The sequence below is a fragment of the Muscardinus avellanarius genome (assembly GCF_963383645.1).
Source record: "Muscardinus avellanarius genome assembly, chromosome: 6".
Lineage (NCBI taxonomy): Eukaryota > Metazoa > Chordata > Mammalia > Rodentia > Gliridae > Muscardinus > Muscardinus avellanarius.
In genome coordinates this window covers 77,622,726-77,738,036 of record NC_137791.1, presented here as the reverse complement: position 1 = coordinate 77,738,036, position 115,311 = coordinate 77,622,726, and the positions used below count along the sequence as shown (strand labels likewise).

The 115,311-nt window shown below is 44.8% G+C and overlaps 2 protein-coding genes and 1 pseudogene across 3 annotated transcripts; all 3 read right to left on the bottom strand.

Annotated features, from left to right (window-relative positions):
• Nucleotides 1-13,403: 13,403 nt before the first annotated feature.
• On the bottom strand, nt 13,404-14,136 carry LOC308264083 (protein transport protein Sec61 subunit beta-like; annotated as a pseudogene). The gene is made up of 2 exons: nt 14,094-14,136; nt 13,404-13,700 (listed from the first exon to the last, which is right to left on the bottom strand). The product of its transcript is annotated as a protein transport protein Sec61 subunit beta-like (transcript).
• A 10,445-nt stretch (nt 14,137-24,581) lies between these two features.
• On the bottom strand, nt 24,582-63,463 carry PPEF2 (protein phosphatase with EF-hand domain 2; the record flags this gene model as incomplete). Its single annotated transcript, XM_080697219.1, has 16 exons — nt 24,582-24,793; nt 26,309-26,396; nt 27,094-27,257; nt 30,151-30,257; nt 34,048-34,190; nt 36,485-36,670; nt 39,461-39,847; nt 46,959-47,108; nt 47,203-47,239; nt 48,265-48,431; nt 50,572-50,618; nt 52,007-52,121; nt 52,996-53,171; nt 54,243-54,300; nt 54,420-54,547; nt 63,409-63,463. 16 exons carry the CDS (start codon nt 63,461-63,463, stop codon nt 24,582-24,584), a joined length of 2,220 nt encoding a protein of 739 aa, XP_080553345.1.
• An 8,204-nt stretch (nt 63,464-71,667) lies between these two features.
• On the bottom strand, nt 71,668-105,947 carry NAAA (N-acylethanolamine acid amidase; the record flags this gene model as incomplete). Its single annotated transcript, XM_080697218.1, has 11 exons — nt 71,668-71,700; nt 72,764-72,841; nt 81,568-81,596; nt 83,202-83,268; nt 83,988-84,050; nt 84,611-84,783; nt 86,565-86,641; nt 91,137-91,227; nt 100,881-101,007; nt 105,002-105,166; nt 105,739-105,947. 10 exons carry the CDS (start codon nt 105,945-105,947, stop codon nt 72,766-72,768), a joined length of 1,077 nt encoding a protein of 358 aa, XP_080553344.1. The 3' UTR covers nt 71,668-71,700; nt 72,764-72,765.
• Between the last annotated feature and the right edge of the window lie 9,364 nt (nt 105,948-115,311).

Genomic DNA, 115,311 nt, shown 5'->3' with positions numbered 1-115,311 from the left:
GCTTTTATAAAAATTTTGAACAAGGCATAATGAAAGTTAATCATTAGCCAGGCATGGCGGCACACACTTGTAATCCCAGTACTCAGGTCATTGTGTGTCTCTCTGTATTTTTTAGAAGATTTAGATCAAAGTCTAAGCCATGGGATGCTTACTTGCTGGGAGTGGCTGAAAACCTGGATTTCTTGAAGCTTAGTAGATATGACTAAGTCAAGAAGCTGGTATAAGTGTTAATCTACCTTTCCTTCAAAATGAAAGATAAAAGTACATTTAAAATGTGAGCAAAATTTATTTTTTTAACCATTGCTTTTGACAACCAACTCAAGCTCTCCCCTTTTTTTTCGGTACTGGGTATTGAAGCCAGGGGCATTCTACCTCTGAGCTACACCCGCAGCCCTATTTTTTATTCTTTATTTTGAAATAGAGTCTCACTGAGTTGCAAAGGGCCTCACTAAGTAGCAGCTGAGGATGTCTTCGAACTGCGATCCTCGACCCTCCCGTCTCAGCCTCCCAGATGCTGGGATTACAAGCGTGTGCCACCACGCCCAGCCAGTATTGCTTTTATAAAAATTTTATTTATTTTTTTAATTTTTTAAAAAATGTTTTGGTGGTACTGGGGATGGAACCCAGGGGCCTACTACCTCCAGGCTACATTCTCAGACCTATTTTATATTTTATTTGGAAACAGGGTCTCTTAATCCAGCTGAGGCTGGCTTTGAACCTGCGCGATCCTCCTGTCTCAGCCTTCCAAGCACGGGGATTACAAGTGTGTGCCACCACGCCCGGCTTTTATAAAAATTTTAAACAAGGCATAATGAAAGTTAATCATTAGCCAGGCATGGTGCCACACACTTGTAATCCCAGTACTTGGGAGGCTGAAACTGGAGGATCGTGCAGGTTCAAATCCAGCCTCAGCTACTGTGTGAAACTCTCTGCAATTTAGTGAGGCCTTACTTCAAAAATAAAGAATAAACTGTGCTGCTATGAACATGAGTATGCATATGTTAACGTAGTTCTCTGATTTCAAGCCCTTTGGAAAGATACCCAGGAGTGGTATAGCCGGATCAAATGGTGGATCTATTCCCAGTTTTCTAAGGAATCTCCATACTGATCTCCATAGTGGCTGAACTACTTTGCACTCCCACAAACAGTGTAAAAGAGTTCCTCTTTCCCCACATCCTCGCCAGCAATTATTGTTTGACTTCTTTATGTTTGCCACTCTGATTGGGGTTAGATGGAATCTCAGTGTAGTTTTGATTTGCATCTCCCTGACGGCTAGTGATGTTGAACATCTTTTCATGTATCTATTGGCCATTTGTAGATCTCCATCAACAAATGAATGGATTGCAAAATTATGGGAAATACACACAATGGAATTCTATTCAGCTATAAAGAAAAATAAAATAATAGCATTTGCAAGAAGATGGAAGGAACCGGAGAACATTATGTTAAGTGAGATTAGTCAAGCACAGAAAGAGAAGGGACATATGTTTTCTCTAATATGTCCAAGCTAGGAAGTAGTGGTAATACCAGAGGGATTCCAGATGATGGAGGGTAAATCTCAGCAAAGTCTGAACGGAAGGATAGGAGAGGAAGAAAGCTGAGGTTGTTCAATGGTGGAGCTACATACAAATATGTGTAATAACATAAATACAACATGGTTAACCTGGACACTCTCTATTGGGGGGGAGTGAAAGGGAAGGGGAAGGGTATGAAGCACAATGTAAATGTACACCACTCTCAATATGTTCCACTTATAAAAAATAAAAATTAAATTAAAAAAGAAAGAAAGAAAAAAAATAATAAAAAATAGGGCTGGATATAGCTCAGAAATAGAATGCCCTTGGGTTCCACCATCCCTAATACTGAAAAAAAAAAAGCTAATCAAACATAGAGTGCCGTGCCTTCTTCCCAGTCTAAAATGGAGCAAGGCTCGTTTTAGCAGGAATGCTGCACGGCAGACATTCCCTGGAACAGGTGCGTGACATGTCCTTCTGGGGAATAGTATTAGGCATGGGTATCTGGGGGTTTTTTGAAATTGGCCTTGTTACCAAAAAAAATTTGAGACTTATGTTATTAATTTTTACTCCCTGAAGCTGTAACATTTATATATGAGTTGCACCTAAATTTCCAAATGACCGATCTAACAATTCTATAAAGACTCAGACAATAACAAGCAGAAAAAGCCTTAAAGGCAACCGATCCTTCCCAGGCTTTTCCCAAGCAATATTAACAATACACCTAAAACAGAGCCAAGACCAGGTGTTCCCACCGTCATGAATTCTAAAAGGCTGGCATATTTAATCAAGGTAGGCTATGGTAGAGTGGCTACCGACCCCCCAGTAACCCTACCCCCTTTTGGTTGTACAATGGGTACGTGGACAGTAGCAGAATAGACGGATACCCAGGCACAGCCTTGGGACATGGGAAAGTATGAAATGTTCCTCTCCTCAGTAGTGCCTATTGATTAAAAAACAATGTATATCAATCAGAAAGTATAATGCTTAGCATAGGATATAACTTTGATATTCTATTATTAGTTAATAAATAAACTTCTGATTTTTTTTTTATGGTTGCTTGTAAGAGGAAATGTTCCCTTGAAAAAGAAACTGACCATCTGGCACCTTGCCTTGATGTATTAGTTCTTTGTATACTTACTGATGGATTAATTCTGGAAAAAATTGTAAGAGTAGAATGTTGCCAAAAAGGAAAGTATAAAATGCTTGCCCAAACCGAAAGTAAAGAGAACAAAAATGTAAACTAAAGAGAGCAGCATCACTCTCCATTGCGTCTGTGTGCTGTTTCTTTTACTTCGCCGACTCCTCACTCCACCGCTCACGGACCCCCGACTCTTGCCAGGGCTGGACCCCGGCAATAGAGACTTAGCAATTGTCACGGGTAACAACAAGGAAAGTCAAGCGGGGCGTGGTGGTGCACGCTTGTAATCCCAGCGCTTGGGAAGCTGAGACAGGAGGATCGCACAGATTTGAAGCCAGCCTCAGGTACTTAGTGAGGCTCTCAGCACTAAGTAGCTGAGCCTGCTCTGTGTACCCAAGAGAATGAAAACATAAAAATGGGAACGTGACTATCCACAGCAGCATTTTTCATAATAACGCAACAGTAGAAACAACCCAAAAGTTTCCCAAAAGCTGAGGAATAGGTAGCAAATGCGATATATCCACACAGCAGAACAGTACTCCCTGATACGAGGAGCGAAGGACTGACATATGCCACATCAGAGGTGCACCCTGCAAATCTGATGCTAAGACGAAACGGAGCCAGACGCCAAAGAGCACATGTCGTACGATCCTCTTTACATGAAATGTTCAAGGAAGCCACTCCACAGCGGCAGAGTTCATGAGTAGTTGCCAGGGCTGGGTGGAGGAGGGAATGGCCGGTGACTGCTAATGAGTGTGGAATGTCTTTTAGGTGGTGGAACTATTCTGGGATTAGTGAAGAAGGACACACAGCTCTGGGAATGTTTTAAAGACCATTCAATTTAGGGAGTGCAAATTATATCTCAATAAAGTTTTCTTAAGAAACCATAAATAAATATATGTAAGCAAACAAGAAAATATGAACCACTCATGATCCCAACATGTAGAAATAACCACTCATAACTTCTTGATGCATTTCCTTCTAGTCTTTTCTTTTTCCTTCCTTTCTATTTTCATTCTTTCCTTCCTTCCTTTTTTTTTTTTAATGGTTGTGGTGACTGAGCCCAGAGGCATTCTACCTCCATGCTACACCCCAACTCTATTTTATTCTTTTATTTGGAAACAGGGTCTTGCTAGGTTGGTGAGTTTTACTCCATGCTGAGGCTGTCCTCAAACCTGCAATCCTCCTGTCTCAGCTGCCCAAGTACTAGGATTACAGATGAGCACCACCATACCCAGATTAGTCTTTTATTATTTTGTTTATGTAGTTGAAATACTTAGTAAAGATTTACCTTTAAAAATATGTCAACTATGTAACTTTAAACCCTTTGTAAACTGTGGTGTGTGTGTGTGTGTGTGTGTGTGTGTGTGTGTGTGTGTGTGTGACTGAAGATCAAACCCAGGAGCATCCTACCTCCAAGCTACATCCCCACCCTTTTTATTTTTTATTTTGAAACAGAGAGTCTTGCTAAGTTGCTGAGGCTGGCCTTGAACCTGTAATCCTCCTGCCCTAGCCTCCCAAATACTGGGATTATAGACATGCACCCCTGCACCCAGCTGTAAACAATAATTTTAATAGATGTTCAGGAGTTTATTGGGTGACAAATGAGAATGAAAGAAAAGAAGAAAGGGTGGGATGGAATACACAGAGCGTCAAAGGCAACTGATTATCTTGTCCATTTGCAGAGCGCACAGTTTGCCCAGCAGGCCAGGCTGCCGTCTGGAGGAAATGTGCAGTCAGTCCTTGGACTAGATGGGGGAGGTGCTACTGCTCACAAGTAGCCAATAGAAACTCTTCTCATGCTGGGTCATCCCCAGAGTTTTAAATATGTAACAGATGCAAATGCAACTGTGCAGATGCACCGGAACACATTTATTCAAATAGCTGTATAATCAGCATCAAATTTCCACTGGGATATGAAGAGGCGGGATGCAACAGGGAAAGAGCACTGGCTCCGGAGTCCCAGGCCAGCGCTCAGTCCTGGCTCCACAGGTGAGAGCTGTGTGACCCAGGGAGGGCGACGAAATCTCTCCAAGCCTCTGCTTCTCCATCTATGAAGTCAGGAACCACCAGCTATCTCACAGAGTGTATGAAGATCAATCAAACTGTACATGAAAGTGATTTGGAAACTGTAAAATGCGACATGAAAGTAGGAGGCATAATGAAGAATGTATGGGAGCCGGGCGTGGTGGCACACACCCGTAGTCCCAGTACTCGGGCGGCTGAGACGGGAGGATTGCACGTTTGAGGCCAGCCTCAGCTGCTTAGCGAAGCCCTCTGCAATTTAATGAGACCTTGTTTCAAAATGAGTAAGAGCCGGGCGGGTGCTGCACACTTGTAATCCCAGCAATCATCACAGTCCGTGGCCAGCCTCAGCTACTCAGTGAGGCCCTTTGCGACTCAGTGAGACCCTGTTTCAAAATAAAGAATAAAATATAGGGCTGGGGGTGTAGCTCGCATGTAGAATGCCCTGGGTTCCATCTCCAGTACAAAATAAAGAAAGAAAGAAAGAAAGAAAGAAAGAAAGAAAGAAAGAAAGAAAGAAAGAAAGAAAGAAAGAAAGAAAGAAAGAAGAGAAAGAGAGAGAAGAAGAAGGGAGGGAGAGAGGGAGGGAGGGATTGAAGAACAATTTTTTTCTTTTTATTGCATAACCTGAAGATTCTCAGAGGACCACTCAGAACATAAGAAGGTGGCGACTTCTGGTAAGTGAAGGGCAGGTAATCCCCAGAGACAGAGGAGGTGGAGACCATTGAGAGGCCAGGTTTTATCTGTCTTTCTTCCTTCCTTCCTTTTTTCCTTCCTCCCTTCCTTCCTTTCTTCCTCCTTCCTTCTTTTGATTCTTCCTTTTAATACTGGGGATTGAACCTAGGTGCCTGCTACCCAAGGCCCCTTTGGATTTTTTATTTTAACATAAGCTCTCACTAAGTTTTCCAGGCTGGCCTCAAATTTGCAATCCTCCTGCCTCAGCCTCCAGAGTAGCTAGAACTACAGGCATGCACCACCGTGCCTGGCTTTTTCCCTCATTTTATTGTTCTCTACCTTTAACAAGTGTTTATTTTGAACCTACTGCATATACGGCACCGGGAATACAAAAATTGATAAGATATATTTCTACCTTTGAGGAAACCAAAGTCTAGCAGGAGAGACCGAGTGACGAATAATTAAAAAGCCATGTGCGTGTGGTGTGGGTGCGCCCCGGCGTCTGTGGGCACAGAAGAGGAGCGGCCCGCTCAGAAGGCTTCTGGGCAAAGTAATGACCTCAGGGGATCAGTGGTTTCTCCCTAGGTTTAGTGGGGAGGGCAGAGAAGCTGCCAGGCAGAGGGGACGGTGTGAGTGAACACAGGAAGTAAGTTATCTGGTGAGACTGTGGAACCACAAGGAGTTCTGCCTGTTGAGGGCCACTGTGGCAGGAACAGGTGTGCGCACGCGGCGCACGGCGGTGTTCCCGGGATCCTGGGAGCTGAGCGAGCAAAACATTCAAGCAAGTATTTCTCATGACTCCCTTACGGGAGAGATGACGCAAAATCAAAACGTCAGGGTGCGTAGGGTCTCAAATCAGATTTCGAAGACAAAGACAAATGGGCAGGAATATTTATGGCCTTGTGGTTTATAATTATTAAAAAAAATTGTCTTTAAGTCTTCCATTCATTGAGAACTAGGAAAATAAACTCGAGGAGGCTGTGGTAGCTCAGGAATAGAGCACTTAACCAGCATGCTCGAGGCCGAGGCGTCCAACCTCAGCGCTGAAGAACTGACGGTAGGCCACAGAGTAGCCATTTAAAAGAATGAAGTAGAGGTCTGTGTAAAATATGAAAAACTTAGCAACATTTATTGTTAGGTGAAAAAGCAAGAAAAAATCATAAAGTATCACAAATGCTTCCACAGAGGTAACGCTGCTGCTAGTCAAACATGATGGCACACGCCTATAATCCCAGTACTTTGGAGGATGAGACAGGAGGATCACAGGTTCAAGGCCAGACTCAGCAACTTAGTGAGGCCCTCCACAACTTTGTGAGACCCTGTTTTGTTTTGTTTTGTTTTAAAGTTGAGAGTGGTGGCGCAGGCTTGTAATCCCAGCATGTGGGAGGCTGAGACAGGAGGATCACGGTTTGTAGACAGCCTCAGCTACTTAGGCCTTTTGCAACTCAGTGAGACCCTGCTTCAAAGTAAAGATGAAAAATAGGCTGGGAGTGTAGCTTGGAGGTAGAATGCTCCTGGGTTCCATCCCCAGTACCACAAAAAATAACATAAAATAAAATAAAAGTAAAATAGGGCTGAGCTATAGCTTGGAGGTAGAATGCCCCCAGGTTCAATTCCCAGTAAAACACACACACACACACACACACACACACACACACACACACACACACACACAATATTGACAGGCTCTGTGTACATAAAAATACTTCTGGAAGGATGTAGACTGTTAAATAAGGTTTACCTTTGGGAGAATAGAGACTTTCCAATCCTGTTATATATTTTTATATTGGTTGAATGTGTATATATATCTTAAAATATGTTAGTTGCAAAGGAGTATAGTAAATTTTATAATACTGTGTCTACCTTAAAAGTGAGGATTAAGCCGGGCGTGGTGGCGCACGCTTGTGATCGCAGCATTCGGGAGGCTGAGACCTGAGGATCGCGGTTCGCCGACAGCCTCAGCTACTTAGTGAGGCCCTCTGCAGCTCAGTGAGACCCGGTTTCAAAATAAAGAATAATAAAAAAAATGGGCAGGGGGTGTAGCTCGGAGGTCAAATGCCTCTGGGTTCCACCCCCAGAACCCCCCAAAAGTGAGGATTGTTTACTGATATTATTGAGAAGTAAAGAGGATATTTCACGGCTAATGTTCCAAGTATGACCTTGGATCTTCAAATATGTCCACTCTCCCCAGTTGTAAGGCAGAAAGTATCCAACTATTACACATTCCACTTTTCATTTCCACACCCCTAACTGCTGTCTATATCCTTAGGAGAAGTTTTTCCTTCCTCTTAATTGAGTTAACAAAAGTTAATTTATTTTCTTTTTTCTTTTTCTTTTTTTTCTTTTTTGCAGTACTTGGGATGGAACCCAGGGGCATTCTACCTCTGAGCTACACCCCCAGCCCTAGTTTTTATTAATTATTTTGAAACAGGGTCTCACTGAGTTGCAAAAGGCCTCACTAAGTAGCTGAGGCTGTCTGTGAATCGTGATCCTCCTGTCTCAGCCTCCCAAATGCTGGAATTACAAGCATATGCCACCTGCCCGGTTTAACAAAAGTTAATTTCTGCCACATATGGTGGAACATGTCTGAAATCTCAGCTACTTGGGAGGCTGAAGCAGGAAGATGGCAAATTTGAGGCCAGTTCCAGCAACTAGCTAAGATTCTGTCTTAAAATAAAAAGGAAGCTGGGAGGGGTGGCACATGCTTGTCATCCCCACACTTGGAAGGCGGAGACAGGAGGATCGCACAGGTTCAAAGTCAGCCTCGCTGGCTTAAGAGACCCTGTTTCCAAATAAAATATAAAATAGGTCTGGGAGTATAGCCCAGAGGTAGAAGGGTTCCATCCCCAGTACCACCAAAAAATAAAAATAAAAATAAATAAAATGGGAGCCAGGTGTGGTGGTCCACACTTGTAGTCTCAGCATTTGGGAGGCTGAGACAGGAGGATTGCAATTCACAGACAGCTTCAGCTACTTAGTGAGGCCCTTTGCAACTCTGTGAGACCTTGTTTCAAAAATAAAGACTAAAAACATAGAGCTGGGGGTGTAGCTTGGAGGTACAATGCCCCTGGGTTCCATTCCCAGTATCACAAAAATAAAAAAAAATAAAAAGGGCTCGGGATGTAGCCATCTACAAAATTTAGAGCCTCATCCTAGGTAATTTGCATGCTCGTGCATGTACATGTATACATGTGTATGTGTCTGTGTGTGTGTTACTGGGGATTGAACCCACAGATATTCTACCTCTGAGCCCTTTTTATTTTGAAACAGAGTCTCACTAAGTTGCTGAGGCTGGCCTTACACCTGAGAGCCTTCCTGACTCAGCCTCCCAAGCACTGGGTTACAGTTGTGCATACCAGTGGAAGGGGCTATGTGTGTGACAAAGTGACTGGGAATTCCAGAAATCAAGGTGTGTGTGTGTGTGTGTGTGTGTGTGTGTGTGTGTGTGTGTGTGTGGTGCGGAGGCGGGGGGATGGAACCCAGGGGCTTTTCTACCTCTAGGCTACACTCCCAAACCTATATTATACTTTATTTGGAAACAGAGTCTCACTGAGTTGCTGAGAGCCTCACTAAGTAGCTGAGGCTGGCTTTGAACCTGTGCGATCCTCCTGTTTCAGTCTCTCAAGTGCGGGGATGACAAGCATGTGCCACCACCCCTAGCCAGAAATCAAGTTTTTATCATAATCATTTTAATTGAACTGGATGGATGTCTTAGTGCTTTGTGAAGTCCACTATGTTTACCTTCTACGTCATGGAACAGTTTGTTTTGAATTTGCCTCTCAGGAGAAAGATGAATTTACAAAAGTTCCTTTAAATTTCTTTTTTTTTTTTTTTTTTTTTGCGGGTCTGGGGATGAAACCCAGGGGCATTTGATCTCTGAGCTACACCCCCTGCCCTATTTTTATTCTTTATTTTGAAACCGGGTCTCACTGAGTTGCAGGGGGCCTCACTAAGTAGCTAAGGCTGTCTGGGAACTGCGATCCTCTGGTCTCAGCCTCCCGAATGCTGGGATTATAAGTATGCGCCACCACACCCAGTTCAATTTCTTTTCCTTTTGACTTTCAATGCAGTCATGCAGTTTTTTGTTTGTTTTTTTATTTTATTTTATTTTTTTTGGTGGTACTGGGGTTCCTGGAAGCCCTTCTCCCTCCAGGCTACATTCCCAGACCTTTTTTTTATTTATTTGGAAACAGGGTCTCTTAAGCCAGTGAGGCTGACTACTAACCTGCGCAATCCTCCTGTCTCCGCCTCCCAAGTGCGGGGATTACAAGCGTGCACCACCACGCCTGGCAGGCATCCAGTTTTGCAAGCATTTCCTGTGAGGGAGAGCAGAACACCAAAACTCCTTACTCTCCAGGCCCTTCCCAGGACAAGTCAGCAACTCGAGGCTTCCTAAGGTGGCAGATGGCCATTGGTTCTGTGCTCTTACATTAGAACAAATTACCCTTGCTCTTAGAACAAATACACAGCATAACTGTAGTGGTTGAAACTGCTGCTTAGCTCTGAAACAAGTATTTCCATCTTATAATAAAAAACCTTGGAGTCTTATCATGTTTTTTTTTTTTTTTTTGGCAGTACTGGGGATGGAACTCAGGGGCATTCTACCTCCGAGCTACATCCCCAGCCCTATTTTTTATTCTTTACTTTGAAACAGTGTCTCACTGAGTTGCTGAGGGCCTCGCTAAGTAGCTGAGGCTGTGCTGCAAGCCATTCTCCTGTTTCAGCCTCCCAAATGCTGTGCGCCACCACGCCCGGCTTTTTCATGTTTTATGATGGTAATAACCACAGCTTCTTTGTCTTTAACTACTCTTTTTACTCTTATTAAGGTAAAAACCAAACAAGCTCTATCTCTGAGGTAGAGCTTTTCCACATGGCTGCACATTAAACTGTGTGTGTGTGTGTGTGTGTGTGTGTGTGTGTGTGTGTGTGTGTTAATGGGGATTGAATCCAGGGGCTTTCTACCCCCAAACTACATCGCCAACCCTATTTTTTTATTCTTTATTTTGAAACAGGGTCTCACTAAGTTGTGGAGAGCTTCACTCTGTACCTGAGGCTGACCATGAACTTGTGATCCTCCTGTCTCAGCCTCCCAAGTACTCTCAAGCGTGGGGCACCACACCTGGCCAGACTGACTTTTAAAAATAATGATTGAGCCAGGCGTGGTGGCGCACACTTGTAATCCCTGTGCTTGGGAGGCAGAGACAGGAGGATCACACAGGTTCGAAGCCAGCCTCTCTGGCTTAAGAGACCCTGTTTCCAAATAAAAATATAAAATAGGTCTTGGGAGTGTAGCCTGAAGGTAGAAGGGTTTCCAGGAACCCCAGTACCACCAATAATAATAATAATAATAATAATAATAATAATAATAATAATGAATGATGCCAGCTCTGGACTATAAATAGAGTTTCTAATTTAATTGTTTTGGCTGGGGGCTCAGGCATCAGCATTTTTTGGTAGTGGTGCTAGGGATTGAACCTAGGGGCATTCTATCTCTGAGCTATACCCAAGCCTGCCCTTCCTTCCTTTCTCTATTTATTTATTTCCTGTTTTGAAACAGGGTCGGGGCCCCAGGCGGGATCGCGTGGAGCATGCCAGACCTCTGGAGAAACCGGGGCCCGGTCGCAAGGCCCTGGGCCCCAGGCAGGGATCAGGCGGGGCACACCAGACCCCTGGAGAAACCGGGGCCCAGTCGCCAAGGACCTGGGTCCCGGTGGGGATCAGGCGGGGCATGCCGGACCCCCTGAGAAACCGGAGCTGGGTCGCAGGATCTTGGGACCCAGGTGGGATCGTGCGGAGCATGCCAGACCCCTGGAGAAACCGGGGCCCGGTCACAAGGCCCTGGGTCCCGGGTGGGGGTCAGGTGGGGCATGCCGGAACCCTCCGGAAGAGCCGGGCCCGGGTCGCAGGACTCTGTGCCCCGGGCAGGATCGCGTGGAGCACTCCAGACCCCTGGAGAAACCAGGGCCCGGTCGCAAGACCCTGGGCCCCGGGTGGGGGTCAGGCAGAGCACACTGGACCCCCGGAAGAGCTGGGGCCAGGTCGCAGGACTCTGGGCCCCAGGTGGGATCGCGCGGAGCACGCCAGACCCCCGGAGAAACTGGGGCCCAGTCGCAAGGCCCTGGGCCCCAGGTGGGAGTCAGACGGGGCACGCCGGACCCCCAGAAGAGCCCGGACCTGGGTCACAGGACTCTGGGCCCCAGGCAGAGTCGTGCGGAGCATGCTGGACCCCTGGAGAAACCGGGCCTGGGTGGCAGTGCTACTGAGTGCCTGATCCCACAACCTCCTCAAACCACACATACTGTCTTCTCATATTTAAAAAGAAAAAGAAAAAAGAAAAATATCGGAGAGGGGTCAAGAAGGCTGTGGCGGATGTCAGGATACTGGAGTTGCAGACAAAACTTATCCAAATGAACTGGAACTTTTGGAAAAATTCTCCACGAAGGACGACTGCCTCTTCTCTACATTCTTAAGAATCCTGGACTTCACCTGTAAGGAGAGAGTTTAGAGGAGACATAGGAAGGAGGAAGGCGGTGTTGGAAGCGGTCTCCGCGATGGCGGTGGAGACTTGTATCCAGGAGAGGCAGAAATCTGATCCTACCAACCTTATTTTTGGAGAAATTACACCAAACGTTGAATGGTACCATCGTGCATGCTTAGGAACACTGGACAACATTCAGAGTGGAAAAAGAGCTTGGGAAAGATTTGAAATAGTGAAGGCAGTGGCAATGGCAGTGGCCAGTACTCAGGGGAGGCAGAGATTGGATGCATTACACCTGGAACTTTTGAAGAAATAACCCCAGAGGCAGAATGCTACCACCACGCACTCTCAGGAATGTGGGACAACCTGCTGGGCAAAGAGGGTGTTCGGATTGGAGCCTGCCGAGGGGTGAGGCCGGTGATGGAGACAGCAAAGCTGGGATTGGAGCCTGCCGTGAGGCAAGGCTGGTGCTGGAGCCTCCGAGGCCATGATCGGAGCCTGCTGAGGGGTTAGCCTGGGTCGGGGTGAGCGAGGCTGGGAACAGAGCCTGCCGTGAGGCAAGGCCAGTGCTGGGGCCTCCAAGGCCATGATCGGAGCCTGCCGAGGGGTTAGGCCAGTGCTGGGGCCAGTGGCCAGCATCGGAGCCTGCCGTGAGGCAAGGCCACTACTGAGGCCTCCGAGGCCAGGATCAGAGCCTGCCAAGGGGTTAGGCTGGTGCTGGGGCCAGCGAGGCTGAAATCGGAGCCTGCCGTGAGGCAAGGCTGGTGCTGGGGCCTCCGAGGCTGGGATTGGAGCCTGCTGAGGGGTTAGGCTGGTGCCGGGGCCAGCGAGGCTGGGAATGGAGCCTGCCGTGAGGCAAGGCCAGTGTTAGGGCCTCAAGGCCATGATTGGAGCCTGCCCAGGGGTTAGGCTGGTGCTGGGGCCAGCAACAGGCATTGGAGCCTGCCGTGAGGCAAAACCGCTACTGAGGCCTCCGAGGCTGGGATCGGAGCCTGCCGAGGGATTAGGCCAGGTCGGGGCCAGCGAGGCCGGCATCGGAGCCTGCTGTGAGGCAAGGCCACTACTGAGGCCTCCGAGTCCAGGATCAGAGCCTGCTGATGGGTTAGGCCGGTGCTGGAGCCAGCGAGGCTGAAATCAGAGCCTGCTGTGAGGCAAGGCCGGTGCTGGGGCCTCCGAGGCCAGGATCGGAGCCTGCTGAGGGGTTAGGCCGGTGCCGGGGCCAGCAAGGCTGGGAGCAGAGCCTGCCGTGAGGCCAGCACCATGTGCATCACTATAGGGACCCCAGAGACGGGCAACATAGAAATGTCTTATGCAAACTGTAAAGCACCATGAATCTGATGGTGGTGATTTGTTACCATGGGGCCAGCTACTCAAAGTGTGGTCTCCTTTTTTAAAAAATGAATTTAAAAGTTTATTTATCATAGAAAAATATTGATTATTCAAAATCAACTTCCTGTAAAACAATAGTTTACAGAAAATTTCTTTCTCATGAACAGAAAATCACTACAGTTTTGGTCCAAGATAGGATGGGATTTTTCCTTCTTCAGATGATAGATGGATGTAGCCAAGTCTATGAACGAGTGAACTTGCCCCAAATGTACAACATAAATACAGAAGCAATGAGCAGACGACTCATAACCAATCCTAGAACAGGGCCAGCTTTAAGCCTCGGCGAATCCTTGGTATAGAATCGCCACATCCCCAGTACCTGCTGAGGTTGTGCAGTCCACGCTCCTTGTTCCACAGCTGGCATTTTTCCTCCACTGGACTGTGGATCCCACTGCCCGGGCGGCCACTGCTTTGCTGGGAGAGCATCCAGAGGAGCCCATGTTAGTACCACTGGGCATCGGACCCGGCGTGCTCGAGGCTGGAGGGCCGCAGGATGGAGAAGTCCAAAGTGTGATCTTCTAACCAGCATCATCGGCCTCTCCTAGGAACTTGCTAGAAATGCTACTGAATGTGCTAAGAACATTTTTTGTTACATAATACCGTTGTTGTTGTTGTTGTTGTTGTTGTTGTTGTTGTGTGTGTGTGTACGTGTGTGTGTGTGTTACTGAGAATTGAATCCAAGGGCATTCTACCCCTGAGCTACATCCCCAACTCTATTTTTATTTTATTTTTATTTATTTTGAAACAGGGTCTAAGTTGCAGAGGTCCCTACTAAGTAGCTGAGCCTGGCCGTGAACCTGCGATCCTCCTGTCTCAGCCTCCCAAGTAGTAGGATTACGAGCGTGTACCACTGTGCCTGGCTAAAACTTACCCTTTTTAAGTGTATAGTCCAGTGGCATTAAGTACATTCCCATTACTGTACACCTCACTGCTCCATCTCAAAGTGAAGCTCTGTACCCTAAATGCACTTGAGTGAAGTGTGGGAAGGTCTGGGCAGGGGACCTCTGGGCATAGTAGATGTAACCCTCGCTTCCTGTGCGGTGGACACTGCTAAGGGTCCTGCGTGTCTCCTCTTACCCAATCCTCCAGCAATCTGGGGTCTAGGTGGCATCACCAAACTCCATGGACCAGCCGGGGAAGCAAGCACCTTCCTCTAGGCCGTGCAGCTGCTCAGGGGTGGGGTGGAGGCACCCTGGGCTCTGGAGGCGCTCTCTGCACCTCTTCCAGCATGCTGGCTATACCCCTCTGCTTTCCCCTACACCCAGAAATACCCAGGGGCAAGGTCATCCAGGTGTCCTGCATTTGAAGATATGCACTGAGAAAGAATGCCTGGATATGTAGATCATAGAATGCCTGTAAATAAGATCTCCACTGCAAATAAATCTTTATTTTTGTGGCTTTATAGAGCTCTTGTGTCCGGGGAAGTGAGTGAAACAATCTGGACTCTGTGTAAACAAAAAAGGAATTTGCCTTTTTTTTTGGTATTAGAGATTGAACCCAAGGAATTCTACCCCTGAGCTACAACTCCATCCTATTTTATGTTTTATTTTGAAACAGGTTCTCACTAGGTTGCTGAGAGTCCCACTGTGTTGCTGAAGCTGTCCTTAAACCTGCAATCCTTCTGTCTCAGCCTCCCAAGTACTAGGATTACAGGTGTACGCTAACACGCCCTGCTGAAACTTTGTTTTTTACTTTATTTTGTCTCCCCAGAATCATTATTCTCCAAGACTTAATTTCCCTTTTTAGGCGCTCAATGGATCCTACTTTCCTCTTCTCAGACTCCTTTGGAACAAACAAGGAGATCAAACAGGAAGCTGGGGCTGGCAGCTCTGTGCAGGTTGGAGTGGCGCGGCCAGGTGTGCAGGTTGGAGTGACGCGGCCAGGATCACTGCTCTCTGCTGCAAACCCCAGGGTTGCCGGGCTCAGCATGTGCCAGGAGGGGTGGAAACTCCAGAAGGTCTGACCTGGTATGTGACTCAGGAACTCTGGCCAGTCTGCCTTGCTCCTGTCTGAAACTGGGAAGTTTACAAAACCCCAAATCTTATATGATCAGAAAAGATAAATCCCCTAAAAGGAAGAGAAACATGCTGGAAAATTCCACTGGAGATATCTGAAACTGCCTGAATCTTGAGTCAGCGACTGGGAGCTCAGCTGTGGCCAGGCCGCCGAGGGTGCAGCGGGACAAAGTCTGTCCTTCCACAAAGTGGACATCTAGAGGGGGCCTCTGCTCATTAAAAATTGCTTAAGAGTGGGGTGTGGTGGCGCAAGCTTGTAATCCCAGTACTTGGGAGGCTAAGAGGAGGAGAATGGCAGGCTTGAGACCAGCCTCAGCAACTTAGAGAGACCCTGTTTCAATTATAAAAAATAAAATAGGGCAGGGGGGTGGCTCAGAGGTAGAATGGCCCTGGGTTCAGCCCCCAATAACACACACACACACACACACACACACACACACACACACACGCTTAAGAAACAACTAGAGAGACAATAGGAAACATAAGAGACTTAAGTGTGGAGAGAGACCAATAGACTAGTGGAAGGGGATTGAGGGACGGAGTTGGGGAGGAGAAAAAGGAGGATTGAGGAAGAAAACCGTGCAAAACAATGCTCTGGAAGTATATGAAGGTATAATCTCCAGTCTCAATAACATGTACGGGAGGGAGGAGAGGGACTAGGTGGGGCATGGAAGGAAATACAACAAGAACTGTGTGTAGAATCAATGATCTGTGAAGACGTATTTAAAACTTCCTCTTCCCACGCCGGGTGTGGTGGCGCACGCTTGTAATTGCATTAAACTTCCTAGAAATACATAAACTTGTCAGGCACAGTGGCACACATCTATAATCCCAGTACTTGGGAGGCTGAGACAGGAGGATTGCTGGTTCAAAGCTAGCCTTAGCAATTTATTGAGACCCTGTTTCCAAATAAGAAGTAAAATCAAGCTAGGAGTATGATTTGGAGGCAGAATGCCTCTGGGTTCAACCCCCAGTACCACAAATAAAATAAAATAATAAAACAAAATAAAACAAAATATGGCTGTGGGTGCAGCTTAAAGGTAGAATGCCCCTGGGTTCAATTCCAGAAAGAGAGAAGAGAGAAGAGAGGAGAGAGAAGAGAGGAGAGAGGAGAGGGGAGAGGGAGAGGGAGAGGGAGAGAGAGAGAGAGAGAGAGAGAGAGAGAGAAGAGTAAGAATAAGAATAAGAATAGAAGAAGAAGGGAAGAGAGAAGAGAGAAGAGAGGAGAGGAAAGAGGGGAGAGGGAGAGGGAGAGGGAGAGGGAGAGGGAGAGGGAGAGGGAGAGGGAGAGGGAGAGGGAGAGAGAGAGAGAGAGAGGGAGAGAGAGAAGAGTAAGAATAAGAATAAAAGAAGGGAAGAGAGAAGAGAGAAGAGGAAAGAGAGAAACTAAGGTCTATCCCAATGATTGTCTCAGAACAACTCACTGAGCAAATGTCAATTAGGCAGACGATTCTCAATTCTTCTGAAATGGTAGAATTAATCATCTGTGAAGACGTATTTAAACATTCCTCTTCTCAGAATCCATGCCCAGGGTTCTGAGTTAACTGGTCCAGCTTGACACCCAAGACCTGGTATTGTTAAATGTGTTTCCCATGGTTGAGACCCACTGAAGTAGACCAAGCAGGGCTGATGTTCATTTTTGGTTTTGTGTTTTGAGACCAGGTCTCACTATGTTGCTCAGGCTGGCCTTGAACTTCTGAGCTCAAGCGATCCTCTTGCCTCCATCCCGGTGTAGCTGGACCACCGGCATGTGCCACCACAGCCAGCACTTGTTCATCTTTGCCTTGCTGTGCCTGACACAGCCGCTGGCACTTAGGTGCTCCATAAGTATTTGTAGAATGTATGTGTGAGTAAATGAAGTAGTAGAGATATATTAGCACATGAGTATAACTGTGTGTGTGTGTGTGTGTGTGTGTGTGTGTGTGTGTGTGTGTGTGTTGCTGAGGATTGGTCACAGGGGCATTCTAGCTTTGAGATACACCCCCAGCCTTTTTTATGTTTTTGTTTTGAAACAGGGTCTCGCTAGGTTACTTTGAGTCCTGCTAACTTGCTGAGGCTGGTCTCAGTCCTGTGATCCTCCCGTCTCACCTCCCAAATACTGGGATTACAGGTGTGCACCACCACACCTGGCAAATTCAAAATACTATTGTATGCGCTTCTCTCTAGTTCTGTTAAAAAGGTAAACTGGAGCACAATGTTTTTTTAACCGAACAACAATTCAGGAATCAGGTTGCTCCAACCAGAAGTGGTCTGAGGGCTCTATTCTAGAAACATAATAAAGGACAGGATTTATAAGGCAAATACATAAGTAACTTACAGGAAATATTTGATTTTTGTTATTTGGTCTTATTTGATCTATCTTTTTAGAAAGTCTCTTGTTACATATTTTTTTTTCTTTTTTCTTTTTTTTGATGGTACTGGGGATGAAACCCTTCTACCTCCGGGCTACACTCCCAGACCTATTTTATATTTTTATTTGGAAACAGGATCTCTTAAGCCAGCGAGCTTCAAACATGCGCGATCCTCCTGTCTCGGCCTCCCAAACACGGGGATTACAAGTGTGGGCCACCACGCCCGGCCATTTGTTACATAATTATGTTTGTTGGCTACTTCTCATTGGCTGAGCTTAGGTTCTGCTTTTCTTTTTCCTTTCTTTCTTTCTTTTTTCTTCTCCTCCTCCTCCTCCTCCTCCTCCTCCTCCTCCTCCTCCTCCTTCTTCTTCTTCTTCTTCTTCTTCTTCTTCTTTTTTTTTTTTTTTAACTGAGGATTGAACCCAGGAGCATCCTATCTCTGAGCTATACCCCCCAGCCCTTTTAATTTTTTTTATTTTGAAATAGGGCCTTACTACCTTGCTGAGGTTAGTCTTGAACCTGTGATCCTCCTGTCTCAGCCTCCCAAGTACTGGGATTACAGGTGTGTGCCACCATGTTTGGCCTGTTTTTCTTTAATATGGACATATACAAGAAATATTAAGTTTTGCGTATATTTGCAAATCAAGCAAGGCTACAGTTATATCCCTGAGTCCTTGGAATTGGTCTCCATTTTAACTTACTTTAACAACTCTCCTGACTTCCCTGGAAAAAAAGTTTTACATGATGTCTATTTTGTAGTTGAGGAAGCTCAGACTTAATGAGCTTTGGTGATGTTTTCCTCAACCCTAACAATACTGGCGGATGGACTCTGTTTAACTCTTGTGCATGCACAGGTTGGGTGGCTGGGCGGGTCCTCATCTGGTTTCAGTTGTACCCTGAGGAAGTTCACCTGGCTGCTTGCTTTGCAATGATCATTTATTCCTCCCATCTTACACTGAAGTCTAATTTTTAAAAGTGCTAATTACAGAAAATTCAGATTTAAAAAGTCAGGAAATGGTACAACTAACACTCAAGTAGTCATCTACCAGCTTCGACAAGGATCTCCTCAGGGCGGGCTGAGTTTGTTCACATCTCCTGTTTTGAAACAAATTCCTGTTTGCTGGGCATGGTGGCGCACGCTTGTAATTCCCGCGCGTGGGAGGCAGAGACAGGAGGATCGTGCAGGTTCGAAGCCAGCCACACTGGCTTAAAAGACCCTGTTTTCAAAAATAAAAAAAGCATAAAATAGGTCTGGGAATGTAGCCCGGAGGTAGAAGGGCTTCCATGAACCCCAGTTCTACCAAAAAGGAAAAAAGAAAAAAAGAAAATAAAAAAAGAAAGAAACAAATTCCTACAAATAGTTCAGTATGCATCTCTATGGAATTGAAGATAATCTCAATATCATTACCATACCTAAAAATGAACAATAATTCCTTAGTATTACCAAATATTCTGTCATTGTTGATACATCTCTAATGGTCTTTTTAAAAAAGTTTCTCAGAGCCAGATGTGATGGTGCATGCTTGTTATTCCCCTACTTGGGAGGCTGAGGCAGAATGATCACAGGTTTGAGGACAGCCTCAGCAAGTAGTGAGACTCTCATTAATCTAGCGACATCCTTTTTCAAAATTTAAAAACAACTGGGCGTGGTAGGGCACACTTGTAATCCCAGCTCTTGGGAGGCTGAGACAGGAGGACCGCACAGGTTTGAAGCCAGCCTCAGCTACTTAGTGAGGCTCTCAGCAACTTAGTGAGACCCTGTTTCCAAATAAATTATAAAATAGGGCTGGGGGTATAGCCTGGGCGAAGAAAGCCCCTGGGTTCAATCCCCAGCACCGCACACACCAAAAAGTTTTTATATTACAGATTAAATTGAGTTCTATATGTTATTACTGGTTGCTATTTCCCTTAAGCTTTTTATTATTATTTTAAAATTTTATTTATTTATTTTGCAGTATCAGGGATTGAATCCTGAGGCATTCTACCTCCGATCTACACCCCCAGCTCTATTTTTTATTCTTTATTTTGAAACAGCGTCTCACTAAATTGCAGAGGGCCTCACTAAGTCGCTGAGGCTGGCCTTGAACCTGCACTCCTCCTGTCTTAGCCTCCCAACCACTGGGATTACAAGTGTGTGCCACCACACCTGGCTTTAGGCCTTTTTAAATCAATAGATTTTCCTTTCATCTCTTTTTATCTCCTTGTAATTTATTTGTTGAAGCAATCCTGTCATTTGTCCTGTAGAGTTCTCATAGTCAGGATTTTGTTGACTGGAGCCTACCAGTATTGCCTAACGCAGTTCTTTGGGTCCAATAACTCATTATTTAGTAGGCAGATCCAGGAGCTGGATTAGATTTAGGTTAATACCCCCACCCACCCACCCATCCAGAACCCCCTCCTGAAGAGCTAAAACATGTATACAAAGGTAGAAGTTCTGGAAACAAAAGCCAGTGTCAAGGATAAGCATCTCATACACACACATTTATGGCCAAGAATTAAGGTCATGCCTGACCCAGGCCGTAACACACCCAGTTTCTGCTGGGAGGGTCTTTTCTACCTCCAGTCCAGGGTTAGCCTTCTCTCTGTCAGGTGTTTCTGTCTCCACCTCTGTGCATTTGTCTCTTTCTTTTCTTGATTTGTAGTCCTTGGAATCAGTATGGCAGGTGGCAATGAGACCTTTCCTGGAAGACCTTGTTTCCCTGTGGCCCTATACAAATCGCTATTTCCACCTACTTGGGAGTGAGGCAGATCAGTACTTTCTAGTGACTACTACTTACTATATAAGACACAGAACACTGTCTCAGAGCGACATCTAGTGGCATCTAAAATTGAGGTATCGTAAATGGTCCTTGTTCTGTTTTGATTTTGTGGTAATGGGGATTGAATCCGGGAGCATTTACCTCCGAGCTACACCCCCAGCCCTATTTTACTTTCAATTTGGAAACAGGGGTTCACGAGGTTGATGGAGTGCCACTACTTGCTGAGGCTGTTCTCAAACCAGCGATCCTTCTGTCTCAGCCTCCCAAGTACTGGGATTACAGCTGTGTGTCATCACACCCAGTTTAAGAGGATATCAAACTTTTTAAAGGGACAGGAACTAGTTTGCTTTCAAAATATATGTTTTAATTGTATTTTTAAGTTACAAAGTAACTCATAGCCAGGTGTGAAGGCGCACACTTGTAATCCCAGCATTCAGGAGGCTGAGACTGGAGGATTGCGGTTTGCGGACAGCCTCAGCTACTTAGGCCCTCTGCAACTTAGTGCGAGCCTGTCTCAAAATAAAGAATAAAAAATAGGGCAGGAGGTGTAGCTTGGAGGTCGAATGTCCCTGGGCTCCATCCCCAGACCCGAAAAAAAAAAAGTAACTCATGATCATAAGAAAAACCTCAAAAGATATAAAACAATAACTGCCTTGGTAATTAGATTTGTTTCCAAAAGTTCACTCAGTCTTTCATAGTGTACCCCTTGAATAGAAAGTAGAAGTCCCACCTCAACACCTAGTTTTGCAACCACAACTAAGGGCAGATTGTTCTCTTTGGTGGCTGCATAGTATTCTATAGAATAGAGAGGAGGAGAATTTCCCCCTCCATTCCTCAGATAATACAGGAAAGAATCTTGGATGGGTTCAGGAATCATGGGCTCCAGTCCTGGCTGTGTCCTTAACTAGGATACATACCCAGCAAGTCCTCTGGACTTCAGTTCCCTTAGTTTACAAGTAAAATAAATAAAATGCATATTAAAGTACCATAGAACCAGGGATGGTGGTGCATACCTGGGAAGCTGAGATGGGAAGATTGCAGATTCGTGGCCAGTCTCAGTAATTTAGTGAGACCTTCAGCAACTTTGTAAGACACTGTTTCAAAATAAAAAAGTAAAATGGATACCAGCGTGGTGGCATACACTTGTAATCCCAGTACTTGGGAGGCTGAGACAGGAGGATTTCAGTTTCAAGGCCAGCCTCAGCTACTTAGTGAGGCCCTCTGCAACGTACTGAGACTCTATTTCCAAATAGGAAATAAAATTGGGTTGGGGGTTAGCTCAGAGATAAAATGCTTCTGGGTTTAATCCCTAGTGGCACACACACAAAAAAATAAAAAAGTAAAATGGGTTTGGGAGTGTGGCTCAGAGGTAGAACAGAACTGGGTTCAGTCCCTAGTCCCCAAAAGACAAAAACAAGCCAGGCGTGGTGGCGCACGCTTGTAATCCCAGCATTTGGGAGGCTGAGACCGGAGGATCGTGGTTCGCGGACAGCCTCAGCTACTTAGTGAGGTCTTCCACAACTTACTGAGACCCTGTTTCAAAATAAAGAATAAATATTAGGGCAGGGAGTGTAACTCAGAGGTCGAATGCGCCTGGGTTCCATCCCCAGACCCACAAAAAAAAAAAAAAAAAAAAAAAAAAGACAAAAGTAAAAAGTAAAAAGCATGGAAACACCCTATTCTGCCTTAGGCAGACGCAGGCTGCACCGCGCACCATGGGCGCTCCTGGTTCTCAGGGCTGGGCCTTGCAGTTAACCTACACCATTGGCTTTCCTGTCTCTAGATTGTCAGCTGCAGAGCTCTGAATACGTCGGCCTCCATAACCACAGGAGCCAATTCCCTACAGATGTTTATATTTCTATATAGCTACAAGTAATATTGAACCCAAACAAAACCAAATCCTCTTAGTTCTATTTCTTTGGAAACCCAGACAAACATCATACCATTTGACAAAGTAATCCTATTTCTGAGATTTTATCTTAAGAAAATGTATAAATTCAAAAGATTTTTGTAAAACAAGCTATATGTGCACAGTTATTAATCACAGGATTATTTATAATATTGAAAAAACTGGAATATACACATGCTTAACAATTGGAGAGTGGCCAAACAGATTATAATGCATCCATTTAAAAGAAAATTACATGCCGAGCGTGGTGGCGCATGCTTGTAATCCCCGCGCTTGGGAGGCTGAGACAGGAGGATCGCGCAGGTTCGAAGCCAGCCTCAGCTACTTAGTGAGGCTCTCAGCAACTTAGTGAGACCCTGTTTCCAAATAAAGTATAAAAAAGGTCTGGGAGGCTGGGCGTGGTGGTGCATGCTTGTAATCCCCGCGCTTGGGAGGCAGAGACAGGAGGATTGCACAGGTTCGAAGCCAGGAGCACTGGCTTAAGAAAATAATTAAGTATAAAATAGGTCTGAGAGTGTAGCCCGGAGGTAGAAGGGCTTCCAGGAACCCCAGTATCACCAAAAAAAAAAAAAAAAAAAAAAGAAAGAAAAGAAAATTATACAACCATTAAGCTGATAACCATGAAGATCATGCAGGAACATGGGAAAGTGTTTACAACCAGATGTAAACTTATAAAAATGTAGATCTTAAAATTAAATAAGCACTATAATTATAACAAGTAAGACAAGTAATGAAAATATCTATATGTTTGGGTCATAGGATTATATGTACAATTTTCAATAAGAATGTGACATTTAAAAAACAATAGACAAAAGACATAAAATGGCTGAGTGCAGTGGTGCCCGCCTGTGAACCTAGTACCTAGGAAACTGATACAGGAGCCAGCTTCTGCAACTTAGTGAGATGCTGCTTCAAAATAAAAAATACAAAGCCGGACGTGGTGGCACACGCTTGTAATCCCCGCGCTTGGGAGGCTGAGACAGGAGGATCGCCGAGGTTCAAAGCCAGCCTCAGCTACTTAGTGAGGCTCTCAGCAACTTAGTGAGACCCTGTTTCCAAATAAAGTATAAAATAGGTCTGGGAGTATAGCCCGGAGGTAGAAAGCCTCTGGGTTCCACCCCCAGTACCACAAAAATAAATAAATAAATAAATAAATAAAATAATACAAAGTTTGGGGGATATAGCTTAGTAGTAGAACATTCAATCCTCAGTACCAGAATATTTTTTAAAGTGTAAAATAAAAATAATGAGGGGCTGTAATCCATTAAGATATATGACTACAATGCATCAATAAAAAAATTAAAAAAAATAGCCGGGCGTGGTGGCACACACTTGTAATCCCAGCATTTGGGAGGCTGAGACCGGAGGATCGCGATTCGCGGACAGCCTCAGCTACTTAGTGAGGCCCTCTGCAACTCAGTGAGACCCAGTTTCAAAATAAAGAATAAAAAATTGGGCAGGGGGTGTAGCTCGGAGGTCGAATCCCCTTGGGTTCCACTCCCAGACCCGCAAAAAATAAATAAATAAATAAATAAATAAATAAATAAGTAAGTAAATAAATAAAATGAGGGAGTTGAATTAATTCTAGGGTTTTTTGTTTGTTTGTTTGTTTGTTGTTGTTTTTGGTACTGAGGATGGAACCCAGGGGAACTTTACCTCCGAGTTACACCCCCAGCTCTATTTTTTTAGTCTTTTTAATTTTGAAACAGGGTCTCGCTGAGTTGCAAAGGGCCTCGCTAAGCTGAGGCTGTCCACAAACCACAATCCTCGATCCTCCAGTCTCCGCCTCCCAAATGCTAGGATTACAAGTGTGTGCCACCACTGCCGGCTAGTTCTAGTTTTTAACTAGAATACACTTCAGAATTTAAAACTACACCTCTGTAAAGATTCTGAGATAGGAGCCGGGTGTAGTAGTACACGCTTGTAATCCCAGTATTTGAGAGGCTGAGATAGGAGGATCACAGGTTCAAGGTCAGCCTCAGCTACTTAGGCCCTCCCTCCACAAGTTAGTGAGACCTTGTCTCAAAATAAAGAATAAAAAATAGGGCTGGGGGTGTAGCTCAGAGGTAAAATCCCCTGGGTTTAATCCCCAGTACCACACACACACACACACACACACACACACACACACACACAAGATTCTGAGATAAACTGGAAAAAGTAGATAGATACTTAAACACACACAGGACATCCGCCCCTCCCACCCAAACACTGAGGTGTACTGGCAGACAAATTCCCAGCGCAGTTCAGAGTCTCTGCGCCCGCAAGGCACTGCTCCTGGACGCCCGGCCGTCCTCAGCGTGCACTCAGCTGCTGCAGCTGCTGTCACCGGTGCTCGTGGGCCGGGGCCGAGCTCTCTGAGCAGGACTGCTCCACCAGGCGGAAGGCCTCCAGGAACTCATTAATGTCGATGTGGCCGTCCTTGTTGAAGTCGATGCTCCGGGCAAGGTCGCAGATGCAGTCGTCTGTGACGTGGATGTTCATATGGGAGCTAAACAGCTTCCACGTCTGTCTGAACTCATCCAGGGAGATAAAGCCTTACGGAGGGAAGAAGTCTCCTCTGTGAGCGTGTCTAGTCTGCAGCTCATTCCCCTGACATTCTTACAAGGGCACCTGCTCCCCTGCTGTAAACACCTGGCCCCACAGCCTCCCGGCTCTAAACTCCCAAAGGACCACGTGTGGATCTCAGCTGGGAGGATTCTGCTCCTCTCCCTCCGGGGGATACTCGGCCACGCGTGGAGGCGTTTTTTATTGTCATGACCCAGGCAGGTGGCGCGCTATTACCACCGAGTAGGTAAAACTCCAGGGTGTTGCTACAAATCCTTCAAGGCACAAGATGAACACCCCCCAAAAGTACCCAGTCCCAAGTGCCAATAGTACTGCTCTAGGGAAACCCTGCACTTAATGGTCCCAATACATTCTAACTCATCAGCTTATATAAAGGTTTTAAACTGGGCGTGGTGATACCTGTCTGTGGTCCCAGGTCCTGGGGAGGCTGAGGCGAGGAGGATCACTTGAACTCAGGAGCTTGAGACCAACGTGAGCAACAGTGATCCGTATCCCATCTCAAAAACCAACAAATATCTACCACCTTGTACCCCATTAATATGTATGACTACAATGCACCAATAAATTTTTTTAAGTAAAAAAATAGTAGTGTATGTGTGTGTGCGTGTGTGCATGTGTGCGTGTGTGTGCGTGTGTGCATGCGTGTGCGTGCACGTGTGTGTGTGTGTGTGTGTGTGTGTGTGTGTGTGTGTATGCTTTACTGGAGATTGAACCCAGAAGCATTCTACCTCCAAGCTATACCCCCAGCCCTTTTTTAAATTTTTTGTTTTGAAACATGGTTTCACTACACTGATAAGAGTCTCACTACTTACTGTTTGAGGCTGTCCTCAAATCTGTGATTCTCTCAGCCTCCCAACCACATCTGGCTGCCCCATCTTTTTTTTTTTTTTTCAGAATTGGGGATTGAACCCAGGGGCATTCTATCTCCAAGATACACCCCCAGCCCTAGTTTTTATTCTTTATTTAGAAACAGGGCCTCACTAAGTAGCTGAGGCTGGCTGCAAACCTACAATCCTCCTGTCTCTGTCTCCCAAGTACTGGGATTACAAGTGTGCGCCACCACACCCAGCTCTGTCCCCCACTTTTTTTGTAGTACTGGGAATGGAGTCCAGTGACACTCTACCTCTGTGCTACAGTCTCAGCCTGATTTTTTTATTCTTTATTCTGAAACAGGATCTCACTGCGTTGCCAAGAGCCTCACTAAGTAGCTGCTGAGGCTGTCCAAGAACTGAGATCCTCCTGTCTCAGCCTCCCAAATGCTGGATTACAAGTGTTCACCACCACACCTGGATTTGCCCCATCCCTTTCTAAATGGACTTTTTTTGGGGAGGGGGGGCAATGCCTGCTATTTATAAGCATTAATACTATCTACTTTGTCCCCAAAATGATTGAGTGGAGAGGAAGCAGGATGAAGTGGAAAGAGACTAAAGGGTTCAAGGTAAATTGGTGTGCCTCAGAAGTGATAAAATATTGAAAACCTTTACCTGAATGGTCACTGTCTATGATTCTAAAAATGGTCTCCAGGTTGGATCGGTTTCGATACAGTGTTTCCAGCAAGCTTGACTGTATGTTCTGTAAGAAAAAAAAAAAACTCATTTTTCTTCTATGGCTTAGGTTTAGGTTTATCTTTTTTATTTATTTATTTTTCGGTCCTGGGGATGCAACCCAGGGGCATTCTACCTCTGAGCTACATCCCAGTCCAATTTTTTATTTTTTTATTTTGAAACAGGGTCTCACTAAGTTGCAGAGGGCCTCACTAAGTAGCTGAGGCTGTCCGTGAACTGCGATCCTCCGGTCTCAGCCTCCCCAGTGCTGGGATTACAATAAATACTTTTTTTTTTTTTTTTTTAATAAGAGAAGGTGTCCTGAGGAAACAAAATGGACCTTCAAGCAAGACATACCTGGGTTTGGCTTTGTTGTTTTGGTGTTGGGTTGGAACCCAAGGCGGGCATGGTAAGCACACGGCTGTCCTGCTGAGCTACACGCCCAGCCCAGACCCAATTCTGAGTCTACAACCCTGGGCAAATACTTAACATCTGTGAGCAGTGTCCTCCCAGGTCTACCAGTGCTCGTAATACCTGCCTCTTGGGTGGTTCTGAGGATGAACTGAGATGACATATATAAACCATCATCACAAAGACTGTCACATAGAAATGCAACCAACAGTTCTTGTTTCTTGCCCATCTGCCTTTTGGTTTCTAGGGAGTTGGCTGTTTCTGATTCAGAGTTCTCTCTAAGGGGCTGCATGTCCCCACCATCACACCGATACCTCGCGGCTCAGCTGTCCCTTGGCCAAGTCCTCCAACCAGGTCTTGTACTCCACGGTGTTATCCGCTGAGCTGCTTACCAGCTGTGGCCTCAGCACCCGCCACGGCAGCCCCAGATGCAGCACGGACTCCACAGCTGCCGCCCAGTCACTCAGGGTGATTAAACCTGCAGGAAAGAGCCCACAGGCTCACCTGTCATGTGGTCTTACATTCTCCCCCTGACATGCTTGTGCTATCTGTAGGTGCTAGAAATAAAGAACATCAAGAGGGAGTGCGGGGAGCAGCATACAGAGGAATCACAGCAAGTGCTATGTACACGGATTTCTGTATCCCTTTGAATCTCATTAGGAAGTATCATTACATTGCACCAATGAAAGTATATAAAATAATGGGATTGTCAGTGTTTTGTTGGTCGTGGCTGAGCTGGTTAGAAACTAGGGTTGCTGGATAAAATGCAGGATGGCAGCCAGGCTTGGTGGCACACACTTGTAATCCCAGCATTCAGGAGGCTGATACTGGAGGATCGTAGTTCAAGGACAGTGTCAGCTATTTAGCGAGGACCTTCACAACTCAGTGAAACCCTGTTTCAAAAATAAATGATGATTGAGTAGGGCGTGGTGGCGCGTGCTTGTAATCCCCGCATTTGGGAGGCTGAGACTGGAGGATCGCAGTTCGTGGACAGCCTCAGCTACTTAGTGAGGCCCTCCGCAACTTAGTGAGACCCTGTTCCAAAATAAAGAATAAAAAATAGGGCATGGGGTATAGCTCAGAAGTCGAATGCCCCTGGGTTTCATCCCCAGACCCGCAAAAAAAAAAATTTAAAAATTAAAATAAATGATGATTAAAAAATAGGGCTGGGAGTGTAGCTCAGAAGTACAGTACCCCCAGGTTCCATCTTCAGTACTGCAAATAAAAAAATGAATAAATAAGCTGGGCATGGTGGCACACGTTTGTAATCCCCGCGCTTGGGAGGTGGAGACAGGAGAATCACGCAGGTTCGAAGCCAGCAGTGCAGGCTTAAGAGACCCTGTTTCCAAATTTTAAAATAGGTCTGGGAGTATAGCCCGGAGGTAGAAGGGTTTCCAGGAACCCTAGTACCACCAAAAATAAATAAATAAATAAATAAATAAATAAATAAATAAATAAATAAAGTGCAGGATAGCCAGTTAAATTTAAATTTCAGACAACAAAGTATAAGTATGTACATGGTATTAAACAAATTATTTGTCATCTGTTTGTAATTCTTTTTTTTTTTTTGCGGGTCTGGGAATGGAACCCAGGGGCATTCGACCTCTGAGCTACACCCCCTGCCCTATTTTTTATTCTTTATTTTGAAACAGGGTCTCGTTAAGTTACTGAGTGCCTCACTAAGTAGCCGAGGCTGTTCACGAACCACGATCCTCTGGTCTCAGCCTCCCAAATGCTGGGGTTACAAGCGTGCACCATCACACCCAGCTGTTTGTAATTCTAATTTAACTAGGCATCCTAAATTTTTATCTATTAAAGAGTCTTGTAAATGACATCATAAGGCACCATACCTATACAGCATTAGTTGCTTAAAACATCAACACTTCTGAGTTCCTTAGAATATAGCATTCACTGAAATTCTTGGAAGGCAAAACAATGTGAAAAGATATTGCTATGAATCTATAAATATTATAGCTGGATGTTTTTGGAGGGGGTACTGGGCAATGAAACCAGGGGCATTCTATCCCCAAGCTCTACCTCCAACCCTTTTATTTTTTAGTTGTTTGTTTGTGTGTGTGTGTGTGTGTGTGTGTGTGTGTGTGTGTGTGTGTGTGGCACTAGAAATGGAACCCAGGGGCATTTTCCCTCTGAGCTATACCCCCACCCCCATTTTTAATTCTTTATTTTTTTAATTTTTATTTATTTATTTTTTGGTGGTACTGGGGTTCCTGGAAGCCCTTTTACCTCTGAGCTACACTCCCAGACCTATTTTTACATTTTTATTTGGAAACAGGGTCTCCTAAGCCAGCGCGCACAGCTGGCTTCGAACCTGTGCGATTCTCCTGTCTCTGCCTCCCAAGCGCGGGGATTACAAGCGTGCGCCACCACGCCCGGCTTTAATTCTTTATTTTGAAACAAGGTCTCACTAAGTTGCAGAGGGCCTCACAAAGTAGCTGAGGCTGGCCGTGAACCTGTTATCCTCCTGTCTCAGCCTCCCAAGTACTGGGATTACAAGCGTGCGCCACCATGCTCAGCTATTTTTTAGTTTGAAACAGGGTCTCGCTAAGTTGCTGAGGCTGGTCTTGAACCTGCAAATCTCCTGTCTCAACCTCCTGAGCACTGGGATTACAGGTGTGTAATTACAGATGCCAGCATACCCAACTGTTACTACTATTTTGGGCAGAGCTCAAAGTGAGTCAAAACTGGATAGACATTCATTCCATTTAGTTGAGCAAAACCAAAAATTTTAGCTTAAGAATAGAACATGGAACAGATTAGCACACACTCAACGAGACAAGAGCGAGCCACCAGCGCTGGCTGGTCTCAGACACACGCTCTAACTTCCTCCACGCATAGCTTTTGGCTTCATTTTGGTTTGCTCACCTTTCCCTTGAAAATATTCCATTTCTTAAGCTGGGCGTGGTGGCACACGCTTGTAATCCCAGCATTCGGGAGGCTGAGGCAGGAGGATCACGGTTCGTGGACAGCCTCAGCTACTTAGTGAGGCCCTCTGCAACTCAGTGAGACCCTGTTTCAAAATAAAGAATAAGAAATAGGGCAGGGGGTGTAGCTCAGAGGTCGAATGCCCCTGGGTTCCATCCCCAGACCCGCAAAAAAAAAAAAAAAAAAAAATTCCATTTCTTTTCACCATCTCCATCTATATTCTGCCAAACTCACATTCTGTTTAAAGCTTAGAAATTAAAACTTTAGAAAAATAACTTAGACATTAGTTTAAAAGCTTGGGAAGTAGCCAAGGGGCGTCTGGTCTTCCATCCACTCCACAGTTCCCTTGTTTGCTAACTGTGGAGGGCGGGAGCGATTTCCCGGCTGCGTCCTCCCTGCGTGTCTTATGTCTTGGGCTTTACTCTCACCAGTTTTGCCTGTATCGCGCTTTTTGAATTCACAGAGGAGGTCTGAGGAGTGAGCGAACAGCTTTCCACGCAGAGCTCTCAGCGCCGACTCCTCCACTCTGCTGATCCTGGAACAGGAAACGAAAAGGGATGTTTGTTTGTTTATTCATTTACTTATTTATTGGTACTGGATTGAACCCAGGGGTGTTCTACCTCTGAGTTACACTCCCAGCCATGTATGTATGAATGTATGTATGTATGCATATATATATTTATATATGTGTGTGTATATGTGTATGTGTCGGGGTGTTGCTGGGGATGGAACCAGGGGCTCTCTACTCATCATGATGGGTAACTAGTGGCTCTTTAACTTTTTAGAGATCCCATACTTCTGTTGGCCTCTGGTAAACAAGCTCCAAAAAAAAAACACATATGCTCACATAACTATTATATTAGGGATGAGCCCAGTGTGGTGGAACATACCTGTAATATCAATACTTAGTATGATATGGGAGGATTGCAGGCTTAAGGCCAGCCTCAACAATTTAGGGAGACCCTCAGTAATCTGCTGAAACTGTTTTAAAACATAAAGGGCCAAGCCAAGCATGGTGGTGCAAGCTTGTAATCCTAGTACTTGGGAGGCTGAGACAGGAGGATTGCAAGTCCCAGGCCAGCCTCAGCAGCTTAGGGGTATTCTCAGCAGCTTAGTGAAACCCTGTTTCAAAAAAAAAAAAAAAAAACCTGTGGGGAGCCGAGAAGCAATGTCCCTAAAAACCACCCTAAGCTTCCCCCAGGCTGCAGCTGTACTCTGGATGACCGCAACTTGCTTTAAAAGAAGAACAGAGAGCAGTTATCACTGAGGCAAGGCCAACAGAATGTGAGCAGTTAAAAATAAGTTAGGGACTAACAGTTCTCTTCCTGCCCTCGCTCTGATCAATGTAGCTCATGGCCATGAGAAAAGTTAGAGCAAACAATAAGACTTTCATACTGCAAAGGTTTATTGAAGGTTTAACATTCACCAGATGTAACATTGTGTGCGCAGATATCTGACTGTTCTAACATTCCAGCAAACTGTGTACGTGACATCCGTGCCTTGCGGCTTCCCGCCACTTCCCCCTCGGGGCTGTGTGCAAAAGGCTGTATTGGCAACTCCTGATTGGTCGCCCTGGCTCCACTCCTCCTCCTTAGCCCTTCTCCCCTTCCCCCAGCCTCTCACTGCATAAAAGGCTTGCCCCAACAATAAAGTTTGCTTCAGATCCTCATCCTGTGTCTGGAGTCATCCCTTCCCTACTAACCAATTTGCTTCCACAGGTACTCAGGAGAAGTTTCTCACCCACCACGTTGTGCGGTTGCCTTTTGGACAGCTCTCACTGCTGGTCAGCGAGAGCTCGGAGCCCTTTGGGGCTCCCCCCGCGGGGAACCGCAAAAACCAATAATATAAAAAGGGCTGGGGGTATAGCTCAGAGGTAGACTGCCTCTGCATTCAATCCCCAGTTAAAACAAAACAAAACAAAACAAAACAAAACAAAGATCCACTACTTAAGAACGGCATTTAAACTGTTAGCCAGGGATGGTTATGCAGGGGTGGAGTGCGGTGATGCCCTTGAACGCCCTCTGTCTCTACCAAACCCCTTATGTTGGTGCGATCCTTAGACCATTCCTTGATAGTTGGACTCCAGGATCCTGTTCTGTTATGTGAGAAGTGGATTAAGAGCCAGGCATGGTGGCACACACTTGTAATCCCAGCATTTGGGAGGCTGAGACTGGAGGATCGCGGTTCACAGACCACCTCAGCTACTACTTAGTGAGGCCCTCTGCAACTTAGTGAGACCCTATTTCAAAATAAAGAATAAAAAATAGGGCAGGGGGTGTAGCTTGGAGGTCGAATGCCCCTGGGTTCCATCCCCGGATACACACACACACACACACACACACACACACACACACACAAAGTGGATTAAAGCAAGAAGTAAGTGAGTTCTGAGTGAGGACTCCTCTAAAGAAAAGCCAGGAAGAGTTTCTGGACACTGAGACATCCGTTATGCTGCTCAGAGACATCTTATTTCTAAATTCTCCATCATGATCAGGGTAGTTGCTGTCCTTGGAGAAGTAACTTCTGGGGAAAGCGGGTGATGTTGTCCTTATTTAATACAATCAGCCACTATTTCAAAGAGCTGAATGTTCCTTGATTATCTTAGCAAAGTGTGCTCTTTATAGGATTCCCTACACTGACTCCTTGTGTAGTGACAATACCTAAGTTCTAGGGAATTATAGTGTTCCAGGGCTGAGACCACCCCACAGGTTCCAGTTTGGTAGGGCTAGGCGAAGCTCAGGTGATTTTTCTGAAGCTCCTTAGATGATTTTATAGCACAGTAGGTTTGAGCCTCACTTGGTGAGTTTAAATTTTCCCAGAACAAGCTGGGTGTGATGGTGCATGCCTGTAATCCCAGCTACTTGGGAGGCAGAGGCAGGAGGATCATGAATTCGAGACTATCCTGGGCAACTTAGTGAACCCCCATGTTAATCTTCTCTCTCTCTCTCTCTCTCTCTCTCTCTCTCTCTCTCTCTCTCTCTCTCTCTCTCTCTCTCCCCTTCTGGACTATACTCCCAGACTTATCTGATATTTTATTTGGAAACAGGATCTCACTAAGTTGCTGAAAGCCTCACTAAGTAGCTGAGGCTGGCTTCGAACCCGTGTGATCCTCCTGTCTCAGCCTCCCAAGCGCGGGGATTACAAGCCACCACACCCTGCTTCTTTTTTTCTTTTTATATAACTTTCTTTTGAGTAAGGCTGGCCTATACTTAATAACTCAAGCATAATTTAAAACAATCCACTTTTAGAACTCTTGCAAGGTAAGTGCTAAATATTCATGTGGTTTCCATCACTTGATTTATGCTAACTTTATCAATTTTGATCTTTAATTTAGTTAGGCTGAATAATTAAAGAAGCTTGTTCAGTGGACTAAAATTGTATCTATTAGCATCTTATATGTTCCTAGGTCCTCTTCTCTGTGGGAGGCGATAGTGTGCAGTCATTAGCAGGTGGGATCTGAAATAAGACAGTCTGGGTCCAGGGCTCCTTCACTGCAGGCCAGCTGCCTCAGCCTGTTGCAGGGGCAGACTTTGCGATGGCTGGGTGTGCTTTGTTCCCCAAAGGCTTGTCCTCAGTGGAAGTGGGGCCTAGTGCAAGGTCCTTGGGTCCTTGGGGGCCTGCGCTCAGAAGGGATTAGGTCATTCACGTGGGTCCTTGAGTTGGCTCTCCTGAGGGAGCCACTGTACAAGGAGCAAGGCCAGATCCTCCCTCCTGCTCTGGCCTCCTGTCTCCAGACATGGCCTTTCCTTCTTTTCCTTCTTGCACTCACTCCCGCCCTGATGTCATCTGCTATTAGGCCCTCATGAGAGGCTGAACCAAAGGGGCTTTTTTTTTTTTTTGTGGTACTGGGGCTCATCTACCTCCAGGCTATACTCTCAGACCTATTTTTATATTTTATTTGGAAACAGGGTCAGGGTCTCACTAAGTTGCTGAGAGCCTCACTAAGTAGCTGAGGCTGACTTCGAACCTGTGTGATCCTCCTGTCTCAGACTCCCAAGCATGGGGATTACACGTGTGTGCCACCATGCCTGGCCCAAAGGGGCTTTTGATCTTGCACTTTCAGCCTCTAAAACGTGCCCTAAATAAACCTCTTTTCTTCATAAGTAGCGCACCTCATTTATTCCATTATAGTAACAACAGCAACAACAACAAAAACAAAAACCAGTCTAATATATGATCCCTGCTCTAATGTCTATTCTAGAGCTCCATGCTGGCATAGTTAAGTTCTTACGTGGGATTTGGATAAGTGTAATCACATTTGACATCTCAAAGGTTCTATGAACACTAGAATGTTTTTCTGGAAATCATTCACTGAAACGTCTTGCCTTTGCCTCATGGTGAGCATGTGGGTGGCCTTGTTAGCTTGATACTGCACAATATGTGGGCTCAGGGCTGGCCCCAGTTTGACGTAAGCCCCTCTGTTACTGCCGACTTCATAGTAGTTGGAGGCAGAGAAGATGGTTAATACCTGGATTGAAAGAGAAACGAGAAAGCATTTCTGTTCACGGAAGAACTCTCGTCCTTGACCCCATATGGCTAACCCAACGCCAGGCTGCCCCTCTCCCCCGGTCTGTGGGTCTTTTTATTTTCCTTTCATCTTTTACTTTATTTAAGTTACCAATATAACTATTGCAGAAATTGTGACTCAAATCATAGACACTTGAATTCCAACAGGACATCCACAGCATTTCTTCAGGGTTTTTTTTTCCCCCAAAGAAAGATGTCAGGGGTCATAGAAAATACCTCATTGAGTGCAACTTAGATGTAGGTTAGGTCTAATAAGCTGGGATGCCATTACAACTAGCAGGTAAGTCAAGTCTTAAAAGAGATGAGCTAGCTGAGTGTGGTGGTGCACACCTGAAATTCCAGTACTTGGGAGGCTGAGACAGGAGGATCCGGGTACCAGCCAGCCTCAGCTACTTAGTGAGGCCCTCCGCAACTTAGTGAGACCCTGTTTCAAATTAAAGAATAAAAAATAGGGCTGGGGGTGTATCTCCAAGATAGAATGCCCTTGGGTTCAATCCCCAACACCACAAAAGGGGGAGGGGTGGAGCTCAGAGGTAGAAAGTCCCTGGGTTCAATACCCCATTATCAGAAAAAAAGTACTAAGCTGCCTCAAGGCTTCATTGGAATTTAGTGTCCACTAAGATGCTCTGTGAATGAAGTTTTTGTTGTCAATATACTGGAAGATTCTAAACACTGTGTCTCTTCCTGCAGATTTACAATGAATAAAGGAAATTAAAGGTTTTCAGAACCTCCATGGAAACCTGTTGCTGTCCTACAAAGTTAGTATTCCTAGGAATTCAAAATCCTATCCTAATGAATTTAGTGTAGGCAAACACTGTAGGACTAAAGATACCCCAAGATTAGTTAGGACATGAATTGAACTCCTGAGAAGACAAATGACCCCGTGTCTCTCCTGGAACAGTACAGAAATCCAGTTACCTTGTAAGGTTGATCGAGACATGCAATAGCAAGTTATGTGACTTCCAAGGACTGAAACGTGAGGCAGCCGGGCCTGGTGGCGCACACGTGTGATCCCAGCATGTGGGAGGCTGAGACAGGAGGGTCTCAGTGCACTGCCAGCCTCAGCTGCTACTTAGTGAGGCCCTTTGCAACTCAGTGAGAACCTGTTTCAAAATAAAGAATAAAAAATAGGGCCGGGGGCATAGCTCAGAGGTATAATGCCCCTGGGTTCCATCCCCAGTACCACATACACACACACAAATGTGAGGCTGGCATAGCAGTGCACACATGTAATTTCAGCTCTTGGGAGGCTGAGGCAGAGGGATCCCAAGCTCTTTTGCGGCCAGCCCGGGCATCTTAGCAAACTCCTATCATATATATATATATGATATATATATATATATATATATATATATATATCGATATATATATATATATATGATATATATATATATATATCGATATATATATATATATATGATATATATATATATATATATATATATATGATATATATATATAACTAGGGGTGGAACCCAGAGGCTTTCTACCTCTGGGCTATACCTATTTTATACTTTATTTGGAAACAGGGTGTCACTAAGTTGCTGAGAGCCTCACTCTGTAGCTGAGGCTGGCTTCGAACCTGTGCGATCCTCTTATCTCAGCCTCCCAAGTGTGGGGATTACAAGTGTGCACCACCATGCCTGGCTCAAATTAATTTTTTTAAAAGGGCTAGGAATTCAGCTCAGTGTGTATATGTGGGGGGGCTGTCTGATCCTCAATTCAAGAAAGAAAGAAAGAAAGAAAGAAAGAAAGAAAGAAAGAAAGAAGTGGTATTGTGTTACACACCTGTTATCCTAGTTCTTGGGAGCCTGAGACAGAAGGATTGCAGGTTTGAAGCCAGCCTCAACAATTTAGCAGGTCCTCCACATCTTAGTGATACTCTGTTTCAACATAAAAAATAAAATAGGGCTGGGGGTATAGCTCAGAGGTAGAATGTCTCTGGATTCTATACCCAATATTAGAGAGAGAGAGAGAGAGAGAGAGAATAGAAGATAGATGATAGATGATAGATAGATGGATGTGGCTAGGAAAACACTGGCTTCATATATTCAATCCTAAAATGGGACCTATTCATGTCCCTTACCTAAGGGCCTTGGTGAGCAGTGGCTATACAAGGGATGGATAAATGACTGTAATGGAGCTGGTTGCTTTGAGCAAGTGGGTAACAAATCAAGTCACAGTACAGCCTGGGAAGGGCTCTTTGGACTCTGTTAGTGCAGAAGGCCCACTCACCTTGCGGTTGTGGCAGAACTCATAGCCTTCAGGTTTGCATTCATGTGAACGGATCAGGAATTGCAGGTTGTATTTCCGAAGCAACTGCTCTGTCACATCAGGCCCAAAGTAGCAGCCGCCTCCTCTCACAGTGTTGGCTTTGCAGCCCTCCTGCGGCATGGGATCACTCCACAGAATGTCCACGACCTGGAAAGACCAAGACATGTTCATCCCAAGTCAGACATAAAAAGAGGCCATGGAGGAGTAAAATGTTTTCATAACAATAAATGAACAAATTTCTGTGCAATCAACATTTGACATATATTTCCATTTTGGACCCCTAAGGTTCTAGAATTTTTATTACTCACAAAATAATTGTGACTATGTACATATAGGTTAAAAAGTATATATCCACTTTCTTGAAATAACTGATAAGTGAAAAATCAATATGTAAAAGAGAGATAGTGGCTCTGGGAGCATCTTTAATCATGGTCAGTGTCTCTAGTTGGAAAAGGTGTTCCAGGCTCCTGGACATTTGCGCCACAGGGAATGCCAAAGTCCCAAGTGGGGCAAAAGAGTTTCTCAGGCAGTACGGCACCTACATGTGGTCCTGGGAAAGTGCAATCAGTATTTTATTTCTTTTCTGTTTGTAGTCTTGGAGATGGACATAGGGTCCTTCTACCACTCAGCTACACCTCTAGCCCTTTTTGTTTTTTTGTTTAGAGACAGGATCTCATTAAGTGACCATGCAAAGGCCTTGAACTTGTTTACTTCCCAAGCACTGGGATTATAGGCACTCGCCACCATACCCAGCTTGTATTTTGTTTCTTTTGTTCCCTCCCTCCCTCCCTCTTTCCTTCCTTCCTTCTCTCTCTTCTCCCTCTTCTCTCTCTCTCTCTCTCTCTCTCTCTCTCTCTCTCTCTCTCTCTCTCTCTCTCTCTCTCTCTTTCTTTCTTGTACCAGGAATGGAACCCAGGGGCTTTCTACCACTGGGCTACACTCCCAGACCTATTTTTTCTTTTGGTGGTACTGGGGTTCCTGGAAGCCCTTCTACCTCCGGGCTACACTCCCAGACCTATTTTATATTTTTATTTGGAAACAGGGTCTCCTAAGCCAGCGCATGCGGCTGGCTTTGAACCGGCGCGATCCTCCTGTCTCTGCCTCCCAAGTGTGGGGATTACAAGCGTGCGCCACCACGCCCAGCCTAGTTTATATTTTATTTGGAAACAGGGTCTTGCTGAGTTGCTGAGAGCCTCACTAAGTAGCTGAAGCTAGCTTTGAACCTGTGCAATCTTCCTGTCTCAGCCTCCCAAGCGCGGGGATTACAAGTGTGAGCCACCACGCCTGGCTTATATTTTGTTTCTTACAGTGATTTAAGAATAAAAAAAAATAGTTTGCAGAAGAATTGAGCAATTTTTCCAGTAGCTTGGATTTCACTCTATTGTTAATACCCAGGAAAACAGTGATTGCCTATTGTATACAACTTGGATAAAATAATTGAGTGAGTATATTTTGATTGTTGATACCTAACTTTTTTTTTTTTTTGGTGGTTCTGGGGTTCCTGGAAGCCCTTCTACCTCCGGGCTACACTCCCAAACCTATTTTTATTTATTTGGAAACAGGGTCTCTTAAGCCAGCACAGCTGGCTTTGAACCTGCGCGATCCTCCTGTCCCCGCCTCCCAAGCGAGGGGATTACAAGCCTGCGCCACCACGCCCGGCAATACCTAATTCTTTCTAAATGCACTTTTAAGAAAAAATGCACATGAGTTAAACATATCAGCACATTATTATCAAGTCATGTTTTGCAAAAGGAGAGAACTGCTTTTTAAGTTTTCAGTTCTAAGTTGCTACTGAAGCTGGAGAAGGTAGCCTAAACTCACCTCTCTCTCTCTCTCTCTCTCTCTCTCTCTCTCTCTCTCTCTCTCTCTCTCTCTTCTCTCATCTCTCTCTCATCTCTCTCTCCTCTCTCTCATCTCCTCTCTCTCTCTTTCTCCTCTCCTCTCTTTTCTCTCTCTCTCTCTCTCTCTCTCTCTCTCTCTCTCTCTCTCGCTGACTTCTAGCTTCAGAGTCATCTGTGACTCTTCTTTCTCACCACTTTCTATCCAGTTGATCGGTTAGTTCTACTAATCTTAGCTCTTCCATAATTCTCAAGTCTTTCATCTACTGGTACACCCCATGAAGTTGTCATGTTTGATCTACAAAACAGACATCCAAGTCATCTGTTTAGGCAAACACTGTGCCAAACGGAATACTGCCTGCTCAGTATTCTCTTTCTTTTGTGTGAACAGAACAATTGGGTTGGGGGTGGCAATGTGCTGAGCTAAATGCTTCCTTTTCCAATCTCCCTTGAAGCTCAGGGGGACATGTGACAAAGTTCTGGAGACTTTATGACACTGGTAGTTGCCTGGTAACGGAGGTCAGAGCTGCTGCCTTGCGCTTTTGGGCTTGAGCTGCAGCAGCCGCCTCGGGAACACACACTGAAGCCACGTATGTATGTATGTATGTATGTATGTATGTATTTATTTATTTATTTATATTTGGTGGTGCTGGGGGTGGAACCCAGGGGCTTTTCTGCCTCTGGGCTATACTTCCAGACCTATTTTATATTTTATTTGGAAACAGGGTGTCACTAAGTTGCTGAGAGCCTCACTAAGTAGCTGAGGCTGGCTTCGAACCTGTGTGATCCTCCTGTCTCAGCCTCCTAAGCATGGGGATTACAAGTGTGCACCACCATGCCCAGCTATGAAGCCATGTTTTTAAACCATGTGTCGTTGGGCAATAGAACCACTTGCTATGTCCTTCCATTCTTACATGAATCATTAGACACATAAAACATATGCGTCATTAGGCCAGTATTAATATCCTCCTGGGGTGTTCTAAGCCCAGAGAAGGAGAAAAAAGAGGGCCCTGAGTTTCCATGAATGGAGGGATTTAGAGTCATTTGTCCCTCCTCATAGCGGTCAAATTCTAAGCTGTAGCACCTGGCCACAACCCACCTGCCGCCACTCCTCCTGAGTGGGCTCCAGGCCTTCTCCAGCGTCGGAGTCCACTTCTGAGGCCAAGAGCAAGGGCTCCTCCTTCTCCCTGATCACTGGGAATCCCGCCTGCTGGCGGCAGCGCTCCAGCTCCAGGTCCACAGAGCGCCGCACCTGCCGGGACAGCTCCTTTCGGTCGAGGGGGGCACCGCAGGGGATGCTGGAGGACCGGCTGACCCTGAAGGGCTTGTCAGAGCCGGGGTGCAAAGGGGTAGAGGGGAGAGAGCGGCTCTGGGGAAGAAACCATGGGATAGGTTTCTGTGCACAGCTTGGCTGGTTGGCTTTTCTTTTCTCCTCCGCCTGTTTTTCACTTTCCTTTCTCGTTTTGCATCTCATGGTGGAAACAATCTAAACAAGTCCAAAAAAGACACAGATGCTGGAATGAAACAGTAGGTCCTTTTTGAGTATCACTTTTGACATCTAGGCCAGTCCTGTGGACACTGGGGTCCACAGACAAGTGCTGGCCTGTGCGCTCTGCTCTTCCTGGTCTGGGGTGAGACCCGTACAGACCTTGAGAGTAAGCCCTCGCAAGTTGATGTTGCCATGACATTCAAACACATGATCAGTGGTCTTGTATTTAAATAATTCATATTTTTAGTATTTTACAAAAGTATTGATCTGTGAAAAATTGGGAAAATATATAATCTGGTCCTTCACTACAGTTAATTTAAGAAACGCAAACCCACATCATCATTTCTAAGAACCCAGTGATTTTTAGACAAGGGTGAAAAAGGGTAAGTCTCTCTCACAAAAGGCAAGCAGTTATTAACCTTCTGCTTGTTCCATAGGTGCTAAAACAAAGAAGAAAAATCATACTGTGAGGTGACATGTGGTTTCACTATCCAGGGTTTCAGTTACCTGGAATGGACTGTGGTCCAAAAATATTAGATGGAAAAGTCTAGAACTGAACAATTTGATATTCTGGGTAGCATGATGAAATCTCATGCCATCCCACTCTATCCTCCCTGGGATATGAAGCATCCCTTTGTCCAGGGTATCTAAGCTGGATATGCTACCCACCCGTTACTTACTTAGGCAGGGCTATCAGATGGACTGTCGTAGTATCACAGTGTTTGTGTTCAAATAACCCTTATTTTACTTAATAATGGCCACAAAGCTCAAGAGTAGTGATTCAAAGGAGTCACCATGGCATAGAACATGGAAGGAAAGATGAACTCTGCTACTGTGTGGCAATTCAACAAGGCATATAGGAAGAAGCATTGCATTATAGGGTTTGGTACTATCTGTGGTTGCAGGAAACCCCTGGGAGTTTTGGAATGTACCCCTGGAAGATAAGCAGGGACTATTGGATGTGGTTGAAAATCAGGAATAGGGAAGACCATGACTCTTACTGTGGGCAAGTCAGAGCTCACAGCACTTTATAGGAAGTGATATTGGACCCATTATCTTACCAGTGGAGGAAGGACAGGGCAGGGCAAGGGAGCTCTTTTCAGCCTGAATCTCAGCGAGAAGATACTCTTCTTGCCAAATGAATCGAATATAGCCCATTCCTGACTCACAGTCATCATGGCTCTGGGACTAGGTTGAGGAATGAACACTGACCGTGGGAAAGACAAGGGGAGGCCACAGGAGCACGGCAGTGAGTGAAAGGGGCACATAAACGTGAAGACTGAGGGAGACACCGCCATAAGGACATCGATGGCGAAGGCCCAGTGCCTACAGGGAATCTGCGGGCACCTACTCAATGCGTGAGGACTTTGCGCAAATAGTTGTGAGGACGGTGGCACAAGAAAGCTGCAGCTGGTGTGGACCGGCGCAGAGGAAGAACAGAGACCCCCAGAGAGGGTCAGCAGAACTGAAAGAGGTTTGAAGAGGGCTGCACACAGACTAGAACAGAGCTGAGGCTGGCCTGTGACAGGGGACAAGTCAATGGCTTCCTAGGCAGCTCCAGCATTGGCTTAGAGAGGGAAAGACCAGGCACCATGAGCCGACCAGAGCCCCTCCTCTCTTCTTTGCCAGCTCAGAGTGATGGCCAGTCCCCCAGCAACTCTCGGGTAACTTTGAGGGCATTATTATCTGCACCAAGAAGCATCCCTAACTTTTATGCTGAAGGACACTAATAGGACTCATATATATTGAGCCATTTCCAAATAGGTGCTATTCTGGGCAGTTTATATAAACTAAATGATTCACATTTATGCCACTTCTATGTGATAACATCAGCATTTCTAGTACAGATAATAAATCTGAGGCACAGAGACACTAAGACTCTTCCAGGACAGAATCCAGGCTTCTTGACTCTGGATCCCATACTTCTCCTCCCAAGTGCCTCACAGACTATACAGACTATACAGAGACTTGCAAACCAAATATTAGTAAGTTAGTTTTTGGCTTAGCCACAGAAAGTAAACAGCGCTTTTGTGCTCTTTCCCCAAAATTCCTCCAACTTCTGTATTTCCATAATTAAATATTATTCTTCCCACCAGAAAATCTGTTCTACTGTGACTTATTGTCTCTGCCTCCAGATGTAGACACAGCTGAACAGAATGGTTGAACTGAAAGTGTGTGAGAAACACAAATATATCACAGATTTAGAAATAAAAAAATAGGTGCCAGGCAACATGCAGGATTCACAAAGGAAACACTAAGAACTGTGTTGTGTCTTGTGCCCCTTCAATTCTCTTCAAGAGTATAAAAGGGTTGAGCCAGGCATGGTGGCACACACCTGTAATCCCAGGACCAGCACCAGGGAGGCTGAGACAGGACGATCAGGTTCAAGGCCAGTCTCAGCAACCTAGCAAGATCCTTTTTTTGTGTGTGTGTGGTACTGGGGGTGGAACCCAAGGGCTTTTCTACCTCCAGGCTATATTGCCAGGCCTATTTTATACTTTATTTGGAAACAGGGTTTCACTAAGCTGCTGAGAGCCTCACTAAGTAGCTGAGGCTGGCTTCGAACCTGTGCAATTCTCCTGTTTCAGCCTCCCAAGCGCTGGGATTACAAGCGTGCGCCACCACGCCCGGCAAGATCCTTTTTTTTTTTTTTTTGGGGTGGTACTGGGGTTCCTGGAAGCCCTTCTACCTCTGGGCTGCACTCCCAGACCTATTTTTTATATTTTTATTTGGAAACAGGGTCTCTTAAGCCAGCGCGGCTGACTTCGAACCTGCGCGATCCTCCTGTCTCCGCCTCCCAAGCGCGGGGATTACAGGCGTGCGCCACCACGCCCGGCCACAAGATCCTATTTTAAAATAGAAGATAAAAAGGGCTGGGTGTGGAGTTAGGATGTCCTACACTCCTGGGTTCAATCCTCAGCCCCGATTTTGGGGGAGGGAGCCAATGATTGTCGCAGACCTCCCCATCTCCACCTCTGCCCAAGAGTTGTCATTTTCCTCTTTGAACATTGAGTTAAATTGTACAAGGAAATGTAACTTGTCTTTGGCCAGCGAACTCTACAGAGGCACATCTAAACCTGACAGACAGACAGACAGACCTAAGCTCAGGAACCCTGGACTTTGATTAGATGCATTACTGGATGATCCACAGAGATAGTTTCCCCTGGGAAGGAATGAACTTTGTTCTACGTGTAGGAAGAAGGATGGGCAATGAGATTTAGGGAGCCACAGGGGCAAACTAAGTTAGTGTTGTGACCCTAACTGACATATGACTTAATGTCTGCCTAATACTTTCTTTATTCCTTAGAAACAGAATCCCTGATTCTTATGTAGGTACTTTACCTGAAATAAAGACTAAATTTGCAAACTTGCCTTTCAGCTAAATGTAGACATATGACTAAGTTCTGGTCAACTAGATATGATGAGACTTTTTTTTTTTGTACAACTGGACTTGCATATAAGAAAAGACCATGCCTTTCTTCTACCCTTTTTCATTTCTGCCGACTAGAATATAGTCACAAAGGCTGGAACTCCAGGTGCCATCTTGGATCATGAGGCAACATGGGGGATCAGTGGGGGCACTGGCCCAGCCCTGGGCTGCTTGCCTCCAGCCTTTATTTATGTATGGAAGACAAAAAATATGTCTTTCATGAAGCTTTATGTCACATTAGCTAAATGTAAATACAATTGCCACTTTTGTACAGCACATACATAGTATTTTCATTTAATCTTTACAACACCTAGATAGATTTAACATAGATTTAATAGCTGAGTTACTGTAAGTTAGATAACTTACATGCCCAAGGTCATTAACTATTAGCAGCTGAACCAGAATTTGTATCCATTTGAAACTGACTGTATAGGCCATAGTTTAACTATCTACCATACATACTCGGGTAATGTTTCCATACTTGAAGAGTGTGCATGTGTGCACACAACTAGGAATTGAACCCAGAGGTATTCTACTTCTGAGCTACACTCCCAGTCCTATTTTATTTTTTATTTTCAAAACACAATCTTGCTAAGTTGCCAAGGTCATCTCAAAACTTTGATTCTCCTGTCTCAGCCCCAAGTACTGGGATTACAGGCATGTGCCACCATGCCTGGCATACTTGAATATCTTTGTGGCAAAGACTATAACTTCTCCCAAATCTGTTTCCCTCATCTTTCTCCTAGGAATGGAGAGCTCAAAAGACAGATGGTCAACCATAAAAATGCTATACTTCTAGGGAGCCTCCCTTCTAGGGAAAGGCAGCCACATAACAACATTCTGGCCAATGTAAAGAGAGTAAGAGATGTGAAGTTCTGTGTTGTGTCCTTTAAAGACAAGATTACTCTTATTCCCTTTCTTTCCTCCCCTATTGCTTGGAACCAAGATGTGGTAGCAAGTTGTCTTGGATGATGCAGAGGAAGGTTTGGGGATGAGATCTTCATGATGAGAAGCAAGACGCAGACCCTGGCTCTCTGAACAACCTTGTAGAACACAACTGCTATCTCAGACAACAACTGGATCTTCTAAGTTCAAACCAGCCTGATTCTTTTCCATGGAAAACACACCACAGGTGTGCTTTTCCATGGTGTCTCAGACATAGAGACTTTCCTATCCACAGCTGGGGAGGCCTGGCTTGGGTGGAGATGAGTCTTCTCTCTTTGTGGTGGTGCTGGGGTTCCTGGAAGCCCTTCTACCTCTGGGCTACACTCCCAGACCTTTTTTTTTAAATTTGGAAACAGGGTCTCTTAAGCCAGTGTGGCTGGCTTTGAACTTGCGCAATCCTCCTGTCTCCACCTTCCAAGCACGGGGATTACAAGCGTGTGCAACCATGCCTGGCCTGAGTCCTCTCTCTTTGGAAGCTCAGGAAAACATTGTCAAGGTTGTAGCAGAGGTGCTGGTGTGGGATAGGCAGGTGGAGTATAGATGCCTTAAAGTGCCGTTCAAGTGTAAGCGTTCATTGTAAAAGAAAATAGGACATTTTACTTCTAGGTTTCCACTTCCAAAATGAAATGGAAAATAGACACTTATTGTTATGGGTGTTATACCTTCTAATGACTCTCCCACCCTCCCCATTACAACACACAGATATCATCTCTAGTTCATCTTGGTATCTTTCCTAATACTTTCTTTGTCCATAGAAAGCAATAAATCACATTGTTGAGTTTAACTGAAATTGATCTTCATCTTTATATCTGCCAATAGCAACCCCTCTGCATGTGATACATTGAGTTTGATTTGGTATTATATGAATTATTTGGGGTATAGAAGTTCTTCAGGTTAGATACAGGGGTAGTGATTAAAATTATCTAGATCCGTGAGGCAAGGCCGGTACTGGGGCCTCCGAGGCCAGGATAAGAGCCTGCCGAGGGGTTAGGCCGGTGCTGGGGCCAGCGAGGCCGGCATCGGAGCCTGCCGTGAGGCATGACCAGTGCTGGGGCCTCCAAGGCCGGGATCGGAGCCTGCCGAGGGATTAGGCTGGTGCTGGAGCCAGTGAGGCCAGCATCGCAGCCTGCCGTGAGGCATGGCCGGTGCTGGGACCTCTGAGGCCAGTATCAGAGCCAGCCGAGGGGTTAGGCTGGTGCTGGGGCCAGTGAGGCCGGCATCGGAGCCTGCCATAAAGCAAGGCCGGTACTGGGGCCTCCAAGGCCAGGATAAGAGCCTGCCGAGAGGTTAGGCCGGTGCTGGGGCCAGCGAGGCCGGCATCAGAACCTGCCATGAGGCAAGGCCGGTACTGGGGCCTCCGAGGCCGGGATAAGAGCCTGCCGAGGGGTTAGGCCGGTGCTGAGGCCAGCGAGGCCGGCATCGGAGCCTGCCGTGAGGCGAGGCCAGCATCGGAGCCTGCCGTGAGACATGGCCAGTGCTGGGGCCTCCTAGGGTGGGAACGGAACCTGCCGAGGGGTTAGGCCGGTGCTGGGGCCAACGAGGCCGGCATTGGAGCCTGCCGTGAGGCTAGGCCAGTGCTGGGGCTTCCGAGGCCGGGATTGGAATTCTGCCAAGGGGTTAGGCCGGTGCAGGGGCCAATGGCCAGCATCGGAGCCTGGTGTGAGGCAAGTTCACTCCTGCAGCCTCCAAGGCCGGGACCAAAGCCAGCTTAGGGGTTAGACCGGTGCAGGGGCCAGCGAGAACAGAACTGGGGCCTCCCATGAGGCAAGGCCACTGCTTGAGCCAGCGAGGTCTGGATCAGTCCACTGAGTAGCCAGGCCACTACTGGGACCATCAAGAGTGGGATCGGTACTTGCAACGCAGCATGCACTGAGAAATATCGCAGAAAATATAAATCAGACGCTTCTCTTAATCAGCAATAACTAGGAGGAAAAGGGCAACAGGAAGAGGTTGAGCTATAGAAAGGGCCCTATAGTGAAGCAACTTATGTGACCAATCAGAGGGTATGTAATACTGGAGGACGGAGCCTCTTTAAAACGCAGGAGGTACATAAACAAATGTATGCAAGTAAATCACCAAAGAAGCGTGGGATGGAGGGAGGGGGAGGGAATGGGATGGGGGCTGGAGGAGGGCTAATTGGATGATGTGTGCTTGTATATCCTCTCAAGTCTTGTACTCCAATGTGATTGATATATGACTACAATGCACCAATTTAAAAAATAAATTAATAAAAAAATAAAAAAATAAAAGACAATAAAAATAAATAAAAAATTATCTAGATCAAGGATGGAAAATATATTTTTTTTAATTTTTGGTGGTACTGGGGGTGAAACCCAGAGGCTTTCTACCTCCGGCCTATACTCCCAGACCTTTTTTTATATTTTATTTGGAAACAGGGTCTCACTAAGTTGCTGAAAGCCTCACTAAGTAGCTGAGGCTGGCTTCGAACCTGTGCGATCCTCCTGTCTCAGCTTCCCAAGCACAGGGATTACAAGTGTGCGCCACCATGTCCGGCTCATGGATGGCAAATATATATCACTAGTTACCACTCACCACTCCTACAGCCATAGCAGACATTACTAACCGATTGCAGCACACTTGCTCCCTGAGCCCAGTGGTGGATTCTCAATCCTTCTCCACACTCTACTCAGTCATCAGGAGTCCCCATTTATTTTATGTTGGAAGTGAAACTGGACATAAAGGTGAAATCTGTATCATTTCATTAATCAGTACCTTGTGCCTATCCAATTTATTCAAAAGCTCCAGGTCAGTCCTGTCTGACACTCCGCCATGAAGAATCAGGACTTTCTCATCAACCAGAGTGGCCAGTGGGAGCCAACAGAATACATCTTGAAGAGTTCTTAATATTTTCTTTCCATGAGTCTGAAAAAAATGATATTAATAAGATGTTAACTTTCAAATAACTCACTCAGCTTATCTGAACTAAGGGAAACATTTGCTTTTAAAAGCAGCACACCTTATATTTCTGCATCACTTCCTTGGTGAAGCCATATCTAGATACAGAAACAAAAGTAAATGTTAAAATACATTAAGTAAGGACAGTGGTGGCATGACCACATTTTGATAAAGATGTATATTTATATGTTTGTATTTTTAAATATTTACAAAAGAGACTGAGAAATCATGACTAAATGTTTAAAAGCATACTATTATTTCTATATAGAGAAATTAAGAGATATTTCAATTTTATTCCTTTTGTTCATCTATGTTTCTCACATTTTATGATGAATTCTTATTATTTATATGCTAAAGAATATAACTATATGAAAAAAGTTAGTGGTCTTTACTGTAATAGTAGAATAGCATGTAGTGTGTGTGTGTGTATGTGTGTGTGTGTGTGTGTGTGTGTGTGTGTGTGTGTGTGTGTGTTGCTGGGGATTGAACCCAGGGATGTTCTACCTTCAAGCTACACCCCCAGCTCAATTTTTTAGTCTATTTTGAAACAGGGTCTCACTAAGTTTCAGAGGGCTTCAGTAAGTAGCTGAGGCTGTCCTCAAACTACGATCCTCCTGTCTCAGCCTCCCAAGTTCTAGGATTACAAGCATGCGCCACCATGCCTGGCACCACCACGCCTGGCAGCATGTAATTTTTTGTGTGTGTGATATTAATGACTGAACCCAGGGGCATTCTACCTCCAAGCTACAATCCCAGCCCCATTTCGAAAGAGGATCTCATGAAGTTGCAGAGGGCCTCGCTAAGTAGCTGAGGTTGGCCGTGAACCTGCAATCCTCCTGTCTCAGCCTCCCAAATACTTTGATTACCAGTGTGCACCATCACACCCAGCAGCATGTAATTTAAAAAATCTTTTGAACCATTATAGACTGTATATTCTTTTGGAACATAGAAAACTATTCTTAAATGGCATGTAAAATAAGAAGCTTCGGCAAAATACTTTTTAATGATTACAACAAGCAAGCATCAAATACAGAAGAATACCCTGCGTGAGCTCTGGGTTCAGTCCCCAATACTACAAACAAACAAACAAACAAACAAACAAACAAACAAATGCAAGCAGTACCGTAAGTTCACCATATGGTCCTCGTGGTTTCCTCTGTTCAGATGGAACTCTTTGGGGTAAACCAACATGAAGGCAAAGAGAACCATCAGGATTTCAACAGAGTCGTCGCCTCGGTCCACAAAGTCCCCATTGAACACATAGGCCCGCTCCGGTGACGGGAGGCCGTTCTTCTCGGCACAGAAGAGTCCACAAGGGAGGGGAAGAGGAAAGCAGGTTAAAGCCTCTGACCAGGGTCAGGTCTAGAGCCACTTCTGTGCTCTATGGGTCTTTCCCAAATATAAAAAGTCAGCAAAAGATGAAAGTATCTTCTTTTATTGTGGTACTGAGGACTGAACTCAGGGACATTCTACCTCTGAGCTGCACCCTCAGCCCTTTTTATTTTATTATTTAGAAACAAGGTCTTGGCGGACGTGGTGGTGCACGCTTGCAATCCCAGCGCTTGGGAGGCCGAAACAGGAGGATCGGGTAGGCTCAAAGCCAGACTCAGCTACTTAGTGAGGCTGTCAGCAACTTAGTGAGACCCTGTTTCAAATAAAATATAAAATAGGTCTGGGAGTATAACCTGAAGGTAGAAAATCTCCTGGGTTCCACCCCCAGTACCACCCCAACAAAGAAAAGAAAAGAAACAAGGTCTCACTAAGTTACTGACAGCCTCACTAAGTTGCTGAGGCTGGCTTTGCAACCTGGGGTCCCCCTGTCTCAGCCTCCCAAGTACTGGGACTGCAAGTTTGCTCCACCACACCTGCCTGAAATATTTTCTATTGTGCTGTATTTACTTTTTAGCAAACTTGAGGTTATGAGGTGTCAGCCTAGACACTTTTTTGTGGCACTGAGGATTGAAACCAAGGGCCTCTACTACTGAGCTAGACCCCCAGCCCTTCTTATTTATTTATTTATTATTAATTTAATTAATTAATTAATTTATTTATTTATTGTGGTACTGGGGATGGAACCCAGGGACATTCTACCTCTGAGTGACAGCCCCAGGCCTATTCTTTTTATTTTTTATTTTGAAACAGGGTCTCACTGAGTTGCAAAGGGCCTCACTAAGTAGCCGAGGCTAGCCACAAACCACGATCCTCCTGTCTCAGCCTCCCAAATGCTGGGATCACAAGCATGAGCCACCATGCCCAGTTTATTTTTATTTTGAAAGAAAGCCTCTCAAAGTTGCCAAGGCTGGCCTCAAACTTTGGATCCTCCTGCCTCTGCTTCCCAAGTACTGGAATTACAGGTGTGTGCTACCACGCCCAGCTCAGAATAGAAACTTTATATACAGCCAGAGAGTTGCCAGGTGATGTGCAGCAAAGGGCATTGGAATGTGACCTCAAGATGAGTTTTATGTTCTGGCCACACTATCATCACCATAACTATCACCATCACCACCACCACCACCATCATGATCATCATGATAATAATAACTACTGCAGATTCCTCTGGATTAAACAATAAATGGAAAAATGCTTTGGAAGTAAATATATGTATGAATAAATCCCACATTAATGCTAATAGCTGGGCATGGTGGCGCACGCTTGTAATCACAGCATTCGGGAGGCTGAAACAGGAGGATCGTGGTTCGCGGACAGCCTCAGCTACTTAGTGAGGCCCTCCGCAACTTAGTGAGATCCTGTTTCAAAATAAAGAATAAAAAATAGGGCAGGGGTGTAGCTTGGAGGCGAATGCCCCTGGGTTACATCACTAGACCCACAAATAAATAAATAAATAAATAAATAAATAAATAAATACATGTTAGTAAATTGGGTATGTGGCACACACTTGTAATCTCAATTCTTGAGAGTTTGAGATAGGATTGCAGGTTTGCAGCCAGCCTCAGTTTCAAAATAAAGAATAAAAATCAGGCTGAGAGTAAAGTTCAGAGGTAGAATGCCCCTGGATCCTATCCCCCTCTCCCCCCACACAAATAAGTAAAATTTTAAAAACAAAATGCTTGTATATACTTTATTATAATAATGTTACATTTTCTAGCTAAAAGTAAATATAAAAATAGCATTTGAATGCTTTGATAATAATCCATTTTCTTTACCTGGAAAAGAGAATACCAATTGCTGAAAATGGTTCCTTCTACTATTAAAGAAACATTTTGTCTCCATTAAAGAGTTTCACAAAATATACTGAATAAAATGCAATCCTGACTCTTATACTATGAAAATGCTACATAGAAGCAAGTATTATTAAAAATAATTGTTTTAAAATCCAAGCAATATTTAAGCATTTGTTTAATAGATACTATATTTGAAGTTCAAACTTAAGCCTCAGAGCAAGAAAGGAACTTAATCTGAACATTCATACCTTATGAAATATAAATATTAGGTCATCCAACTGGCCGTGTAAATCTCCTAATAAAGAAACAGAATATCAGTTCTGATGGATCCCTACCATAGTTCCCATTTTTTACTGTAAAGAGGACAATACTGTACCTAAAAAAATCTAACCAAGTTAAGAAACTGATAGTTATTTGTTTTTCCATGCACAATTAAGAAAGGGATAAATATTAATTTCCCTTTGTTACAGAGGTGATTCATACTAAAATAAGAAAGTACAATCCTTTTCTGCATGACTATCAAAGCATAGATGCAGCAGAACCAGGCAGGGCTGCAACCCGGATGAGAACTGGAAGGCTTTGCCCTGAAGTCGGAAGCTGCTGCTCACTTATGGGCCAGTTAGGAAAATTTTCAAGTGAAGATGCAAAAGCTTGCCGGGCGTGGTGGCACACGTTTGTAATCCCTGCACTTGGGAGGCTGAGACAGGAGGATCGCACAGGTTCTAAGCCAGCCTCAGCTACTTAGTGAGGCTCTCAGCAACTTAGTGAGACCCTGTTTCCAAAAATATATATAAAAATAGGTCTGGGAGTATAGTCTGGAGGTAGGAAGCCCCTGGTTTCCACCCTCAGTACCACACACACACAAAAAGCAAAAGCTAGACTTTAATATAAAAATCCTCTAATTTTCAGATATTGGAGCACTAGTTTCAGAAGCTTAAGCACACTGCAGGGCCAGCAGGACACATGTGCCCCTTGAGGCTCCAATTCACAGTCCCTGGTGCGCTGGTCTCCCTCGGTTACGGCGTGGGGCACCAGTCCACGTGGATGCTGAGGGCACGGAGGAAACTGTCACGCCAGGACTCTTCTCTGCAACAGGAATGTATGTGGGTGGAAGGAATAATTCTCTAGGCACCGGGGTGTGCTCAAGTACCAATACACCAATCATCTTCTAACAGGGAGGGTCTGGTTATTTGCAGGATTTCATTCTTAGCAGGGAAGTCAAATATGCATTGCTTTGGAAAATCCAGCAGAGTCTGGGCCCTTGGCTCCAATGCTCCCCTTATTGGAACCATCTCTCCATTAAATAAACATGAGTCAAATATAGAAATGGTCAATTTAAGCCGGGCGTGGTGGCGCACACTTGTAATCCCAGAGTTTGGGAGGCTGAGACAGGAGGATCACACAAGTTCGAAGCCAGCCTCAGCTACCTAGTGAGGCTCTCAGCAACTTATTGAGATACTGTTTCTAAATAAAATGTAAAATAGGTCTGGGAGTATAGCCCAGAGGTAGAAGACCTCTGGGTTCCACCCCCAGTACCACCAAAAAAATAAATAAATAAATAAAAGAAATGTTCAATTTGAAGGCATCATACTTGGCCTGCCTACTTTCCAGGTATCTCCCTACAGACACCCCCACCCCCATGGTTTGTGTCCAGCAAGGAAGCGGGTTCCCACCCACTCTTACCACACACTGTGATCTCCTCACTGTAGCAGGTGGAGACCCGGTTGATGTTGGGCAGCTGCGCCAGGTGTTTCCTGGTCTCATACAGAAGATTCAGGACGTATCGAGCATGGAGCTGCTACTAGGAGGAAGAGGAGGGAGGGAACAAGACGACCCTGGTGGCCCTCGCCTTTGCTGCTTAATGACCCCAAGCCCCCGGAATCCCCAAAATGGCCCTAGGACTCTGTGCACACAGCCTTTCTGCTCCACCCATCTTCTGTCCTTTCTGCTTGTTCTCATCCCCACCTATCCCTCCAGAAAATATTGAACTAATTTGCTCTTTCTTGTCTACTCTAGAAAGCCCTTCCTGGCCTTTAGCTTGTGAGCGGCACGTGGTTGTCTCAGCAAAGTACAAATAAGGTCATGTATGTCGATGGCATTAGATGACCCTGTCATTACTGGAAAATATCACCCCAACTCTTCCTGCAGTGAGTTGTCTTCCCATGAGAAGGAAAGATTGAAATCTGACCCAAAGGCAGAATCTGACCACTTCTCACACCAGGGTTTCAGGCCACAAACACCATCCCTTACCACCCTGCACCTTTGCTCCAAATTCACCTTCCCAGAGCACTCTGTAAAACTGCCCCCCTCCCAGCCACCACTTAAGTCTGTCCCTTTCCCAGAGCTCCTATCGTCTCCTGATACACCACACAATTTGCTTTTCACTGGTATTTATTATCTGGTTTCTCCACTAGAACATCAGCCGTGTGCGGGCAGGGGGTCGTGCCTGTTTAGTTCACTGCTGTATCCCCAGTGCCCAGAGCCGTGTGCGGCACACAGGGGTGCCCCACAGTTATCTACGGGATGAATGAATGAATGGAGAGGAGCTTTTGATCTGGCTGATGTTTGGCAAGGTCCAGGCTGAGCAAAGGGGACCAGCAGCCTCCTAGCTAACGCAGAGCCTCCTCGTCTACACGGAGCTGGTGGGGACCCAGCCTCCCCAGGGAGCTTACTTGTTTCATCCTGAAAGCTTCCACCAGGGCAGTTGCTTGGTCAGGGAGGAGTGGGAAGGAGAGACGGGGCCCCGTGTAACTGTCCGGCACCTCTATGCATTCATAGTCGCCGCACTTCTCCACCTCCATGTCCTGGGGGAACCCCTGCTCAGTGAGCATGCGGTTCAGGAAGTCCCCTAGCCCAACAGAAAAGGTGAGGAGGCTTGTGATCAGACCTCGGTGCATGGGCGATTCACAGCACAGTCTCCCCGGGACCTAGCCAGTCTGCCATCTGCTCCAGCCCAGGAAGGGAGAGGGAAGGAAGATGAGGACAGACGAGGATGGACAGGAGCAAAGGTTGTGGTTTTATGTCATAAGAACTAGCTGGTATCTATTTTGTTTTTATTTTAAAAGGTCAATCTGTGTGTGGTGACACACGCCTGTCACCCTAGTACTTGGGAGACCTAGACAGGAGGTTTGAGTTAAAATTAGCAATTTGGTGAGACCCTGTTTAAAATATGAAGAGTGTGTAGGCTGTAGTTCAGAGGTATACCCTGGGATTCAATCCTTGGTACCAAAAAAAAAAAAAAAAAAAGTCCCTATCTTTCAGACTGAGAGATACAGAGGCCTGAGCTTGTGAGCCGAAGGAAGGGCCCAGGACGGTGTGAGAGCTCACGGGCATTCACGCAGCCTGCCACTCTGAGCGCTCTGGAGGCTACGGCCTCTCAGTGCCCTGCAACAGCCTCCAGCTGCCCGCTTCTGCTTCTCATCCTGACACTTCCTTCCTGAACCCAGGGATGGCCATGTATAGTGGGCCAGAAAGGCTGTGCAGCTCACAACCTCCAGCCCTGCCTTTGACCTGTGACTCAGGGCTAACACATGAAGACCCAGCTCTCGTTGCCTGCAGGTGTATAGCCCTGAAGCTTGTGACTTGCACTATTTTCCCAAGCTCCCAAGCTGCTGGTTGAGTAGCCCCCAGCTCTTGAATCCCTTTCAGGATTCCCCTTTCCTGAATCACTTCCATTTCCTGAATCCCTCCCCCAAGCATTTCCTGCACTTAATAAATAAAGTCCTTGCAACCCAACTCTTGTCTGCAGGCACATTTTTTGGGAGACTCAGAATACAATTCCACTCTGCTATCTGCTAGTCCCTCACTGGTCCCCGGGCTCTCACCAAATTCCCATTCTTGGTCCCTGAACATCCTCCACCCGCCCTGATATCTGTGACCCTGGGACAGGAGGACGTGCGGTGAGGCCGTACATACTCACTCTCATTGTGGCTGCTGGGGGTGAAGTGATCCACAAGGTAGCTGAAGAAATCGTGGAGCTGCAGAAGAACCCGATGGGACAAGCTTTAGAAAAGAGGGAAGAGAGAACCCGGGCTGGTCCATGCCCGTGGCACGCCCTGCACCCGGGCTTCGCTGCCCCGCCCTCCTCATGACGCACCTTGACCTGGTCCTGCTGCCCAGCGTACTCTATAGACTGGAAGATGCTCCAGGTGCATCGCCGTCTCATCTCCAGGCGGGCCACGTAGCGCCGGTACCATCTCTGGATCAGGGCCGCCGCCTTGAAGGCTGAGACACAGATGGAGAGACAGCCTGTGAGCTGAGACTCCCTGAGGCAGGGGCACGAGGCAGGGAGTAGGGGGCAGGAGGGTGGTGCCCAGAGCTGTACCCCACAGGTACAGCGGGAGTAAGGGGGCGGGCCGGCACTGCCCGCTCATGTGAGCGGGAAATACGTACTCACTGCTGGCACACAGCTTTCCCCATTTTTACCCTAGGGTCGAGAGGTGTACCTCATCTTTGAGATACACCCCAGACCTTTTTTTTTTTTTTAAATTGAAACAAAGTGCTGCTAGGTTGTGGAGGGAATTGCTGTTACTGAGGCTGGCTTTAAACCTGAGATCTTCCTGTTTCAGCCTCCCAAATACTGGGGTTACAGGTATACACCATTGCACCTGGCTCATTCTTGCCATTCTTTTCTTTCTTTCTTTTTTATCTTGTGTTGCTGGGGATTGAACCCAGGGGCATTCTATCGCTGAGTATATCCCCAGTCCTATTTTTCATTTTTATTTTGAAACAGAGTCTCACTAAGTTGCAGAGGGCCTCATAAGTAGCTGAGGCTGGCTGCGAACCTGTGATCCTCCTGTCTCAGCCTCCCAAGTACTGGGATTACAAGTGTGGGCCCCCATGCCCAGCTTTTGTTCTTGCCATTCTAGATGGCTAATACTAATAACACTAGTTTTTTGAGTTTCTACTTATTGATAAAAATATCTATAAGTACCTTAGTCTTCAGACTACCCCACTTCTATCTGAAAGGATGCAACCCAGACCCTCAGTGGATGCCTGTAACCATGGAGGGTAAATCCTATATATACACTTTTTTTTTCTTATTAAATCAAGAACTTTTATCCTTCCGCTCAAAGAAAGCACTTTATAGCTTCTTTCTGTATATCTGAATTTCTAGCACCATTACTCTAGTGCTTTGAAGCCACTGTTAAGTAAAAGAAAGTTACTTGAACACAAGTTGTGTGATTCTGTAACAGTTGTGTGATAACCGAGATGGCTACTAAGTGACAGATGGGCGGGTAGAGGTCACAGCAGGGGTGTGCTGGACAAAGAGAGCGGACAGGGCAAGATCTCATCACACGGTTCAGAACAATATGTGACTTAAAACTTACAAATTATTTCTGGACCTTTCTATTTAATATTTTCAGGTCATGGTTGACCATGGGTAACAGAAACAGCAGAAAGTAAAACCAGTGGAAAGCAATGGAGACCATTGAAGAGACAAGCTGTACTCTGAGGATTCTGAGAAAGAGAAACCAGAGAGACTGAGAGAACTCAGCATCCTCGAAGAGTGGAGTAACGTGTGGGTGGGTGAGGGAGGATGGTTTGATATTATGACGATAGACTGAATCTCAGGAGATTTAGGTCCTATGTCTGAAACTTCCCTGCCAAGCTGCGTGGCCTCGGGCAGGTCACTTTGTGCCTCAATATCTTTATCTGGAAAAAGTGGAACTAGATGAAGAGTGGGGGAGAATAAATAGAAAATGTTCAAATTAATGTGGCGTGTAATGCCAGGACGATATGAACCTCCCAGGTCCTGTGCTGGTTCCCCTGCCCCGGTTCAGGGGGCTTTAAGCATCCCCACCATAATGCTCCCAGGCTGTCCTTTGCGTCTTCATAACCCTAGAGGGCAAGTTGGGTGTGTTAGTGACTCACAGGAGATCTAGGACTTGTGGCCAAGAATTATTGCCAGAGAAAGAGACAGCTGTTCACATAAATAACTTCTTAAGCCCCTGGGCTGGGATGTGCTACTGGTGATGAATGGACTATTTGCAGGTAAAGCTGGATTAAAAATGAAGCCCTGCAGGTTAACTCAGGCCAACCTCATGAACAGTAGACAGATTGATTTAATATATTTAGCTTGCACTAGAGAGCTCATCAAGGATTTCCATCGGAGAAAAGATGATGATAACATGGGAAAAGAGAAACTGGGGGGAATTTAAGGAGAACTAAATTTGATTTCTTGTGAAATTAAAAAAATGCATACTGTATTTCTCAAAGGCACTCACTAAATAAGTGGTGAGGCTGAATGGCTCTCTATCAAGCAAATTCTGTAAAACCATGTTCAGACTCTGGGTGAAATGTGCAGGGCGGTGCTATTTGGAACCTCTGAGCAAACTCACAGATTTCTGGATCTTGCCCAAGATGGACAGCATCAGAATCTCTACAGGTGTAACCCAGCCAGGTGCAGTGGTGCATGCTTGTAATCCCAGTACTTAGGAGGCTGAGACAGAAGGGGCACGGGTTAAAGGCCAACCACAGCAACTCAGAAAAACCCTGTTTCAAAATAAAAATTGAAAAGGGCTGGGGGTGGGGTATAGCTCAGAAGCAGAACCCCCACCCTCACCCTGGGTTCAATCCTCAGCACTAAAGAAAAAAACCCCAAAACCTCAGGAACCTGAGGAAGCTCCTTTCTTAATTCTTACTTGCACCAAAGGCTAAAATCCATCAAGAAAGATGGTGATGGGTATCAGTGCTGTTGTTTGCTAACACCTTGTCCAAGCATTTTAAGGCAAGTGCTCCCAAGGGCTAGATAAACATCCTAAGTCCTGCTTCACTATGCTGGGCAAGGGTAGAGGGCAGCATCTCTCTCCTCTTTTTCCTTTCCTCTTAGATCTGGGGTCTGGGTTATCTTTCATTGAAAGGGGAGCTATGGGGTGCGGGACAGTTTAAGATACTTTATCTCTTCATCCATTTTCTTTTTCTTTTTTCTTTCTTTCTTTTTTTTTTTTTTTTGGTGGTACTGGGGTTCCTGGAAGTCCTTCTACCTCCGGGTTACACTCCTAGACCTATTTTTATTTAGAAACAGGGTCTCTTAAGACAGCGCAGCTGACTTCGAACCTGCGCGATCCTCCTGTCTCTGCCTCCCAAGTGTGGGGATTACAAGCGTGCGCCACCACACCCGGCCCTCTTCATCCATTTTCAAAGGCACAATGCAAAGTTCTTAGGCACCTCAAAATTGGGTTATGTATGAACTAATCCTGGGTTGTACATTAAAAATACCTGTACTTGGCTATAACAACTCCATGTATAAGGAGCACTGACTCTATATTATAGAAAACATTGTCTGATTTTAAAATCAAAAGTAAAGCTAATATAGATCTTTGGAAAATAAATGAACTCCATGTGTGGTCTGGGGCTGTAGCTCAGTGGTGGAGTACTTTCGTAGCATGCCCAAGGCTCTGGGTTTGATCTACAGAAAAACAAAAACAAAACAAGCGAAAACACAAAAGCCCTCCATATATAAGAACATGGCAATAAAGCTGGAATCAAGACAATGCACAGTAGAACAGATAAATGATTTATGAAAAATATAACAGGGCTGGGAATGAAGCTCAGTGGCAGAGCCTTTGCCTAGTATACATGCAGCTCTGTGTTTAATCCTCAGCACTACACACAGAGGTGTGTGTGTGTGAGTGTGTTTGTGTGTGTGTGTGTGTGTGTGTGTGTGTGCAGATTCTCTATATAAACAGAGACCTTTTTATGGTTATGCTTGTATTTCTGTTACCTTTGTCAAGAATACTTAACTCTCAGCAGGGTGTGGTAGCCCACGTTTGTAATCCCAGCATTTGGGAGGCTGAGACAGGAGGATCACAATTCTCAGACAGCCTCAGCTACTTAGTGAGGCCCTGTGCAACTCAGTGAGACCCTGTTACAAAATAAAGACTAAAAAAATAGAGCTGAGGGTGTGGCTCAGAGGTAAAGTGCCCCTGGGTTCCATCCCTGTTATCGCAAAAAAAAAAAAAAAAAAGAAGAAGAAGAAGAAGAAGAAGAAGAAAAAATAGAATACTTAACTCTACATACACACCACTGATTTAAAGGAGTATAAAAGACTAGGAATAAGTATCTTTCTCGAGTGTAGGTATAAGCTTGACAAAAGATAAGGATTAGAAACTTAATGAATTATGTATGACATTACTCTAGGGAAAATAGAGGGCCTAATACTGACTTTCTACTAGAAATCATGTGCTTAAACAGATGTGCACGCAGATGTGCGCAGTCCCCCATACTCCAACACACTTAAAACAAAACGGAACAGTGCATAGGGTTAGGACGTAGCTCAGTGTTAGAGTGTCTGGCTAGCATGCACTTGGCTCTGGTTTCTATCCCTAGCACCACACAAACAAAACAAAACAAGATGTGCTACATAAAATGATTTAAAAATGATAGCTGAAATCAAAATAATTAAAGAGATATCTTCATGTATGAGAAATCTAGATTGAACCTATAGCATGGAAGTCCAGCAGCTCCGGGGAACACAGTCCATGGTGTCCTAGTGGCTGGGGCTTTAGCACCCTGTGTGGAGGGGAGGATTCCCGGGCCCTGTGCACTGCAGGAGCTGCATCTGCACTGTCTGAGAATGGGCAGGAGATGGGGGAGGTTCTCTATCTAGTGGGAACCAGGAAACCTCTGCCTCTCGGCCCCAGCCCCAGTCATAGCAGGGAGCCAGTTGCCCCTGAGTCTAGAATCTCTGGTGAGGAAGGACATCACAGCCTTTGCTTGGCATGGGATAACTCCATGTGACTCGCAAGGTAAGAAATCCCTGAGCTGAGGGTTCATACTCCCTGTACTTGAGAAGCCGAGACAGGAGGATCACAGGTTCCCAGCCAGCCTCAGATACTTAGTGAGGCTGTCCCAGCTTAGTGAGACCCTGTTTAAAATAAAGATTAAAAAATAGGGCTGGGGATGTAGCTCTGAGGTAGAATGCCCCTGAATTCAATCCCCAGTATTGAAAAGAAAAAGAAAGAAAGAAAGGAAGGAAGGAAGGAAGGAAGGAAGGAAGGAAGAAAGAAAGAAAGAAAGAAAGAAAGAAAGAAAGAAAGAAAGAAAGAAAGAAAGGAAAGTAGACTCATACAAATGACAAGCTGGGAAAAATACTTAAAGGTTATATCACAAAGAATTAATATCTCTACTATATTAAGAACAAATTATGTAGAAAAGAACAATTATATAGAAAAAATGGGCCAATTGTGGTGGTATGCAATCGTAATCCCAGTACTTGGGAGGTTGAGACAAGAGGATCTCAGGTTTGAAGCCAACCTCAGCTACTTAGTGAGGCCCTCTCTGCAACTTAGTGAGACCCTGTTTCAAAATAAAGAATAAAAAGCCAGGGGTGGCCGGGCGTGGTGGCGCACGCTTGTAATCCCAGCATTCGGGAGGATGAGACCTGGAGAATCATGGTTCACGGACAGCCTCAGCTACTTAGTGAGTCCCTCTGTAACTCAGTGAGACCCGGTTTCAAAATAAAGAATAATAATAAAAAAAAATAGGGTAGGGGGTGTAGCTCAGAGGTCAAATGCCCCTGGGTTCCATCCCCAGACCTGCAAAAAAAAAAAAAAAAAGCCAGGGGTGATGGTGCACGTTTGTAATCCTAGCATTTGGGAGGCTGAGACAGGAGGATTGTGGGGTTCACAGACAGCCTCAGCTACTTAGTGAGGCCCTTTGCAACTCAGTGAGACCCTATTTCAAAATAAAAAATAGGCTGGAGGTATAGTTCAGAGGTAGAATGCCCCTGGGTTCCATCCCTAGTACTGGGGGGAAAAAAAGAATAAAAAATAGGGCTGAGAGTGTAGCTCAAAGTAAAATGCCCCAGGGTTCAATAACAAGTACTACACACACACACACACACACACACACACAAAGCTAGAAAAAATGGACAAGAAAAAGTTTTGAGAGAAAACACAGGCATTTTCAGACATTTGTAATGGGTACAATTGTTACTACCGCAAGTTATATGTTGAAACTTGCCTCAGTAGCTTGTCCCCAAGGGGCCCCTGACTACACCACTGAAGCATGACATTTTCCAAACAATAGTATTATTATTTAAAACAATAACTTACATTTAATAGGCACGTCACGGTATAAAAAGTTCCGCCACATACACTGTTACATGCAAGACTCACAAAATATTGAAAGGGATATCACATGAGGAGTGGGGCCAAGGCACAGAAAGGAACCAGTTACTATCTGGAGGCAATCAATATCTGCATCTGTAAAGTGGAGATTAAGCAAACTTACCTTGTAAGGCTGTTGGGCAGATAAATAAAATAATGTACGTAAAGCATTTAATGCAGTTTCAAGCATGTAGTGAGCCCTCGAATAGACAACTGCTGTCTTTCACAGATGGTACGCGGAGTTCGTAGACAGTAGCAGGCAATCGGGGAAGAGCAGGACCGGAGCCCCAGCCTCTGACTCAAATGTCCACCCTCTTTCACCCCACTCAATCATGGACCATCGTAACTGAGGGCCTAGCTCTTCCCCTCAGGGCTCGGCCAGTCAGTGTTCACCTGGGGGAACATCTGTGGTTTGTTCTAACCACTTACTTGCCCAAAAGGTAAAAGCTACTTTGGAAGTATATCTTATTTTTATTTTTGCTTGTTTCAACTTTAAAGGGTATAAAAGCCCCAGTCTCACCCAATTCCCTGACATACCCCATCTGGGCCAGATCACCACGGTCCATGGATAACTCTTCATTGTCTTTTGTTCAGACAATTGACAAATTGTCTGGAATTGTTTCCAAACCACACACAAATTCCGGTACTAAAGATAGCTATTACTTATTTGGAATGAACCAGAAACTATTCTAAGCACTTTATGTTAAGTCACTCATTTAATACTTAGAACAAATATCGAGGTATGATTATTATTGTCACTATTGTTATTATTATTACTTTCTCTGGCTTAAAAGTAAGGAAAATGGGCCCAAAGAGGTTAAATGAATCTTATTTACAGCTGGTAAATGGTAGAGCCAGAACTTGAACCCAAACCATCTGGCTCTTAACCATGCATTGCATAATACTGACTCTCTGTGTTTGATCCCAAAACCTTCCTTCTGAATTGGTTGATGGAATAGCAGCAACCCTGCCTTTCTCCATTTTCTTTTCTCTCTCCCTCCTCATCCTATGCTATAGTTTGGCTTTTACCTTCAACTTAATGTCAGTTCTATTCTATTAATGTACCTGCAATAGTCCCATTGCTAAATCTAGGGGTACATGTACTTGTCATTTAGTTATTATTTCTTCTGTGCTGAGGTTGACCAGAACCTTGAAAAACACTCTCCTTTTGGCTTCTAAGATGTCACACGTCCCGGGCTTCCTTCGTCCATCTCTGGCTGCCCCTCCTCCACCTCAGATCTTCCTCATGCACATGCTGAAGTCGCCCCTGACCTGTCCTGGGCCTTGGGCTCTGTTCTGTCTGGATTCACCCTCTAAACTGCCTCTATGACAACCATCTCCACTCTGATGCCTTTCTGAGGCTTGGATATCCAGTCCACACTGTCCTCCCACATGCAGACCTGAATATGCATCTCTCCACACTCCCGCATCTCATGGCACCGCACCTGTGTGTAGAGACTTTGCATCTTCTCTCTGGCCAAAGCCATTATCTTTATGTCAATATGGCATCATCCTCTGCCTGGTTTTCCTAGGCAGAAACTGGAAGACATTCTAGATTCACCCTTCTCTCTCACCCTGTACACCTACTCTGCTGAATCCTGTTGATGCCACTGACTGAGAATTGTTGATCCGCCTTCTTCTTGCCATCGCTGCTGCCTCTGACTCTGGTGCCCTGTCTCTTGCTTAGATGACTTCAGTAGCTTCTAAACTGCTCTTCCAGCTGGGCATGGTGGTGCACGCTTGTAACCTCAGCATTCGGGAGGCTAAGACAGGAGGATCAAGGTTCGCGGACAGCCTCAGCTACTTAGTGAGGCCCTCTGCAACTCAGTGAGACCCTGTTTCAAAATAAAGAATAAGGCCGGGCATGGTGGCACACGCTTGTAATCCCCGTGCTTGGGAGGCGGAGACAGGAGGATTGGGCTGGTTCGGAGCCAGCTGTGCTGGCTTATGAGACCTGTTTCCAAATTTAAAAAATATAAAATAGGTCTGGGAGTGTAGCCCGGGTGTATAAGGTCTTCCAGGAACCCCAGTAGCACCAAAATAACCCCCCCAAAAACAAAATAAAGAATAAGCTGGGCATGGTGGCGCACGCTTGTAATCCTCACACTTGAGAGGCTGAGACAGGGAGATCACACAGGTTCGAAGCCAGCCTCAGCTACTTAGTGAGGCTCGCAACAACTTAGTGAGACCCTGTTACCAAATAAAATATAAAATAGGTCTGGGAGTATAGCCCGGAGGTAGAAAGCCCTGGGTTCCACCCCCAGTACCACCAAAAAACAAACAAAAAAAAATAAACAAAAAAAATAAAGAATAAAAAAATAGAGCTGGGGTATAGGTTGGAGGTAGAATGCCTCCGGGTTCCATCCCCACTACTGCAAAAAATAAATAAATAAAAAATAAAATAAACTGCTCTTCCTTCTTCTCTCACCCCTTTGATCTCTTCACACAGCTAGAGGATTGTGGACAGGTAAGTCTTATGATAGAACTCTCTATTTTGAAATCTTCTTTGATTCTTCATGTCTTTAGGATAAAGTTTAAAATCTTACAAGACCTCCAGAGACCTGGCCTCTGCTACCTCAGCAGCCTCGTCTCATGCCGCCTCCATCTCTTTCACTTCCCGGCCATTCGGTTCCTTGACCGCACCCTGCTTCTTCCTACCTGGTGACCCTGGAACATGTCTACCCTCTACCTGAATGCTTCCCATCCCCCTCTGGCCACCTTCATCTCATTCACATGCATGTGTTTGGTTTGGGATAAAGTCATGGGACTACACTAACCTCCCTGGCAAAATTTAATTCTGTCAAATCAAGTTGAGCTGGGCATTCCGGTGGTCAGATTATGAGGAGAACGTGATTCCTCGGAGTTGGCTTGAGAAGGAAATGTAATGTTTCCCGACTCCGCCTTGAGAAGGCCCGCCCCCTGCCACGTGGCTTCGGTGTACCCACCACCGGCTGGAAGGAGGGAGACGCGTACCTTTCTCTGCATTCTGAAAAGCAAAGTGATGTTGGGTGGAGGTGCTGCTGCCCATAGTTTAAGTGTGATGTTCCTGCAGGTTGCAAAGAGCTGCTCCAAGGGACAGCGAGCTGTCTGATGACCAAAAGGATGGGGAATCTGTAACTGGGAAATTCAGGCAGAGTGTTAGTGCAGGAGAACCAAAGTGTCTCTGAGTCACGTGCAAGCGTCCCTCCCACCTCTCCAGTCTCAGTGCACAAGGCCTTCCTTCCCGAGAAGCCCCTCTGTGTCCCAGCCCATCGCTCTCCTCTGTTTTTATCTATTGGCTTTTCCTTAACAGTCTAGAAACACACTTCTGGAGTGAGTGTCTGTGTATGTGTGTGTGTATTTGTATGTGTGCGTGCGTGCGTGTGTATGTGTGTGTGTTTTGATGGGGATTGAACCCAGGGGCATTCCACCTTTGAGCTATACCCCTACTTCCAGGCTGGCCTCAGCAACTTAGCGAGACCCTTCGCAACTTAGCAAGACCCTATTTCAAAATTAATTTTTTTGAAAGAAGTAGGGTGCGGCTTGGAGGCAGAATGCCCCTCGACTCAAACCCCAGTACCCTCCCCCCCTCCCCCCCCCCGCCATTAGTTCCTACCTAGTTGTATGAGTGTCATGAAACCAGAGTCTGAGTCTGGGTAAAGGGAAAAGCTGTTATGACCAGACCGACCCAGCTCCCCCTAGACAGCTGCAGTTTTGGAGCCGGAAGGGACCTCCCATTGGTGGACTCCAAACTTGTTTTGCTCTACGGGTAACTTGCCTGCAGAGCCCTGTTGCTTGGGTTTTGGAAGGGCACACAAGTGCGAGAGAATTCCAACTTAGCTTCTCAATAGATCTTGGGCACCTAACTTCTCAGAGACTCGATTTTTCTCATCTATATATTTTGATGAAAACAAATAATATATTTAATATGTTTAATATTAAATAAAACTTCAATATATTGATGTTCTGAATTTTATATCATATTTAATTTAATTATTATTATTTATTTTGGTGGTACTGGGGGTGGAACCCAGGGGCTTTTCTACCTCTGGGCTATACTCCCAGATCCATTTTATATTTTATTTGGAAACAGGGTCTCACTAAGTTGCTGAGAGCCTCACTAAGTAGCTGAGGCTGACTTCGAACCTACGCGATCCTCCTGTCTCAGCCTCCCAAGTGTGGGGATTACAAGCGTGCGCCACAATGTCCGGCTCATCTTTATTTTAAAATATCAACAAGGAGCCAGGTGTGGTGGTGCATGCCTGTAATTCTAGTACTTGGGAGGCTGAAACAGGAGGATTGTGGGTTTGAGGCCAACCTCAATAATTTAGCAAGACCCTCAGCAACTTAGCAAGACTCTTTTAAAAGAAAATAGGGCTAAGGGTAGTTCAGAGGTAGAATGCCCCTGGGTTCAAACTCTCATAATACACACACACACACACACACACACACACACACACACACATGCAAACAAACTAAAACATATCCTTATTTCAAGTTTAGGAGCCACTAAAGGACACACCATCTCAGTGAAGTGTGAACCAGCAGGATGGACATTGATTATTGCTGCATTAGGATTATTATTGAACAAGTCCTCGGCTGCCTCTGGTACCTTGTTTCTTATGAATTTGGAAATCCAAATATGGTGGCTGAGTAAGATGCTTTTGACAGGTGCCCAATAAAAGGCTTTGCTGTTTCCATCACTGTTGACTGGCCCAGGACAGTTACCACTTCTTCACTCTAGAGCAGCAGCATTTCTCTATCTCCAACAACTTTTTTATAAGGTGGGTGACTGTCAAAATCATCTTATTTAGCCGGGCATGGTGGTGCACGCTTGTAATCCCAGCATTTGGAAGGCTGAGACAGGAGGATCGTGGTTCGCAGACAGCCGCAGCTACTTAGTGAGGCCCTTTGCATCTCATTAAGACTGTTTCAAAATAAAGAATAAAAAATAGAGATGGGGGAGTACCTTGGAAGTAGAATGCCCCTGGGTTCCATCCCTAGACTGGCAAGAAAAAAATCATTGTATTCTGACAAGGTCTCAAAGCATTCCTGGTTTTAATTTCCAGTACTAAAAAGGAAGGAAAGAAGGGAGGGAGAGAAGGAGGAAGCAAACAAGCAAGGAAGGAAGGAAAGAAGGGAGGAAGGAAGGAAGGGAGGGCAAACTGTGGAATAGTATACTTAATGTGCTCTCATCTATTTAAATAAAATCAGGCAGTAAGTATAAAAAAAATCAAAGCATACAGCAAACTGTTAATAGCGATTACCTCTAGAGATGTTCTTGGGAAAGAGATTTTAATTTATTTTATTTTGTACTGGGGATTGAATGCAGATGTGATCTACCTCCAAGCTATACCCCTAGCTCTTTTATATTATTTAAATTTTGAAACAGGGTCTTGCTAAGTTGCTGAGACTGGCCTCAAGCCCGCAATCCTCCTGTCTCAGCCTCCCAAATACTGGGATTACAGGGGTGGGCCATCACATCTGACTGAGATGTTCATTTTTTTTTTTTTTTTTGGTGGTATTGGGGTTCCTGGAAACCCTTCTACCTCTGGGCTACACTCCCAGACCTATTTTTATACTTTTTTTATTTGGAAACAGGGTCTCTTAAGCCAGCGTGGCTGGCTTAGAACCTATGTGATCCTCCTGTCTCTGCCTCCCAAGTGCGGGGATTACAAGCGTGCGCCACCACGCCCGGCTGAGATGTTCATTTTTAATTTATATAGTTCCATTATAACTTCTATCATTAAAATTAATAAGTGAGGACTAGAGTGTAATTCAGTGGTAGAGTACTTGCTACTTGTTAGCATGCACAAGGCCCTCAGTTTGATACCCAGCATCACACACAAAAATATTTTCTCAAAATGTTACATATTAGAAAAAAATTAAAGTGGCTCTGACTGAATAGGTACGATATGTAGATGCTTAAGATAACAAGGTGAAGTTATCTACACACTAACAGAGAATGTTCTAGAAGTCACTAGAAAAAATAGAAAGTAAAATAATTCTCAAGAGAAAAACTGACAAGTATCTTCATAAGATCAGATATGGAAAACAGGCTTGCAGTATAGCCTCACACTGTTCAGTCAGCACCTTAGTAACGACTGAGCCGGTAACATCACCCCTGAGCTATCTCCTCAGATGAGTGGCACGCCTATATCCCATGGAGAGGACTCCTTTTACCTCTGTAGTCGAGAGCCGAGCATCATCTATATCTGGCACTATCGCTTATGGGGTGTGTGCGTGCTACTGGAGAGTGAACCTCAAGGCATTCCACCTTATACCCCCAGCCCTATTTTATTTTTTGTTTTGAAGCAGGGTCTCAATAGGTTGTTGAGGCTAGCCTTGGACCTGCAATCCTGCTATCCCAGCCTTCCTAGTACTGGGATAATAGGTGTTGGTCATCATACCAGGGTTGGCATTATCATTTAAAAACAAGAAGGACAGCCGGGCATGGTGGCACACGCTTGTAATCCCCGTGCTTGGGAGGCTGAGACAGGAGGATTGCACAGGTTCGAAGCCAGCCTCAGCTACTTAGTGAGGCTCTCAGCAACTTAGTGAGACCCTGTTTCCAAATAAAATATAAAAAAGGTCTGGGAGTATAGCCCGGAGGTAGAAAGCCTCTGGATTCCACCCCCAGTACCACCAAAAAAATAAATAAATAATAATAATAAATAAATAAAATAAAAACAAGAAGGACAAAAAAAAAAGGAAAAAGAAAAAAAAGAAATATAGGTTAATGCTTATCTCCTCACTAAGTGAGCCTAATAAACAGAATGAAGATGGGCGACCCAGGACCTGAAGACCCTGAAACACACATGCCAAGGACCCTGCCTTGGGAAGCTGATAAGGTAACAGAGAGCCTCTCTCTGGCCCCTGGCCACAATCCAAAACTCTTTCTTGTGGAAAACCTACGATGATTGCCCTCATGTTCCCACACATTTCTGTCCTGAAGGCTAGAAAGTTCTTACCTTCTTGGTTGTTTTTTGCTAGAAGGCACAAGGAGGCAGAAACCTTTAACACACAGGTGTGATCATCATCCTGTCTTCAGAGGTGGCCACAGGACCTGGCTGATGTGTTATCTCCCCGCCCTCCAAGTCTGTTAAATTAAGTGTGGCCTTAGTCTGGCGACCTTCTCCCCAAGAGGCAAGAATGATATCCACAGTGATGGGGAGAAACGTTGGGCGCTCCCCACTTCCACACACAGGGTACCTCTGAGCTCAGTGAGACCAGGCCCCGAGGAGGAGCAGAGGGAGAGTTGTGGGTGTCTGCTGGGCACTCAGGGCCTACTCCTGGAGGCGGTCTCTCTCTCTCTCTCTCTCTCTCTCTCTCTCTCTCTCTCTCTCTCTCTCTCTCTCCTGCCCCCTCCCCAGGCCCAAATCTTCTTACCCTCTGGGATTAGAAGGCTGTGCTTCCCACTCAGTGTCTGAGTAGCCTGAGCTCCTTAACCCAGAAAGGAGAGTGCTGACCAGAAGGCGGGATGGGAGGGGGCTGCGGAGCCCTGGGTTCTGACTTCTCTGTGGCTGGCATTTTCTCTGTTTACAAAACCTGACTAAACCCCAGTATCACACACACACACACACACACACACACACACACACACACACACACACACAAACACCTGACTAAAATATCCTGGCCTTTCTGTGGACACTTTTCCCTTAGGATATAAGGGAAGTTGTTTTTTGTTTTGTTTTGTTGCTTTGCAGTACTGAGGATGGAACCTAGGGGCATTCTACCTCAAGCTACACCCTCAGCCCTATTGTTTATTCTTCATTTTGAAACAGGGTCTCACTGAGTTGCAATGGGCCTCACTAAGTAGCTGAGGCTGTCTGCAAACCATTATCCTCCTGTCTCAGTCTCCCAAATGCTGGGATTACAAGTGTGCTCCACCACGCCCGGCTCAGGATGTTTTGATATAATCAAAACTGTCAATCCATATTACCAAGTTATCCTCCAATTAGTCTAGGATTCTGTGTGTGTGCTGGTATGTACTAAATATTTCATGGGAATTTGCAAAGCAATTTATACTTTGTTTACTTACCTCTACCTAGTAAGTTAAGCTTGTTAATTATGTTACTCAAATCTATTTTATCCTTTATTTATTCTTCCTGATTGCCCATCCTTGAAAGAAATGTCTTGAAGATTTCTATGACTGGTAGGAATTTAGCAATTTCTCCTTATATTTGTCTTTTCATTACAAGTTTCTAAGCTGTTCAATTGGATATTACATTGAACCATATAATATTGCCATTGGCAATTATCTAATTAAAATAATACAAAGGCCTATGGCTGTTTTACTTTCTTGGTAGAGGGAAACTTATCAAAATTAAAAATCACTTTGAAGTACTTGGGAAGCTGAGACAAGAGGATCACAGGTTCAAAGTCAGCCTCAGCAATTCAGTGAGGCCCTCTGCCCTTAGGGAGACAGTGTTTCAAAATAAGAAATAAAATCAGTTGGGGCTATAACTTGGAGATAAAATGCCTCTGGGTTCTGTAAGGGTAGAGGAACTACTCGGGGGCTGGTTGGGCTCCCGAAACTTGTTACAGTGAGAGATGTAGCTGCAGGTTCTTGTTCTGAGCTTGGTATAGAAAACACTAGCCTGGACTCTGTAAGCTTAAGTGATTTTATTATTACAAAGACAGAAGAATAGAACAGCGTTTAAAGCACTACTCCATAAGGGGTGACATAGTGAGATGGCTTGAAGTCACTGAAGTCTTTCGGATACAGAGTAGCTTTATACCTCATCTTCTGACCAGACTAGATCTGCCCTTTCTCCAGAACAGATTTTTTTTTGGTGGTACTGGAGATGGAACTCTCCTACCTCCGGGCTACACTCTCAGACCTATTTTATATTTTATTTGGAAACAGGTTCTCTTAAGCGAGCAAGGCTAGCTTCGAACCTGCATGATCCTCCTGTCTCCGCCTCCCAAGCGCGGGGATTACAAGCATGCGCCACCACGCCCAGCACGGGGCAGGTCTTTTGACGTGCGAATTCCTTCCTGTAGACCTGCCCTGTCTCCAACACAGACCCCACACATGTTGTTACACCCCAAAATATGTTAGTTGATTATCAGAGTCTGGGATTTCTTGAAGGCTTATGGCATCCTCCCACATCCTTGGGAAATCTTATCTTTACAATGAAAAAGGGCTGAATAGGACATGGATCCCTCTGAGAAACCCTGGACAATAGATTTTGATTTATCAGCTGAATAGATTTTGATTTATCAGCTGGCTTCGAACCTGCGCGATCCTCCTGTCTCCGCCTCCCAAGGGCGGGGATTACAAGCGTGCGCCACCACGCCCAGCTCAGATGCTTTTCTTAATGTGCAAAATTTTAGGGGAGAAATGGGTAACAGGAGGAACTCTAGATGAAGAAGGGACCCTATAGAGGAGCAATGAAGGTGACATATCTGAGGGGATAAGAGGGAGGATAAGGGAAACTCTTTAAAGCACATGATGTACTTAAACATATCAAAGTCAATCAGGAAGCCAAGCATGGGTGGGAGGGAGGGGGAGGGAAGGGTTTACAGATTGGGTAGGGGCTGATTGGGTGATGTTTGCATGTATATCTCCACAAGTTTTTTTCCTATTGAGATATGACTACAATGCACCAGTAAAATTTTATTTAAAAAAAAAAAAAGAAAATTGAAGTCAAGAGGTACATTTGAAATTTGTGAAGCACAACAAATCCTGAGCAGGCTAAATAAAAATAACTTTACATCCAGAAACACAGTAGTTAAACCACATGACAAAAAGATCTGGAACACAATCAGAGATTGTTCCTTCAAAAAGCCCTCAAAGTCTTGATTTGCCTGGTTAAAATTAGGGTATTCTTTAAATTTCCATCCAAAGATCATGCTGTATTTCTAAGAAAGCAAAAATTAAGAGACTAATGAATAGAAATTTCTAGTCTCAATGGCAGTGTGATATATCTGGCAAGAGTAAGATACTTTTCATATTTGGCTTTAAAAGGCCTTAAAGGGTGGAAATTAAATGCTTGTCCAACAGTGTCCATGACTATTCTGGGCCACAAGGTGGCTATGCAGTACAGTTCCTTCTAGAACATCCAATCTAAATAGCTCTGTTCAAGGTTTTAACCATTTTTGACTTCATCCTCAAAGAAATTTCTTTCATGTACATGTAAAAACAAATTCTACAACACAGTCTTCAGTCTCTTGTATTCTGACACAGCACGTACCATCTTGGGAGAGCTGCATTTCAGGACAGCTGTTCAGAGCCACTGGACTCCGGGGATAAGAAAGGAGTGGAACACAGCACTTGATATCTTGGAAAATTGTTTTATTCTGTCAACATCTTTTACAACACTTTATTATAAAAGGATAAGTGACAGTAATAATGACTTGGCCTCATATTACTTTCAAAAAGCAGTAAGAAAGTAGCTATTTAGAAAAAAAGGGGTCGCCTGGATTTTTTTTTTTTAAAAAAAAGGAATAGAAACATTATAAAAAGTGAGGATCTTATCACATGGAAATACACCATCAAAGGTCAAACTAACAGACCTTTGAATGGGCTGTATTTCAGTGTGTGTGTGTGTGTGTGTGTGTGTGTGTGTGTGTGTGTGTGTGTGTGTGTTACTGGGGATGGAACCCAGGGGCATTCAACCTTCAAGCTACACCCCAGCCCTAATTTTTATTCTTTATTTTGAAACAGGGTCTCACTGAGTTGCAGAGGGCCTCACTAAGTAGCCGAGGCTGTCCTTGAATGGTGATCCTCCTGTTTTAGCCTCCCAAATGCCCGGATTACAAGTGTGCACCACCACACCTGGCTTTCTATTCCATTTTTTTTAGAAGTAACTTTTAAAAAATAGTTTATTTTTGGTGGTGGCACTGGGGATAGAACCCTAGGGGTTCATGCATGCTAAGCAATTGCTCAGCCACAGGGCTACATTTCCGGCCCCAAAGCAAATTTTGACTGGACTCTTGCGGAAGCACTTCGCGGTGTAGAAAGTGGTCTTGCCCGCTCACTTCGTTAGTGGATAAGCGGAGGTGTAAAAACAGAATCATGAGAAGACGGAAGAAAGCCCGAGGATCCAGCCTGACCTCGGAGAAAATCATCTTAGAGCTGCTCAAGCTGGGGTAGAAGCTAACAAGGAACATGGCAGCCACCCAGGGAGGAGAAGGCCAGGCCAGGCCTCGCACCCACAGCACAGGCTGAAACGTTTGAGGAGAGAATCTGCTTGTTTGCAAAATAACACAATACTTGGATGTTGTCTAATTTTTAAAGTGCAGCTCTTTGAGAATTTCAGTTGTTAAAAAAATCACCTATAAGGGAAGAGACAAAATAAATGCATTATATTCAAACAGTGATGTTTAACATTCCTATGCTAAATGAATGACTCATCAGGCCAGGCTCACAAACTCCGGAGCACTCTCAGGATAGAACCCTGCTGTCCAGAGAGTGATTTCCACTTCAGAGACTTCTGTCTCCTCACCAACTTCCCTTCGCCAATGGGCTGTTCAATACTCAAAGAGTACTTTCTTAGAGTGTCCTTTGCCTTCAGAATCTGTCTTCTGATGCTACATAGGTGCAGGCCTCGCTGTTACTCTGGGGACATATGAGTCTCTAAGGCAGTTCCCCCTCCAGGTAAATGAAGACAGAGCACCGTGTCCCATCAACGGGGCTTCCCAAGGGGCAGGGGGCACATGGCACTGGAAGACTTCGGTTTTATACAAACAATTCAAAGTAAAATGTCTAATGATAACAATCATATACCAAATGTTTGTCAGAAAATTATATATGTATAAATCTTTTTTTCCTTTCTCTTTTTTTGGAGGGGGTACTGGGAATTGAACCCGGGGACATTCTATCTCTGACATACATATCCAGCCCTTTTTTAAATTTTGAAACAGGGTCTTGCTAAGTTGCTGAGGGTCTTGATAAGTTGCTAAGGCTATTTTCAAACCTACAAACCCCCTGTCTCAGCCTCTCAAGCATGAGGATTACAGGCAAGTGTCACCTTGTTCAGCTACGTATAAATCTTTTTTTTTTTTTTTTTTTTGGTGGTACTGGGGTTCCTGGAAGCCCTTCTACCTCCGGGCTACATTCCCAGACCTATTTTTACATTTTTATTTGGAAACAGGGTCTCCTAAGCCAGCGTGCACGGCTGGCTTTGACCCTGCGTGATCCTCCTGTCTCTGCCTCCCAAGCGCAGGGATTACAAGTGTGCGCCACCACGCCTGGCAGCTACGTATAAATCTTAAGGAGGCTGCCATCTTCTGTGAGAAACATCAGCGCACACACCTCCATCCCCATCCCAGTAACAGCAAAGATCTGCTTTGGCAAATCGTTCACAATGTGGACAAATTCACTCCTCCCTGTACTTACTTTCAGCTCAGGTTTCTGATCCTAGTCATGTACTTATCTGGGCTGGCAGCACTCATAACCGTGGTATAAATTGTATAGCTGAAAATAACAAGAAAAAAATTTATATGTTCATTATTTCCTCTAATATTCCCAAAGTAGGGGGTACCTAACACTTGAGATCTAGGATAAGAACACAGAGACCCATTTGTCAGAAAGTGTAAAATGTTTAAATCAAGAGGTCAAAGCATTCTTTCCTCTTATTTTGACAATGCTACTTCCAAGGCTCCACTGTGGAAGACCAAGCTCAATTTAAAATTCTCAGACTCCTTACAGCCCCACTGCTGTGTTGGTGAGTGACAGCCAGCCTTGGCCCTTACCCCGGTGTCCTGACCCCATAAAGGGACTTCTTCACATGTATGTGACACCTCGGACATCCAGGCTCCGTCCATGTCCCCCAGCAAGCAGCCACTGCTTGGCCCTATGGGGACAGGAGTCCATGAAGGCTGCTCACCACCATGAGGAGACACCGCCCTCAGGACCACAGGGGCTTGGGCCAGAAGACTTGGGGTGGGTGTGTGACCCTGGCCCAGCAGACTGCTTATATTAAGAGAGGGTCACAGCCAGAGGACTTGGAGTTTGGCCTGGAAAGCTCAGGGTCTAAGGCATGCGCCCCTCTTGCCGGGATGGAAGGATGGAAGATACAGTGTCATTTATTCTACATTTTAATATCAAGAGACCCAAACAACACAAGTACACACGCATGCACATGTGAAGGCCCATTCTCTTCCCTCCCGTCTTCTCTTGCTGTGTTGGGGACTGTAGGGGTGCAATCCCAAAGCAGGTAGACTGGGAGGCACTGAGCCCCTATGACCCAGCAGGTGGTCTCACAGCCAGATAAAGACGGCGCTCTGAGCAGGAGTAGAGCTAGACCAGGGGTAATGGAGGGCCCGAACAGGACCACAGCTGCTGGCTACTTTAGTCATAGATCTATTCTTCATCCATATTGCTTTCTCTCTTGATGGCTACAGAGCAGAAAGTTCCAGGGCTGGTGCGTGTAATGTTGAACCACAGCACACGGGGGCAGCATGGAGCCCATGGGTTGTGTTCTGACTTCTATTCACCTCACTCACTCAATAGCCTGACATGTGCATTACATGTGCAGGCCTGAGAGTCAGGGACTGCATTCATTCTAGCTCAGGGGTGACTCATTTAAATGCAGTTCATAGCCGGGCCTGGTGGCACATGTTTGTAATCTTAGCATTTGGGAGGCTGAGACAGGAGAATCACAGTTCGTGGCCAGCCTCAGCTACTTAGTGAGGCCCTTTGTAACTCAGTGAGATCCTGTTTCAAAATAAAGAATAAGCCAGGCATGGTGGCACACGCTTGTAATCCCCGTGCTTGGGAGGCTGAGATGGGAGAATCTCGCAGGTTCGAAGTCAGCCTCAGCTGGTTTATGCTGTTTCCAAATAAAATATATATATTTAAAAAAAAATAGGTCTGGGAGTGTAGCCCGAAGGTAGAAGTCCCCTGGGTTCTATCCCCAGCACTACAAAAATAAAAATAAAAAATAAAATATAAAAATAAAGAATAAAAATTAGGACTGGGGGTATAACTTGGAGGTAGAATGCTCCTGAATTCTACCCAGTACTACATTTAAAAAAAAATGCAGTTCCTCTTGGGATTTCAATTATACATTAGAGAAAAATGTTACTCAGTAAACCACTTACAACTTCTAACAATTTTATGTTGACAAACATTTCGGGAGCCATTTAAATAGTCACAGCCTTTAACTCAGTAACCCTGCTCCTGGGAATTCAGCCAATGGAAATAATCCAAAAACTGGAAACGTACAAACATGTTTGTTTCCGTTTTAATGGAGGGAAACTAACAAGTGGAGAATGCTTAGCTTAATTATAATATCTCCACCTGGCCATTATGCAGTCACGAAATTATTAGGTATATTCAAAACATAATTAAATGCTTTGTTTTATTGTAAAACTAATATTTAAAACCCAGGCATGGTGCCGCACGCTTGTAATCCCAGCATTCAGGAGGCCGAGACGGGAGGATTGCGGTTTGCGGACAGCCTCAGCTACTTAGTGAGGCCCTCCGCAACTCAGTGAGACCCTATTTCAAAATAAAAGAATAAAAAATAGGACTGGCGGTGTAGCTCAGAGGTAGAATGGCCCTGGGCTCCATCCTCAGTACTGCAAAAACCTCCAATATTTTAAAAATATTGTCATCATTTACATAATTATGCTTAAAAATGATAAAAAACAAAGACAGCTTTTCAACCTCTACTTTATTTTCCTGTGGTTCCAGGAATCTAACCTACTGCCTCATGCATGTTAGGCAAGGACTCTATCACTGAGCTACATCCTTGACTCTTCTTTTTGAGATGGGGGTCTCCCTAAATTGCCCAGGCTGGCCTCGAACTCCTGGGCTCAATTGATTCTCCTGCCTCAGTCTCCCAAGTAGCTGGGACTACAGGTGTGTATATCATACCTGATATTTTTTCCCACTGGGAATGGAACCTAGGGGCAGTCTACCTCCAAGCTACACCCCCTGCCCTATTTTTTATTTTATTTATTTATTTATTTATTTATTTATTTTTGGTGGTACTGGGGTTCCTGGAAGCCCTTCTACCTCCGGGCTACACTCCCAGACCTATTTTTTACATTTTCATTTTTAGAAACAGGGTCTCCTAAGCCAGCACGCGCGGCTGGCTTCGAACCTGCGCGATCCTCCTGTCTCCGCCTCCCAAGCGCGGGGATTACAAGCGTGCACCACCACGCCCGGCCTTTATTTTTTATTTTTGAAACAGGGTCTCACTGAGTTGCAAAGGGCCTCACTAAGTAGCGGAAGATGTCCGCAAACCATGATCCTCCTGTCTCAGCCTCCCAAATGCTGGGATTACAAACATGTGCCGCCATGGCCGGCTCATACCTGATTTTTAACCTTTATTTTGATATCATTTTTGAGGATCAAATTTGAAAAAAATTTACTTAAAATTTTTTCATTGGTACGCTGTAGTCTTACATATTACTGGGGCAGAAGATGGTGGAGGCACACATGCACACATCGCTCATTCAGCCCTTCCCCAGTCCCCACCCCATCCCTCCCTCCTCCTGTTTGGCTTAGTGATTGACTTTGATATGAATGTACATTAGGGAATGGCCCTCTCCCCCTCAGTTATTAACCTCTATTTTTAAGTACTGAGGCTGGCCGCGAACTGCTATCCTTGTCTCAGCCTCCCAAGCGCGGGCATTACAAGCGTGCGCCACCACGCCTGGCCCAATGTCTATTTTTTTTTTTTTTTGGTGGTACTGGGGACGGAACCCAGGGGCCTTCTACCTCCAGGCTATACTCCCAGACCTATTTTATATTTTATTTGGAAACAGGGTCTCTTAAGCCAGCTGAGGCTGGCTTTGAACCTGCGCGATCCTCCTGTCTCAGCCTCCCAAGTGCGGAGATTGCACGCGTGTGCCACCACACCCGGCTCCCAACGTCTATTTTTAAAATGAATATTAAGGCTGGGCATGGTGGTGCATGCCTGTAATCCCAGCACTTAAGAGGATGAGGCAGGAGGATCACAGATTTGAAGTTAGCCTCAGCAATTTAGTGAGGCTCTCAACAACTTGGTAATGCCCTGTTTCCAAATGAAAAACAAAATAGGCTGGTACTGTGGCTCAGAGGTAGAATGTCCTTGGGTTCAATCCCCAGTACCTCCAAAATAAATAAATAAATAATATAAATATTAAAAGGATGAAAGTGTCCCACTGGAAGATATATAGTCAACAGTGTGCTGGAGAGGGCTTCTATAGGCTAGTGAGAGCTGACTCTTACATGCACAGTAAGTTTGTTAGCCAACTGTAAGCTTGAAATCAGCCATGGTCAAAGGACAGGTAGAGCATCCCTAATCCAAAATCTGAAATATAAAATGTCCCCAAATCCAAAACTTTTTGAATACCATTGTGGTTCTTAAAAAGTTTAGGAGCAGCCAGGCGTGGTGGCACACACTTGTAATCCCAGCATTCAGGAGGCTGATACAGGAGGATAGTGGTTTGCCGACAGCCTCAGCTACTTAGTGAGGCCCTCCTCAACTTAGTGATACCCTGTTTCAAATTAAAGAATAAAAAATAGGGCAGGGGGTGTAGCTCGGAGATAGAATGTCCCTGGGTTCCATCCCCAGAACCAAAAAAAAAAAAAAAAAAAAATTGTGGAGCCCGGTGTGGTGGTACATGCTTGTAATCCCAGCATTCTGGAGGCTGAGACTGGAGGATCACAGTTTGGGGACAGCCTCAGCTACTTAGACCCTTCACAACTCAATGAGACCCGGTTTAAAAAAAAAAAAAAAGACTAAAAATTAGGACTGGGGGTATAGCTTGGAGGTAGAATGCCCCTGGGTTCCATCCTTGGTACTGCAAAATTTTTTTTTAATTTAAAAATTTTAAAAAGACTAAAAAGTAGGGCTGGGGTTGTAGCTTGGAGGTACAATGCGCCTGGGTTCCATCCCAAATAATGCAAAAAAAAAAAAAAAAGTTTTGGGTTTGAGAACATTTTGGTTTTTTGGATTAGGGATGTCCAACTGGTAAAGCCCATGCAAATATTCTATAATGCAAAAAAACTTCAAAATCTAAAACATTTCTGGTCCCAGGCATTTTGGATAAGGAATACTCAACCTGTATTTAGCATATGAAATCAACAAATGCTACATGTCAGGGGGATTCTTCTTCATTTTCTCTCTTCCCAGAAAGAGCTAGCTTACTACCAGAATACTGACTATGGTTTGTTACCCTGAGAGCTCACACATGAGACTACTCACTTTGTGTGTGTGTGTAGTTCCACTGGGGATGGAACCTAAGGGCCTTCTACCTCCGGGCTATACCTCCAGACCTATTTTATATTTTATTTATTTTTTGTGTGTGGTACTGGGGGTGGAACCCAGAGGCTTTTCTACCTCTGGGCTATATTCCCAGACCTATTTTATATTTTATTTGGAAACAGGGTCTCACTACGTTGCTGAGAGCCTCACTAAGTAGCTGAGGCTGGCTTCAAACCTGTGCGATCCTCCTGTCTCCACCTCCCAAGCGCCGGGATTACAAGCGTGTGCCTGGCAACTACTCACTTTTATTTATTTTTAATTTTTTAAAAATTTTTGGTGGTACTGGGGTTCCTGGAAGCCCTTCTACTTCTGGGCTACACTCCCAGACCTATTTTATATATTTTTTTAATTTGGAAACAGGGTCTCTTAAACCAGCGCGGCTGGCTTCGAACCTGCACTATCCTCCTGTCTCTGCCTCCCAAGCGCGGGGATTACAAGTGTGCGCCATCACGCCCGGCTACTACTCGCTTTTAAATTAAGGATTAAAAACAACTATCTTTATATTCTTAGAATTTTTTAAAGTAATTATATAAGTCATGGATATATATATGGGTGTGTATATATATTTCAAAACAGGGTCTCAATGAATTGCAAAGGGCCTAAGTAGCTGAGGCTGGCAGCAAACCACTGTCCTCCTGTCTCAGCCTCCCAAGTGTTGGGATTATAAGCATGTCCCAACACATCCGGCTAGTCATGGTTATATTTTTTAAATTAGTGTTACAAACCAGGCATGGTGGCGCATGCTTGTAATCCCAGCGCTTGGGAGGCTAAGACAGGAGGATCGCACAGGTTCAAAGCCAGCCTCAGCTACTTAGTGAGGCTTTCAGGAACTTAGTGAGACCCTGTTTCCAAATAAAATATAAAATAGGTCTGAGAGTATAGCCCAGAGGTAGAAAAGCCTCTGGGTTCCACCCCAGTACAATAAATAAATAAATAAATAAATAAATAAATAAATAAATAAATTAGTGTTACAATAAAATAGTCGTTACATTTATTTTAATGATCCTGTGCTCTGAATAGCTCTTAAAAACTGTAAATGCAGCTGGGCATGGTGGTGCATGCTTGTAATCCCCGCGCTTGGGAGGCAGAGACAGGAGGATCGCACAGGTTCGAAGCCAGCCGCGCGTGCTGGCTTAGGAGACCCTGTTTCCAAATAAAAATGTAAAAATAGGTCTGGAGTGTAGCCCAGAGGTAGAAGGGCTTCCAGGAACCCCAGTACCACACACACACACACACACACACACACACACACACACAAAAAAAAAAACTGTAAATGGCTGCATAATGGTGGTAGAATACTGACATTTGTTTTCTGTATTTGACTATTAGAAATATCTGTAGAATCATTTTTAAGTGTTAATCTTTGTATCGGTTCATACTCAAAGAAAAAATACTCAAAAGAGATATTTTATGCCAGATGTGGCGGCTCATGCTTGTAATCCCAGTACCTGGGAGGCTGAGACAGGAGGATCACAGGTTTGCGGCCAACCTCAGCAATTTAGTGAGTCCCTCTGCAACTCAGTGAGACCCTGTTTCAAAATAAAGAATAAAAAATAGGGCTAGGGGTGTAGCTCAGAGGTAGAATGCCTCTGGGTTTCATCCCCAGTACTGCCAAAAAATGGAGAGAGAGGGAGGGAGGGAGAGAGAGACAGATAGAAAGAGATTGACTGATTTTGGAGATACTTTTCGATTCTGAGGCAAAGTGAAGAGAACAATGCTAGTGTTGAAAACATCATTATGCCTAAGGAACCTTAAAGCATGCAGATTCAAAAGGCACGGTGGATGCCATCAGGAAAATGACTATTCTGTGGTTTATGTAAAATAAGATCAATCCAAAGGAAAAAACTACTGGGTATTTGAAACTAAAAATCACTTCATAGGTTTTATTTGTTAGGCTGGCCCGCCCACCTGCCATTCCTTCCTTCCTTCCTTTCCTCCAGAGATTGAACCCAAGGGCATTTTATCTTCGAGCTACATTCACAGTTTTTTTTTTTTTTTTTTTGGTAGTACTGGGTTCCTGGAAGCCCTTCTACCTCCGGGCTACACTCCCAGACCTCTTTTATATTTTATTTGGAAACAGGGTCTCTTAAACCAGCGCTGTTGGCTTCGAACCTGCGCGATCCTTCTGTCTCTGCCTCCCAAGCGTGGGGATTACAAGCGTGCGCCACCATGCCTGGCTCCCAGCCCATTTTTTAGTCTTTATTTGATGGTCTTGCTGTGGAGAAGAGATGAGAAAGTAGGAAGGCTGGTAGACGTCTACTGAAATAAAGGAAGGAGATAAGCTCTCTCTGCTTGCAGGTGCTTCCTCTTTTGTTTTTCCTAATAAATGAAGCTCTTTCCCACTAAGCACAAGGTGTCTACATTCCTAATGGGCTAGTCTCAGGTATGGATGAGGCCCCCTTTTTATTTTTGGTGGTACTGGGGGTGGAACTCAGGGGCTTTTCTATCTCTGGGCTATACTTCCAAACCTATTATTTGGAAACAGGGTCTCACTAAGTAGCTGAGGCTGGCTTCGAACCTGTGCGATCTTCCTGTCTTAGTTGCCCAAGCACTGGGATTACAAGTGTGCGCCACCACACCCGGCTGGATGAGGCCTTTAAGGCAAGCCCCTTCCCCAGGCTACCCTAGAGGAGGGACTGCTGGCCTGGCCAGCTTTGCTGCCAAGGTATCTGTGGCCTTGCAGAGAGTCCCCGCAGGGCTTGGGTGGCAGCCGCCTCACAAGCTGAACTGAGCGCTTCCTGCAGCCATGGCCCAGAGCTTGGCCTCAGAGACTGTGTGAGTAAAATCTGAGGCTAGAGAGCACTGAAAGCTCGGCTCAGAGCGCAGCCATCAAGGGCCAGGCGGAAGGAGGAACAGTAACTTAAACTGTCTGTGGAACGAGCAACAGCATAGGCTGGAGGGGACACCTCGGGAAGGTAAAGTGTACTAGTATTGGGAAGAAGTTTTAAAATTTATTAATATATCAGTATTGGGAAAGAAGTCCAATTTTAAAAATATATCTTTTTTACTAAGAAAGCCAGGGCTAGCTAGCAGAGACTTGTCATTTCCATTGTAAAAGAGGAAGTCTGGAGCCAGGAAAGAGGATGTCTTTACATTTCTAAAACAATTTCACACATCTTGGGGGATAAGACAAAAGGTAGAGGCTTGTGTTTGGAGACAGGACTACTCCCCCACTCCTGTCCCAAATCCGGCTGCAGAGATAGCAGAAGCAAAGCCGGGGCTGGAGATAAGGGGTAGCATTATCTCCAGATCAAAGGACCTGCCTCGGACCTGGTCGGGATAAAACACTCAGTAAACTGGAGTTCTTTGGCATTTTCATTCAAATTGCCCCCCTGTGCCCCACTCGGGCACAGGGCTGTAACTATCTGTATATTTCTATCTTTTTAATAAACTTCTTTAAATCTTCAGCAGCTGTCCAAGCGATGAATACTTATTCTTAGCTTAGGACAAGAATCCACGGTTTTTCTGTTTGTCTCTTTGTGTGGTGGTGGTGGGGGAATTACTTCTCCCCACACACACACCACGCACATTTCACCCCGCAACATAAAGGAAGGGCACAGGTGCTGAAAGCTTAGTCCTCTTGGAGGGAAGTGAAGGTGCTCGTCTCAGCAAAGGCACCTGCGACCAGACCCAGCTGGACAAACGTGGCTGCCCTCCTCCTTCGTGTCACTCTGTCCCCCTCATTTTTGTTTTTTCTCATGAATCATTTTGAATCTGTGGTTTATTCCCCTACACACACGCACGCATGCACACACACACGCACGCACACACACGCACGCACTAGCATGTCAGACCCAGGAAATGGAGCCTCTCTGCTCTGTTCACTGCTGGCTCCATGGTCCCCCTGTCTCACAGGAGCCCCGGGGTCCCTGGTGAGTGGAGTGTGAGCAGGTTACTACTCTGGGTGAAAACGGACGCATGAGCACAACACGTCACTTACTTGTTATAAACTGGAACCACTGACAAAACCTGCACGGAAGAAAACTCGTATTACAAAACCATGAAAGGTATAAGAAATACACGTAGAATATCTATGGTAAGAATACAGGCACTTAGCACTTTTCTGTCCCACAGGGTTATAGTGACAGGCCTTTTAATTCTTGTTCTTTTTTTCCCTTTTAAACAATGTATTTATATTATTACTGCCTATTGCTTTTATTGTTGTTTTTGTCTGTTTGGTTTGTACTGGTGATTGAACTCAGGGACAGTTTACTTCCAAGTTACACTCTCAGCCATACTTTTTATTTCTTTTGAAATAGGGTCTCCCTAGGTCGCTGAGGCTGGCTTTGAATCTGTGATCTTCCTGTCTCAGCCTCCCAAATAGTGGGATTACAGGCATGTGCCACCAGGCCCAACTGCCCATTGAGAGTGTGTGTGTGTGTGTGTGTGTGTGTGTGTGTGTGTGTGTGTGTAACTGGGGATTGAACTGAGAGGCATTCTACATTTGAGCCACACCCCCAGTCTTATTATTTTATTTTGAATCAGTGTCTAAGTTACAAAGGTGTACCAGTATTGGGAAGAGGCATCAAAATGTATTAAGGTGCTGGTATTAGAAAATTGCTTTGATAATTTTCAAAATGTAAAATCTAGTCAGAGCTTAGGTGCTGTGCAAGCACTCAGGCAGGGAGGGGGCTGCAGCGATTACAATGCAGAGTTCCTCTCTGTCTTTGCCCTTTATTCTAATCATTAACCTATAGTAAAAGCCTTAGAGTCAACTGAAGCCTTTAGCCCTAAAATTACAATGGAGGCAACCGGTGCCTCTGTTGACCTCCTCTCCTCTGGGATCCAGCTTGGGCATAGGAAAGGTAAACTTTGTGTGCGGCTTCAAAGCACCTTAGTTGATGAGCAACCAATACTGCCCAATACAATAGACCCGAGGGCCAGGTAGATTCTTGACCCTTGCACTTAGTAAGTGCATTGTCTGGAGACAAAGAGGCACCACCTGGCTAAGGAGTAAGTAACTAGCCCATTGCCTTGGTAACGCTGATGAGGAAGATACCAATACAAAATCTACTTAATGGTTGGGGTCCCCAAAAGGGGCCAGAGTTCCATTTTTGGGCTCCCCAGCATGCGGGTCAGCATGCTGCTTTTTCTCTTCTCTATTTCCTACTGATGTTTTTCCTAATTTTGTAATAAAGATTTGTTAAAGTTGCACTGAGCTACCTGTTAGTTTTAATTTTTCTATTCAACCAACCTTAGTTGAATAAGAAAAAGAACCCCCACCATTTCAAACCGTAACAAAAGGGACTCCCTAAGTTACTGAGGCTGGCCTTGAATCTGTGATCCTCCTATCTAAGCCTTCCAAGTACTGGGATTACAGGTATAGGCCACCACACCCAGCTGCCTATTGCTTTTGAATATGAGTAAAAATTTAGATGAAGATGGATACTTTAGCCTATATAAAAACAAGATCCAAAAATGCTATGTGACTTTAAAAAATGTTTTTAAACAGGTAGAATCTTTATTGCAAGATATGCATCTACTAGATTTGATTTTTTTCAGAAGAGAATTTTTACACCAATTAACAAAACCACCAAACATCCTGAGTAAGCTGGACAGCAGGATATGAGTTACCTGGAAGAGCGTCTCCAGGCTGAGGTGCGCCTGCCCCGTGGCGTTGAGGGCTTTTATGGCAGGTGTTCTGTAAGGTCAAGAGTCAAAGGTCACCAGGCACTTCAGGAAACCCTGAATCCCTTCAGCTGCTCTCTTGGTGGGCACGAAGTAAGTCTCATTATCTCTCTTTCCTCAAAACCAGCTCTGGCCCCAGCATGTTTGCGGCCTGGCCTGAACAAGCAGGATTCATGCAACAACAGGGCCCGGGCCACCTGACCCCTCTTCTGACCCCTCTCTGTTCAAGGAAGTTGGGACAGCTGCTTCAGAATTGAATCATTGCTTCCAAATATGGGGGGCAATAAAGTCAAGCAAAGTATACCTGCTCTTTGGGGTCACAGTGACTCAGAATTTTCACAATCAGAAGGGACAACAATCCAGTTGTGGACTACTTATTTAAGGGAAATGCTTTCCTTCTAAAATTAGTCTTACATAGAAGCCCATGAATCTGGCCTTCTCCTTTCATTTATGGGAGGGTGCACAGAGCCACGCAGTGAGGGGCTAGTGGGGCTGTGGTGGGTCCCAGGGCTCCTGCCCCTGAGGCCAGGGCCAACCTCAGCTTCCAGCCCCTACCGACCCCCCGGGCCCTCCCACCGTCCTCCTGACCCTGCCCACAGCCCTGGTGAGGGCGCGGGTGCATTTTCTGGAAGGGGACAGCACCTATAGGTCTCTCCAGCCCTTGTGGTAGGAGAAGGGACATTCCCCTGACCACAGAAAACACTGCGAACCAGGAAGTGTTTGGGAACCCACCTCCGGTCGTCTCTCTTGGGTACTGGTTTCCAGTGGTCGTAATTTGTCTCAACTCGGAACCACCTACAACAAAGCATATCAGCTTGTCTTACCCAAGGTTATTTAGAACATCGCTAGGGAAGAATTTTTTTTTGTACTAGGGATGGAACTCAGGGGTGTTGTACCTCCAGGCTACGTTCCTTATTTATTTTTGCAGTACTAGGGATTGAACTCAGAGGCATTCTACCTCTGAGCTATACCCTTACCCCTATTTTTTTATTCTTTATTTTGAAACCGGGTCTCACTCAGTTGTGAAGGGCCTCACTAAGTAGCTGAGGCTGTTTGTGAACTGCGATCCTCCTGTCTCAGACCCCCAAATGCTGGGATTACAAGCATGCACCACCACGCCCAGCTCCTATTTTATTTTTTTAATTTGGAAACAGGGTCTCACTAAGTTGCTAAGAGCCTCACTAAGTTGCTGAGGCTGGCTTCTAACCTGTGATCCTCCTTTCTTGTCCTCCCAAGTACTGGAATTATAGGGATGCAATGCCACACCCAGCCAAAATCTTTAAAAATAAAATACTTCCAGTTTCACACAGCCACGCAAACTGATAAAAAATGACCAGAGACGCTAATGTACTCACGCTCCACTCAAAGGGTCTAGAGGCCAAATGTCCGCGGGGCCCCCTCTGTTCCTGGTGATGACCACCCCCTCCCGGGGGGATATGCCACCGACGATGTAATAAACGTCTGCGATGAGGGGAGTCTTGGCCAATTTGTAAATAGCTGCTTCAAAGTTTTCCGACTCATTCAGGGTCTGAACAAAAAGACAAACCAGACTTGGCAGTACCATCTGGGGGAATGGCCACATCCAAGGGACTTGGTCGGAAGTGCTTTCTCCTAATACGCTACGCCACGGCCGTGACCTCAGCTGCTCTCAGCATAGCCTCTTGTCCCTGGCGCTCCTGAGGAGGAGGAAACCTCAGAGCCAAGAGCAGTAGGACTACCCCCCCCATTTTTTTTTTTTTTTTAATACTGGGGATTAAACCTAGGGGCATTCTGCCTCTGAGCTATAATCCCAGCCCTATTTTTTATTTTGAAACAAGGTCTTGCTATGTTGCCAAGGCTGGCCTTGAATCTTTGGTCCTCCGGTCTCGGACTCCCAAGTACTGGGATTACAGGCACTGGCCACCACACTTAGCAGTAGAAGGAATTTCTTCTCATGAAAGAAGAGAAGTGTTATAAGTCCAGGCCTGGCTCACTGCCCCAGCTGGGTGCTTTCCAGGCAGATCATCGTCACAATGGACTCCTTGTATTTCTCCAGTCATTTGTTATTTCAAGGACATTTCTTGAAGACCTACTGTGTGTTAGATAGTAACTATGACTGACCTGGTTCTTGTTCTCCCCAATTTTCAAGGAAGACAGAAGAGTCCCAGGCAGTGGGGACACCACACTGTGTGGGAAGTGTTAGCACTGGAGAAGGAGAGGTAGTGGGCATTACAATAGAGACCTGTCTTCTCCTAGGGCAATGGAGGAGGCATCCCGGGGAGGCTTCGCATGAGCTGAGCCCACAGGGACGAATAGAAATGAGATGGAGAGAGGCCTCCACAGGGAGGAGATGAAGAGGCAGCGTTCAGGCTGGGTGGATTCGACTGGGAAAGCTTTGGATGAAGGAGCACGGCTATGTTAGAGGGGCGAGCTCGGCTGGTGTTCTCAAGCCCTGAGGGTCCCTGAAGACTTCCAAAGCTCTGTGGAGTGACAGTTAGGGGATCACTTTCCAAATCCCCAGCTTGCACATGTGCGCCTCCTCTGAGTTCGAGGACACTCAGCAGTAGAGACCCTGCTCTTACCTGAGCCTTCATATCACCCTTCTACACATTTCCAGAGAAGCACATTTTGTTTGTTTGTTTATTTATTTATTTTGCAGTACTGAGGATTGAACCTAGGGGCATTCTACCTCTGAGCTATACCCCTAGGCCTATTATTTATTCTTTATTTTCAAACAGGGTCTCACTAAGTTGTGGGGGCCTCCCTCAGTAGCTGAGGCTGGCCTTGAACCTGTGATCCTCCTGTCTCAGCTTCCCAAGTACTGGGATTACAAGCGTGCGCCGCCACAGCTGGCTGAGGAGCACATTTTATACTAAACCACCCAGAATTCTGCCACGGCACACTCTCAAGGGTCTGGGTGGGGACAGGGCCAAAGAAGAGTTCAAAACACTGGCATCTGCAAGGCCTCATCTCTCAGCACCTTAAACCATACTCAAATGGCCTGGCAGACTTTCCCTTCTGTTTCCTTCATCCTTAGTTTAGAAAGGTTTAGATGTATTTTGCCAACATTTGGATGCTTATTCTTTTGAGAAACTTCTACTACTGATTAAGATCTGTCCTTGACACTTTAGTATCTGGCCTTTTTTTAATCTTTGATATTCATTAACAAAACATCGATAGCATTTTATTAACATTTAAATGCGTATTCTTTTCGGGACCTTCTTACTTTAAAAGCAGTATCATTAGGCAGCATACAACATCGCAACATGAGCGTGCTGGTTTAGAAGATGAAGCCAGGGTGGGGGTTGGCTCAACAATACACATACTCACATTACGGATAAGCCAGCTGACTGGAGAGTGTCCCTGGAAAAGGGCAGCGATCATGTTCTCCCACCAAAAACCTTTATCTGCCGAGTTGAAGGAGGAACAATAAGCTTGTTGCCCAAGTGTCATTAAAAATCATCCCCTGATTTTGTTTCTTTCACATATTATTATAAACTGATGGAGGAGAAAGGATGGTTGATAGTCATTTTTACTAATATCCAGTTTTTAAAGATAAAAGGCTGACTTTCATGATAACCATGAAAATATTATATGCATATATGTCTATATGAATATGTACATATAATAAACATAGATGTTTTCTAGCTAGTAAAAATATGCAGATATTTACTCAACTTTTGAAAGCAGAATCTTTTGTACTTAGATACAAGAGTAATTATAGTAAAAGAAATAAATTCTATTAATTACTTAGGCAAAATTAAATCTTCCTTCCTTCCTTCCTTCCTTCCTTCCTTCCTTCCTTCCTTCCTTCCTTCCTTCCTTCCTTCCGTACTATGGATAGAACCTAGGGGCATTCTACCTACAAGCTATACTCCCAGCACTCTTTTCTATTCTTTATTTTGAAACTGGTCTCACTGAGTTGCAAAGGGCCTCACTAAGTAGTAGCTGAGGCTGTCCGTAAACCACGATCCTCCTGTCTCAGCCTCCTAAATGCTGGGATTACAAGTGTACACCACCATGCCCAGCTATATATCTTTCAAAGAAGTGGCTCACTGGGAAGAATGTAAAGAACTTGTATCTTTAAGTTTGATTTGGGCTTATATTTTAATAAATGCAAATTTATAGTAATTCCCCACATTATTTTCCTTTAAAAGTCTTTGTAGTGGACTTATTCCCATAGAAAAAATTTCAGAAAATAAGTAGTGCTGACCAAAATAGGCAAATTTGGCTTCATAGCAAATTTAATATTTTATACATTAAAAGACAATATTAGCCCGTATGATGGCATATGCCTGTAATTCTATTTCTTTGAAGGTTGAGACAAACAGGAGGATCACATTTTCAAGGATAAATTCAGCAGTAAAGAAAGATTCTCAGCAACCTTGCAAGACCCTGTTTCAAAACAAAGAAAAAAGGGCTGGGGATATAGTTCAGGGTTGAAAGTAGAATACCCCTGGGTTCAACCCCCATTAACAACACACATACACACACACACACACACACACACACACACACACACACACACACCACTATTAACACAGTTAAAAGACAACCCATAAAATGGGAGGAAATATTTATCATATATTTGATAAGGGATTTATGTCCAAAATAAATTGAGAGTTCTTAAAACTTAATGACATCAAAAACAAAAGCTGAATTTAAAAAACAGGGAGAGCCAAAAGTGATCTACAGATTCAATGCAGTTCCTATTAAAATACCAACAACATTCTTCATAGACCTAGAAAAATCACTCATGAATTTTATGTGGAGAAAGAAAAGACCCAGAATAGCCAAAGCAATTCTCAGCAATAAGAACCATGCAGGAGGCATCACAATCCCTGACTTCAAACTACACTACAGAGTGATAGTAGTAAAAACAGCATGGTATTGGCACAACAGGCATACAGACCAGTGGAACAGAACAGAAGATACAGAAACAAACCTACACACCCGTAGTCAATTGATCTTTGACAAAGGGGCCAAACTCATACTCCAGAGAAAAGTCAGTCTTTTCAACAAATGGTGCTGGGAGAACTGGCTATCCATTTGTAGAAAGATGGAACTAAATCCTTATCTCTCACCATGCACCAGAATCAATTCAAGATGAATCAAAGACTTAGAAACTGTGAAGTTATTAGAGGAGGGCATAGGCTCAACACTCCAACATATAGGCACAGGCAGTAAATTTCTCAACAAGACCCCCAAAAGGCAGAAAATTAAAGCAAGAATTAATAAGTAGAATGGCATCAGACTAAAAAGTTTCTGCTCATTGAAGGAAACCATGAAGAACCTAAAGAAAAAGCCTTACAGAATGGGGATCTTTACCAGCCACCACTCAGATGGAGGGCTAATATCCAGAATATACAAATATACACTAGCAAAACAACCCAATCAAGAAATGGGCAACTGAACTGAATAGACACTTCACAAAAGAAAAGATACAAATGGCCAATAGATACATGAAAAGATGTTCAACATCACTAGCCATCAGGGAGATGCAAATCAAAACTACGCTGAGATTCCATCTAACCCTAATCAGAGTGACAAGCATAACGAAATCAACTAACTACAAATGCTGGCAAGAATGTGGGGAAAGAGGAACTCTTTTACACTGTTGGTGGGAATGCAAACTAGTTTAGCCACTATGGAGATCAGTGTGGAGATTCCTTAGAAAACTAGGAATGGATCCACTCTATGATCTGGCTATACCACTCCTGAGTATCTTTCCAAAGGGGTTGGAAATCAGAGAACTACAGTAACATATGTATACCTGTGTTCATAGCAGCACAATTTTTTTTTTTTGGTGGTACTGGGGGTGGAACCCAGAGGCTTTCTACCTCTGGGCTATACTCCCAGACCTTTTTTATATTTTATTTGGAAACAGGGTCTCACTAAGTTTCTGAGAGCCTCACTAAGTAGCTGCGGCTGACCTCGAACCTGTGTGATCCTCCTGTCTCAGCCTCCCAAGTGCAGGGATTACAAGCGTGCACCACCACGCCCGGCGCAGCACAATTTTTAATAGCCAAAATATGGAACCAGCCTAGGTCTCCATTAACAGATGAATGGATTTCAAAATTATGGGAAATACACACAATGGAATTCTACTCAGCAATAAAGAAGAACAAAATCATCTCATTCTCAAGAAGATGTAAAGACATGGAGACCATCATGTTAAGTGAGATCAGTCAAGCACAGAAAGAGAAGGGACATATGTTTTCTCTAATATGCCCAAACTAGGGAGTATTGGGAATATGAGAGGGACTCCAGATAACGGAGGGGAAATCTTAGCAAAGCTAGAATGGAATGATAAGAGAGGAAGAAGGCTGAGGTTGATTAATGGAGGAGCTACATTTAAATATGTGTAAAAGTATGAATGTAGCATGGTCAACCTGGACACTCATTATTGGGAAGGGGAAAAAGGGGAACCAAGGGCAGAGGGCACCAAGCACAGTCTGAATGTATGCCATTTTCAATATGATCCACATAAACACACACACACACACACACACACAAAAAAAAAAAAAAAAAAAAAACAAAACAAAACAAAAAAAAAACGGGCAAAGCTAGCCAGGCGTGGTGGTGCATATTTGTAATCCTATCATTTAGGAGGCTGAGACAGGAGGATCACAGTTCACAAACAACCTCAGCTACTACTCAGAGAGGCCCTTTGCAATTCAGTGAGACTTTGTTTCAAAATAAAGAATAAAAACTAGGGTTGGGGGCATAGTTCAGAGGTAGAATGCCCCTGGGTTCCATCCCCAGTACCACATACACAAAAAAATAAATAAAAAATAAAAATATAAGTACAAACTGAACCAAAGGAAACAACATCAAGTCAATCAGGTTTCATCGGGTGAGTGACACTAGACTTTTTATTTTTTCCTTCAATATTGGGGATTGCACTCGGGCATTTTACCTCTGAGCTATACTCCTAGCCCTATTGTATTTTTTATTTGAAAATAGGATCTAAATTGCGAGGGCCTTGCTAAGTTGCTGAGGCTGGCTTTGAACCTGTGATCCTCTTGTCTTAGCCTCGTTTTAGGATGATAGCATGTGTCGTCATGCCCAGCTGACACTAAATTTTAAGATACTCCTTGGGTAAATTAGGCGTGGTGGCACACGCTTGTAATCCCAGTTCTTGGGAGGCTGAGACAGGAGGACCGCAGTTTGCAGACAGCCTCAGCTACTTAGTGAGTCCCTTTGCAACCCAGTGAGACCCTGTTTTAAAATAAAAAATAAGGCTAGCGGCATAGCTCGGAGGTAGAATGCCCCTGGGTTCCATCGCCAGTACCTCAAAAAATAAAAAAAAAGTCACACTTCCCCTAGATGGCTGCAATGGCTTCCCAATGGTCTCTGACTCCATCTTAACCCAACATATTCCAAGCTCCCTAGGACAGTGAGTGTTAACAGTAGAAATCAGATCTGTGTGCTCCTCGACCCAAACCCTTCCTGCAGCTTCCATTATGCTTCAAATCCAAATGCCTCGCAGACCCTGCACCATGGCTCAGGCTCCTCTCTACCTCTCGTTCACCACCCCCTTACTCCATGCTGGAACCACACTGCCCTCATTTTGGTTCTGGAAGCCACCAAGTGAACCTAGGGCCTTTGCCTTTGTGTTAAGTCCTGCAGGAATGGATTTCCCTGGGATCCCAGGGCCTTCCCTGACCTCCACCTGCGGCCACCCCCGCCCTCCTGCACACTCATCCACTCTTCCTGTGTTTCTTCCACTGCAGCGCGTCTCGCTCCCCAAGACCACCTTCCTGGTCGCAAGCCTGCTGACCCTCTCCCCTCGTTAGGATGGAAGTTGCTGCCACGTGGTTGTAGGTGTTCTCCCACATGTTCTATAGGTGAGCTGAACAGGGATATGGTGAAAAATGCCGGGGAGTTCATTTTGATTACCTCGTTCATCACCAGAAACCGTAAACTTCTGTGGACTCTGGCCAGTCCATAATCCTACATAGCCAATAAAGGTGGTTCCTGTGAATGCAATCTGAAATCAAGAGAGAAGGTATCATTTTACAGTTTCAACAAAATAGACATTGAGCCAGGTATGGTGGTGGCTCAAGCTGTAATCCCAGTACCTGAAAGACTGAGACAGAAGGATTGCCAAGTTTGCGGCCAGCTTCAGCAACCTTCTGAGGCCTTCTGAAACTTAGTGATACCCTGTTTCCAAATTAAAAAAAAAAAAAAAAAAGTACTAGCCGGGCATGGTGGTGCACGCTTGTAATCCCAGCATTCAGGAGGCTGAGACAGGAGGATTACAGTTTGCTGACAGTCTCAGCTACTTAGTGAGGCCCTTTGCAAGTCAGTGAGACCCTGTTTCTAAAAATAAGAATTAAAAAATAGGACGAGGGATGTAGCTTGGAGGTAGAATGCCCCTGGGTTCTATCCCCAGTGCCAAAAAAAAAAAAAAAAAAAAAAAACCCAAACTACATACACACACTGAAATTACTTGTTTTTCCCACAATTTTTTTTTTTTTGCAGGTCTGGTGATGGAACCCAGGGGCATTCGACCTCCAAGCTACACCCCTGCCCTATTTTTTTTTTTAATTATTCTTTATTTTTGAAACAGGGTCTCACTAAGTTACAGAGTGCCACACTAAGTAGCTGAGGTTGTCTGCGAACCGTGATCTTCCAGTCTCAGGCTCCCAAATGCTGAGATTACAAGTGTGTGGCACAACGCCCAGCTTGTCCTACAATTTTCTAGATGTTTTTCTTTTAAGTTTTTTTTTTTTTTTTTTTTTGAGGTACTGGGGGTGGAACCCAAAGGCTTTCTACCTCCGGGTTATACTCCCAGACCTAATTCCTATTTTATGTGAAAACAGGGTCTCACTAAGTTGCTAAGAGCCTCACTAAGTAGCTGAGGCTGGCTTCAAACCTGTGTGATCCTCCTGTCTCAGCCTCCCAAGTGCAGGGATTACAAGCGTGCGCCACCACGTCCAGCTCTTTTAAGTTTTAATAGTCTTCTAGAACAGGGGTGTGTGTGTGTGTGTGTGTGTGTGTGTGTGTTACTAGGGATAGGGATTGAACCCAGGGTCATTCTACCTCTGAGCTACACCCCTAGCTCTACTTTATCTTTTTGAAACGGGGTCTAATTTGCAGAGGGCCTCACTAAGTTGCTGAGGCTGGCCACGAACCTGCAATTCTCTCTCAGATTCCCAAGTATTAGGAATACAGGTGTGCACCACTGTGCCTGGCTTAGAACAGGAGTTCTTAACCTTGGGAACCCACAGGTAGAATTCAGGGAATGAACTGGAAGGGGAAAAAGGTGCATCTTTATGTTCACTAACCTCAAACTGAAGTCTAACTCCTATAATGAACGCGTACAACCAATCACACAGCGGCAGTAAGAGGTGCCCGCAATCCTGTCACCAGAAGGCTTCTCACACGCACCACACTGGCTGCAGAGAGTTTGAAATACTGCCTCCCACGGCTGTAACTACACGGAAGTAATGCAAGTTATTAGTCCACTGCTAAATCTAAGAGTATAATATAGATTCTATTTGGTATGGGGATTGAACCCAGGGGCCTTTTCTGAGCTACTTCTACTCTTTTTATATTTATTTTTAAACAAGTTCTTGTTAAGCTGCTGAGGCTAGCTGTCACCTTCTTCTTTCTTCTTCCTCCTCTCTCCTCTTCTCTTCCTTCTTTTTTTTTTTTTTTTAAGTGGTTCAGGGGATTGAACCCAGGGGCATTCTACCTCTAAGCTATACTCCTGGACCTATTTTATTTTGAAATGAGGTCTCACTAAGTTGCTGAGGCTGGCCATGAACCTGTGATCCTCCTGTCTCAGCCTCCCAAGTACTGGATTACAAGCATACACCACCACACCTGGCTACAGAGCTGCATTTCAACCTAACTTTCTTTGTAATCTTGTGTGTTTTGTGGTACTGGGGATTGAACCCAGGGGCATTCTACCTCTGAACTACACCCCAGCCCTATTTTATTTTTGTTCTGAAACAATATCTCACTAAGTTGATGAGAGTCTCAATACTTGCTGAGGCTGTCCTCTAACCTGCAATCTTCCTGTCTTAGCCTCCCAAATACTGGGATTGTAAGCATGTGCCACCACGCCTGGCTGTTTTGTGTATTTACAAAACGTTATTCACCAAAAGGGTCCATACACAAAGAAGCCCTATCCTAGAAGCAGTGAATGGGGGTTTGACTTAGAAACTTGTTTTGACTTGATTATAACAGATAAATATCATACATTTTATAAGTTCTGTAAGGCTAAAGGGGATGAGCAGGAGATTCAAAATATTTTAAAGTCATTTTACATACAACTTTCATTTAACCCTCATAATTATCTCATGAGTGAGAGAAATGACCCCCAACTAAATTTATTTAACAACTCCAATGACCGAAAGATACCACTCTATTACTATAGGAGAAAACCAAACTCTGCCAGTTATTTACAATATCAAATTTTATTTTTCAAGGAAGTACTTAGAACAGTGCAAAACTCATACTGTCCAGTAAAACTTAATAGTTTTATATTTTGAGAAATAAATTAGGTCTCAGTTAATATTTTGTCTTAGCAGCCAGGTATGGTGGTGCATGCTTGTAATCCCAGTACTTGGGAGGCTGAGACAGGAGGATCACAGGTTTGCAGCCAGCCTCAAAACTCATCTACTAGCCAGGCGTGGTAGAGCACACTTGTAATTCCAGCATTTGGGAGGCAGAGAATGGAGGATCTTGTTTCATGAACAGCCTCAGCTACTGATTAGTGAGGCCCTTTGCAACTCAGCGAGAACCTGTTTCAATATAAAGAATAAAAAAATAGGAGCCAGGCGTGGTGGCGCACGCTTGTAATCCCAGTATTCGGGAGGCTGAGACTAGAGGATTGATGTTCGCGGATAGCCTCAGCTACTTAGTGAGGCCCTCCACAACTTAATGAGACCCTGTTTCAAAATAAAAAATTAAAAACAGGGCAGGGGGTGTAGCTCGGAGATTGAATGACCCCAGGTTCCATCCCCAGACCCGTAAAAAAAAAAAATATGGCTGGGGGTGTAGCTTAGAGATAGAATCCCCCTGGGTTCCATCCCCAGTACTGCAAAACAAACAAACAAAGTCAGCTACTTAGTAAGGCCCTTGCAATTAGCGAAACCCTGTTTCAAAATAAAGAATAAAAAATTGGGTTGGGGGTGTAGCTCAGAGATGTAATGCCCCAGGTTCAATCCCCAGTAAGGCAAAAAGAAGAAAAAGAAAAAAAAATTAATTATATGAAAAAGATCAGAAGTAATTATGATAAGTGGTCATCTCATTTGCATGGCACACTGACCCTCACACTAGTGTCATTCCTGAAGGGTTAAGAAAATTCAAGACAGACAAACGCACTCAACAGCCCACCAGGCTCCAGAGAGGAGCGGCGGACACTGAGCCGAGGTAAGCCGCTGCGGAACATCCGGGCGGAATTCGGCAGATTTTTCGGCACAGGGAGTATCTAAAGCTCCCAGTGGCTGGGCTTAGCACACTCTGCAGAGACTCAGAGCAGAGCTCAAAACCAGAAAAGAAATATGCCAGCCTCACAGCTAAGGGCATGACAGCGGCGCCATATTGCCACCGGCAGCAGCAGCAGTGAATTCATTGAGTCCACTACAGCTCCATTAGCGAACTCAACAACAGTGAGTCAAATTGCGTCCCCTAGAGGAGAAACCCCAGTACTGCATTCCCAGGGACATGACCCAGTGGGGGAGTGGCGGTGGCAGAGATATCACACCATAGGAGAACACCCAACCTGGCACCACCCATGGTCTAAAGCAACCTCATTTGACTACCTGGGTCTAAGACTCTGCGATACAACCCAGTAAAGGAGTAGTGGGGACTGAGATACCACAGACTCGAGATCCAGAGCACCTTAAGTGAAGTCGTAGTGACCAAGGGAAGAACCCAGAGAAGGCACAAACTTCCCAAATCATGGGAAAGAGAAATAACAATGGAGCAATGAATGCCCATAACCCCACAACATCAGAACCTGATAAAACAGAAATTCAGAGATTTCTAGAAGATCAAATAAGGAAAATCACTGTAGAAATATCAGAGGTGTTTTGAAAAGAATTTAGAGAGAGCCAAAAAGAGATAAAGGATGCAATTAATGAAGTAAAGACCTCAATTCAAAGTACAAACAACCGATTAGACCACATGGAGAATAGAATCTTGCGCTTAGAAGATGAGCACTCCAAAAATGAACGCATAGTTTCTAATCTAGAAAAAAATATCCGACAGCAGGAATCTGACATTGAAGAAATATGGGCCCATTTTAAGAGAGCTAACCTAAGAATAATTAGAATAGAGGAGGGAAAAGAAGGTGAAACCAAAGGGATCAACAATCTCTTCAAGGAAGTAATAGCAGAAAATTTTCCAAACATAGAGCAAGAGGTTGATACACAGGTCCAGGAAACTTATAGAACTCCCTTTAGACAGGATCGGAGAAGAGGATCCCCACGCCACATAATTGTCAAAATGACCAATGTGGAAGCCAAGCAGAGAATCTTAAAGGCAACAAAAACAAAGGGCCAAGTGACCTTCAGAGGCAAACCAATTAGAATCACTCCAGACTTCCCAAACCAAGTCACGAGAGCCAGAAGGGCTTGGAGTAACATATTCCAAACTCTGAAAGAAAACAACTTCCAGCCAAAAATTTCCTACCCAGCAAAACTTTCTATCAAATTAGATGGGGAAACAAGAAGCTTCCATGACAAACAGAAACTGAAGGAATTTATGTCTTCAAAACCAGCGCTAGAGAAAATACTCAAAGAGATTAACTACAAAGAAGAATTAGGTAACACACACCAGAACCAGAGAAACAAGATTCTCCATCCAACAGACAACTAAGATTGGTTATCTGTGGAGATTCATTATGTTAATCTTTTACCTATCTCTTAGTTGTATTGTTTGCTTTTATTGTTGCTAACTTTTAGGATTTCTAGTTGGAATATTAATATACCTTCAGATATAGCATTTGGAAATATTTTACCCCATTCTATCAGTAACTTTTAACTCTGTTTATATTGTCTTTGGATATACAATATTTTTTTATTTTTTAGGGAGTTTGTATACCCTTTTGTTGCCTGTGCCATTGAAATCATATCCAAGAAATCACTGCCAATTTCAATGTTGTGAGGTTTTATGACCCAGATTTTCTTCTAAAAGTTTATAGTCTTAAGATTTATAATTAGGGCTTTTATCTATTTTGAGTTAATATTTGTATATGGGGTTAGGTAAGGGTCCAATTTTATTCTTTTTCATGTACTTATTATTTTTCAACAATATTTAGTTAAAAGATTATTATTTCCTCTACCAAATGTTCTTGGAAACCTTGTCAAAAATAACTTGACAATATATGGAAGAATTTATCTCTAGGCATTTATTTAACTCCAATGGTTTATATATCTGCCTTTATAACAGTAATATACTGTTTCAATTATTGTAGCTTTATATGGTTTGAAATCAGAAAATATACATCTTCTAGCTTTGTTCTTTTTTGAGATCGTTTTGGGTATCTAGAGTCCATATTCTATATTAGGATAGATTTTTTTTTCTGAAAAATAAATATATAAATATATGATAGTTTCACCTAAAAAAAAAGAAAAAAATATTCTCTGGTAAGAAAGAAAGCAAAAAGAAATATTGAAATGTTATCTTTAAGTTATCAAAAGCTTGGTATCAGACAAATGAAACTGTTATGTGAGATTATCATTTTTAATTTTGGATAAATTGCTATAATACTATATGTCAACCACTAAGCCAAGCATGGGAAGGAGGGATGGGGAGGGAACGGGGCGAGGATTGGGTAGGGGCTAACTGGGCATTGTGTGCATGTATGTCTACAAAAGTTTTTTTTTTATCCCACTATGATGTGTGAATACAGTGCACCAATAAAAAAATAAAATATAAAAATAAAGAAAGAAAAAAAGAAAATTCAAGTTATGAAAACCAAAATCACATTGTATTTCCAATTATAGAACATAATCAAAGTTATAAGATAGTTTACCTTGCAGATCTACAAATTGGTCTATTATTAAATCTTTGTACATCCCACTTGTCTCTGCCAAGTTGGTTAATGTAAACCCCAATTTACAGTCTGAGGCCAAATTTTGGCAAAAACAACAGCAGCAGCAGCAGCAACTACTCGATGTGGGGGCCTGGGTTCTCTGTCCCACCTCCCACGCCTGCACCCTGCGATTGGGCGCAGGTTAGTCTTCGTGAGGCCCAGCTCCCTTGGCTAGAAAATGTTGACTTATGTCAACCTCTCAGGGTTGCTTGAAGGTTCAAATTAGGTCCCACATAGAAGAATACTTTAAAAATTATAAGCACTGGGCACAAATGGAAAGGGAACTGCTTTGTGGGCAACCTATATTTAATTTAGCAAAACAATTTATTGCCCAGGAGCACTGTGCTGAAAGATAATACGCAGTGTAAGCTGGCTAGGTTTAGTAGGAATAACCTGAGCCCAAGAGCAAAGCACCTTAATGAACCTCTTCTCGTAGCAGCTCCAGGACAAGCCAAAACAGATAAGGCAAAGACTGTTAGAGTGAGCTTTAGAGGGAACAGCTGAAATAGTTTATTTTCAGTGCACCTGTTCCTTTGTCTATTTATAAAAATATTTCCAGCTGTGGGGCGTTGTGGCGCACGCTTGTAATTCCCGCGCTTGGGAGGGAGAGACAGGAGGATCGCGCAGGTTCAAAGCCAGGTTCAAAGCCAGCCGCGCACACTGGCTTAGGAGACCCTGTTTTCAAATTTAAAAAAAAAAATGTAAAAATAGGTCTGGGAGTGTAACCCGGAAGTAGAAGGGCTTCCAGGAACCCCAGTACCACACACACACACACACACACACACACACACACACAAATTTCCAGCTGAGGAGAGTGGTACACACCTATCATCTCAGCTACTCAGGAGGCTGAGGCAGGAGAATTGCAAGTTTGAGGCTAGTCTAGACTTAGTGAGATCCTGTTTCAAAAATAAAATGGGTTTAGGGGTGTGGCTCCATGTTAGAGTAAAACTGGGTATAATCCTTAATACTGCAAATTAAATAAAATAATTTAAAGAGAATATTTTCTCATTGTAGACAATGGAGAAAAACAAGTAAATTAAAACAAATTTTCCACCATTCAGTAATAATTTAATATTTTAGCAAATTTCCTTAAAGAATTTATTTTGCATTTATATTAGTATATTGTTATCATTTAAAATTACTTTGGAGTAAGTCTTCAGACAGGCATCATCAAATTGTTAATAATGGCAAAGTGAGCTGGGCGTGGTGACACACGCTTGTAATCCCAGCATTTGGGAGGCTGACACAGGAGGATCATGGTTCCCAGATAGTCTCATCTACTTAGTGAGGCCCTTTGCAACTCAGTGAGATCCTGTTTCAAAATAAAGAATAAAACATAAGGCTGGGGTGTAGCTCAGAGGTAGAATGCCCCTGGGTTCCATCCCCAGCACCGGGGCGTGGGGGCAAAGTAAAGAAATTAAATTGAATTAAGTTGAAAAAAGAAAGTTTTACTTTAAACAATTCTGTATTATTTAAATTTTATAAGAAAAAAGGTTGTTTTTACTTTTGTGGTACTGGGAGTTGACTCACAGGCATTCTACCTCTGAGCTTCACTCTCAGCCCTATTTTAATTTTTATTTTGAAACAGGGCCTCACGAAGTTGCTGAGGCTGACTGTGAACCTTTGATCCTCCTGTCTCAGCCTCCCAAGTATTGGGATTACAAGGCATGCGCCACCATGCCCAACTAGAAAAAAGTTTTTCTTTGTAAAAGCGTATGACTAAATGAATAATCAAAAAACCACATTTTTAGTATTTCTGAGTCCATCCCTCAATGTAAAGAACAAAAAGAATGTAGTCATCCTTAGAACCCAAACTGCCCAAACTTGTCTTTTGCATGCTCTGTTCTGTTTCTTAGCAATTATATACTTTGTTATTCAAGGAGCACTGAATAGTGCTGTCTCTCTAGAAGTTTTCACAGTCACATGACAAACTGTAAATATTAGATCTTTCTGGGGATGGAAATGAGGGGCATTTTGCCTCTGAGCGATATCCCCAGACCTGTTTTGTATTTTTATTTTGAAACAGGGTCTCATTAAGTTGCTGCGGACCTTGCAGAGTTGCTGAGGCGGGCCACAGACCTGTGATCCTCCTGTCTCACCCTCCAAGTACTGGGATTACAGCATGCACCACCATGCCCAGCTACTAAATTATACACCTAAAGAGACCCTGCTGAAAACAAAATCATATAAGTATAATTTTTGTGTGTGGGGGTGGTACTGAGATTGAACATAGAGGCATTCTACCTCTGGGCTATCCCCCGTCCCCAGCCCTGTTTTTTTTTTTATTTTTTTTATTTTAAAACAATGTCTCACTAGGTTGATGAAAATCTCACTACTTGCTGAGTCTGTCCTTGAACCTGCAATCCTTCTGTCTCAGCCTCCCAAGTACTAGTATTATAAGCATGCACCACCACTCCCGGCAAGTTATTTTTTAACCCACAAGAAGAGTGATGTGGGTAATCACACTTATTAAATGAAGGTCCATTTATTTGGCCACTATTTATCAAGCACCTACCACATGCTTTATATGGATTGCTTAATTTAGCCTTAGTGACTATTTCAATAAAGTAATTATTAACGTCTCCAAGCTGTTGTCCACAAAAAAGGTCTCAGTAATTCTCCGGGTTCACAGAGGAAGGAACAGAAGCAGGATTGAAACTCAAGACTGTCAGACCCCAAAGCTGAGTGGTCCTATCACCACAGGTTGGGCCTTCTCTAATCCAGAAACAGCCTGAACATGGAAAAGCAGAAGAAGGAGCTGATGCAGGATAGAAATGGAAGTCTAGCTAGGCTCAGTGGTGCATGCCTGGAATCCCGGGACTTGGGAGGCTGAGAAAGGAGGATTGTAGGTTTGCAGCCAGCCTGCAACTTAGTGAGGAGACCCTATTTCAAAATAGAAAAATAAACAGCCAGGCATGGTGGTACACGCTTGTAATCCTAGAATCTGGGAGGCTGAGACAGGAGGATCACGGTTTGAGGACAGTCTCAGCTACTTAGTGAGGTCCTTTGCAACTCAGTGAGACTCTGTTTCAAAATAAAGAATAAAAAATAGGGCTGGGCTATAGCTCGGAGGCAGCATGCCCCTCATTTCAATCCCTAGTTTTTTTTTGTTGTTGTTGTTTTTGTTGAGGGTCTGGGTATAGAACCCAGGGGCATTCGACCTCCAAGCTACACCCCCTGCCCTATTTTTTATTCTTTATTTTGAAACAGGGTCTCACTGAGTTGCAGCGGGCCTCACTAAGTAGTAGCTGAGGCTGTCCATGAACCACAATCCTCCGGTCTCAGCCTCCCGAATGCTGGGATTATAAGCCTGCGCCACCACGCCCGGCTTCAATCGCTAGTATTGAGGGGGGGGGTAGTTTGAGAATGAATGAATATGAATCCCCTAAGGAAAACTGATAGACCTCTTTAAGTCCAAGCTCAATCATAAACAACCCTTTTTCCTATATCCATCACTGATCTAAATCTCTCTCCTGGTTTGCATCTCCGAGGAGTTTGCTGGTTTCTGTACAATGACAACACACTTACGTTGCTAAGTGGCTAGAAAGTCTTTTGGATGTCTGTATCTTACACTGTGTGGACCATACCTGCCCATTCTTTAAGAACTGCACATCCACTGTCAGCTTGCGTAAGAGATTTCCAAAAGGATAGTCCAGATTCCGACCATGATATATGTGGCCACTGGAGTCTTGAGCCACAATGCTGGTGCAGAATCTGAGAAAAAGGAAAAGTCCAACATGAATAAACCAGAAAAACAAAGAAACCAGGGGTGGTGGCGCCTGCCTACAGTCCCAGTGCTCAAGAGGCCGAGACTGAGGATTGCAGATTCACAGCAGCCTTAGCAATTTAGTGAAACTCTGTTTAAAAATAAAAATTAGCCGGGTGTGGTGGCACACACTTGTAATCCCAGCTCTTGGGAGGATGAGACAGGAGGATCACACAGGTTCGAAGCCAGCCTCAGCTACTGAGTGAGGCTCTCAGAAACTTAGTGAGACCCTGTTTCCAAATAAATTATAAAATAGGGCTGGGGGTATAGCCTGGAGGTAGAAAGCCCCTGGGTTCCACCCCCAGTACTACCAAAAAAAAAAAAAAAATTATAAGGGCTGGGGGTGGGGCTCAGAGGCAAAATGACCCTGGGTTTAATCCCTAGTATGACAAAACAAACTACCTACCAACAAAAAACAAAATAAGCCAGGCACGGTGGTGGATACTTGTAATCCCAGCATTTGGGAGGCTGAGACAGGAAGATTGTGGTTTGTGGACGGCCTCAGCTTCTTAGTGAGGCCTTTTGCAATACAGTGAGACCCTGTTTCAAAATTTAAAAAAAAATAAAATAAATAGGGCTGGGGGTATAGCTTAAAGGTAGAATGATAGTAAATTTCATTCCCACTACTTAAATATATATACATATAAGATTTAAAATATCTATATAATTTTATATACATAATTATAGATAATATATAGAAAAATATATACAATTTAAAAATAAAAAAAGCACTGGAGGTATAACTCAGAAGTAGAATGCCTCTGGATTCAATCTTTGTTATCCCCAACACACAATAAAGAAGAAGGGAGGGAGGGAAGGAGGAATGAGTTTTTCTTTTTCTGGGGAGAGGGTGTGTTATTGGGGATTGAACCCAAGGCCTGAAGGATACATGCTAGGCAAGTGCTCTACCATTGAGCTACACCCCCAGCCCTAGAGCGGCACTGCAAACATACTGAACAAGAATTTCCTCAACCACATCCTGAGTGAAAGGGACCCATGCCGGCTCAGCGAGACCACTGAATTCTGCTTCGTCTCTGCTTGGTGGTGTGTGTTCTATTTAGCCCTTTATTCAGGGCTACCTCAAGCTCATCTCTCTATACTATGAATTCTCAGAGTGGGTACAATGGCACAAAACCACTTGGTTCCAATTGGGAAAATGGTCAGCTCTTTGAGAGCTGGGCACTGCTCCCGTTCCTCTCAGAGTTGGTTACACAGATCTAGTAAAAAGGATTCTAAAAACATCTGGCTTAGCCAGGCATGGCGGTGCACGCCTGTAATCCCAATGCTTGGGAGTCTTAGAAAGGAGGATCACAGGTTGGAGACCGGCCTCATAAACTTAGTAAGACCCTGTTTCAAAACAAAAGCGTGAGCCGGGCGAGGTGGTGCAGGCTTGTAATGCCAGCATTTGGGAGGTGGAGAGAGGAGGATCAAGGTTCAGTTTTAGTGAGGAGCCCTTTGCAATTCAGTGAGACCCTGTTTCAAAATAAAGAACAAAAAATAGGGCGGGAGTATAGTTCAGAGGTAGAATGCCCCTGGGTTCCATCCCCAGTATAGGAAAAAAAAAAAAAAAAAAGTATAAAAAGGGCTGAGAGGGCTGTATCATAAAAACAAAACAAAACCAAAACACTCCTGGCAAGAGAAAAACAGTTTGAGGACAAGAGGAGGATGTTTGTTAAAATTTAATTATTGGTATTATCTGAGAATATTTAGTGTTTAGTGTTCTGTGAAAAAAATATATATAGTATGCCCAATTCTGGAGGAGAAAGTCTATGCCCACAAACAAACTGTGAGGAAATACCATGAAGGACTGGTAATCAATTCTGAGTAACAGGACTATTGTTAGTTTCCTTCTTTATATTTTTCTTTACTGCTGCTTTCCTAGAATGATTACATATTACTTTTATAATCAGTAAAAAAGCAATTGTTACTTTTTTGTTTGTTTAAGGAAGGAAGCTTGGAGGTTGTACTTCCTTCCATGGTTTCTGACCTGAACTTCAAAGGGTTTGTGCCAGGGAGGGGACTGATAAAATATGAGAAGTGGCTAAAGCAAAGTTTGCAGAATCTGTTTCAAAGGCGGTTTTTCAAAATTGGCAAGATAACCACCATTTCACATCCTGCAAATGCACTCTGGCCTGCTGTGGCTCACATGTGCAGGAGACAGCCCAGGCGAGGGCTGCCTTTGGGAGGGGTGCTGCCCAGGGCGCTGGGACTTGTGTGCTTTTAGCAGCAGCTCTGTAACTCACCAGCCACCAAGCTGCCAGCAACTTGTTCCCTCTGAGACCTGGTTTCCACATCACAAAACAGAACTACCACCTTCCCCATAGGGTTGTACCCAGTAGACTCAAGCAGTATAGCTAGCATTCTTCTGATCCAAACAGTCTTACCTCAGAAACGAGGACAAACCATTTCCTTTGTTAACACCTGTGGAATCTGACGGTGGCAATTTAATTATGAAGACCTTAATCAGAGATTCCAAAGTTACAAGTTTTTATTTTTAACTAGAAATTTTACTTTAATCTGCTTGAACATGGAGACTTCAAAAGAGGGCAAAAATGATCAGTGAATTATCATTGAGAAAGTCACATAGGACAAAGTTGGAGGCAGAAGAGAAGGATGATAAAATTAACTTAGTTCAAGCAGGATATGGTGGCATGGTGCCGCATACTTGTAATCCCGGCATTGGGGAGGCTGAGACCAGAGGATCGTGGTTTGCGGACAGCCTCAGCCTCTTAGCAAGGCCCTTCACAACTCAGTGAGACCCTGTTTCAAAAAATAAAAAGACTGAAAAATAGGACTGGAGGTATAGCTTGGAGGTAGAATGCCCCTGGGTTCCATTCCCAGTACTTAAGAGAAAAAAAAAAAAGGGAAAAATTAACTTGGTTCAATTGAAAAGCACTCTCGTCGAGCAGGCCTGTGTTGTAGGTGCATTGGAAAGCATTTTTCTCAAGAGGAAAGCAGTCACACTGCTTCCAAATGTACTCTTCTTCCTAGGTGTTCTGGGAAGATGCCAAGGGCAGTAGTTTTATTACTAAAGGACTTTTTTTTTTTTTTTTCTGTACTGGTGATGGAACCCAGGGGCATTCTACCTCCGAGCAATACCCCAGCCCTATTTTTTTTTTTTTTTGAAACAGGGTTTCACTGAATTGCAAAGGGCCTAAGTAGCTGAGGCTGGCTTCGAATCTGTGCAATCCTCCTGTCTCAGTCTCCCAAATGCTGGGAGTACAAGCATGAGTCACCACACCTGGCTACTAAAGGACTTTTTATTTTATTTCTCTTAGTATTAAAGACTCCCCCTTCCCTTTCATCATTAGGCAGCCAGAAGCCATAAAGATCTACCAGTTACTCATAGGCTGGAAAAATAATGTCTTAAAGGCAAAGCCGGGCCAAACCCCTCTAACTTTCTGGACCTGTTCCTGAGTCTACATAAAGTGTCCCCCTGCACATCCCCCTGGGATGGATGGCCCGCCTCATACTGCTTTCAGTTTTTTACTCTACATGTTATTAGGCCCGGTCCTCAGATCTAAGTGTAGCCTTATTAGACAGAATTCCCTATGACCGGCCAAGACAAACATCAAGGGCTACATTTGGGGGCCAGTTAAGAGCAGGATGGCCGGTTGGGGCAGGTGTGCAGCTGGAGGGCACTAGGTCAACTAGAAGGGTCCCCATGAGAGTGGAGTTCCCAAAACTTTCTGGAAAAGTACATTTTAAACAGAGTTTTAAAAATGGGATGCTACCATTTTGAAAATGGGATGCTAGTTTGATGGAAAAATGGGAACTTCAGGTACAGGGTAAGTTCAGTGTTAGGACAAGAAAGCTGCCTTCTTTCTAGAAGCGCAACATCTGCGGCTCAGAGTTCCCCAGAGGCAGGAGGGGCCGGGCAGGTTTGGGGTCAGCCGGTCAGGGTCTTGTTTTTCTCTCCCCGGCGCCGGAATGGACACTCACGCGGAGGACTCGTAGGCCAGGTTGACGAGGAGCCCCTCGGCCAGGCTGATGTCCAGGAAGTCGCACACGCCGCGGATCTCGTCGGTGAACGGCTGGGGCAGGAGGCTCTCCAGCTCCACGACCCCCTTTCTGACCAACGCCAGGACCCACGTGGGGACCCTGTCTCTAGAGAGAAAGGCCCGAGGGCGTCAGGCCTGCTCAGGCCGGGCGGAGGCGGCGAGGTGGAGGGCCGGGACCCCTGGACCCACCGGGCACCGGGGGAGGGGGCGCTCCGCAGCATCCAGAGGGGAAAAGAAATCTCGGCGAGGCTGACCCCAAGGAAAGCCGGGCCCGAGGCCTGCGGGAAGGCGCTGCTCCCGTCCCTGCCCGTGCAGAGCAGCTCGGGTGCCGCCCGCGCCGCGGGTACCAGCGGGGAACCGGAGCAAGCAGCGCCCCCCCCCCGCCGGGAACCGGAGCAAGCAGCGCCCCCCCCCGCCGGGAACCGGAGCAAGCAGCGCCCCCCCCCCGCCGGGAACCGGAGCAAGCAGCGCCCCCCCCCCGCCGGGAACCGGAGCAAGCAGCGCCCCCCCCCCCGCCGGGAACCGGAGGAAGCAGCGCCCCCCCACCCCCGGCGCAGCTCGGAGCCGCCGCGGAAGCCGAGCGAGGCCCGCAGGGGCGGGCGGGCTGGGGGCTGGGGGTGGACGGGCAGGGGGCGGGAGGGCGCCGGCTCCCCCGCCCCGGCCGGAGTCTGCGCTCACCCGATGATCTGCGCCACCGCGGCGCGCACCAGGTCGGGGTCGAAGCGCCGCAGCACCGGCAGCCAGCGCCGCTGGGGGGCCGCGTCCAGGCTCACGTTGAAGCGCGGCGGCGCCGCGGGCGAGGCGGCGGGCCCCGGGCGCGCCCCGGCCAGCGCCAGCGCCAGCGCCAGCGCCAGCGCCAGGGCCGCCCCGCCGCGCACGCCGGGCATGGCTCGGCCCCGCGCCCCGAGCGCACCCCGTCGCCACTGCCACCGCCACCTCGGGAGCCCGGGAACCGAGCAGGGAGGAGGGCGGGGCGGCCCCGCCCCCGAGAGGAGCCGAGCCCGGGAGCCCAGCTCCGCCCGCCCCCCAGCTCCGCCCGCCCCCCAGCTCCGCCCGCCCCCCAGCTCCGCCCGCCCCCCAGCTCCGCCCGCCCCCCAGCTCCGCCCGCCCCCCAGCTCCGCCCGCCCCCCAGCTCCGCCCGCCCCCCAGCTCCGCCCGCCCCCCAGCTCCGCCCGCCCCCCAGCTCCGCCCGCCCCCCAGCTCCGCCCGCCCCCCAGCTCCGCCCGCCCCCCAGCTCCGCCCGCCCCCCAGCTCCGCCCGCCCCCCAGCTCCGCCCGCCCCCCAGCTCCGCCCGCCCCCCAGCTCCGCCCGCCCCCCAGCTCCGCCCGCCCCCCAGCTCAACTCAGCTCAGCCCTGCCTCCAAGCTCAGTCCCGCCCCACCCCGTCCGCCCCCCAAGCTCAACTCAGTTTAGCCCCGCCCAGCTAAGCCCGCCCCCCAAGCTCAACTCAGCTCAGCCCCGCCCAGCTCAGTCCGTCCCCCCCCCCCTCCACTCAGCTCCGCCCCCCCAGCCCGGGTCCCCAGTGCTCCTGCGCTCAGCCTAGACCCGAGTCATCCACTGCAGGGGCGCAGTAGGCAGCAGAGTCCCGCTAATAGCAAAAGGTATTGGGGAAGTTCTACTTTGGTAGAAAGGAATCAGTCCTCCACACATCCCATCTCCACCTCATTGCTTATTTTTAAAATGTTCAAAGGTTTACTTGGATTTTATAAAGGGCAGGAGAGCGTTTTATTCGACACTCCCCACTTCTCAGTTAAAAAAATAAATAAATAAAAAGGCTAAAAATTTAGCTAACATGTATGTGCCCAGTATTTTGCCATCTCATTTAACCATCAAAGCGAGCTCCACTAATTCATGGGTGTTTTATGGATGAGGAAACGCGGGCTTGGCGAGGCCAGCTCATTTGCCTGAGGTCCAACCACTGGCAAGCGTTGTCCTGCCCCAAGCCAGGTTTTCTGAATCCAAAATCCACCTTCCTCGTTTCTAACAAGCTCGCTCATCTCCTCGGTGTGTTCTCAGTATCTGGGAAACAGAAAACTTGTAAGTCAGGAAAATCATCTTAGTAAGGCTGAGATTTTCTTAATGATTAGCATAGCCATCTATGGGTAAAATACATAAATGCGCACAGGAAGCTTGATTTTCTTTTTTCCTTTTCAGGGACCCATCTCCTTCACCCCTTCTCCGGACCCTGCAGCCCCAATCAAATAGCTCTGACTTCCCCTTTTCTCTTACCCCATGCATGCCACTGGGCTAGTTTTTGTTTTGTTTCTTTTATTGTTTCATTGTTTGGCAGCAGAATGCCCAAAATAGAACATAATTGCAAATATTCTGCTGTAGAAAAGAGGAAGACGTGATCAAGTACAAATGGAGACAAGATTCTTCTGATTTAAGTGAGTACTGCAGGGCGTGGTGGCGCACACTTGTAATCTCCGCGCTTGGGAGACAGAGACAGGAGGATCCATAGCCAGCCGCACTGACTTAAGAGACCCTGTTTCCAAAAATAAAATAGGTCTGGGAGTGTAGCCCGGAGGAAGAAGGGCTTCCAGGAACCCCAGTACCACCAAAACCAAACCAAACCAAACCAAAAAAAACCCAACAACAAAAAATAAATGAGTACTTAAACACATCAGGTCCTTGGCACCTGGGATCTAGGTGTGCCTAGTGAAGCTGCCTGGCCTGTGGACTTCCCCACTCATTAAAACCCAGAATCAGCCGGGCGTGGTGGCGCACGCTTGTAATCCCCGCGCTTGGGAGGCAGAGACAGGAGGATCGCGCAGGTTCGAAGCCAGCCACGTGCGCTGGCTTAGGAGACCCTGTTTCCAAATATAAAATGTAAAAATAGGTCTGGGAGTGTAGCCCGGAGGTAGAAGGGCTTCCAGGAACCCCAGTACCACCAAAAAAAAAAAAAAAAAAAAAAAAACCGGAATCAGGGTGCTAATGGGTGAACAAGATCATGATGAGTTCCTTTTCTAGAGCCTTCCCCAGGCCTCTACTGTCATGATCTGGTCAGGACAAAGACCAACAGAAATTTCTGAAGCTCAGCGGTCAGCAACAGTTAAATATTCCTTTTTTTTTTTTTTTTTTTTTTTTTTTTTGCAGTACTGGTGATGAACCCAGGGGCATTCTATGTCCGAGCTACAGCCCCTAGCCCAAATTTTTATTATTTTGAAACAGGGTCTGAGTTGCAAAGGGCCTCATAAGTAGCTGAGGGTGTCCTCGAAGCCGGATCCTGTCTCAGCCTCCCAAGTGCTGGGATTATAAACGTGCTCCACTACTCTAACAGTTAAATATTCTAAAGGAGTCTCGGTGCCTTTGGCCTGTTTCAAGCCTCTATGCCAGCTTCTTCCTGTTTTTTTTTTCAGTTCCTTCTCCCTCACCCCCAGTGCTGGGAGGACCCAGGGCCTTCTGCATTCCATTCGAGCACTCTTCCACTGAGCTCCTCAGCCCTCCTTCCAGTGTGTGTGTGTGTGTGTGTGTGTGTGTGTGTGTGTGTGTGTGTGTGTGTGTGTGTGTGTGTGAAACCCTGGGGCATTCTACCTCCGAGCTACTCCCCCAGCCCTATTTTTCAGCCCTATTTTTTATTCTTTCTAAAGTATAAAACAGGGTCTCACTGAGTTGCAAAGGGCCTAAGTAGCTGAGGCTGTAAACCTCGATCCTCCTTTCTTAAGCCTCCCAAGTGCTGGGATTACAAGGGTGTGCCACCACGTCTGGGTTTCTTCCAGTCTTAATTTGCTCATCTGCAAGCCTTGAGTAACAGCAGTCGCCTGCTTAAACAAAGTACATCAAAAAGATTCACCAACGAAGCAAATATTATCTGTGTTCAGAAGCATGCTTGCATTTTTATTATTTTTGTGGTACTGGGGTTTGAACCCAGGAATGTTCTATCTTTGAGCTACACCCCCAGCCTTATTTTATTTTGAAACAGGTTGCTGGGGCCTCACTGAGTATCTGAGGCTGGTCATGAACTTGTGATCCTCCTGTCTCAGCCTTTCAAGTATTGGGATTACAGGTGTGTGCCACCATGTCTGGCTAGTGTACTTGAATTTTTTATTTTTAAAGTGATTTCCAGTCACTCCAAGACTGATATCAATAGGATTAAAAAATCAGGGGCTGGAGATGTAACTCAGTGGTAGAATGCTTGTCTAACAGGCAAAAGGTCCTGGGCTTGATCTTCAGCACCACATAAATAAATACATGCATACATATATACATACAGAAGCTTGGCACAGTGGTGCATACCTGTAGCTCAACTACTTGGGTGGTTGAGATGGGAGGATCACTTGAGCTCAGGAGCCCCAGACAAACTGGGCAACATAGACTGTAAAAAAACAAAACAAAAACAAACCAAAAAAACCCCCCAAAAAACCAAAGGAGTTTAAAAAAAAAACAACTCATGATCAAATATATTGAGTGAGTAAATCTATAGTGTGATAAAATGTTATTTACACGCTGAGCTTTTGATATACTCTACTACTTTAATTATGAAAAAGTTATTATACATGTTATAGGACAGCTTAAGTGTTAAACCAAGATTAAGAGGGAGATCTGCTTGCATCTTGCATATCAAGGCCTGGTCACAGAGGAAAATGGGGAAACAGAGGACCTAATCACAGCCAGTGCAGCAGCATGTGCTTTCTCTGGGCAGAGCACAAGGCTCTTGATATCTCTACAGCTTTTTTTTTGTGTGTGGTACTGGAAACAGAACCCAGGGGCATTCTACCTTTGGTCGACACCCCCAGCTCTATTTTTTATTCTCTTTTATTTTGAAACAGGGTCTGAGTTGCAAAGGTCCTCACTAAGTAGCTGAGGCTGTCATCAAACCTCATGTCTTAGCCTCCCGAATACTGGGATTACAAGTATACACCACCATGCTTGGCTTCTACAGCTTTAAAGATGTGCCAGGCAGAGGGTGTGTGTGTGTGTGTGTGTGTGTGTGTGTGTGTGTGTGTTTTGAAGGCTAAAGGCTCTAATTGCTTCTACATTCTTACTATGGGTTAAAATCAAGGCCAGGATAAAAGGGGTAGGGGGAAATTTTGAAGTGTAGCAAGCAAAGCTGTTTCTTTTTTCTTTTTTTTTTTTTTCTCTTTTGCCTACCTGCCTGAGTGCTTTTATAGCACCCAGGCTCTGACCACCTTTTTATACTTGTATTGAAAACCAAATACCTGGGCAATTCCCCAATACCAGCACAGTAAGAGAAACTGAATAAAAAAATAAGTAATTCCAACCACATCAGTAATCACTGAAATGCAAATTTGAACAATACTATTTCAGAAACAAAAGATTGGCTCCAAGTTTTAAAATCTAGCCAGGCCTGGTGGCGCATGCTTATAATCTCAGTACTTGGAAGGCTGAGACAGGAGGACCAAAGGTTTGAGGACAGCCTCAACAGCTTAATGAGGCCCTCTGCCATTTAGTGAGATCCCATTTCAAAGTAAAAAAATAAATAGGGCTCAGAGATAGAATGCCCTTGGGTTCCATCCTCAGTATCACAATAAATAAATAAATAATAAAATCTAATAACATGGTCACATGAGTTGTTGGCCAGAATATAATACAATTCAGCTTTGCCTAGTGAGGTTGAAGAACTATAGATCCCACAACTTAGCAATTTCACTTCTAGGTTTCTATCTAAATTTTGGTCAAAGAAAAACACTTTAAGACCATATACTTTAGAAGATAAGTTTAAATATGTTTATTGCAGCACTTTTTTTCAATACTAAATGAATCCAGGGGCATTCTACCTCTGAGCTCTATCTCCAGCCCTATTTTTTATTCTTTATTTTGAAACAAGGTCTCACTAAGTTGCAGGGGGTCTCAATAAATAGCTGAGGCTGGCCATGAACCTGCTATCCACTTGTCTCAGCCTCTCAAGTACTGGGATTGCAAGCAGAACCATCAAGCCTGGCTTTGCAGCAAGTTTTTTAAACAGAAGAAAAGTAGAAACAATCTATTTTGTGACAGGGAAAAGATAAATTATGGATGTACTAATAAACAATGGAAACTAGTGACAATGAAAACTTTCATTTACCAAGAATCTAATGTTGTTACATAGTCAGCAAAAGAATATATACAATGACACTAGTTTTAAATTTTTTTGTGTGGTACTGGGGGTTGGGCCTATGGGTGTTCTGCCTACAAGGGAAACCCCCGAGCCCTTTTTATCTGTTTTTAAACAGGGTCTCACTAGGATGCAGAGGGCCTCCTCTGTCTGAGCCTCACAGTGATATTGTTAGTGTAAAATGTAAAACTTAGCACACTAAATAATACTGGGCACTACACATAAACATTGGTAGTAAAAAAGAAATACCTATGGAATGGTATGCATCCATGATTTTAAGATTATACTTTCTTAAAAGGGAGAAACAGCTGAGTGCAGCTGTAACTAGTTTTACTCTTAATGTTCTCATTCTTAAAAATACACACAGCAAGATATTAGCACTAAATAAAATTGGGTGATAGATATATTTTATTATTTTCTATATTTTTATGTATTTAAGAATCACAGCTAAGCCGGGCGTGGTGGCATATGCTTGTAATCCCAGTACTTGGGAGGCTGAGACAGGAGGATTGCAGGTTTTCAGTCAGCCTCAGCTACTTAGTGAGGCCCTCTGCAACTTGGTGAGATCCTGTTTCAAAATAATAAAATAAAAAATAGGGCTGGCAGTATTGCTCAGAGGTAGAATGTCCTTGAGTGCAATCTCTAGTACCAAAACCAAACCAAACAAAAAAAAGAATCACAGCTAACATATAAAGCATTCAAGTTTTAAAAAGATTTAAGTATCCTTAGAAGTTGTGTAGAATATCATAATTTATTCATGCTTTGCATGTAAATTGTCTAGACTTCCCTTTTTGTAACATTTCCCAGAATTACGGTTCTCTTTTTGTCCTTAATATTCTTTCCTCCTTGGCCTAGTTTCTTTTGAAAGCAGCTCTAATGTAAACTTAGATATTAGGAGTAGCATGTACAGCCAAAACTGTACCTTGCTAATAAGGTGAAACTTGAATTTTTTTTTTTTTAAAGCCTAGTGCCAGATGTGGTGGCACACACTTGTAATTCCAGGACTTGGGAGGCAGAGACAGGAGGATTGCAGGTTCACAGCCAGCCTCAGCTACTTTGTGAGGCCCTCTGCAACTTAGTGAGACCCTGTTTCAAAATAAAGGATAAAAATAGGGCTGGGGGTATAGCTTGGAGATGAAACTCAGGGGCATTATCTAAAGAATAAACAAGGTTGGCAGTATAGCACAGTAGAATGTCCCTGGGTTCAATCCAGTACTGCAAATAAACATATACATAGATATATACTGAGCCAGGCACAGTGACAACACTTATAATCCTAGGACTGGAAAGGCTTAGGCAGGAGGATCAAAGGTTTGAGGCCAGAGAATGGTAATTTAGACCTTGCTTCAAAATTGAAAATAAAAGGGCTGGGAGTGTGACTCACTTGGTGGAATACTCCTGGCCTAAATTCTCAGTACGCCCATTGGCAGCTCAGGCGGATGCCGTGTGTTCCGTTGTTTCGCCATGGGGAGTTGCTGCTTCAGGCAGCTCCTTAAAAACTGTTCTGCAGCTCCTACCACAGAAGGTCGCTGCTCTTGGGCAGCTCCCTAGCACTAGTCTTTCTCGCACAATGACACAAAGCCTGATATGATAATTTTAAGAGAATTTAATAATTAGGGAGTCGAGGAGGAGATGAAGATGACAAATTCTTCTGGCCTTCTGTAGCCAGAGCCTTATTTTTATAGACACTTTAGACAAGGCATCATAAAAGTTAATCAAACACAGAAGCTAACAATTGTCATGAGTTACAGTAAAGAAGATCAGTGAGGCAGGTATGTGACAAGCTTGGAAGACAGAGGAATTAGACATTACTAGGTGGAAAAGATGTCAAAGACTGCACCTCAGATTGAGATGATAATCTCAGTGCGTGTTCTCAGAGAGCCCTCACCCCCTGACCCCAAGCACATAAACACTGCATGTCTTAGCTGGGTGTGGTGGTGAAGGCCTGTCATCCCAGTACTTGGGAGACTAAGATAGGAAGGTTGCAGGTTCAAAGCCAGCCTCAGCAACCGACAAGACTCTCAGCAACTTTGGTGAGACCGTTTCCAAATAAAAAAAAATAGAGCTGGGGTGTAGCTCAAAGATAGAATACCGCTGAGTTCCAGCCCCAGCACTACAAAGAATACAAAAACAAAACTATGCCATAAAATCACTTTGTCATACTTTGCTTATAATAGCATAAAAGTTTTCATATTACTATAGCATTTATGTCATTTTTAACTTACCAAACTGATTATTTTTGTTTCTGTGGTACTGGGGATTAAACCCAGGGTTATTCTACCTCCAAGCTATACCACCAGCCCTATTTTTTATTCTTTATTTTGAAACAGGGTCTCACTAAAGTGCAGAGGGCATAAGTAGCTGAGGCTGTCCTCGAACCTACAATCCACCTGTCTCAGGCTCCCAAGTACTAGATTTACAAGCGTGCACCACCATGCCTAGCTTTACCAAACCGGTCATTAATGGTTGAATAACCCGCCTACTAACAATAACTCAAGTTGCTTAAGTATTCCTATATTTTAGACAGTAGAATAGTGGACAGTATTTTAGTAGTATTTTAAACAGCAGAATAATAGCATACCTATTCTTGTCACTGAAAATTATGTTGCAGTGAATATTTCCCTACAGTTTGTGGTAGACATTGCTAACTAAGTCTATTCAAAATCTGTACACCCCATTCTTCCTAACACTCAGTTGTTGGAATGATTATGGTGCACCTGGGACACAGCCCGCATCATCCACTTCTGTTTTCTTGGTTTCTCTTGTTGGTAGGATGGTTACATAACCCACTTATGGCTAATGGAATCTAAAAGAAGGCTGTTGGAGGAATTCCGAGAAAGCTTTTGCTTCTCAAGGGAACAGAGGCAGCATGGCACTTTTAGCTGGTCTTGCTGCCTTAAACACAGAAGTCAATGGCTCAGCATCACCTTCACTTTACACAAGGAAACTGAGGCACAGAAATGATGAGCAACTCACAGTCACAACTCACAGTCTGTCAGAGTGAGGCTTCAGTACACAAGGAAGGACAAAGTGGAAAGAAGCTCCTGGTATCACCACTGAGCAGCGAGCCCAGGGCTCCAACTGCACGCCCAGGCCTGACACACCAGCTCCAGTTTGGTTAGGAGACATAGATGGATCTGTATAGTGTGTGTGGTGTTGGGAATTGAACCCAGAGGCATTACTCTGCCTCAGGCTACACTCCCAGCCCTATTTTATAATCTTGAAAGTGACCTGAAACCTGTTATTCTTCTGACTCTGCCTTCCAAGTACCACAGATTACAGGCATGCACCACAGTATATGGCCCAGGATGTTTTTAAGTGCGTATTGTTTCTTGCAATGCAACAGCTGTAAACACAGCTATATTTTGGATCATTTTCTTTGAATAGACTCTTAGAAGTAGGTTTCAGCTAAAGGTTATGACTATTTTTTAACTTCTTGGTACACATTACAAATAATTTCCCCAAAAAGAACCAGGTGTGGTGGCACATGCTTGCAATCCCAGTATTTTGGAGGCTGAGACGGGAGGATCCCAGGTTCAAAGTCAGCCTCAGCAACTTAGTGAGGCCCTGTTTCCAATTAATAAAATAAAAAAGGGCTGGGGATGTAGCTCGGAGGTAGAATGCCCTTGGGTTGAATCCTTGGTACCATAAAAAAAAAAAAAAAAAAAAAAAAAAAACTAACAGCATTTTCACTAACATCAAGTATTGTAGGTTACAGCTAAAGAGGGTCCCAAACAAAGGATGACTCCAGCACCCAGTCAGTAAACTGGGGGAAGGGGTCTATAAGCCAAGGCAAGGATTGATTTGAAAATACTCCAGAGTTACTTGTCTTATCATCTTAATTACTCCCTTTCCCCAGTTTACTGACTGGGTGCTGGAGTCATCCTTTGTTTGGGACCCTCTTTAGCTGTAACCTACAATACTTGATGTTAGCGAAAATGCTGTTAGTACAACCTTTTTTTTTTTTTTTAATGGTACCAAGGATTCAACCCAAGGGCATTCTACCTCTGAGCTACATCCCCAGCCCCTTCTAATTACCAAGAAATCTTTAAATCAATCCCTGCCTTGGCTTAAGGTATAGTCCCCTTCTAATTACCAAGAAATTTCATAAGACTGACACTCAATAATTATTTTGCTTCATATATATAATAGCATAGAGAAAAAAACATGTATACTATAAGATTCAAAAAGTATAAA